Source organism: Pholcus phalangioides, unplaced genomic scaffold, assembly GCF_987345545.1.
Source record: "Pholcus phalangioides strain wild (caught in Gottingen) unplaced genomic scaffold, Ppha-v1.0 ptg000009l_1, whole genome shotgun sequence".
Classification (NCBI taxonomy): domain Eukaryota; kingdom Metazoa; phylum Arthropoda; class Arachnida; order Araneae; family Pholcidae; genus Pholcus; species Pholcus phalangioides.
The window spans coordinates 57766291-57910469 of NW_028301602.1; the positions used below are offsets into that span (position 1 = coordinate 57766291).

The 144179-nt window shown below is 39.1% G+C and overlaps 4 protein-coding genes and 1 non-coding gene across 7 annotated transcripts; 3 read left to right on the forward strand and 2 right to left on the reverse strand.

Annotated features, from left to right (window-relative positions):
- The first annotated feature begins 3978 nt into the window (after positions 1-3978).
- mRpS6 (mitochondrial ribosomal protein S6) lies at positions 3979-11592 on the forward strand. The gene is made up of 3 exons (XM_089236647.1): positions 3979-4201; positions 4422-4561; positions 11174-11592. The coding sequence occupies exons 1-3, from the start codon at positions 4157-4159 to the stop codon at positions 11439-11441; spliced, it is 453 nt and encodes a 150-aa protein (XP_089092773.1). The 5' UTR covers positions 3979-4156; the 3' UTR covers positions 11442-11592.
- Positions 11593-12338: 746 nt separating this feature from the next.
- On the reverse strand, positions 12339-40258 carry Chd64 (transgelin calponin-3). 2 transcript variants are annotated; one of them, XM_089236646.1, is made up of 4 exons: positions 40081-40258; positions 14233-14369; positions 13737-13947; positions 12339-13141 (listed from the first exon to the last, which is right to left on the reverse strand). In XM_089236646.1, the coding sequence occupies exons 2-4, from the start codon at positions 14319-14321 to the stop codon at positions 12971-12973; spliced, it is 471 nt and encodes a 156-aa protein (XP_089092772.1). In that variant the 5' UTR covers positions 14322-14369; positions 40081-40258; the 3' UTR covers positions 12339-12970. The 2 variants fall into 2 exon arrangements, with proteins under 2 accessions (XP_089092772.1, XP_089092771.1); XM_089236645.1 differs by lacking the exon at positions 40081-40258 and adding an exon at positions 24896-25127.
- A 2385-nt stretch (positions 40259-42643) lies between these two features.
- On the forward strand, positions 42644-93296 carry LOC149083377 (uncharacterized). Its single transcript, XM_089236648.1, has 4 exons — positions 42644-43292; positions 61711-62495; positions 85935-86083; positions 90995-93296. The coding sequence occupies exons 1-4, from the start codon at positions 42891-42893 to the stop codon at positions 91141-91143; spliced, it is 1485 nt and encodes a 494-aa protein (XP_089092774.1). The 5' UTR covers positions 42644-42890; the 3' UTR covers positions 91144-93296.
- On the forward strand, positions 58396-58487 carry TRNAI-UAU (transfer RNA isoleucine (anticodon UAU)). The gene is given in 2 exon segments: positions 58396-58433; positions 58452-58487. It is a non-coding gene; the product is annotated as a tRNA-Ile (tRNA).
- Positions 93297-94748: 1452 nt separating the features above from the next.
- On the reverse strand, positions 94749-107343 carry Polr3H (RNA polymerase III subunit H). 2 transcript variants are annotated; one of them, XM_089236651.1, is made up of 8 exons: positions 107255-107343; positions 106498-106618; positions 104417-104513; positions 103062-103148; positions 102849-102912; positions 101081-101173; positions 97839-97941; positions 94749-94907 (listed from the first exon to the last, which is right to left on the reverse strand). In XM_089236651.1, the coding sequence occupies exons 2-8, from the start codon at positions 106606-106608 to the stop codon at positions 94860-94862; spliced, it is 603 nt and encodes a 200-aa protein (XP_089092777.1). In that variant the 5' UTR covers positions 106609-106618; positions 107255-107343; the 3' UTR covers positions 94749-94859. The 2 variants fall into 2 exon arrangements, with proteins under 2 accessions (XP_089092777.1, XP_089092776.1); XM_089236650.1 differs by having other exon boundaries at positions 107181-107310.
- Positions 107344-144179: the final 36836 nt, after the last annotated feature.

Consider the following 144179-nt stretch of genomic DNA (forward strand, 5'->3'; position numbering starts at 1 on the left):
ATTAAAAAGGTTTAAAAATTGTTCAATCGGAATAGAAGGGAAGCGCAAGAATTTTAAATAAACCATGAAACTAATTCTACCTACCTTACCAATCAATATTTTTATTGATCAACCGTTGACACGTAGAAAAATAATTGACAATATTCACTTCTGCATGTCTTTTGATCAAATCCAATTCCCACATAAACTTGCCCTTGCCTGAAAAATATGTGATGTTAGCTGATCTTTCCCACGAAAGTTGATGTTGAAGTAATTCTAATGTCCTGTAATATCAATTAACCCTTTAAGCGGCAATTAGAAATCACTAAACCTCCCTTCGAGATGCCAAATTTTTTTTTAATGAAGTAGACTTTCTTTTCCGATTTTCAGGAGGTGCAAACTAAGGGGTATAAGGAAAAGTTTTCCATTGAGAAATCAAATTTACAAAATATCTGGGCTTGTCAGTGATAAAATAAGAGGCTTTTATGAAGACGAGATAGTCAGCTATGTACAGGCAGGAATGGGTGCTCGAACGCAAGTCCACCAATGTTCGCCAATACGCATCCAGATGAGCGATTCGCGCATCAAAATTCAATTTTACTCCGAATTTCGTCGAGAAGTAAAAATCTCCTTTAAATTTTAGGTAATGGTTTTATGGGGTTATTTCTCTAATTTTCATTGATTTTTTTAAAAATACTTAGAATATATATATCTCAACAGTTTTTTTTAAAAACTAGAAATTTTAAATTCTTTTCTTTCATAATATAGCAATTCTTTAAAGGTACTAATAATTAATATTTAATGAGAAGTAATCAAAAAAAGTATGTTTCAGAGTTTTAAAAAAAGTTCTGCATAAGAAAACTTAATTTTTTTTTAACATAAAATTTCAAACAATTCTGAATAAAAACGTATTCAAATGTTGCACAAATGTCTAAAAATGGCATTTATTAAAAAAAAAAACATCTTGTCATCAACAAACACGGCTACCTTACCTAGGAAGACGAATGTGTTTCAACTATACTTCCATCATTTCATAAAGCTACATCCGTTGGCTGCTGTCATCTATAAGTATATATATATGAATATATTGGAACCAGAAGATTTATATAGATTATGTTTAAAAACATTGGGAACATATATATTCAGCCATTTTATAGCTACTAGGGTTAGAAGTTAAGACTCGAAAGTGTTAAAAAAAAATCCCCCCCCCCCCCTCTTCTTACCCAACCGATCCTTGAAATTTTAGAGAGGGGTGAAATTACTCTTTAACGGATAACACTGAAGTCCACATGGCTCGTACAGATATGCAGAATTTTTTTGCAAAAAATATCCAGGTTTTTCTCATTATTTAAACAGAGTTTACCTGAATGCTTACGTCTGTTATTTTCGTCAAAAATGTTGACACACGTAATTTTCATAACTCAGTAACTATGAGTTGACATTATTTCTAGTGGTATGTATACCGTTACGTTCCAGGGTGACCGCGAATACGGAAATCCGCGAATAACCGAAACCATAGTTTTTTTTTGTATATCTCGTTTATTGAACATCATGAGAACGAGTAGGGTGACGCAGAGGTAAAAGGGAATGTAAAAGAGGGTGCAGCGATTGTTGGCGATGTTTTCTGAAAGAACATTGTGATTTCTGTGTGCCGTTTTTTCATCTTCATATCATCAAGTATGTTGACAAGGCTTCCTCTACTAATTTTTCTACGTGTGATGAACGTAAAATAGAGGGATCTATGTTATGAAAATAATCTGTTGCTGATTTGAGCTTGCGAAGCCCTCCCGCTATGTTACTTGTGGTGAACTTGTCTTTTACTTCTTTCTCTTGATCCTCTTCATCTGGTACAGCTTCAGTTTACGGACCAGTCAGCTGCATTAATTCCTCCTCGGTCAATCTAGTATCAAAAGAACTTTGAATAGCATGTATTCACTCTCAAGGTACATCCTGACTTCCGGAACGAAACACCGTTTAAACCAATCCAGAAGAAGTGTTTTCATAGTCCAAGCCTTTATATTGTTCGTCCAAAGTACTGGGAGCTTTGGGTTATCCTTCCCTTCAATTATCACGGATTCGAAGATTTGAAAATGATGGTGGGCTTCATCATGTACCCATACAACATGTGCAAAACAATATAGTTAGTCTATCTAGTTAGTCTACTTCATAGTTAGTCTACTTGCCTTTAAACCCACGAGCTCGCATTTTCTCTTGCTTAACTTCTACGCGGCGTTTTCTTCCAAAATAGTTTAGTTTCGTTAGCGTTAAACACCTGCTGATGTGCATAACCCTTCTCTTGAATAATTTTCTACAAAGTATTTGGACATTTTCTAGCTGCCTCCTGGTCGGCAGAGGCTTGTTCGCCAGTGATTTTTACATTGCGTGATCCGAATCGTTTCTAAAACCTATGAAATAACCTTTACTTGCATAAACTTTTGATGAAATAGACGTTTCACCAGCCTCTCGCTTATGGAAGAGTAAAAATTTTCGCCTTTTCTGTAATAATATTACAATCAATTGGAATACCTTTTTTGTATCAGTCTTGTACCCACAAAAAAGCAGCATTTTCTGTACGAGAAACACGTGGATCCCGTAGGTGCTGCAAGGTTTTGACTGCCACGCGTGCAGCTATAGCCACGGCTGAACGAATTTCAGATTCCTTTTTCTTGATATATCTCACCGTAGATTCTCTGATTCCGTAATGGCGGACCACAGCAGGTATTGACTTACTTTCACCAAGCACAGTCAATATATCCAATTTTTCTTGTCAAGTTTTTATTTGTCAGTTTTATTTGTTTTTTCAAAGCATTATCAGTAGCACTAGAAGAATGAGTCATCCTATACAAGCACAACTCAAATTTTGTAAACAAAACACGTGAATGACGATATATATATATTTGTATTTTCTCTGACTATTACACGTATTGGCAAAACTTGAGTTGTCAAAGCGCATTGAAGGATTTTGAAATATTTTTGAGTCAGTATTTTTCAACACATACATATAACATACAGAGTAGTATGCTAATTAAATTTTTTTTTTTTTTTGCCAAAAGCTGCAGCTTTTCATATTTGACAGAACAAGTTAATTCATTACATAGATTTTATTTACCATCTTGTGCGTTGAGAGTAACATTGATTTTTCAAATAATCTTGGAGATGGCCTTTGAATTTCACCAAAAATATTTTATTTTGCAGAGTAAACACATTCAGAGCACAAATCGTAAACAAATACTGTATGTTTCAATTTGTATTTGGAAATGTTCTGGTAACAGTCTTTTTCCTTTCACTTGAGGGGAAAAGGTCGAAGTAGGTGAGTAGGTGATGTGAAAAAATGAATTTGAATCGATTAGTGAGAAACAAAATATTCGGAAGTCCCGAATCACTACTATTGAAATGGGGAGACCATACGTCCCGTATTTCCCGGGACAGTCCCGGTATTTTCTGTTTTTTTGGTCGTCCCGACTTTTTGGCAAAAGTGTCCCGGTTTTTCCCGTATTTTACACGAAGCTTACTTGAATTTTTATTCTTTATTGAAATCAAAGATTGACATTATTTTTCAACTCATAAATTATTTTATGATAATTACAACTATATATGAGAATATTAATCTTCCACATTTGCCTTAGTTAACGTTTTTGTTTTTGCATTAATGCACCATTTCCCGCCATTGTGATTTTTCCGTAATTTCAACAATATTTAGCAGCTTTGTTTGGTTTTGGCGATAATTAGCGATGTTCCGTATTTTCCCATATTTGGAATCCCAACGTCCCGTATTTGTCTAGAGGAAATATGGTCAGCCTACTATTGAACTCTTTCTGAAAAATTTTTCGAACTTGGAGATTGAAAGTAATTATTAACAATTTCGCAGAAATTTGGCGACAATTGGCGACGTCCCGTTTTTTCCCGTATTCCCAAACAAAATGTCTCAAGGAAATATGGTCTTAGTCTTGGTCTTATTATTCAGGGCTCTATGCTGCCAAGGCTAATTCCTGAAGTGAAAGGGGGGAGAGAGGGGGAAAGGAAAAGGAAATATGGTCATTTCAACCAAGACTGTAAAATTTCAAAGATAGACGGCCTAAACAAAGTAATTTGAAATTATTGTTTAATTTTTCTGAAGTTCAAGCCGTCTCGAACGTTTGTAAACAAAGCTGAAGGCAAGGAAATTTGAGAGCAGGAGATGCCGGCGTACGAGCTATCGGTGGTTGTGAGACAGTTGCCGAGAGTATGAAATTGTTTTTGGTTTTTTTGAATGGAAAATTCTAAACTTTCTTTCGAATGTATTTTTTAAAACTGATTTCGCAAACATTTCCCTCGTTGAATGATCAAGGTTCTCACATTACGGAGAAATATTCAAATTTCTACGAAACATGTTCTGAGATGGAAGTACCGATTTATATATTGGAAGTTGTATTAAAGTCAGCGTGTTTTTTTCCCCCTTGTAGGCAGATTTGGCCGCAGCATTAAAAAGAATTGGCGCAGTTCTTCTGAACGAGAAATGCATTATAAGTAAAATTGAAAACCATGGCACGAAAAATCTCCCATACAGAATGAATCGAAGGCTTCAGAACTATTATGTTGGAAGGTGAGAATTTTTTCATGTTATCCTAAAATACAATAAAACCTCGCTACAACAATACTCAATATAATGATACCCCCCCCCCCCCCGCCCTCCTACAATGATGTTTTTTCCGAATGTTGTTTACAATTCACTATACTGTCATGTTAAACTCCTCTCGACACAACAGTGTTTTTTACTATGATGCATTTCTCTATAATACAGGATATTTCAAAAAGAATCACCCGATTTGAAATGCATTTTTTTTTTAAATATTACACTTAGGATTAGTTTTATATTACATGGCTAATCGTAAAGTTTGTTTACAAACCAAATTATATAAAGGTGCTCAATATGTCCACCTTGGGATGCATGTCATATGTCTATACGATAGTCAAATTTGTCTCAAACTTTTGCAAGCATGTTTCCATCCACTGCTGTTACATGTATTCTCAGTTTGGCTAATGTAGCTGGGGCACATGAACGTAATCTTTTATTAACCCCCATAAAAGGAAATCGCACACTGTGAGGTTTGGCGATCGTGGAGGCCAGTGATGTTTAACTGAATCGTAAGGTCCCGTACAGACGATCCATCGTTTAGGAATGTGATTCTTCAAAAGTTCTCGAATTTCCAACTCCAGTGTGGTGCTGCCCCTTCCTGCTAGTAAAGAAGTCACCTGAATCAGTTTCTAACTGTGGGAAAAGCCAATATTGACAAACACTAAAGTGGCGGCCGAAGGAAGAATATTAACGCTACCTGTCAGCAACTGTGTGAAACTTGAGATTCCTCTCTTTCTACTTATACATTATTCGATCAAAAACGGATTAAAAGCTGAATGATTATGATTTTTTAAAATCGGATGATTCTTTTTGCAACACCCTGTATTTTAAAAGGAATTTTTGAAACTGCCGTCAATGATATTTTTATAGCTCATTATGAATCGCCTTCAGCATATTTTGAACTGGTCACCTGTTTTTGTTCTTCAAATAACATCGGTATTTACTCCACTTGATCACCAAAAGTATCAATGAAATCATAAGCATTGCTACTCTCTGTGTAATACACAAAAGTTTGATGCAGCAAATGACTATAAGATAAAGCATCTAATTGAATTTTATGGAGGAACCTTTTTTTGAATAGTTTTTTAGGTGATACTTATGAGGACATTTTCTGGAGCTATTAATAATGCCAATTTAACCCTTAACTGGCGTGGTGGAATTATCTCGACCGCACACATTGCTAATTCTGCTACCCCCTGGGAAAGACATGCATCTGGACTATCCTATTTGCAGTACTTTTAAAGCTGGTTGTTTAAAAATTTATGATGTTATTTTACTTCTTCCTCTCCCCGTCCCCCCTCCCATATCATTAATCAAAGTTTCCGTGGGTTCAAAATGACCCCACCACCACACCACTTGCTTAAGGCTTTTTTTGTGTGACAGCCTGAGTGTGCAGATTGGAAGAGCATCAGTTTTCTCGATAATAGTTTAAAATTAATCATGAAACATTGGATATGCAAAGTTGATCATGAGGACAATGCTCTTAGTAAATCATACATAAGGTCTATGGGATCAACATGTCGTGTTGTTGTTTGCGAGGAATGTGTGTACGACTTTGTATAAACACTTAACTTTGGTGCCTGTGAAAATGTTATTTGAATTTTTAAAATTCATTTTCTGAGTTTAGTCATATCTGCTCATTTTTTATTCATGAAAATTGCTGTAAAATATTCAAAAGTCATGTATCCCATCATTTCTTTCAAATGTGTGTCTTAGTAAAAGACCATTTTTGAGGAAATTAGTTACTGAATAATTTTCCAAATTTCTTTGACTTAATTGATAGATGAATGAAGTCATGTGAAAAACCTATTGCTTTTGTGAAAACTTTTTGATGGTGTTTTTTAATTCATTAACACTTGCTGGGGTCAAAATGGCATCACGTGACACCAGTTATGTGCAGAATGTCCACAATGCCCATTAAGGGTTAAAAGAAATGAAATAACACAGAATAAACAGCATTAATTCAGTGGTGTTGATCATAATGCTTCCTCTCGATGTAACGATAACTTGTCTACAATGATATATTTTTTTGGTCCACAGAATATCATTGTATCGAGGTATTCAGATTTGTGGTCAAGTTCATTAATGAACTGAGGATTATGCTTTTATTAAAATAACATTTCAAGGTGGTAGGAAATATATGCGACACCTGCAAGTTTTTTTTTTTCTTCTTGACATGGTAACATGTGAATTTCACGCAAAATGATACACAAGTTTTCTCGTTGTTGTCTGTTCTGAGAATTTTCAGTCTAGATATTCAACTTACAATTTGCATGCTAGTAAGTGGGATTTTTAAATATACTGATGCCACCTTTCATCGGAGAGTGACAACATAATTTGAGGTGAACTTTTCTAATAATAATGCCCTTCCCTCCTCAGGAGGAGACGGGAGGTAAATTCACATATTTTTTTTATTTCTTATTTGTTCATCTTTTTTCTTTTGATGTGGCTCTGAGGAGAACATTTCTATCCAAAAAAATGTCTGCTTGATATAGCCAACATTCAAAAACCAAACCTGATTCTATTCAGTGGAATCTACTGTATTTTATTTTTCGTGTATGTGCTGCTATACTTATGTCCTTAGAAATAAAATTTAAGCAGCCCAAGATACTTATACTGATTTTGTATGCATATCTTTTTTCAAATTTTCTACATGAATTTCAAAGAAATGGATAAAAAAAAAAAAGATCAAAACTATTAATGGTCATAATTTTGTTGATTTCAATTGTAGTTGAATTAATATTTATGGTACTTGCAACTGGCATCAATAAAAGAAAGTCAATACTTTCTAATAGTTTTTTGTTTGGTGAAAATAAAATATATATTGCATCTTTTGCATGAAAGTTGCGGGAAAGTGTATGCTAAATTATGTTGGAAATGCTGTGTTGATTATTCTGAGAAATAGAATAGCCGTAATTCCTGGTTATACAACAAAATGAACAGATTTTCCTCATTAGCTTGTTAATCCATATTTTCTAATTGTACAAGTAGGGAAGGAAGTTGCTTGATTACATTTGTGAGAAGAAAAAAAATCTCTTTTTGTTGTTTTGAAAGAACTTAAACTTCCTTTTGTGGAGCATAGATGGCATCTACAAAAATAACTAAACGGTTGATGAGTTTTTTTTAGTCTGCCGAAAGAAAGCCTTTTCAAAAATGTTTTACTGGTAGAAGGCAATAAAAACATAAAGGAAACAGGTCAGGAAAATATACATACTTCATTCATACATCATTTTTATGAAATCTAAAGTATTACTTAAATTCAGATTGTGCCAATAGGCAATTGACACTGACTGATATGTCCATCATCTATTAACGATGGGAGCAGTTTAAGTATTAATCAGTTCCCATTCTGAATTACCATCAAAGTGTTGTCCATTTATACAGGGACAAGGCTAAGTATTGTTTTAGTGCCGTATCCATACCGCAATGAAATTTAAACCCAAAGTGTTCTGATACCTTTGATAAATTAAAAATAATTTGATAAACACTGATGCTTTACGAATAAATTACAAGCACTAATGACCAAGGCCCAGATGTTGTTGACCTTAAAAATCCTGCAAAAGTACCAAAAACACGAAAGAATGCCTTAAAAACCAAAGGGAAAAAATTCCCAAAAATGACAAAAAATGCTATTAAAATAACAAAACAAACATTTTAGAAACTAAACAAGTCATTATATTAACTGTCAAAGAAAAAAAATTTCTCATAGTATCTATTGAAAATCACACACAATCATTCTTTCTCTCTCTCTCAACATTAGATTTTATAAAATTTCTGAAAAGGCAAAATAAACTTTCCTCAACATCAGATGTTACTGGGAATATTTGGAGGGAGGGGGGGGGGGATATCTGATCTACTGGCAGTATTAATTTCTCTTCAGTTTCAGACGTTTCTGTAAAGACATCACTACATCTAAATTTTTTTTACTGGCAATAAGTCTGTTTTCCACCCCCCCCCCCTCACCATTTTTTTTAAATTTCATGCTAGCAAATTGGCCTACCCCTTTTCTATCACGCTGGCTTTATCAATACCATTCAGTAAGCTACATACTTTTCTGCAAGGACTGAAGGATGAATTCCACCTTTCCCCCACAATGCAGAAGATTGATATTATGTACACATCAGTTCTTTGATATTCCCAAGGCAAAACAGAGTTTAACAAATCTTACTGCATGCAGCATTCTTACGGATCAAAAACATTCAAATACACATGTGAGATTTCAAAATCCCCCCCCCCTCCCCACCTATAGTATCTGCTATACTAGTACTATACCATGTTCTTTTTTGATGAATTATTTCATGAATTTACTTTGTTGAGAGAAAGAGGAATTTTCATTACATAAATGAAAATTTCTCTTTCTCTCAACATCCCATATAGGATCAGAATTTAACGAATTTACTTTCTTTTATTGTTTGGTTTAAGTGTGTGTGTGGCCAGTTCTTGGGATTTTTAACGAATACTAAATTCGCCTGGAATTTATTGTATATAAACTTTGTTTGCAGAGTCGCATTAAGCAAAATAAGCACGTGCTTAGGGCATCAGAAAAAACTCGGCATCACAAAAAGTTATCAGAATGCTTTTTTTTATACAGAGATTTTTCCGGCAAAAACTCCTAAAATTTTTGATTAATTGTAAAGTCCCTCATCAAACAGATGAAAATGTAGAAAAACTAATAATATTACAAAATATAGATCACGTTAATGCTGAGTTTTTTGGAATGAGATTTCATGCAATTTCCATAAAGTAAGCTTGGGCCTTCTTATATCAGCATCATAGGGCCCTTATTGGGCAAACTGATTTTTCTGAGCCGCCCCCCCCCCTACTGTAAAGAGATCTAATTGTCATGAATTCCTTGGGCTGTTTCCAGTAAGCCAAGTTCTACAGAATAAGGACGTAAAGTTAAAACTGCACAAATCTTCATGAGATATTAACAGATCAACTGCATGGTTTTAGGGGGAATGGAATGAATAGAGCAGAAATGAGCGATGGTGAATTCAGGAGCGTTACATTACCATTAATTGTTATTACTCGTGTGGGACAGTTTTGGCGTCCCTGTGGCGTATAAGCCGCACCAGTAAAATAATCTCGAAAACACTGCTGTGTTCCCAGCCTGATGAAATACATTAAAAAATCATGGTTTTCTCTGCGAATCATTCAGTCCTTCTTTCTTTCTTTCAAACTGAGCACAACTCAGGTCTATCACCATCTATGGGTGATTTACTACCTAGTGAGTTGTGCCGGAAGTGTAACTGTGTGTGTACCTAACAGTCTGAGTGCTTATGTTGTGTTTGATTTTTCAGTGCTGACATCTGTATTTCAGAAGTGAAGTAAGTGATGCGTTATGATTGAATAACATTTGTACTGTTTGTAGGTCGGTTGCTATCTGTGGCGAGACTTTTTAAAGGGGAGATTGGCAATCATTCAGTCACTCATAGTTCGAAATTATGCATAACTTTTTTTCCTTTAATTTTCTTTTTGTTGCAGTGTTTATTTCTTTCACCCCTGATTTGCCGCTCCGTGCGTCCGCGTAGGTTGCACAGCTTAGAGCCACCCTTTTCTGATTTGATCTAGATCACCTAGACTCATAGGTGGAGATAGATTTGAAAGTCGGGGGGGGGGGCACGATGATGATTGCTGGGGGCCAGAATGATTATGTCAGTTTATATACACATTTACATTGGATCAGTAGGCTCGGATCCACCGTTCAGTAGGCTTATCTCCGCCCAAGCTTAGATTCTAGGTACTCGATGGCTGTAGTTCACCAAAAATAAGGTATCTGCGAGTACTGTAATATTGAACATGTTAAGATTCAGTGGTTGCTTTTGAAGCCGGTTTCTGAAATCCTAACAGTCAATGGGAGAAAATATCTTTTAATGTTTTCACAAGATTTTGAAAAAAAAGTCTAAACATCTAAGGTCTATCAATTAAAAATATGAAAGCAAAATTCCAAAAACACCCAAAGATTGCCAAAAAAAAAAAAAATCCAAGAAATGTTATCGACTTTGCAAGTAGAAACACCAAACTGGCGGGGAAAGAATTTCAATGTCCGTGCTTTATATGATATTAAATATTCACATCATAATTCTGCCCTAAATTAGTTATTTCTGAAATTTTCATTTTAAATTTTTAGATTCAATATCGCGTTAAGTGTACTTGTAGAGACCAGGGGGCACCACAACCGTTCAAGTGCTTAGGGCCTTCAAATGTCTTAATCCGGCCCTGTTTGTTTGTCGTCTATAAAGGAAGATACAAGAGTAAAGTGATAAAAGTAGTGTGAATTTTTTGTTTAAATTTTTTTAGCATACTTTTTATTTGGAAGAAAAAGTGAAAAATATCCTAAAAATCCCAAAAAATATCCCTAAAACCCGAAAAAATGCCTTAGAAGTAAAAAAAGTATTGAAAAATTCAAATGTAATCAACAACTGGCCCCTGCTAATGACATTTCTTTTTTTTTTTTCGTTTTCATGAAATAACATATTTCTATAAAATACATAGTAGCACTGATTTCTTTTAAGTGAAAACTTAGCATGCAAGGCGCCTCATATTAATTTTTTTTTGTTTCACGCTTTACATTTTCAGCTATTTTGTTTTCCATTTTGTGTCTTCGCCTTATGAATTGGATACAATCAAAAAGGAGTGTCGGATAGACATTGATATACTTCAGACTGGTGTTGCAAGACGACCAGAAATATTCACTGAAGAGTGTACTTTGGAAGAGGAACTGAAACCCCCCGTCGAAAGACAGTCAGTCCAGGAAATGTTGGAAGCTGGTAGAAAGGCGAAAATTACATCAAAACCTTTCAACAAATACTTTAGAGAGTATGACTATTCTGATGTGTATCAGTGAAATAGAATGTTGATTTGTGATTTTATAATGCTAAAATAAGTTTATTAGAATAAACAGACTTATGTTCATGCACATTTTCATCAGCGTGTCTTTATTTTAACATTTGCTTTGTACTATATGTTGATAGAGATAAAAGAAATTAGTAAAACAATGATTTGTTTGTGTGAATTTCTTTTTGTCAAATATTCTATTTCGAATTTCAATTGCTTCATTTTTACTAACCTGATGTCTGTAGAATTTGGTTTTGTTATGAATGTACAATACAATCATAAAGTGAATGACCCCATGATTTCCCCCTCAAGTGCTGAATTTTCAGAAATCCCCTCTTGGTGGGTATCTACACCATAAAATATAATACTGACCGAATTTCGTATTTAGTATAGCTTCAGCGGTTTCGACTCGGCCATGATTGCCCCATATAACCTTTGAACCGTCTTATGAGCCTTAAAAGTTGAATTTTGAAAAAAAAACCCCTTTTTATATATAGTGCGAGTCTTTAAATTTTATAAAAAATATTGACCAAATTCCTTTATAGCTTCAGCGGTTTTGATTGTGGGATTTCTCTATGCAACCTTGAATCCCCCTTATGACCAGCTAAGCGGTCGAATTCCGAAAAACCCCTTCTTAATGAGTAGTAAACAAAATTATTGACCAAATTTTATAATTATAGTTTCGACTCGTCGTGATTTTTTTAACCTTTGAAATCCCTTTATGAGTCGAATTTCAAACAATCCCTTCTTAGTGACTTTACGTCATGAAATAAAACTACTGACCAGATTTCATAAATATAGCTTCAAAACGGTTTCGGCTCAGCGATGATTAATCGGTCAGAACATGTTATTTTATATGTACAGAGAAGAAACTGAATGTTGAAAACAGTGATAACAATAGTCAAAATAATTCATAATTGAATTTATTTGTCTTGCAATTCAGTCAGTACATTAGGAAAAAAAAGTTTCATTTTCTTTTTTTTAAATTTTGCAAGAGCTTCCAACAATAATAAAAAAAAAAATTGTCCGCGCAGAATGATATGCATATCATGCAAAAATAGTCTCAGCCTTCTGATCTCTACAATTTTCAGCCTTCTTGTTACAAGGACAAAAATTATGTTTTTTTTTCTGGTTTCGATATTTGTTTTTGGCAGGATCTATTCGCAATTTTGTTAGGAAAGTTGGACAGATTTTAGAGTATCACGGGGTTTTTTCAATTGTTTGATTTTGTTTCTTCTGATAATACAATTTTGCACGCAGCTATGTATAAAAACTTTTTTTTTTGATGAAATGCTCGCAATATTGCTTCGCTTATTAGGCCTATGTCAGAAATAATTTTTTTATACAAATCGACTCCATGTATATATTTTTTCATGGTATAGGATAATGGAGCATATACATCCCTATAAATTCTATGGATATATGTTTCGCTTATGAAAAAAACAAGAACAAAAAACATTGAAAAGCTGGCAAAAGGTTGCATCATAATCAAAAACTGTCTTTTTCTCATGAAAGTATCCTCTTTCTTCTGTTACGTCCTCACATGTGGCGTGTATTTCCGAAGCTTATCCCGCTTTGGTTAGCTCCTTTGTTGGACCCATACTGCAGGCTGATGATGCCTTGTCCGGCCTTCAGTTGTTCGTCCGTAAATTGGCGTACATTGGCTTCTGCTTCTTTTGGACCGATGCTCTGGAAACCAAACTTGGAGGCCTACAAATAAGAAGAATACGGCCATCATCACAACATGCACACAATAATTTTTTTACATAATTCGAAAGAATTCAATGAATGTACACTGTTATCCATTCGTATACAGGGTACATGGAAGAGTCCCCTCGCCGCAAATTACTGACGTACCGTTGATCTTAGAGGCATACTTCTAATTAGAAAAGCATCCAAATAGCGTTTAGACTTCAGATAGGTCATTGATATTGCAAATAAAAAAAAAATAACTTTTTTTTATTTTATTTGGTCACCCTATCCTAAAAATCCCAATTATAAAAGCGCCTTTTCTCTTTTGAGGCAGAAAAAAGTTTCAAGTTTTCAAGTACGATATTCGCCGAGATATTTGGTTTCAAAATCAGAAAAAAGACGAGAAAGAACAGTATAAACTACTAGACAAGCTCATTATGCTATTCTTTCCCCTTTTTTTCAGCGATTTTCAAGTCTAATATCTAGGCGAATATTGCACTTAGAAACGTGGAACTCATTGTTTGTGGACACCTTTTTTTAATTGGAAGCATGCCTCTAGGCTCAACGGTTCGACAGTAATTAGAGCCCATAATGTCACGTTAAGGAAATTCACCTTTCTCGCCAGAGACTGTAAGCAAATGAGAACTGACGAAAGGTTCTGCTGTTCCCACAGATCGACAGTCTGGAAAGTTTCTTCTGCAGGGACACCAAGTCTGCGAACGTGCTCCAAGAACAGGTTGATGTTCTCCATGCATTTGAACGCCATCGTTGTGTTATTGATTTTCTTTTCGGGAATGGAACCAGGCTGCAGAACGTTGATGAGTCTAATGTATATGAAAAAAAAATAGAGAAAAACACCCACTAAAGATGAAAAATGATAATTTTTCATTCTTTAGATTCAATTTGTTAATCGTGAAACACACATCAACATAAAATGTTTGAATGTGACATGACTACGGTAGTCTTTTCATTAAAATTGATAATGAAAACCGGATTTTTGTGGCAAAACATTTGACAGGTTCATGGATAGTATTAATTCAGAGCTTTAATATTAAGAATCAAAACTTATCGATATAGCGAGGTATATTTCAAGCCAGATGTATACTTACCGACACAGCACCTGCCCATCCTTGAGTTGTTTGTAGAAATTCTCCCGATCGCCATTCGTGTCCAGATCAGTGTGCATCACAGCATTCATCCACGATAGAACTTGACCAGCCAGGTGTGTGTCATACTTGGACTGGATCTGTGTATCAAAATTGGAAATTAACGTGGGTTTTGTCCACTTCCGACGCATAAATATAAATACAAATATAAATTTAGAAAATACTGTTTTCTAGCCCGAAATTGGCCAGTTCGTGAATTGGCTGAATTTCGTTGTAAATGGACTCGGCCAATTGCCGAATTTCTGGTTTTCGGAATTTTCGAAGTCCGACATAATTCGGGATCATCGCCAAGTTGGTGTATTTTTTCTTGATAATTATGTGCACGTTAGCTTGGAAACCCCATCAAAACCGTTCAAAATTCAACTACTCGTTTTTCTGAAGCTCCTCTTCTCTTGACGCCCCCGGGCCGTGTCAGGGTGGACCCATGCGTTAAGACGGCACTGAATGTAGCCAGGGCCATCTCAATAGCATTATGGGCCCCAGGGCCAAATGATTTTTTTGAGGCCCTACCAGGCAAATTTTCGAAAATTTCAACCAGATCCCATTTTTGTGAGGCCTCCCTTTTCTCTTTAGGCCCCCGGGCCGTGCCCGGGTAGGCCCATGCCTTAAGACGGCACTGAATGTAGCTACTATCCTTGAGAGAATAATACTGCTATCCAGGCTTTCGTCGGCTCCTACCGGACCATTTTATATCAGCACATAGAACTTTGGCCAGGGATCTCTGGCACTTAGCGAATCGCCCGTCAAAAGCCCAAATCATTTCTGAAAATTGGACTTTGGCCAAAACTCTCGGCCAATTCCGCAGTTCGGGTTTTGGCAGTAACATGTATAAAATTCAAGTGTACGTATAGGTTGAAAATTATCTGCCGCAATAAGAGATAAATGAGATTGATCAAGCATTCGGAGATATCTGACGATATATAGAAATATTGCAGCAGCATCAGCATCTTACTTTGAAATCTATCTAATATTTGTACCGATATTCTTTGAAGAGCTGATAGCAATCTTGTCTAAGTCCGGAATCACGGAACGTCGAATCCTCGTACGACTGGTACGGATAAAAGCTGCACGCGCTCTTAAAAACTACAAGGAGAAGTTGCTCACGAGACCATGTCCGTATTATCCTCTCAAGGATATGTGCAGTGGAATGAAAGCTTGGTTTTTCATCCGTTCATCCGCCCTGTTTGAATGCGTTGATATGACACCGTTTCAATCGAATGCTGTCAAGACTCTTGATATAAGAACACGTAAAACATTCCGCACTCTCTTCCAAACTGTAAGTGATCTGGACACAATTCAGATGAGGAAATTGGCACTGGACCTGGGATCAATCCACGAATCTGATTGAATGGCTACAATGTTGAGCCTGTTGCCTGAACGAATAAATTTATGAAAAAAGAAAAAACCTAAGATGGATGCTTCAACGGATAACAAACAATGAGTCAGTTTATTCAAAGTGGTTTTTTTTGTTTATCATTCAAGGATTTCTTTAGCTAGAATATCTAGTTTCAATCCTCAAGAAAAAGCAAGAGCTGCTCTCCCTCTTATCTGACTTCCTAAGAAAATCCTCAACCAAATATGTCAGTGGTTTTCTTTTTTTCGTTTTTTTTTATCAAAGTTTTCATGGATATATAGTTTTTTTTTTTTCTAGCTTATTTATTCTTAACAACCAGCATGACCTTTCAGATAGGAGAGTTCCTATCCGCTTTCCTAAAAGGACGAAAAAATGCCATAAAAAGGAGGGTATTCCATCCACCCTCTTCTCTCTCTCTCTCTCGTGGTATTTATCTTTATCATTAAACGCTGTGGGAGTCCCACTTGCAATAACTTGGATATCATTCTAGGTTTTTAGGTTGTCTGGCTAAAAAAAAAATAGAGACGAAACAAGGGACTATATAAAAAATAGTATTGGATAGCATTGAATTGCATAAAATTTATGGAATTTTTTGTTGTTGATGTTTTATGAATTTTGAGCCGAAAGGAAATAGTAGGTAGCCAAATGGCTACACCGTTTTTTTATACGAATTTCGTAGACTAATCTCACCGATACATGAATTGTTTCACTAGACGTCCTGGTTTGAAGAATCTATTCACGGTCTGTTTTTGAGATTTACTGAGGTGACATAAGTCCTGTTGCGGCCTTTGTACAAAGAAATAAATACAAAGGCCACAACAGGCATGGTATGGCATGACTAGATTTTCGCCCCACTTTACATCTGGTCATGCCATGTAATGCCTGTTGTGGCCTTTGTATTTATTTGTATTATGCCACCGTGGTAAATCTCAAAAACGAACCGTGAATAGATTCTTCAAACCAGGACGTCTGGTCAAACCACTCGATCTGCGACATTGTCTGCGAAATTCGTATTTAAAAGAAAATGCCACAACACCAGGCAAAAAGCCCAACGAGGTGGTTGAAAAGAGATGCCCATAAAAATATGGATGTCAAATATAACTAAAACACAGCAACCCAAAATAAGAGCAATTATCACGAGAAAAGCAAATGGATACTAAAATAACATTAATAAAAACAAATGAATATGACACACTATATGAACTTGTGGTTGTCTTATTTAAGTATGGATAAGCATCTCGATTTATTCTAATATGCTTATCGTATTTCTTCTTGTACGTGCCAATTGTGTTAGAATTCGCGACTTCCGAGGGTAAACTAGTCCATTTATTTACGACCCAATTGGAGAAAAATTCTCCGGAACACCATAACCTCAGTACCAATACCGTACATCCAATTCTATCGAACTACGAGTTGTGAATATGCAGCATCCAGCGAAAACTGGCTGATATCAAGGTCTTACCAAATCTTGTCACCCTGTGTGCAGAAGGCGGATTTATAGCTTTTCCATCCTTCTCCCATTCTAATTTGATGTTCTTGACCACCAAGCACTAAAATTCGCTCCCCCTTCGAAGTAGCCGCCCAGGGATACAGTTCAACAACTCCCTTCCCCATAGACGGACACGGTCCCCCTATCCAGTCAAAGAAGTTGGCACAGGTGGGAGGGCTGAGATGCACATTAGCCCCCCCTCACAAAACATACTTTCGATGAATTGCCCCTTCCCCGTTCAGAAATCGTAATCTGTATCCGCTTATGACTCCTCCCTCCGTAAATGCGCACCTGCCTGTTCATCAGTAGGCTATATTAACTCGCCAAAGAAAATGCTAATACCAAAAGTAATTACTTGTATTAAAGTATTTATTTGTATTTAAATTTAAAGCTTCGTTTTCATGTTATGTGTCTTCTTTTCCTCTTATATGCAAATGAAATTGAAAGATTATTTTTATATGGGACCAATATTACATACAATGTAAGAATGAAAGTTGCAGCGATACCATCTTCATGAAGAGCACCTGAAGTGACCAGATGGAGGCCTGAAAAATGAAGACAAATCTCGGACATCGTTGTTAAAAACCGGGACATCTATTGATAATAACCAGGACATTTTCAAACCTCTCATTTGGTGGTCATTACAGTGTAAAATTGCAAAGTAAGAATGTATAATGAAAATGTTATCACACACATTGCTTTACACAGGGGCACAAAAAGGAGGCATGGTTATCAGACATCCCGTATATATACGTGACTGAAGGGCGTATGCCATGAAGGGTGAGATGCATAATATAATATACTCATAAATTACTTGTGGGAGGGGTGAACTTGAGCACTCTTCAAGTCTTATATTATAACGTCTATGTTTCTAGGAACAGTCAACTTCCGGTTTACGAACTTACTACAAGTAATTCGTTCAGGAACGAAAACGGTCGGTTCGTAAACCGAATCGTTCAGAAACCAAAATTGTTTATTTTTTTTTTGTTTTTTTTATAGGATGTAAAAGAGATTAATTCGTTCCAACGACTCCAAATATTTTTAATGGGAACTTTCACAGCAGTGCTTTGCGCTCAAGTGCATAGCGTAAAACCGAATGAAATCATTAGATTAACACTGAAAACTCTTTTCCGTAGAAGAAACAATCCCAATTTTACGACACAACGGGCTTATATCCCATATGGAAGTAAAAGTGAGGCCATATTTGGTTTCTTTAATACAGCGAAACCTCTCTTTTACGGACACCGGCGAGACAGAAAAAAAAAAATCGTCCGTAAAAGAGGGGTGTCCGTTAAGCGGGGGTTTAACTGTATCATCTATAATCTCAGAGTCAGTTTTCTAAATTTCTGCCTGCAAAGCAATTCTGGCCACAATTCCTTCGAAACGGAATTCATATTTCTGTAAGTCACTTGCCGCCAATCAGCATAATCAATATAATCATATACTGCCATATCAATATGACCTACTAGCAATGTAGTGTACAGTATTAACATGGCAAAAAATATAACAGTGAAATATCAAATTCTAACATAATATCTAACATAGCTAAATATTTAAATTGGAAAAATATTGAAAATAATTTTATTTCATTGCTCAAGCAAAACCCGGACAAAGTCATCCTGAAAGACTTTTTCTCGACAGGGCGAAAAATAGTGAAAAACCGGGACATCTGGACACCTAAAGAAGCACCGGAATTCTTTTCCTGAAGAGAAAGCATTGACTGTTACGTGCATAAATCATTTTACGATCAGTGTCGCTTTGAAGTGAACAATTCAACCCGGAATCCAGTGGGGAAAAGAATGCGTATCTTCAATTATCATAAACAATCCAAAGACTTGACAGTGCTGCACAATTTTATCTCGTCATCTGCAATAACGATGATGTTGCAAATTGTTTTTGTGTCGACCAGGCAAGAGAGACATAACAAAACGCAGCCACACCCACCGACTGATGTGTCAAATGCAAGAATACATACTGCTATAGAGATAAATAAATAAAGAAATAGAGAAGAGAGGAGGAAAAACCGCGCCGCTGCTCAAACACAACGTCATCCGTTTCAACGAAGGCACGTCCGTCCATCGTGATTATTACTATTTCTCTTTTCCAATATGGATGCAACAGCACTTCCTGCTTCACTAGATGGCGATACAGAAGGGGACCAGCACCTGTAAAACCAACTGCTGTGCAAAAAAAGATGCACAACCTTGTACTACTGTTACAGCAGCCTAACTACGGATGCTGTTTCTACGGATGACTCAGTCTCTCGTCTTGAGGATGGGTTCACATTTTTCTTTTTTTTTTTAGCGTCAGGGAAACTGATGGAAGAGCACACAGGATACGACCAAACATAAATTATCTGACTCGTCGACAAATAATAATAAAAAGAATTATCCTGTTATTTCAGTTGGAAATTCCGTTGACGATGAGAAGCGATACATAACTCGCGAAAAACCGTCCGCATTTTCCCTTTCTTTTATGCTTATTTCCCGCATCTTTCCTTATTTGAAGACTAACCAGTCGTATAAGGTTGGTACAACTGAAATATCCATCTCGAGTCCACGTTCTTCTTTCTAATCACTTTAGCCATGACTCTCACGAGGGTCAACACAAGCTATAGCAGCTATTAAGGCGACTGGAATAAGGCTATTCCTAGTGGCTATAGCAGATATATCTGCAAACATTGGCGTACGCAAAGAGGGGTCCTCAAGCTGAGATTATAGTGTTATTTTGCAGAAAAAAACTAACCCCCCCCCCCTGAGAAAATTCTGCGTACGCCTATGTCTGCAAGGACTCAATCACAAAAAGGCTGAGTGGGCGCTAGTTTTGGAACCTGGGAGACAAAATTGTACACTTTTTCACTTTTTACTTTATGATTTTGCCAGAAAATTAAATTGTTGAAAGTCCGGCAGCAAAATAATGGCCCAAGGCCCATCATCCCGGGCTCACGTGCTGAAGCTCTGTCAGCCCACCCCCCCCCCCCCTTCTTGTGAAAGCCATGGTATCCCCTTCCAGACGCGTCGGAAGTGTCGATCTGGAGGTGCTCGGCTTGAGCTTTGCGTTGGACATTTTGATTTCTGCATGGAAATGCTGGGGGAGGGGGGGTTCGAGCATTCCCGGCTCCGACGCCACCGTCCCCTTCAAGGTGTGGGACATTTTCCGACCCTGTCTTACGAGAGTTCACTGGAACTGCAGTTGGAGATCGATTGTTGGCAATCCGCGGTCAAAATTTTCAGGCAAATGTTCTTAGTGAGCCATTAGGCTGCCGTCAAAATCTTGTTTAGCGTGAATTACCGTCATAGCCCCCACATCCTTGAGCCGGGCCTCTGAGCTGAAATTTTTGGTGGGCCAGGATTATTCACGGGCCCCTTCATTTAAATTAATTTAATTAATTAATTAATTTACATACAAATTGATAGTGGAAATAAAACATAGCGTAATAAGATTGGTGCACTGTCGGTCCCCCTTACATGAGGGCCATGATTTCCTGTTTAAAAGGAATCTTGTTGACCAACCGGGGATTTCCTAATAGCACTATGGGCTCTCAGGCAAAGTGATGCTCTGGGGTCTTTATCAAGCTGAAAATGCCTGTCTACCAAATTACGTACTTCGTCCAGAAAAACATAGTATCAAATCTGATCATCGTGAGAGAAGCCTCTGTACCGTGTCAGGGAGGGCCCATACATTATGACAGCTTCGTCGTCAACTTTCTGCACGCGTGCAACTCAGTGACATGCCAATTAGTAATCAGAACGGCACGCGAAGGCTTGCCAACGATTTTTTAAAAAGTAGTTGAAAATTGTTTTTCTTTCAGTCTGTAAGGAAAAAGTTTAGGTTGCAAATAAAGACATCATCTGATGTTGGTCTGTATATCGTACGTAACCCACACCGTGTTTACACGGTTCACCCATACAGAAAATGAGCGACAGTTTTCAAAGTTTCCGTGCAAAAAAACTAGGGACGGGACGAATAGCAGAATACTTGGCTGATGTTTTGGCCTAATATCGATTCTCTTAAAATTAATCAAAATTATAAATAAAACTGTTTTTAATTGGAAATTTAATTATTGGTAATTTTAAATGATATTGCGTTTCAATTATGTAATTTATTTAAATAAATATTAAAAATTTTGTGGTAATTTATATATATAAAGATTTTTATTGTCATGATACTGACAATCAAGTTTACCGATGATGTGCAGTCGAAGTTGGTTAATTCAAAATCCAAAGTCACTGGAAAGAAGTTTGATTTATCCAAAATTCGAATTATCAAATTAATCTATCCTGGACCTGTAAAAAAGGCTACAAATTACAATTAAATCATCAACATTCACACGGGAGGGGAGAATAGTAATCAGCAATTATTAAAATTTTATCATCAGTTACAAAACTGTTTCCCAAATTTTAGTTATTTATATACTAATTGATCTTGGCCACTGTTCTGGAATCAACATCACTGCAGAATTTATTGACCATGCTTAAAGCCTCGTTTACGGAAACAATTCATGATCACCGTTTACGAAATTGTTTTCCAAATTTTGCTTGTCATTCTTATGATAGCGATGAAATACACTTTCAGTAACGTATTACAATTTGTATTTTGACTATAAAAAGATTCAGATTTTGAATGGTACACCTTGATCCATGGGTTGAACAACATAACTGGTATGGGGCCGTTCAAGTATTATGTCATCATCGATGGGGGGGGGGGGGGGTTTCCCGATTTGCTGACTTTTGAAGACAAGGGGGTAGGGGGGGGGGTTGGATAATGCTTACGTCAGCAACCATCCTTTATGAAAATATGAGTTAGGATTCAGAGGGGCAGAGCTGATGACGAAATTTTGCTGACAAGGGGGGGGGGGGTCAAAAATGGCTAAAAATTTGCTTACGTAATACTTGAACGGCCCCTATCAAGTGGTAGACATTCTCGATGCACTCCAGCTGAATAATATCAAAATAGGCATTAAATTATCATCGAAAGAATAGAGAAAAACAGAATATTCAAAACTTTTGTTTTGAAAATTCGTTGTTTAACCACTTGGTCAAATAAAACAGTGTGTGATTTTTAGAATTTTTCCGAACTAAATTTGCTGATACAAAAATCATAATTTTTTCCCTCCAACTTCGAATTAAGCAAGAAATTTTAACGTTAAATTAGACAGAAAATTCAAGGGGAGTTTGCAAAAGTTCGAATTATCCAAAATGAATTAATCAAGTTCGAATTGACCGAATTCTAGTGTTGTATTTAAATATTACTTATATAAAGAATCAATTTTTTCAACACTTCTCTCAATTTTACATCTAATCAAAAGAAAATATCAACTATTAGGATATTTACATTAAATTAGTAATGCATCATAAAATTTACGACTTATTTTCTTATTTTTCTTTGCCCATTTCAGTAGCTTAATATATTTCTTGTCTAGGTGCATCCTTCAGTTAATGAACTTGCGTAATTCATGCTCACTTCCGCTTTATTGCAGTAGGATTCTATTCTCAGTTTCATGTTTTCTTTATCCTAGAAATTTACCCTGACATATCCTTCTCTTACAGAAGGGGATATAATACCACACAATAAGATATAATCAGCAAATTTCTAATTTATGCGAAAAATTCCAATTTATATAGCTTTTTAAAATTAGTTTGTTGCGCTTGGATTTACACAGATATTCGTCCGAATACCTAAGCATTATTCGTTCGAACCGAATATTCCACAAAAGGGCCGAATAATGGCCGCATATTCGTCCCATCTCTAAAAAAAAACAGAAAAAAATTGAAATTTTTCAATACAAAGGTAAAAGAAAAAGGAAGAGCGGAACTTGTATGTGTAAAAATTATGTGTTGCAAAACTGGCAATAGCTGTATTTACAACCTTTTTGATCATTCATTTTTGTGCACGAATGTCATTAACTTCATTTTAAAAAAAAAATTATTTTTTAGGAAGAAAAAAATTAATTTTTGTTTTCATTTTTAATGAGGTTTTTATGGACATGAGCGAGACAAGAAAACATGCGTGAAACATGCTTTTTTTTCTTCGTGAATATTCCTAGGTTTAAAGTCTCGAAAGACAGCAAAAGGGGGAAAATAAAAACCAATCCAATTTCGGCCTGTAAAAGGTCATAACGATGCAAGACCATTATTTCGCTGTTGACGATTGCCCTCTTTGGATCCGTGCCTGATTCTGACAAAATTATATATATATATATATGTTGTTTACCTCTCGGCTACAAGCAAAAATAATTTCTTTAGGCTCTACTTTTTGACGCGTATCATAGATTTTTTGAGTCCGAAACCTTTATTCTCTCATCTTTTGAGCATAACGTATTGACAAAAACTGCTTTATTTGAAGCGTTCAGAAAAGTTCGTCTGTCGAGAAATAAATTTATCTCGACATAACAGCGATTGCGAACTACATCTGAAATCATGAGGCATACAATTTATAAATTGACGGGGGTTAAAGTCAGAGTGTTAACTTTTCGACAAGTCCAGAAATGCAATCTAGAAGTGCTAAACAATTTGAAGAAAAATATGAACTTGAGTTTCAATTTCAATAGTTTGTCACTATAGATTGCAAAGTCACAAAGTTCTTACAAAGTTTAAGGACACGTTGAAAAACAATTCTAGTAAAACCTTCTATTTTTCTCAAACTGAGGGTTAATTGGCTCTGACTTTAATCCCCCCCCCCCCCAATCTATGTAGTAGGAAGGAGAGGTTTAGATGTGATTGTAATAAAAAGCTTGAACGAATAACATTTTCTAACACATTTCCTCTATCCCTTTCCAAACCAGAGCATTCATTTCTTTTTCCAGAGAATTTTCAAGATTTTTCATTCTTGACATTTAAAAACACATTAAAAACATATTAAACATGTCCGCAAATCTTTATTTATTTTTTAATTTTTAGTTTTTTTGTGAAGAAATAATTAATCTTAGGGCAAATTTTTTCAGCTAAGATGATGAAGGGTATATTCATCTTGGCATACAAATTTTTCCAGAATATTATTGCTAAATTTTATGCAATAAATTACACTTTTCTCGGAGGCAGTTTCTCTTGGAAACCTTAAAAACCTCCTGAAAGTTCGACTTCAGGCGTGCCGCAATCTGATGAAAGCTACCAAAGTATATATTCACCGTATTTCTAACTCAAAACTTACACAATCCTTCAAGTCAGGGCTCAACTCCCTGAGGTGAAACGAAAAAAATTTGCAGTGAGAAAAAAACAACCACCACATTTGTGCATACAGGGTCTGAAAGGGTTATAGGAACTCGCAATAGATATTTTAAGTATGACATATATATATATGTTTTTGGTATCATCCAAGAAAACTCGTAAGATTCGAATTTTTTCTCCAATCAAATCGCTATGACAATAAATTTTCGGTCAAGAATATCGCCTGATAATTTCTGAATTATTCTTGGAAAATATTCTTGAAGGTAAATATTGCAATTAACTTTACTTGTGATCGTTATGGAAGTTGGGCAGACATATCTTCCGGAAATAACGGAAGTAAGTTAAAAGGATGGGAAAAATTGCACGGCACATCCGGTCTGAAATGATGGCAGAGAACCGTTACTCCACTGGATTTCGGACGTTGGCTCGATTCCCGAGAGAGATGTAGAAAATAGCCTTTCTCCGGTGTGATTAAATATCAAAGATGACAATGTAAGAACCGAAAATAAGACGCACCCACCTCTTCATTACGTGTACATATCGGAAGGAATTGCACGTTTTTCTATAAAATATATCGATCAAAGAAAAATAACTCACCCTACTATGAGCTTCGGCAGCGAATCCGGATTTCGTAGCACGGTGTTCCGCCATTATTTAGTTTAATCCAACGGTGCAATAATTTTGTTATAGCACTGTAATGAAGGAAAAATTACCAAGGAATTTTTTTTTTTTTTTAAATGTATGTGGTGAAAGCTGTTGATAAGCAGCGATTTGTAGGCGGGAGGATAGCGAGAGAGAGATCCTCTTCGCTTACTAATCACTCACTGGCAGCAACCACTGCTCCGGTACTTCGGATTCGGACGTCGGGGGGCGCAGGCGTCGCGGGTCACGGTCGAGAGAAATATAGAGTGTTTGCTTTTTTTTTGTTCTTTTTTTTCTGGGCGGATGTCTTGCGTTTTTCGTATGCCATAAATGGATAGAAAAATCAAAGAAGACTCAAGAAGGAGAAGAAACATTTGCCAAAGATATAAACGCATGTCACAGAATAAAAATAAATTGTGCTAGAAGTAGTTATTTTTTCTCTTGTCAAAATGACCAGACGTATCTGGAATCAAGGGGGTGTCATCGGGGCAGAACCTATCGGGCAGCAAAGGGGGACTCGTGGCCCCGTCGCAAACTTAAGGGACGGCTTGAGGAGAAGCAAAAAAAAAAAAAAAAGAAGACCGTTAACTGATTTCTGACGCTGTATTTGCGCAACGCCTTGTTTAAATTTTTTAATCAATTTCTATGCAATTTTTATATGAAATGAATATTTTTAGGGAATTAAAAAGTTTAACGAGTGTCATAGTATTTTTTAAATTTTACAAAGAAATTTGATTTTTTATGACTTTTCAAAAATTAAATTTTTAGAAGTTTTATCCTTATTTTCAATCTGAATTTTTTGATTGCACACCACTGAGGTGTTGACTCCACACTTTGGTGTTAAAATTTAGAGATGACTTGAAAGTTTTATTGGAAGTCAAATGCACACGCACGCACACAAATGATTTCTTCCAATTGTTTTCCTTAGAATAACAGAAATAAAAAAAGAAATGAATGGAAGTATAAAATTGCTCAAGAAATAGAGCAGCTTGAATGCGATTTTCTCAAATAGTAAATTTTAAAGAGTTGACAAGAAATCGCCGAAGATGAAATAAAGTATTTATTTCAAAAATAATTTACACCGGTAGCGCACACGTAATTGCTTATGCGGAAGATTCTTTCATTAAAGAACTACTCAGATTTATTTATAGTGTCGCAGGGAATGTTTCTGTAATAGGGTTGATAATAAATGGAATAGCTTACCCCCGGGGTTAGTTTATCTCTAGTAATCTCCTGTAGAAACCCTTTGCGTGAAATTTTGGAAATATTTTTATTTTTTCTCCACACCGGGATTAAAAGTTGCTATGTGAACACTCAGCTTTTCAACAATAATATAAAAATAATTTAATTAATTGACGTATACTATATTTACTACTGAAGAAAAAAAATCGATGTGGGAGAATATTTTACTTAATGTTCAGTTCAGACTGAATGTTTTATTTAAGAGTCGTTAGACTTCTTAAAATCGATGCCGAATTCAACTTCCTACGTGGAGATGTTTTGATCGTGAATTATATGTTGGTAAGCTTCAGACATACTGTTGAGGAAGATCTTTCAAAATGGCGATTTCATTTTCATGTCAATATATATACATATATATATAATCAAGCACCTAATAAGTATAATTTTGAGCCTAAATTTGTGGACGATGGGCATAGAATTTTAGTAAAGGGTATGGTGAGAAAATTTAAGCATTTGCAGTCTTTACTTCAAAATATAGAAGACAAGTGGCAGCACTTGTAAGGGCACGAAATAAGCTCAATTCTGACAACATTAATACATTAGGGCCACTTATACACTTAGAACACATATTCCGGAATGTACCAATTCGTTAGAGATTCCGTATTGGAATGTGTGCGAGTTGCATGTGCGGTTAAGTAGTAGAAGAAGTAAAGGGTGTGTATGCTTTTCATACACATTGCTACGTTATTTCAATCACTGTAAACCACAAGAATATAAGAAACAATTGATTGAATAATTTTTTCTCTTAAAAGTAAAAAAAAGAACAGAAGGATATTTTCTTTTTCGAAACATACTGTGGTATAAGCTACAGCAGGGGTTCTCAAACTGTGCGCCGCGGAATGGTGACCCTGACAAATGTTTTTCGAAAATATTCTTTGTTAAACAGCTCTGGGGAGCCAGCAGAGCTCGCGCATAAGCAAGGCGGAAAAAGAGCGCCGCGGGTGAAAAATGTTTGAGAACCCCTGGGCTACAGTATTTTTTGAAAAAAATTATTATATTATATATATATATATATATATCTTTTTCTTCAAGACGAATGCAGCACCTTAGCATAATGTTAGTTTTTGAATGCCGCTGCTAGCCTAAATATCAGGTTGGTCTCATGTTATGATGTCACCCCATTTATATGAAGTCATTTTTATTCTGTGTCTAAGGATGGCCTCCTAACGTTATACCGAGGTCTGACTGTATTTTTCGAAATCTAAATGATTTTTGAAACCGACTGAATACTTTTTGTGAATTTTATTCCTGATGTAGTTTTTTTCACGCATTACACGGATTATCAGTCCCTTAAAGATCAGGACGAGATATCTCGTCCTAACGCAAATGGAAAACTCTCTCATTCGAGCTCTCCCTATTTTTTTTACCTCTTTTTCTTATCATTATTGTAACTATATGAACGGAAGGTGTTTTTTTCCCCTCCTCGTTCTTTCTACACTCTTGTTTAGTAATTTTTTTTACCCACTTAAGGTGAGAAAGAGAAGGTGAGATCGCCGATACTTCAGATACAGATCATCCAAATTTGTTTCTAAAAGCCTGTCCGTGAAAGGGGTTAAGGTTTGGCTTCATTGTAATGCTCTCCCATATATTTTTGGTATGTCTTTAGTGTGTAGAATGGTTTATATTGTAACACGAAATGATATGGAACTCGTGTTGAATTGTTATTCCTTTTTCGGTGACTCACTGTCAAGTTAACATATATGTTTATAAAAATCACCGGGATGATGAAACGGAATCGAAATTAAAGATAAATTATAATTTCGAAACCGTACTCGCTCGATTTAGACGGCCGTTATATCGTCCATCGGAAAAGAAATGCGACGTGTATGGGCCTTAAAAGGTTATTCCGCCATTCATTTTGATTTGACCGTTCTCAATATAATTAGGTGACATCACAACCGTTGGGTGAATGGAAAGGAAAACAAAAAATGCAACACTTTATATATAAATAATTCCCCCCCCCCCATAATTTTCTGATCAACGGTCATGGCTATCCGGTGTCTGACGTCATCTTTCAAGAAGCCAGTGGCGGGATTTTGACGAGCTGTATGTGTGTGTGCGTCTATTTTATCTGAAAAAAAATGCACATACAAAAGTAAAACCGGTCTAACCACCGTAAAGAGTTTTTTTTTTTTTTGACAAGACGCCGCTATATTCAAAGTTCTTGCGTCATTTTCTTTTTCGGCGGGAGAGAGTAGCAATTTTCCTCATTACATATTCACTCCGTGATGCCAAAAAATACAAAACACTCCATAAAGAATGAAATAAAACGCATTGGAATACATTTACCTCTTGTCGCAAAATGCATTTTTTTGTTCTAGTATTAATAAAAACATTATACGGGGTTTTTTTTGCTTTTCTGCGTGTGCACTGTTATTATATTCGATAAGATACAAAAGACAATATCCCATCTTTTTTATTTCCTTTTCAATGTATAAATTTTGCTGCGGTATTCGACAGAAATCATGAATCTGCAGTTTCATGCACCACGACTTCATGTATAATGCATGTAAAAGAAGATCTAACTAATACTGTAGTTCTACTCCCTCTCATGCTTTCTGGAAAATTGCAGACGAACTTGCGTACCCCTCTATAAAAATGTGTACAGCAGTATATGCGTGGACATTTTTTGCTGTTTCTCCGAAAAGAGCAATCGGATGAATTCGAAAGGTGGATGGCGGCACTTACTGAAAACATTACACACAGGTATTCCTTAGAAATAAACTTCACGCGCGCGTTAGGGGTACACCAAAGCGTATTAAAGACGCTATTATTAATACGCTTTGGTTTTGTATTTTTAGGCATCACGGAGTGAATATGTAATGAGGAAAATTGCTACTTCCGCCGAAAAAGAAAAAATACGCTCTTTGGGGGTACACAATACATACGGTACTTTTTCCAGCATCCATCAACTCATTACAAATTCTTCAGAGGAATGCTTACATGGTGTATGTGTGGTTTAGTAGTATGCACACACACAATGCGAGCTGCTGTGCCATTTGAAAAAGTCTCTCCACAGAGAGCAGGTAGATCAACGTAACAAGGATGACGTCACTCTCCGCTACCATACGAAGGTTTTTAACAACTGGCTGTTGCGAAGATGAATTTTGGAAAGAGAGAAAGTTCAACTGCCTTTGCGCGGGGAATCGAACCCACGCCCTTTCACTTTCCGGATGAACGCCCTAGACCACTAAACTACAAAGGCAGCGAATCTCTCCATTTTTCCTTGGAGCTCGTGTACACTGAACGGGACCGTACACGGACGGCCGGACCAGACTCAGGCCAAGCTCACAACTACTGACGCTGTCATCAAATGGCGACTCATATAAAGATGACGTCATTCTCTGCTACCATACGAAGGCTTTTAACAACTAGCTGTTGCGGAAAGTGAAAGGGCGTGGGTTCGATTCCCCGCAAAGAGGCATTTTCATTCTTTCCAAAATTCATCTTCGCAACAGCCAGTTGTTAAAAACCTTCAGATCAACACGATACTTACATTACACGGAAAAGTCAGACACTTGCCATTTTCACTTCAAAATGTGAAAAACAGATGGCAGCACCAGTACTACACGAAACAAGCCTAATTCTGACAACATAAATACGTTAGAAGTCACGCAATACGACCCTGTGTGTAACCAATTCATTAGAAATTCCCCGGAGGAATGTTTACGATGTGCGGTTGCACTAACAACAGTACACACGCATAAGACTGAACATCCAGAATTAATTTAAAAAAAAACAAAACAAAAGTCTCTTTCTAAAGTACGCCTACATGCGCACGCTATGCGTTGTCCTTGAGTAGTTTGCTAGGATTCCCCCATTCACGTAAATGGCCGCCACAAATTATTTTATCGCAAGCCAAGAAACGCTCACTAGACGAACATCAAATTTAGAATGCTTCGCCGACGATGGATCCCGGGAGGAGCTTGCGTTGCGTCTCTTTGATTTTGTATAGCAAAGAGTGCCGCCGAACTTGATTGTGCATGGGAGGGAGCAGATCCGTCTTAAGAACATCATGGGCCCCCTTGGGCAAAGTGATTTTTCTGAGGCCCTACCAGACGAATTCTCGAAAACTTCAACTACTTCTCATTTTTCTGAGGCCCCTCTTCTCTTGAGGCTCCCGGGCCGTGCCCGGGTGGGCTCTTGCTTTAAGGCGACACAGGGAGGGAGGAGAGGAAGGAGCCAGAGAAAAAAAGAAAGAGCAGGACGAATTTGCGAAGCGAAACCGCGGCGAACAGAAATCAGGGAGAGTGAGAATATGTAGTCGCACAACCTTATTATATAACCGAGTTCTAACGGGTCTGAAATACTTCGGACTCCACGCGCGCGCGCGTGTGTGTGTGTGGCAGGGGGAGGGAGGGAGGGGGGGGGATGTAACCCTACCAATGTTTTTTTAAAAATTATACTCGACTCGTTTTTTCGAAATCGATGATTATTTCCACGTATATAATCTTTGGGGAGGGGGTAGTTATGCCTAGTCCTACGATAGGTTGAAATCACATGTTTTTAATAGGATTAGTTATCCCGTGTTCAAGCTGAAAAAAATTCTTTGTGTCATGTCAATGTGAGTATACGGAATGCTGGACGAATGATCAGTGTACGAATTATTTTTACATAATTATACGAATTCATGATCAGTTAAATAGAAATAAGTAGGCCCCTATAGTGGTACGTCCACTATAACGGATTTGCGTGTATGGCCCTAGGAGGTCATGTTGCATTCACCGCATTGTCGATGACAACGAGGAAAGGTGTTTCTTAGTCTTGGAATTCGGTAGAAGACTTTAAAAGCGGTCTGGGGCATGGTTCAACTCCTGCAATACAACCTAACCCAATGGTTCTCAAACTATGGGTTATGGCCCAAACTTGATTCCAAGGGACTTTCGAGGTGGGTCGTAAAAATTCACATTCAGCCAGGGTTTCTTGAGCTATGGACACGAACCAAACACTGGTGGAGATACGGGGCGGGGGAGGGGGCAGCGTCAAAGGTGGAGTCGACTGATCTAATATATATATGTATATGTTAATTGATATCTTCATCATCATCGTGCCCCCCCCCCAGCAATAATGCCCCCCAGACTTCCAAGTTTATCTCCGCCTATGGACCAAACTTCAATCGCAGCGTCTTCCTAGATGATGCTAACCTAATAAACCAGACACGCATATCGTCCATATTCCTCTGCGGAACTTCTAACAAATTGGTACATGTTAGAATGTGTGTGTGTGTGTGTGTGTGTAGCAGGCTCGTCATTTAGGGGGGGGGGCAGGTTTGGTTTTTGAAAATGCACTGAAAATGGTATATATATATATATATACATACATTGAGTACATGTGTTTTGCTCCCCCCCCCCCTGGAAAAAGTTGAAATGACGGCCCTGGTGTGTAGTGAACCTTCCGTGAAGTTTGTTTCTGCGTAACGTTTGTTATATGGAATGCTGCCGTCTGCCATCAATTTTTCTAACTATGCATGAAGTGTAATGATTGAATAGTATACCGTTGTAGGCCTGCTGCTCTCTGCGGCGAGACTTTTTAACGGGGAGATCGGCTCACATTTGTGCCTCGAAGTTGAGAACCACGGAAAACCCCCTTCAGCCGGCAACCACTGTGGCGACGGTGGGTTTCGAACCCGAGTCCATCACTATGACCACTCGAGCACCACAGCGGCCCTAGATGAGCCCTACAAATCTATTTGCAGTCATGTTATAAGTGAACTTGTTGCGTCACTGGTTTCACTAATTTAGAAAAACAAACGGTTCTTTTGTGGATCGTGACGCTGACCTTGTTGTTGATTTTGGGTCGTTGTTTGAAAAAGCTTGAGAAGCCCTGATCTAACAGGAGCGCAGCCCAATATTTTAGAATGTTTTTTTTTTATTAATTCATTGAAATAATGGCTCTCTCTCGGGTCGTATCTCTTTATCTTATCGATTCGTTTGGCAGCGAGCATACCGTCCACAATCTATCAAGAAGTCAAATATTGAAGCTTTAGGATGTCAGACGATACGGAAGTGTCACTTGCAGCGTTTGGCACAATCAAGATGGCTTAAACCCGGCAATCACAGTGCCATCCAAAACGCTATCGAACGCGATTCTTGTTTATTCCCGTTGCTTCCAGTGATGTGCCTTTTTCTTACGAGTAGTCATACGACTCTGACTAGACAAACTTTTATCGACAGATAGATTAACGGTCTAGGAAACCAAAAGAATATTAACGTCGTCACCACTTATTTCATTTGGTGAGCACATTCTCTGACCTGACACGTTTTATCAGCTTCGTGTCAACAATTCTTGTCATTTCATTTGTTGTATGATGTTCTACAATAAATGCCCTTTTTGGAACTAGAGGAGAAGGGGGGGGGAGGGGAACTGCCTTGACCGGCAAAAATCCTAGTTCTGGCCCTGGTCGTACGTATTGCTGTATTAGTACAAGCACTGAAATTTCATAAAAATCTCGTTTTCCTCCTTCATTGTACTTATGGGAAGGTCTGCGTGATTATTCCAGTTGGAATCCGTATGACTAGACATATCGTGATTTGAGTGAATAATTTCAAATCCCGATGCAAGACTTCTCAAGAAAAGGATGTTTTCACGACAGCCTAACCCTTTAAACGGCACTGACGAGATATCTCGCCTTCTCAAAAGCCTCTTATTTTAGCATTGACCAACCCAGATATTTTGTAAAGTTGATTTATCAATATGGTACACTTTTCTCCTATACCTCCCCACCTAGTTAATTTGCAGCTGCTGAAAATCAGAGGAAAACCTACTTCATCAAAAAAGATACGGTATTTTGAAAGGGGGAAGAGGGGTTATATAGTAGGTTCTGCTATCCTCTAAAAGGATTAAAAACAGGGTCGAACTACTGATCCTTGAAAACCCTGGCTTTATCCGCCACCTTTGAGCGAAGTATTGCGTTAGTACAGTATAACTATTATTAGCCAATACTGATTTTTTTTCCAACGATTAGACTATTTCTCAATCTTTTTTATCTCAGGATCCCCCTTTGGACCACATTTTCTCCCCGTGGCCCAATTCACACTCACGCAAGAGCCAGACCCTTTCTACTTATGGAATTGAATTTTAAGAAAACACTAATTTTATAGTGAACAAAAGTTTCATAAATAAGGCCTATCTCTGTCCTGTAACCCTGGGCTAGACACTGAACTGAAGGGGGGGGGGTATAGAGGAAGCGGTTATCATCCCTCTCAAGAGCTGAATTATGTGGGGAAAAATAGGTCTGCGTAAAATACGAGACGATGAACCTACACAATAAATACAAAGTTCACAACAGACAAAATGCCGAACAAGGTGGCCGAAAAAAGATTTCCGAAACGAAGAGGGTCGCTATATCGAGCGCCGAATGTATAAATATACTCCCCATAAAATTATGGTTGTCTCAACCCCTCCCTACACATCACTATGGATCCGCACCTAATTTGTGTTAGAACTCAGTGAAATTCTTTCTTGGAAAGGGGGGGGGGGAATTTCTATGCATGGCCATCTCAGTACCTTGGGTCCTCGCTCAAAGTGATGTTTTTGGGGCCCCTTAACTGCAAATAACCGTAACAGGGTTTATATGAGGCACCTAACTAGGCTGGGGCAACCGGGACACTGTTCTGGGGCCCGAGCCGAGGGGTCCTAGACCCCCATAATGTTTTTTTGGCATGATAACCCTTTCACGTCTGTCACGGGTCCCTGAGAAGGCACCCTGCTGCCCTGGCATACCTATTTGCATTCGAAAATCCAGATCTCATCATGTAGGCTTCCTATGGACATGAGGCCCCAAGTCATGCCCACGAGTTTTGGCAAAGACAAATGAATTAATATTTGATCACGTGAAATCAAAACCATGCAAACCAAATCCATATCTTTCACAGGAGATTTTAAACTGGGGGGAACTTCCTTCCCCCTGAAAGGTACAGTAAAACCTCTCGATAACGGACACCCATGGGACCAAAATTTTGTCCGCTAATGGGGAGGTGCGATATATAGTGGAACCTCGTTTATACAACTTTCACATTTATACTATGTTTGAGTTTGGTCGCAATTATCTCCTATAAATGTTAATGTTAAAATGTACGTGTCACTATGTGGGTGTAAAAGTGAACATCGATTATACATAATCACCAATTGTCTCAATAAAAAATGTTTGATTTGAAATTCCACTACATTTTTATCACTTTTACCGGTGATTATGCATGATTTCCAAATAAAGTCGGGAAGTTTACTTTGTCCGATAATTATGGAAAAAATTATAACCTTTGTTCTTTTCATTAAATCAATTAATTATTTTTACCCGCACATAATGCGTGCACTACACGTATTTTGCATTAAAAATTAAATTGAATTAAAATAAGATAGGGGAAGAAGATAAAAAACATTCATAACAACATACAGTTCAACCTCTCGATAACGGATACCCATGGGTACCGCTAACGGGGTGACCACTGTAGGGAAAATACGATAAACAGAACCTCGTTTATACGACTTTCACATTTATACGACGTTTGGCTTCGGTTGCAACTGCTTTTTAGCGGGGACAGATAGAGCGGGGGTCACGGTTGGTCTGAAGGTCGCAATTGGTTACTATATGTTACTGTGTGTAAAAGCGATACACCGGTGGTTATACATAAACATCAATCGTCTCGATAAAGAAAGTTTGATTAAATTTCACTACATTTACCACTTTTACCGGTGATTATGCATAATTCCCAAATAAAGTTGGGAAGTCTGATAAATATGTTTAAATCAAAATAAGCGTGAAAAGATAAAAACATTCATACAATAACATTATCAGTCTTGTAATGTTGACTGTCTTCACGCATATCAGCAAACAAAACCACCACCCCATTACCATTCGAATTCACCGTCTTGAACCATGAAATGTTAAGTTAATCAAGTAATTAATTAATGGATTATCATATTTAAAATACGAGCTTGAGATAATACATAATCACCGTTGAATATGATAAACTCTCGATTTATGAACAAAAGTTCACAGATTAGAGTTTGGAGGGAAAAAAAAATTAGAGATTTCGCCTGATTTTTACCGTCCGCTATCGAGAGTGTCCGTTAACGGGAGAGTGAAATAAATTAAAGCCCACTTTCATTTCGGGGAGAGACCAAAGGTTTGGCCATCTTTTTTTCCCTTTTTTCGATCATTTTCTCACATTTCGGGGACGCCCTTGATGGTAATTCATATATACATTAGATCAGACTAAGACGCCTTCATATACTATTATACCACTCCAGTGTATTAAGGAGTTCTAGATCAGACGACTCCACCCATGACATTACGGAGGAAATGACAGCTGGTCCCAGGTGCCCAAGCATCTAGTTGGGGCTTTGTTTGTTCCTGTTTCCTAATTTTTAACCCCTTTTAACGCACTTTGTACTTATTAGACAAAAATTCCTTTGATTGTAAAAATGTTTACATTATTTTTATTGTTAAGATATACCTTTTATGACTTTTACAAATTAACTCGAATAAATGATAAAAAAAAAACTTCATTAAAAAAAAAAAAAAAAAAAAACATTTTTAGTGCGTATTTTATTATATAGATGGCAGTACATCTGCAGATTCCGCTAAACCTAGGGTAAAAACAGAAAAGCGGATAACTGCGCGCGCACTCTCGCTCACATAATTTTTCTCAATTCTCCAACAGATGGCGCCACGTCTCTTCCAAGAAAAGAAACCACCACACCCCCAATAATTTTCTCAATTAAAACAGAACCGCTATGTATATTACGGAAATTTCATAAATCCGCTTATTATGCATAATCACTGGCTATTATACATAGTTAGCAACCATTTTTGTAAGTTTAATAAATCTTGTTTTCACGCATTTACCGGTGATTATGTGCAAAAATCCCCCAGCTTGTGTTAATAAATATATGATAAATCGCCAATAAATTATTTAAATTTACCGGAAATTTTGTTCAAATTTCAGTGTAGGATGACGGGATTCGATCAGTCATGTTTCTTATATTTTAAAATGTGGATAAATTTGAAGAAAGCTAATAACGCATTACAATGCTTATAATAAATAATTCATAAACGTTTTTTATTCTCATAAAACTTATATTCATTTACCGTATTTTAACGTGTATAAGAAACCCTTTTGCCAAAAATTTCATCCCGAAAATAGGAAAGGGTTCCTTATACATGGATAGTACCATAAATATATCTTTTTAATTTTGTTCCACATTTTAAAAATCGTGGGGGAGTGGTTTCCTTAGACACGTGAAAATACGGTAATTTAGTTTTTATGGCAAAATAACAATGAAAGGGCTCAAGTTGCCAGTCTTCTCATATCGCTTCTCGGCCTTTTGGCTAAGATTAAAGTGTATAATCCTCTCATATATACAGAGCTTGAACACACAAAGGGAGCGTTACGTTGTATTGTATATTCACTAATCATTCAAGGGGTGGGCAGTGCCTTACAGTAGTTATTAAAGGGCCTCAAATAGCCTCAGCCCCAGGATCCGGTGCCTATGAGAAGGGTCTCGATTATTTGAGATTCGGCATTTCGGGAGAAAGTATGTAAACTGGCAGGCCATATACGGACCCCGTGAACATAACTTGCCCATGACGCTCTTAAGACGGCCATAAAATCGATGTGTTGGCCTGAAGTTATTAGAGCCTTGAATCAGAGTATTTGGAAGCATATTCACGAGCCGAGAGCACTGTTTATATCATCACTTACGCCCAGACGGAAAGCTCCCGTACAAAAGCTCTCGCATTCGCTTTAACTGAAATAATCATAATGCAATTCATTGGATCACAGGGTGTTCAACTGAGTAGTCGGTGAATAAATATCTCCTGAGTACGAAATCAAGCATCCATTCTCAATCGGTTAAGTGAGCACCATGACTCCTCCTTTCCCCCGCACCCACTAAAGGTAGGGCTGACAGGGTTTCAGCATGAAGACCGCTACATATCTCTTTTTTTTTAACACTATAAATTCACTATAGAGGAAAAGAATCACTAAAGAGCTCAGTCTAGTGACCTGCCTCCAGGATGTGAGGAGCCATGGTGAGTACTGAGATGCTCTCGGGAAAAGGAAAAGTTTCATTCCCATATGAAATTGTGTCCTCCAACTTCTTTTTCTCCCATATAAGGTGGGCACATTCCCTGCGCAGACCTGTTGTTTCTCTGCGCACAGGAATTTTTTTTTTAATTTCTTTCTGCGCAACAAAAAATTCGTAAACATTCATTCTCACACTCTAAAGGTTCATTTTTTGTAAGCTTATTCCCCATGAAGATATGGCACCTTTCCTAGATACTTTTGTCCATAACCAATAAACGGGTAAAAGTGAAATTTTATAGCACCTATGACTTCTAGAAAATTGTAAAAATAATTAGACAGTACAGAGTATTATGTGTAAGAAACACCATTGAACTGTAACCCCTTCTGCCACCTAACAAATAAGAGAGAACTTGTAATTCTTCGATTGAAATTGGTGACAGGTTTTTTATTATTGTGCCGCTTAGAAAATGAAAAATAGTATGATATTAGTGAATATTTAGTATTAGTAAATTTGCCAAATGAGCCTCGGAATTTCAACAGTAATGTTTTTGTGTTGCAATATAAGATAAGTACGACCCGCAGAGTCTACCCTCCTTCATTTTTCGATTACAATTTCAAAAAGCCAAGGAGAACGAGACTCTGGATTTTACATGTCTTATTTTACAACAACAAAACAACACTGTTAAAATTCCGAGGCTTATTTGACAGTTCAACTAATATTATTACGTATAAATATTGATTAATATCATACCATGTTTCATTTTCTATGCAGCATATTATCGAAAACCGGTCACCAATTTCAATCGAAGATAGTAAGATAAGTTATATTTTTATTTGATAGGTGGCAGAAGGGGTTCCAGTTAAGTGATGTTTCATACATATGAAAGAATAATATACCAGTTATTTTCAATATTTCGTGCTCCATCCCAGGTACCACCGAAATGAAAAAAAAAATTGTTCAGCTCAGCAGGATTTTTTTTTAGCAGGCTGATGTCGTATTTTTGTTTTTTGTTTTTGTTTATATATCATAGATGGCAGAAGCGGTTCCAATGTAACGATTAATTTATTATTTACGCCCTCAATATGCGAGATAAAGCGTTCGGTGTGGGAATTACCAGTTCTTGAACTTGGTCATGAGGACGCATGCGCAACCATTTTCGTCTATGTTCCTTACATATTTCTACACGTGCCCACGTTAATATTCACACCGAACTATATTATTATGTTAGAGGTTCGGTGTGAATATTAACGTGAGGACGTGTCTAGCTTTCCTACATATTTCTACAACAGGTAGCGCCAATACACCAAACCAAAGCAGAACCACTTGTGATCTACACACATTTTTATAACGGTGCTTTTCCAACGGAGGTGTTTATTAATTATCATGCATTTAGTGTAGTTTCACACATTTTCGTCCCTTGAATTACCACAGGACTGTCTTAACGCATGGGCCCCGTCAGACTCGGACCGGGAGAGGCTTCTCATGTACATTGGAACACTCCACGGTTATGGAATCAGGTGCTACGGTAAATAGCAGGTGAATTTGGGCAAATACCCAATTTTTCCAAGCGGAAATTCAAACAATTGACAAGGGCTACATAATTTTAGGCCACACCGATTAAAGCTTTCCCGAGGCCCCCTCAGGAGGCGGATTTATGGTCTTTCCGCCTGTAGAAAATACATATTTTGTCGTTCTTCACTCATCCTAGTTTAGAGATCTTCACCACTCATTACTCCGAATTAGCCACTGTAGCTCCCCCTTACCCCCCCCCCCACGTAGACATGGCTATGTGTCACTCTTTTGTTCGTAAACATGCTTTCATACCCTCTAGGTCATTGTTTTTGTTCCTCGCTTACGAGGTCATTCTATCGGCCACTTGTGGGTGTCAGGGGTTCCCAACTTAAAACTTCTCGTGGAACCCTTGATGATAATAAGACTGTTCCACGTAACTCAAACAAACTTTTGAATATTTATCCAAAGGTGTGCCCCCCACTGCAATCACAACAGCATCATATCTTCAAAATGAAAGAGGGATTAAGCACCACCTCTTAATTCACATATTTATTGTCATAAATCATTGTGCTAGATCTTATCGTGGAAGCCCTATGCAAATGAGGCCCTCTTGCCATGCCCGGGTGAAATTGGAGTGTTAAGATGGCCCTGGGTGTCCCGTAAAAATACACGTAAATTCTAAAATTCAAGAACTTCGCACTATGAATCAAGAATATCACTAGAGAATAAAAAATTTCCAAAACTAATGATAATAATAATTTTTGCAACTTATGATTTCCTGATGAAACGGAGAGTGGCATTCCCGAACTTCTGGTTCGAAAATTCGAAGTGAAAAAATGTAATGTTATTGTTTCTAAGTTGTGTCGCCAACCAATTGGCCTGATTTGTTTTCAACGCGACACTATCTCGTTAAAATTTGAAATGGGGAACAGACTTGCGAGTAAAACGAGAAAGTTTTCTTCCTTGAAAGTTCTCCGGGTAACGGAATTTTTGAAGGTCCCGTCACGTTTGATGATGCGGAATCCAAAAAAAAAACTCTTATGGAACTTTAGGGGTCCACGGGACACCGGTTGAAAACCCATGTCATAAACACCTTCAAAATGCTTGAACCCGACCTCGTCTACTCGTGTGTTTATGAAGCTCAAAAAACTTATTTGGTTTTGTATCAACTAACCTTTCAGTTAGTTGATATTTCAAGAAACAAGCGATTCGACGCCATCACGTTGTAGGCAATCTACACCACCACATATCGGCACTCCCACCTACTGATTTCACGGCAATGAGAGAAGAGGAAAATATACAATTCGAAAAAAAACAACAACAACACATATTCTCTCTGATATCTCTCAAGTACTCACTCTTTGGCCGCGAGATAAAAGTTTTCGATTGCATCAATGGTTCGTCTTAACCGGATCAACATCAAAACCCCTCGTCCTTGTTTCTTGAAACGTTCAAAGATCGTAATATTTCGAGGACTCGAGATTAAAATCCAACACGACGCGATCTCGAAGCTCAGGATTCGCTCGGATAAAGATTAAGTACTGCTGCAATCCCGCGTTAGAGGGTAAAAGAATTTTCTGGCACCAGACCAATGGAATGCAATTTAGCCAAATTAGATAGAGCACGCAATATCCGGATTATGAGCGAAAAAGAACGACATTGCTAAAAACTGCGAACCCCCCCCCCCCGCCCTCTCCACCTCTTTTATTTTTCTTCCACGGAATTTTCTAGAATATTCTATACAGGAAAACGCACACGTAACGTTTATTCGTTTTAAGTGCCTAATATAAATATGGCATAATTCAGTTTATTTGAAATAAAAACATCTCGAACAAATTACGAATAAAGGACGCTATTACGATACATTTTCAGCTAATGGACGGAAACTAATAATGAATATATGCGTCCATTACAGAGAGATATCACATCACTTATGCTGTACCGTGTTAATTGAAAAGAGGGTTTAATTCCGAATTTAGTTTATTGGTATTATGTTTTCCGAATAATGCGTATTTTTCTACCGAAAAAACACAGAAAAAAATGGAATGGCAATATTATCATACTCTTATATGTGTTGTATCATGGGAAACTCCCTGTCTTTAACGTGATGATTCACGTTGCAGGGTGCCCAGCAAAATCTGCTCGATCATTTCTCTGACAAAAACTCGAAATTTTCCCCGGCTTTCCTTGACCAAAAGTCCTGAAGAAAGAACTATAATTCAAAGTCTTAACCTTCTAAATATTTTTCCAGTTTGTTTTTTCCCCCTCATAGAATGCTTCACCTTACTTCTACCAAATATTTTGCATTTTCCCTGACTAATATTTACATTTTCGTTGAAATTTTCCGATCATATATATATCCCTGACTTTCCCTGACCATATTTCATTTTTCTGATTTTTTCTGAAAATACCGTATTTTACAATTTCCAAGCCCGTTTTCCATTTCCCTGAGTTTTGCCAAATGTTTTAAATTTTTTCTGACTTTCTCTGATCATTTTTCACTTCCCTGAACAAGATATTGAATCAGTTATAATGAATTAATTTATTACAAAGAATACCCCGTAAGAGTACCTACGAGTACTGTAATTACCGATAAACTTGGATGGAAAAAGCCGTATCAATCCAGAAATATTATAGTAGAAAAAAGTTTTCCTAGAAAAAAACATCACATTTTTTTAAAATTTCGGGAAACTTTACATAATTCGCATGTAATTTTTATATTCAATAAAAAACAATAATTTGGATAAAACTGAATTTTTCACGTTTCTTGCCTTTTTTCAGTGTTTTATATTACTACATCTACTGACATTATACAGAGTGATTATAATTAATGTGTTCCCGTACTCCAAGTAGTTTTTCTCAAAATGCCTTATACAACCAAATTTTTAGGATATCTTAATGATACGGGGAGAGAGATTTATGAAATAATACAAATAATTCAATTTTTGACCACCAGGTGGAAAAGTGGTGTTTTTTTAAATTTCATATTTTACATTTTCCCATAGACCATATAGTATACGGGGTGATTTAGAAAAGATGGGGGGAAACTCTTTAAGAGGTGATAGTACACACCAATACAAACAATTGTCAAAGAATGCATGGTCTAACATGAAACCCAAGCGCGCTTCGAAACGGCTGCTCCTCAAACGTTAAAACGGCATTCCTGTTGAAATTTATCTGGTGAAAAAGAGCACCATGCATGCAAATGTAAACTGGGGAAGAAGAAGAAGAAACCGTATGCAAATCTGAGTCAAAGTGAATAAAAGGCGCGTACGCCAGCCCTGTGAAGTTATTCCAGCGTGCAATCGTTCTAACAGTTGTAACGGACGGGTAATTATTAATTTAGTAATACTGAAAAAGCAAACATGCATTTCATTTACGTATTTTTTACGCAGACATTTATTTCATTCACGCATGTCTGCTTTTTCAGTATTACCAAAGTACGCCATATAAAATCACACCAGGGCACATTGAAATTAATGGCACTTCGCTTAAATCCGCTAATAATTTTCGATAACATGAGATGACGACTCATCGAGGTTTTACTGAACATATATATATATATATTTGTTCGTATTGACCCTGAATTTCAAAAGTGCGGATTTTCTAATTCACTTAAATATCCAAAATCAACGAGGGGTGTTAAAAACACTCGTATCAGCCGTGATCTCGTATGAGAAATGCTGGTATCAAACGAGTTCGACATAGTGAAGGATTAAATACATATTGAGTTCAGCATGATGTGTGATTTTCCGATGTTTTTTCCTTGCTTTGTTCCTTTCTTTTGCCCCGTATAAATTTCTGATAAATGAAGTTATTTACTTTACGGAAGTACGGACACTGAATTTTTTTTTTGGCGATCAGCCTTGGCGAAATTTTTGGCCTTCACCCTCGAAACGCGGAGAAAGTCGTTTTCCCCGCAGTACACGCGCACTCGGCAAGCCGATTGGAAGGGAGCTATTGTCGTCTAGTCTCTATCGTTGGCTCGGGGAAAAAATAATACAGAAAGAGATTCGGTCTGGCTTTACTAAGTATCGCGGAGGGCCGTAGATTTTTCGGCAGCTTCCCAGCAGGTAGCGCTTATACGTGAGATTCTACCTTTCCATACCCTTACCCAACACACGCACACCTACCCTCCAAGCCCCTTAAAACGTCGAATGTCGGTGTGATGGGTGATGACCCGCCTTGGTGCGGTCTGTGCAGGTGTCCTCCGACAGTGCTGTGGCCGGCGGCACTGGCAATGACCAACACGGACATCAGCTTCACCAAACGGGCCGCTCAGGAACTTAGCCGTTGTTTCAACGGACTCACGGTCAGGGCCAACAAGGCGGCGGCAAACACTACGGTGATCGTGAACCCGATCTCGACTTGCCAACCGGGTGAGAGCCAACAGAGTCTCATCCTTCATCCCAGAAGGCGAAGTGCTCTGCAGCAACACAAGGCCAGGACCCGCGACTGGTGGGCCACTTTACCACACGCAAGAACTCTGACCGAGTTGTGGCTCGAACCGGCCTTTCTCACGAAACTTTTCAAACACGTACCGCCTAAGGACAGGGGGACTCTAGCCCAGGTATGTCAAGCACAATGTTAGAAATTTTTTATATTCTGCATGTATGGAAGTATGTGTATATATAGGATGGGACATAAACTATTATCATATTAATAAATACTTTAAAATGTATAATTACCAACAAGCATATTTTTTCAATATTTTCTTAGCAACTACGGAAGTGTAATATGATTAATTACATCCATTAAGAAATGGATTTTCATAACATGCAGGGCTTAATAAATTGAAAATTGAATATCGAATGTCTTGTAAACACAATCTCTCAAATGATTGTTTTAATATTTAATTTAGCAATGAATTCTTTAGTAAGTATCTTATAGCAGTGAAATCGTTAAAATATAAAAGCATGCCTGAATTTTCTCATACCGAATTTTGGGAACGCGTGCATTTCTACAGGGTATCCTGTAAGTCGTGATTCGGCCTTTATCTCCTCCAGTGTTGTAGGAGCCGGGGATGCTGAGGGTACTCGAGCATTCAGGGGAAATCTTCAGCCGGTCTGAGCGCGCATTGATTCAGAAAAATCAAAATTTCCTACATGAAGCTTAAGACGAGCACCGACAGGTTCGAAACACTTCTGACACCCCTGGTCTGATCATTCGTTCGTCGTAGAGGCATGGCTCCGATTAAAATGCTCAAAATGCTTCAAGAATCACTCTGTACCAGTTTGGAGAGTGTAAATACAGTGTGTCACAATTTTTATTTGGTCTCTCCCTGTTCTTTAACTTCCATTTAGAAATTTATTGCCCTATCTTTCCCGAGGGGAAAAATTCTATGTTTTCAAGTGCAACATTTGCTGAGATATTTTAACTCAAAAACAAAGAATATTTGAAAAAGAACAGCATGAATGAGGGAAAAGAGCATTTTCCGTTAGTTTATGTATGTTGTTCTTTTCCAACAGTCGATTTTTGAGTTCAAATATCTCACTGAATATTGTACTTAGAAACATGGAATTTTTTTTGTTTGCCTCAGGAGATACGGGGCAACGACTTTCTGGCGGGAAATTTCAGAACAGGGAGACCGTGTGAAAATTTAGATTTTTTTTATTTAGTAACACACTGTATTTTCATGCTCGAAACTGGTACAGGTTAATTTTTGAACGCCTTTTGAGAATTTTTCAAACGAAAACCATGCCTTTACGATGAACGGTCGATGAGATAAAGGCCGAATCAAGACTTACAGGAATGGAAAATATTTACACGAAGTGAATACGTAGAAATGAAGATAACGGGGGAGGCCAGGGGAGGGGGATGCTATCGCCGGTAGCCTAGTATGTACAGGATTCGAGGGTAGTGCCGCCCTTATTAGAAGTGGGACCTGGGGCGAAAATAATTTCAGGCCTCCTCATCTCCAATTTTGTACATTTTAGGGGAAGGGGGGTCCGCATCCAAAGTTTCGTGCATTGTCACAAAATATACACAGGAAAATGTTGAACAACATCTACTCACCAGTGAAAATTCAGAATTAATCAAAGAAAAAATCCCAGAATTTATAAAAATTCAGAATTAATGAGAGAGAAAAAACTAAAAATCGATGAAAATTCTAAATTAATGAGAGAAAAATTCTCGAATCGAAAATGTATTAGATATATGTATATCAAATATACATTTGATATCAAATATATATTTGATATATGTATATTTTTTTCACTTCTATTGCTGTAAGTGCGAGACCCCAAAACCACAGGGGCCAGGTGCGACCACCCTGTTGCACACCCCTAAGGGTGGCTCTGTTCGAGGGCGCACGCGAAGAGAGGATGCGATCAATTTCACTTGCGATCATTGGAAGAGGGCTCAAAGCCGGTGCATGTCTTTAGAGGTGGTCATCTTACGCGTGTTAAACTCCTCAAGGTCTATCCTATTGAGAATATAAAATAATTTAATCATATTCCCCTCACCGACACATATGCTCTTTCTCTCTCTTCATAACTCAAGCCCTGCAAATAAACGAATGCACTCTAGTGACACTTCTCTACACTCCTTCTACCAAGGGAGTACGCAAGAATGACTTTTTTTGCAGTGAAAAACGACCTCGAGATGAAAAACAATTATGACTCCCCCCCCCGAGAAAATTCTGCGTACGCCTATGCTCTCTACCAAGTCCATCTAAAGCAGTGGTTCTTAACCATGGATGCGTGAGAACATTTTTGGGGATGCGAGAGGGAGAAAAAATTACAACATGTTGACTAATTATTCAGAAAATGATAAAAATTGGAATTTTCAATTCTTAAAAAAAAAAAAGCATGAAATTAGTTGTATTACTTATTTTAAAAAACAGACAATTTGACACCTTATCTTTTAACTTTCGCTTGTAGAAATGTATCACATGAAATTAGCGTTGCTAATTTTGTTGGGTTTTTTTCATTGATTAGCGTTCGTACTTGTTTTCCATATCAATTAAGAAAAAAAATTCATTTACCTGTTACCACCATTACAGTGCCTCCTGCTATTAGCAAACTGCGCTTACATTTGATACTGTCGTGAGCGTGACTTAGAGAAAACAAATAAACATAGGCTATATACAGGGTATCCTGGAAGTCCTAATTCACCCTTTATTCCAACAACCATTCGTCGTAGAGGTGGTTCTAATTCAAAAAATGCTCAAAATGTGTTTAGAAATCACTCTCTACCAGTTTTCGGGAGTGAAAAAATACAGAGTGTCATGAACTGAAAAATCTAAATTTTTTTACGGTCCTCTGTACTTTAATTTCCAATTATAAAGTTGCTGCTCTGTCTCTTCTGAGGCCAAAAAAAAAACAAAAAAAAAACTCAATGTTTCTAAGTACAATATCCGCTGAGATATTCGAATTTAAAAATGAGAAGTTGGGAAAGAACAGCATAAAATAACGAACAACGTTTTTTTATCTACTCATTCATGCTGTCCTTTCAAAACCTTTCTCCGATTTTTGAATTCAAATATCTCAGTGAATATTGTACTTCGAAACAATGAGTTTTTTTGGCCTCGGGAGAGACATGGCAACGACTTTCTAATTGAAAATTAAGAGTAGGGAGCATTATAAAAATTTAGATTTTTCATTTTATGACACTCTGTATTTTTATTCTCACAACTTGTTACGAGTGGATCTTGAACGCATTTTGAGCATTTTTTGAATCGGAACCATTTCTCTACGACGAACGCTTGATCTGATAATGGCCCGGTTAGGACTTACAGGACACCCTGTATATTGTTGGGAATATAGACCCGTTTGAAATTAATAAGTGAAAAACAATTCATTGAACCTTTTCCCCCAAATTTATTTAAAAAAAAAAGAAAAAGTCAAAATTAAATATTAACAGTAGCAAAAAAAAAATTAAATGGTAATTGAAAGAGTTTATGTAAATTAATTAATATAGACTATTAAGGCGATTGATAACAAGAAAAAATAACAAATAGAAAACTAATTACCCAAGGGTGGTGCGGGAAGATAAGTCGTATTGCACTGAAAGTGTTAGGATGCAAAAAAGGTAGAAAACCAGTGATCTAAACGTATGGTCTTCGAAAACCACATGCACAAAGCTCGGACGAACTAGACCAAAGCGAGGAAATGACTTTAGGAGAACGCTAATTTTTTTTTAGGTATGAAATCAAGCATTCCATTTGCATTCTCAATCATCGCAGAACAATGCTCAGAAAATCTAAAATGCTCGTGAATGAGAATTCCCTAATGAGTAAAGTCTAGTCCCAGAATAATTTACCATTGAGCTCGTAAGTGAAACGCGGCTTATTCGCACCAAAGTGAGCAGCCATTCATTTGTCAAAGCTAAAAGTCATGTTCCATTAGCATTGCCATATAATGCTATCGCATTCAAGTTAGTCTGGAGCCCCATTGTTAGACTTTCCGGCTACACCCTGCAGTTTCACGTGATCTGCGAATTTGTTAACAATCATATCGATTCTGAGAAATAGGATTTTCCGGATGTTCTGCCGAAACGAATTTTCGGAAAGAAAAGGGATTTGTCTCCTCCGCGAAACGAACTCGGTCCCTTTGTATACCGGGCAAGTGCGTTAACCAACACAGCGGAGACACATTTTTTATTTCCTTATAACACGCATTATTAGCGTGAAGCGCTGAGTGGTTACATTACAGCCTCCCTTAACAACAGCACTTTCCGGCCCAGGTATGTTGTTTTTCCGTCGTTCTGTTCCCGGAGGAGAAAAATATCTCTTTTTTTGGGAAAGATTGTTTTGGTATAACATCCAGAAAATTCTATTTTCCAGTATATTTCGGGCCGAGAAAAATAAAAAGAACATCTCGAATAACATTAATCATATCGATACTTTGATATCAATATATTGTTCATTGATGAAGAGGAAAAAGAAAGTATGGGCAGGGTTAGGAGGGAAGGAGGTTGCAGAGTTGAGTTACTCGTATGGTTAGGGCACCACTATAGTAGGGGCACAAAATCAGGAGTAAAAGGAAACATGAAGCCAGAAAAATTTGGAAAAAATGTTTTGTCTGTAAAAATTGAAACTACGAATATATCGGATGGACTTATTCCCAAAGAAAAATATTTTTGTTGTATTTCATCTGTGTAAAAAAAAAAAAAAAAATTGTAGCTATGTATACAGGTGCGAGTTTTCGGGGTAATTTCACTGTTGCGGCTTATACGCCGGAGGGGTGGGATGCCGGAACGATGTCTCGCACTGGTGAGAACTTTGATCGAACCACCCCAAGAATAGGACATATGACACTTCTTTGAGGGACTCCACTTTCAGAAAATTTCCCGTTTACCGTGACCTGTCACTCAACCACGAATTTATCCACTTCACCCACTGCCTGTAATCCGTATTTCCTGCAAACGCTTCTAGAGTTAGTCATGTTGAACCAGCTCTTCTTAGGTGCTAGAAACATGCTCTAGAGAAGCTGGATCCGATCGAATGATTTTTGAAAATCCAGGAAGACAAAGTCCATATTTTCGCTTTAACCTACAGAGTCGTTACACTCACCTCACCATATGCCAAAGAGTAAAGGAAAAGTACTAACGGTGTGAAAATTGATATTCATATGTGATCTATAACAATTATTATAGTAAAACATTTTTAACAATGCTCTAGCTTTTGGTATACACAATAGTTTTTATAACTGGTTTTAAACGTCTCAACTTCTCGAACTGCTCATCACGTGATATAGTGTTTCCAACCTGTATCTCGGACCCCTGGGGTACGTGAGTACATTTTTAAGGGCCCACGGTATCATTTTCATTTATTATAATACCATTGCAATGAATGACACATTTTGTGCTATGAAATTGTAATTTGTTTAATTTTTATAAGGTGCAATTAAAAAAAAACAATACATTTGCATTTTATGGGATAGTGGTGTAGAAATTGGTTTCCTGACGCTACTGAGGTCGTCAGAGCATTGATTTCTTCTAGAAAGAGTCCGCGAAGCATTGAGCTCTACTACAAAGGGTCCGAGACATCAAAAGGGTTGCGAAACACTGCCGTAATACGTATGGGATTTTATATACTGTAGTATAATTCAAGGCCCCCCCACCACGGGAGTGATGCGGATAGGTCTGCATAGAGCTCTTGGTAGAAAACCCTAGGTTGACTCATCCGCCATATTTGAGCGAAAGTGTGGAGTCATTTTCATCGCTATAGGTGTTCCCTATCCTGCTATTTTTTCAGCGATTAGACGTCACTTAAAGTGACAGTGACAATAAAGTTTTTTGTCCAAAGATAGAGATCAGGGAGTCCGCTATTTTTTATAGCCACCTTTCTTCTGAATAACTAACCATCCTCCCCCTGAAAAACATTTTTTTACGATATTTATAAATAAATTTATTGAAAAACAAACTAACTGAATAGAGCGGTGGGCCCAACAAAAATTTTAACCAAGGCCAAGATGAACGTCATTCCGTTTTATGAAAGCAAAATCTGTAGAGGACGTCTTTTCGCAAAAAGAACGAGATTTAAGACCAAATTTGAAAAAGAATTAGAAAGATTTAACCATTTTTCAAGACAATTCGTCAACGTTTTAAGAAGTACGTGCATGCAGCAGAGCAAAATAGATTAAAGTAAAAGATTAAAGTGTGTGTAAATAGTGTTATTTTCAGATTGCCAAATTATGCTAAAGGCATATACAGGTGTAACTAAACTGATGGTCGGTTGGGGATGATAGAATCCCCCTTACATATAATTGTGAGGGGTGATAGAACTCGCGAAAACAAACATTTCACCATACAATGTGGGGTCGGAAAGCAAGCCTGCTAGCCTCGAGAGGGCGCTTTATCGGAAGTGGATGAAACGTCGCCTTTCGCAGAACCCGTCATTCAGCTGCTATCCGTCGCCGATGTAACACCTGTATTACAATTGTTCGTCGCTCATTTGAGCATTTGTTACAATGCTTTCGACAATAAAGATTCTTTCTCCTTTATTATTCGTCTTTACTGTGTTCCGACCCTACATTGTGCGGTGAAAGTTGTTTGTTTTGGGCAGTTCTATCACCCCTTACAGTCAGGGCCGTCTTAAGAGTATCATGGGCCCCCGGGCCAAGTGGTTTTTTGGAGTCCCTATCTGGTAAATCCTAGAAAATTTCAACTGGGTCTCATTTTTGTGAGGGCCCCGGGCACATACTTTAAGACGGCACTGCTTACAGTTCTGACCATCAGTTTAGTTACACCCTGTATAGCCAGAGTATTTTTGATTAATGCTGCTGCACTAGAAGGAATACGTTATGACAAGCACAATAATGCACATTAATCATTTCCTTCAGGAACTTATTGAAATATTCCAGCAGCGTATTCAGGCAAAACGAATTCTCAGTGAAAGTCAATATCCCAGTTCCCTGGAACGCATCCGAATCCATAATACGGGATTAAATTAATCAGTTAATCATTCCCATATACATACATCACAAGAAATGCCATAATACACATAATGTACGAACGGTGTATATTCATAATACAAACTAGGATTTGATGTATTCGCCGAGATATTAGATTTATTCCTTTTACATGCACACAGACATTGTTCTGCTCGGATGCTAAATGCAACTTGGCAGATTGCCAGACATGAAATTAAATTACGAAAGATAATGTATCGAGGTAAACACACACACACACACATAACAAAAGGAAAAAAAAATGCAATAATAATAACAATAATTCGAGAACAACTACTGGAAGATACATCACTACGCAAATAATATTGATCGCGTTAACATTAATCATTTTGTGCCTTTGAAATTGAATTGGAAAGATATTATTAATTTATCGCGTCCTTGTAAAAAAAGGAAAGCAGAAAAGTTTCTCATCCGCATGAGATATTAAATTCATATAGAGGGGAAACATATTTCAATTTTTGCGATATTATCATTCTTCGATAGACAAATATTTCATTTTGTCTTCGAATAAGTGTTTCGGTTCTGAAAATTTATAAAAGGTTCTGTTTTGTCTCGTTTCATATACAGTAAAACTCAGTTATAACGACATTCAAAATCCACGCTTTTATTGTTTCGTTATAAACGAGGTTGTGAAGTTTCTGAGATACTGTGCTGAATTGATATGGAATGCAGTGCTGCACAAAAGCTGTGTGTGATATCCTTGATGACTTGAGCCCGGATTATATGCGCTAAAACAGTGGCAAAATATGCACTAAAAAGGCTACTGAACCACACATGCACTTCGTCCATAATCCTCTGCGGAACTTCTAACGAATTGGTACATGTTGGAATGTGTGTGTAGCGATTCTGACGTGACGTTTGTTTCTGTGTAATGCTTGGAGTGTTTAGTGCTTCCATCTGCCATCAATTTTTCTAACTGTGAGTGAAGTGTAATTGCATCGTTGTACGCCTGTTGCTCCCTGTGGCAAAAAAAAAAAAAACCCGCGGAAATATGCAGTAAAAAGCTTAAATATGCGCTAATAATTACGATAAATCATCATTCAAGAATGACGAGATATGACATGAAACCTAAAATATGTGCGAAAAATGGAAACAAATCCATCTAATAATAATATATGGGACTAAAATGAAAAATATACCCAAAAATGAAAAAAAATTATGCGAAATGCCAAAAAATTACAAAAATTAATAAAAATTGTTAAAATATGCATTTAAGAATGCTAAAAAAATGACTTCAAAAATACCGAAATATACATAAAATAAAAAATATAGGCTTACTCTGAAAATTTCTCAATATGCGATATAGAAATATTGAAAAATATACGTTAAATGAAAAAAAAATTCATTTAAAAATGCTGAAGTTCAGCTAAAAAGGAAGAATATGCGCAAAAAACGGGAGGAAAAAAATATATAATAAAATTGTTGATTTTTGAAAATGCAGAAATAGAAAATATCTACATTAAAAAATTGCAGAAAAATGAAAAAAATATGAGGAAAAAAATAAACATAAATATGCGCAAAAATGTAAAAAAAAAAATAATACTATGTATATTAGAAGCCCCAAGAGAAAAGAAAAATATGCAGTAAAACTGAAAAATATGCGCAAGAAATGAGAAAACATACATTTAGCAGTGCAAAAATATTCACTAAAAATTCCTAAAAATGAACAATACTCAACGGTGAAGTATTTTCTGGAAAAAATTGGAAAAATTAGATTCAATTTGAAGAAGATCTCAAAAACCTTTAGTACCATGCGATCAATAAGAAAAAAATGCTAAAAATAAGCACTTACTCTAGAATTTTTGGGATTTTATGCATTTATTTGCAGTAACTATAAAAAGTGCTAAAATATGCCATTGCATATGCACTTATGCTTTTGCATATTTTTCGGGCTCTACTGATGTTTAAAAAATTTTAGAAGGAGGAGTGGAGAATAACAGTAATTCGAGTTAAGGAGTGCTATTGACAACGATGGGCTATCAAACAGTTTTCCCTGTGCAAAGATGAAATTTCCACTGTTTCCTGGCAAAAATAGTTTCTTAACAATGATTCCTGACAAACACCAATTTTTTGAAAATGATTCTTTCTTATAAAAACTTTTTGAAAATAACTCTTTCTTATAAAAACTTTTTGAAAATAACTCTTTCTTATAAAAACTTTTCGACAATGATTCTTGGCAATAATGGCTCTTTCTAACAACAATTATGTAAACTGGGAAAAAATGAGTTTTTAAAAGTTTTAACAATTAGCTATCACACAGTTTTCAGTTTGCAACACTAGACTATGAACAATGGTGGCAGCAACATTTTTTTGACAATTACTCTTTTCAACAATGTTTTTTTTTTCATATTAAGGCTTAAAAAAAAAACCGGTTTCTTGACAACAATAGGTTATCGCAGCGGTTCTCAACATTTTTTGACTCGCGGAGCCTATTTAAGTAAAAAAATTCTATGGCGGAGCCCCGTAGGCCAATTTTTCGGATTCATCATAGCTATTGATTTATTTTTTACTATTTAAAAAATATTTATAATTAATCATTTTTTTAATTTTACTGTTTTTTTATTTTCCTCGACTGGTCGCGGAGCCCCTGGAGAGTGCACAAGGAGCCCCAAGGGCTCCGCGGAGCACCGGTTGAGAACCACTGGGTTATCGAACAATTTTCCCTGTGCAAAGATGAATTTTTAACAATAGTTGCTGGCAAACAACAGTTTTACAACATGTAACCTAGTAGTTAGAAATCTAGTATTAATTATTAGTGGCTCTTTCCTTATTTCAATAATTCTCGCGCGAGTGACAGTATAATTCTGATTATTTTAACTTGTGAACGACATACCATCTGACATTTTGGTTATCTGCGCGGATCAATTGTTACTCTGCGCATATTAATTTGACACCTGCGCGGAATGACAAAACATGCTTCTGCATATAACATAGTAAAATTGCTTTTGTGCGGCAGAAACTCTGTGAGCATGAAAGCAGTTTCATTCGTGCACCGCCACGCACGCTCGCAGCTTAATGGACACGGTACTTACGAACAATGAGTCATAAAATTTTTTCTTAAGAGTTCAGGTCACGCTCGCATGTTGCCCTTCTCATCCCCCCCCCCCACATTTAGTTCTTCCAATTCACTCTTTTTGAGCAGCTAACCACTGTTTGGTGCTAATGCTGCAAAATCGGGGGCGCGGTAGCCCTGGTCGATAAGATACCCTCCTAAAGTACCAAAGGATGTTCAGAGATGTAGCGAGTTCGATACCCCGCGTTCATCCTTGTCAGAAAACTTGCCCTGATGCAGGGGTAAAACGATGAGTATAAAAAAAGCTGTCGATTGAAATCGGCAATAAATTGTAGGCAACGATCTAATTAGCTCTCGTGTGCAGAAAATGACCTTGGTGCAACAAAAATGATTGAATGAGCTGCAAAATTAGGTAACTTCGCCTCTATTTTCTCATACGAGAAAGATTCCGAGAAAGATTTACCCAGCAACAAATTGTTGACTCAATTACAAGATATCAACAGTTGAAATTCATGATTTTCACATTTGTTTACTCGATCTCCGTATTCTTTTTGAGCCATGGACATTGTCTAAAAAAGGGACAAAAATACAACATTTTGATCATCGATATCTCGGTTTATTTTTGTTCCAATGCTACTGAGAAAAAAATTTCTTTCTTTAATTCAAAGACAGGCAAAAAATTTAAATCGTAATTGGCATTCTTTATCCGGATTGGAAATGCATAAAAAATTGCACTTCCTGTATTTCCGTTAACTATAATTTTACGAGTGTGTGAATATCAATTCGATTTCTTTTCCCTTTTCTCCAATAATTTTTCATATTTTATTAAAATTTTAGAATCAATCGTAGAAATTTCATTCCTTTCGGACACTTTTCCCGAAACACCCCCACGCATACACTGTATATCATTATTTCTTAAATACGGTATTTTAAAATGTGCTCCCGAAATGAGAAAAGTTTTCCCCCCTTCAAAAGAAAGGCAATCAATTCCCGTCATTTCTTTCCATTTCGAATCATTCACTGTTCTTGAAGAAATAACTTCTTATCTTTTGTTGGTGTCATTTAAAGGCTGATGGATATTCAAAGAAACTCCTTCCTATATATACATTTTTTTTTCTTCAAATATGATCTTGAGTTGACGTTGAATGAAAACCTAGTCTTAAGTAAAGAAAAGAGAAATAAAAACCTCTTTTTTCCTTTTGTCATTATTATGCCTTTGTCGTTTCTTCTCCATTTATTTGACTCCGAGCCAAAAACACAAAAGCGTGTTCTTTCCGATGATCACAAACACACACAAGGCCGATTCTAGATGGATTATTCATGAAAAAGCTTCTTTTCATTATATTAATTCTTCTCAGATCACTTTATTCTTCCTCTTTTCCTATGGATGCGAATAATTTCAGCTCTTAGATTTTAATGACCATTTCGAGAGGAGACATTTTCATTTGCCCTATGAAGACCGTTCTGTTGACTGAGAATGATTTATAGTCTGTGGGGTGATTTGAATCCAGCTTAAACTTGACCTCATATTCTCAAAGGAGATATACCGTGCGTTAATTGTTGTTGGATTTAGTGAATCGTCATCAGTTTAGATCAGTGGTTCTCAGAGTTTTGTCACACGCGACTACTTTGCCCAGTTCATGGTTTATCTGCAGCTCCCCATAACACAGTTTGGTCCTCTCAGAAAAAACCACTCCAAAGCATAAATAGACATACAACTTGAGTATCTCCAGTATCATTTTTTTAATATATTTTATTTTTTGTTGCCTTTGTCTGAGGCGACAATGTTTTGTTGTTTATAATAAAACTTTCCGGATACATCCATCCTTCGAGAGTGCTTCGATATCTCTCAGAGATGGGAAGCGGGGTTTGTCCGGTCTTCAAAGGTCAAAGTATCTCCTGTTCGTTTTATCCAATGGTTGATGACTCCCCTAGGAGCAGCGAAGCACACTTTGAGAAACGTTGACATAGATCATTAGATCGATCTTTATAGTGTTGTGACAAAATTTGGTTTGTTAAAAATATAAATACACTCAAGAAAAAAAAAAAAATTCATGAAAATATCGTGTGATACTAAATAGTCCACGCCGCTTAATATAATCACATCGAGACTCTGGGTTTCTAATAACAGTAGCCGAATGATAAATATATCCGAAAGAAGTCCCGTTCACATGTGGGGTGACCATACATCCCGTTCGGTTGGTTGAATGGGACGTGTGGTAAACGGGTATTGCTAAAACGGGACAACTTTGTTTTTCTTTCTCACATAATTAGTTGCAAAATGTTCAATTGTTCCGTTCTTTTTATTCTATTCCTAAAATGGGACTTTTTTCTTTAGGTGAATTTTTTTTACTCAGTCATTATGAGGCGTTAGAATAAAGCTGTCTACTGCAGGGGTTCTCAACCTCTGCTCCGCGGAGATCTTGAGACTCTATGTGCACTTCCGAGGACTCCGCTCTAAAAATAATGACTGTATATTTGAACAGATCGTAATTTTCCACTGGCTGTAGCAGTTCCAATTTGATGTTGGAGTCGTCCACACACAGTATTTCGTTTCTTTACTTCACCCAGTCTATTGTTGATATTGATATACTGCTTCTGCTGAGAGGTGCAAGACATGACCCCAAAATCCAGTTGGGGGTCTCAGCAGGGGCCCCTGAACTGGAATCTTTACTTTTTCGACTCACCGCATTCGCCGAAAGGGGTCATTAAAAGTATTACGTCAGCATCGGGGGGGGGGGGTTTCGGATTTGCTGACTTTTTATGACGGGGGGGGGGGGGGTTCCTTTTTGAAGATATGAAATATTCTAAGCTGCTGACGAAATTTCACTGACAGGGGAGGCGGAGGGGTGTCAGTGTTTTGCTGACTTTTGCTGACAAGGGGGAGAGTCAAAAATGGCTGAAAATCTGCTGACGTAATACTTGAATGGCCCCCAACCAATATCACTGCTTCCCAACAAGCTGCTGAAACAGAACTGCGAGTTCTTTGAAAATGCGTATATTCACCAGATTAGTGACCCCCCCCCCCCCATTCCGTTAAAAGAGAGACAGTAATGTTTCAATGAGAAAGACGTATATTCTGTCAGCAACCACCCTGAATACATAACTGATAAATTCTTTGACCGATTTGTGAAAAGTAATTCCACCCCCTCCCCATCTTCCAGATAACTTTGAAATAATACCGAATAGATAAATAAAAATTATGCGGTATTTTATGATACGAAGGGCAAACGACAAAGGACTATATTTTTGGCGGCGTTGTACTGCAGGCATGGCCCCCCACATCCTGAAGCAGGGCCCCTAGGCTGGGATCTTTTACGGGCCCCCCGACCAGACTTTCACGGGGCCCCCTTTATGATGAATTTATAGCGTGAAAAAGCAAAGAAATTATTGAAATCCTCCCGGGCCCCAGGGCTGGAGCCTTTCCAGCCCACCCCTTGTGGGGGCCATGACTGCAGGAAAGGTGACAAAGGTTCTTCAACCAATCATTTTGAGTATCGCACGCGTGCTTTTCTTTACATTAAGACCGTAGTTAGAAGGAACAAAGAATGGGAGAATAAAATACATCAGTATATTTGATGAAAGTTTGATGAAGACTGAAATAATGAAATATAATAGAATGATGAAAAATAATAGAAAAACTTACCAAGCTCTGCCATAGAAATTATGCACTGTAAAGGACTCCGCGAGTCAAAACATGCGGAGAACCACTGGTCTAATCACGAATCACGATATATTTTTAAATGTACACAATACGTTTCATAGATCCCTGGAGAATGTCTCTCGGAAAAATAAATTTGAATGTAGGTCAACTGTAAGAAACTGATCAAGAACTGAAGGGAAAAGGTTTTTCTTCGTCATATAACTCATTTACCTTCACTATACAAAGGCCAATTCAAAAGTCCCGATAACAATAAACGAATTTTCTCACATCTTATGGTATTGGCTTGTTCAATTCTTGGCAAATACGATAACAATAGCCGAATGTAAAATTGTCCATGATTTTATTAAGTGGCGTCGACTATTAGATAGTCATTAAAACGATTGTGTGATAATCCGTTGTTGAAGAAAGAGAAAAGAAAATTTTAAAAATCCATTTTCATCTGTCTGAAAAACCATTGAGGAAAAGAAATTGTTGCCAAGAGTCAGTGTTGAAAATTTTCTGTCTGTTTGTTATAAAGAGCGATTATTGACTTAAAAAATATAATTTGCCAAGAACCTTTGTTGAAAAACGATTGTTGCCAGAAACCGCAGTTAAAAATTCATGTCTGCACAGGGAGAACTGTTTGATAGCACGTTGTCAATAAAACTTTTTAAAGCCCCCCCCCCCCCCTATTCCACCAGTTTGAAACATCATTCTTGAAAAAAACCATTGTCGGAAAAATATTGTTGGCAAAAATCATTATATCATTGTTGCACACTAAAAACCGTCTGATAGCCCATTGTTTTGTCAAGACAATTTTTTGAAGAAAAAAAAAATTACTTTCAATTTCTATTGTTAAAGAGAAACATTGTTGCCAAGTCATTGTCAACAAATTGTTGTTTGTGCGGAACGATTGTAGAAAATTCATCTTTGCAGGGAAAAAACAGTTTGATAACCCATTGTTGTAAAGAGCAATTTACTTTTTAAATTGACCTATTTTCACGCGTTTGAAAAAGCTGTTGGCGGGGAGAGCCATTGTCGAAAACTTTTGTTACTAGAAATCATTTTAAAATTTTATCGCTGCTCTGGCAAAAGCTGTTTTTGATTGTTGTCAATAATTTTAAAACCTATTTTTTTACTGTTTGAAGAACCGGTGCTTGCTAAGAGCGTTGTTGGAAAAAATATTTTTGCCAAGAGCCATTGTTTAATGGACTATCATTGTTCAGCCGTGATAACGAATGATAGCTAACGTCGAGCAGAAACTGGAGTGGTATCGACGACGGGTTGGCCTTTTGCTCTCTTTCACTTGACGAAGGTCACGCGGAAACCTTATCAGAAATATTTTCATTCATTTATTCTTCAAAATATCTTACAACTCATTAGTATATTAACACTAAAATTGAGCCTCTCTTCAGATAACCGAACAATATAACTTATTTGCATTGTCCTATTGTAGCGAACACAAAATGCACGTAATCATAAAATTTCTTTATCAGATTTATTCATCGACTGAAAATTTGAATTCACACCGAAACGAAGTACCATTTATTGAGAAAATATCAAATCTTTTCCATTCGGTGTCAATATAAAAACCGATTGTTCGTCCCCAGTGGCGCAATTGGTTAGCGCACGGTACTTATAAGACAGTGCTTGTGAGCGATGCCGGGGTTGTGAGTTCGAGCCTCACCTGGGGAAGATAGTTTTTTTTTAAATAACTACCTTGAGGCAGTGTTTTTCAAAATGTGCGTCGCGATGAGGGGGGAAACAATGATTTGTGAAGTGGTTCTTTTTTATATAAATAGGGAAAAATATCTGCCAAATATATTATTCCGCGGAGCCTCAGCTGAACCATGAATTGGGTAAGGGAGTCGCGGGTGACATAAGTTAGAGAGCCACTGTCTTAAGGGTTGTCCTGCCTTTGAACACTGTGAAAAAATATGCTGCAGTAGAAACTAAAATTATTATCAAACCATTGATCTATTTTACATTTTTTACACACATACATTTGATTGTATATACAGTGATATCTCGGTTTTCGCCGATAATCCATTCGATAACAATCGGCGAAATCCGAAACCGACGAAAACCGGGGCAATTATTTCCATATGAATCAATATAAATTCAATTAATTCGTTCTAGAAACTCCAAGATGATACCAAAAACACAACTTATAGAGAATAAATATAGTGTTTAATATACTAAAAACAATAAGAAATTAATATAAAATGAATATAAAAGACTAATGTGTAAAGAATGAATGAACATATGGGATTTACATTTTTATACTTTTCTGAACACTCTTCTTGGCGTATGGAAGACGGCGAGAAGAGGGGGGGGGGGAGAGAGAGCTACAGATAGTATTGTTTGGAAGGGGAATCCCTTCCTCCTTTTAAGGACCTTAGGTATCAAGGTACTATCTGGGGTTAGACTCTTCATGGACTTTTGGCACTACGACCAGCTTCAGAGTCAGTGCAGCACCCAAGAAAGCTGTCCGAAGGTGGGGGGGGGGGGTGTCTGTTTCTGTTTTAGATTTGTCTAAAATGAGGCAAGATATTATCATTAAACAAGTTACAGCCTTCTTCTTCAAAGGGCTGCCTTCTCTGGAAACTTTCTTTAGTCCCATAGAATTATTTGGCTAGACGCGAGGGTTAATGCTAGACAACGAGAAACAACACCACACTGAACAGAATGAAAAACAGGGTGCACAGCAAACAGGGCGTATGGACTTGTGAACCGTTGATCCTGGAGGCGCATACTTTTAACTGGAAAAAGTTTCTAAATAACGTGTAATACACAGATATGTCATTCATGTCGCAAGGGGTTGTGTAGTTATTAAAATAAAAAAAATTAACTTTTTGTATAGTTCCCGTGTGTCCTAAAACCCAATTAGAAAGTTGTTTCCCTGTCTTTCCTGATGGCAACTCAAAAATTCTACGTTTCTTATTGCAATATTCACTAAGATATTAAAATTCGAAAAACGGGAAAATTGGGAAAAAAATAGCATTAAATGCGGGAAAACCATTTTACTCGGATTTAATGTTCTTCTTTTTTGCCCAACTTTCTTCCGTTGTTTGAAATCGAATATTTCAGTTAATATTGCAATCAGAAACGTGGAATTTTTTTGTTGGCATCATGAGAGACAGGGCAACAACTTTCTAATTGGGCTTTGGGACACTGGAACTGTATAAAAAGTTAATTTTTTTTATTTTAATAACTGTACAATCCCCCTCCCCCTTGCAACATAAATTACATATCTGCGTACTACATGTTATTTGGAAACTCTCTTATTGGAAGTACGCCTCCAGGATTATGGTTCGCCAGTAAAATGTCATACGCCCTATTTGCTATGCACCCTGTATATAAATTAACCACTTTCTTTTAATTTAAATACTTTTTTAAGGTAATCAAATTTCTCGGTAGAAAAATTTTCGTTCCTACGCTTCAATCCATTTTCGACCCCTCCAAAAGTTGATCCCGCATACATCCCTGCTGCTCGGTTTATATTATGACGAAAACGATTCCACATACATTATTAAATACCTGAGTTATAAAAAAAACATACATTTAAAAAAAAAATTTGATTTATTTTAAATGAGATTAAGTAAATAAAAAATCTCAATCCTTTTCATCATTTTATGAACTGAACAGTTTTTTCTTTACTTTGAATCAATTTTCATTCAATTTTATTGGTGTCATGCTATTTATCATGGGAGCAAGCTATTAAAAAAAAACCATTTTTTTCTGAAAATTTGCAAAAATGTTAAATATTGAAGATATGGAAAACTTTGTACTGGCACATAGGATAAAATCAGAGTATTACAAATTTTTTGTTTCATCGCTCCCTTTAGAAATTTTTTTTCTCTCGTCGCTCCCAACTCATAGGATCCTATGTTATACCCTCAGCTTCTACCCCCTCCCCTCCTGGACCATTCCACCCCCCCCCCCCAGGGAGTGATATTGCAAAATTTAGGAAAAATTGACATTTCCAATCAAATATATGTGTAAAAATTTTTTAAATAATTCAATGGTTATAATATTTGTATATGATGATATTTCTACTAGAGAAAATTTTTTACCACGTTAAAAAGGTCGGAGAGACAATTTGAATAAATTATTTTTTAGTACAAGTTAACAATCGTGTCAGTGTCTGCCGATTGGCAAGGATCTGTTTTAATGTCGAGGAATGGAAACAGTATGAAACTGTGAAATGCGGTTTTGTTTTAGCACAGCGAAATGTGTTTCACCGAGCGGACTTCCGGCTTCCTCTAGAAATTGTCGTTTTTGAAGAATTTCCTATATACACGTACAAAAACAACAAAAAAACTTTATTTAAAAAAAAGTATTCTGAAATGAGTATGCGATAATTTAATTGAAATGAGTATGAATTTGGGAGCGTTGACCATCAGAATCAGTACAGTGGAATCTCAACATGCGTGAGGTGGGGACAGAGCTGCCGCAATTTTTTTCACAAGGGGGAGAGGGTCAAAAATAGTTAAAAATTTGCTGACGTAATACTTGAACGGCTCCTTTCACAAAAGACAACTGAAAAAAAAACGAATTTTTTTACGCTGCTGTTTTGACAGAATCATTTCTCCGACAATTCGAAGGGTTAAAGGCGCCTTAGCCTCACTTATTTACTGTTTTGATTCTAAAGCCAGGTTTTCCTAGGAGCAGGTTTCGACAGCAGCGCGCGCAGCATGAAAACGCTGATTTGTCTAATAAAAACCTGAATTTCCGGTTTTTAACCAATCAGCATTTTCACGCTGCACACGGGGCGCAAAAGTTCGTCTCCTAGGAAAACCCGGCTTTACTGTGTTCTCGGTTGCTGGGGTGTACCTGTTTCCAATGCTTGTAACTACTTATAAAGAATAATCCGAGACAAAACTCGTTACTACCACGTGCTTTTTCTTCTCCTCAGGTATGCACCGCTTGGAGAGAAGTCGCCTACCAGCCCAAGTTTTGGCGTGGCCTCCAGCCTGTCGTCAGATGCCGAGAACTAAGATCCAGTGCTTCCAGCGTTTCCAGGGTTGCCGTCTACCGGAGTCTCGAGAGGCGCGGGTTCGATTCTTTGTGCCTTTTCGGCGCCACCGACGAGGACATCTACGACCTGATAAGTCACCTACCGATGAGCTACGCGGCTCGGATTAGGCAGATCGGACTACGGTGCAGCGGAGTGACGGACCGAGGGATCGAGGTCCTACTTGGAGGACTGCACTCCGTCACGCAACTGGAACTGTCCAGTTGCAACGAGATTTCGGACGCCGGTCTGTGGGCCGGACTCACGCCCAAGATAGTGTCGCTGACCCTCGCGGATTGCATCAACGTGGCGGACGAGACGGTGGCGGCGATCACGCAACTGCTGCCGTCGCTGTACGAATTGAACTTGCAGGCTTACCACGTGACGGACGCTTCCCTGTCTTACTTCAGCCCTAGGCAAACGAGCAGCCTGTGCGTTCTCAAACTGAGATCCTGCTGGGAACTGACCAACCAGGGAATCCTCAACCTGATCCATTCTTTGCCGAATCTCGTCCAGCTGTCCCTGTCCGGGTGCTCCAAGATATCCGACGACGGCGTCGAGCTGCTGGCAGAGAACTTGAGGAATCTGAGGTCTCTGGACTTGTCCTGGTGCCCAAGAATTACCGACGCTTCGCTCGAATATATCGCCTGTGATCTAACTCAACTGGAAGAACTCGTGTTGGACAGGTAAGACGCGTTCTCATCTCTAATCATAATGGTATCATTAACCACTGCTTTTATACTGCTGCCCACAGGAATCAAGATTTCGTGGATGTGGCACACAATAATCTATGATACTCCTACTATACAGGATCATTCTAAATTCATGGGACAAAGAGCTGATAAAAGATATCTAAACAAGTATTTTTGGTCATAAAATGTGTGGTCGAATCGCAATAGCAAACATGGTAAAGGGTTTCTAAAAAACCGTTTTTTTAAAAAAAGGAAAAAACCAGTAACTTGAGTTTTTAACCAATCAGCAACGGCGATAATTCGCGGAATAGGAAACCAGCGTGCACTATGTTCGTACCCAAACATTCCGAATTCAGTTGCTGAAATTACATCGGGACTGTAGATTAAAAAAAATAATAAAGTTTCTGAATTTGGACGCGTTGGTCTTGGAAACTCAATTAATCCCACGACTGTTCGGGTAGCGTAGAGATCAGAAGTCAGAGCGGGTCACAGCAATCGTTATGTACCAAAGTTTTTGTATCGCTATACGTATAATAGCTATGCTACTATGGCGCTATTTTGATTTCTGAATATATTGTGTGGGTGCTAAAATCCTTGTCAAAAATTACCGTGGGTACCCAGCACCCTCGTCTCGGCCGCCACTGAAGGTATTTAAAAAAAAACCATGAAAATCCGTGGAAAACCGCGAATAAATCGGGAGTCTATCGTAGTTACTCTTTCGTATAAAATGATTCCAGTCAAGGTCAAAGCGTCTGAATTGCCGAAAGCGTTGTGCCAAATTGCGAAAAGAATCGAGTAATAAAGTGGTTTAGTCGGTCGCTAAAATTAATTACGAAAAGAATAAATAAATAAATAAATAATAATATAAGATCCAACACACGATGAAGCGTCCGCAATAAAAGTCCGTTTTTTTCGTCCCTTGTCTGCAAATAATGCACGTATAAAAATAAAACAAACAAAAACTGTACACTAATGCAGCCGGGGGTATATTTGGACGGCAGACGGAGTGAGGTCATAGGTCAAGGTCATCACCTCGCCCGCCCGAAAGGAAATCGTCACCATGGAAACGACAACGTCTCTCTCTGTTGTGCACAATCAATGCTCCTCTCTCTCATCTTTCCACGCATCCGATAATTCATTTTATCTCATCGGCCTTCATCATCCCGGACACTACACACGCACGCCTCGAGTAATTATGCTTGGCTTCGCTCATATACATACAGGGTGTTTAAAAGCTACGAGCGAAGATTTCAGAAGAGAAGTTTGTTTGTCCTCTCTGATCAGCTTGTACCAAATATAGCACAAATACGGAACTACAACCAATACGAATCATAGGCTAATTTGAAATAAAATACTTGCAAATACCGTCACACAGACATCTTCCCCATTTAGCAATCAATTCAAATATTTGCAGACATTTCTGCATTTCCAAATTCATAACTAAGCATATACAGGGTTTGTCCTGTAAGTGCTAATGCGGTCTTTACCCCATCATCGTAGAGGCATAGTTTCAATTTGCAAAATGCTCGAATTGTATTCAAGAACCACCCTGTACCAGTTTCGAGAGTGAAAATACAGTGTGTAACAAAATAAAAAAAATCTAAATTTTTAAACGGTTTCCTTGTCCTCTAATTTCAAATTAGAAAGTTGTTTGCCCTGTCTCTCTTGAGGCCAACAAAAAAATTATATGTTGATAAGTGCAATATTCTAATTCAAAAATCTGAGAAAAATTGGGAAAGGACAGCATAAATGAAGGGAAAGGAACATGAGCCGTTAGTTTTTTTTTGCTGTTCTTTCATAACTTTTCTCCTATTTTAGAATTCAAATATCTTGGTGAATATTGCACTAAAAAACATGGAATTTTTTTTGTTGGCCTCAGGCGATACAGGGCAACAACTTTCTAACCTAGAAGTTAGAATACAAAGGGACCGTATAAAAATTTGGATTTTTTATTTCGTGACAAACTATATTTTAAGTCTCAAAGCTGGCACTAGGTAATATTTCAACGCATTTTGAGCAATTTTTGAATTGGAACCATACCTCTACGACGGACGGTTGATGAGATAATGGCCGTATCAGCACTTACAGGACACCATTTCCTGCCGTATAATAACTATAGTAATCATAATCATGACATGGCATATATATGTGTGTGTATGTATAATATATACACACACGCACGCACGCGCGCGCGGTACGCACGTTCTACAGATCTCTTGCAAAAGTTTTCCGGCAGAGGAACTAACTGTGCACGTGTTCAGTTCAAAGAAACTGATCAAGAAAGGAATTCTTTTTTAGATTATACAGCGAAACCTCGATATAACGATACTCTGTTGACCCAGAAAACAATATCATTGTAGAAGGCATAAACGTGTACGCGGTGGGAAAGGGGGGGGGGGTTGCAGCCGACTAAAAATTAATATTTCGGTGAAAAAATTAAAATTTCGAAGGAAGATACCCTTTATATGCTATATTAACCAAATTTGTTAATTTAAATGTTTTTTGAAGGGTGGTAACTCAAAATTTCTCGGAAATGAAATTTCTTCCTCCAAAGGTCTGCGTACGCTCCTGGTACAGGCATTATCGTTATATCGAGAAGTAACATTACCATCATGGTCTACCAAATTTATGCTGTTAACTAGCTTCACGGCGACTTTTCTTTAACATTTTAACAAAGGGCACGTTGTGCAAAAATAGATGTTATTAAACGCCTTCAGAAGAACAAAAACTGGTTTGGAATTCAGAAACACGTTTAAAGCGATTTTTAGCGAAATATTATGGAAAATCGTTAAATATTTCAAAATCTCTGTAAAAATATCGTTATAGCAGTTCAAAACAACATTTGAAAAATTATCGTTGCATCGTTATATCGAGCATTGTTGTAGCGAGGTTTCACTGTACATGCTTTCACTATAATAAAGTCATTGTAAAATCAGATGCTCACTTATCGGGATCATAGTGGCCCGATTGTGAACATTGTGAACTGAGTAGGGAATATTTTGTCAACAGGAGACTCGTTGATAACGGTAACTTATAGGGAAAAATGAGTCCGGTCTAACTTTATTTTCAAAACATGCAAGAGAGAGAGAAGAAATAAATTTTGGAAAAAAATTTGATAACATAAACCGAAGTCCTGATAACTATAAACGAATTTCCCCTATGTTATGACATCGGTCCGTTCTGTACTTAACGAAAGCGATAACAAAACCCGAATGATAACATTACTCATGATTTCAATAAGCGGCGTATACGGTATTTAGTATAAATCTATTCAAAAGAGAAGAGATGCATCGGAAAACGTCTCTCTCTCCTGACGTCAAGGCAAAACGGGATCAATTGCTCCAGTTTTTCCCGTGTGGTATGCGTGTGTTCCTCCATTGACGTCGGATATGACGTCATTACAGCCGTCCCGATGTCTCTTCCGCCGTTATTTCAATCTATTTCATTTTATTTTTCTGCCTATTTTCAAGGTCATATTACGTCCCGATCTTTAGCGAATGACGTCAAGGGATGCGGCGCCTTTTCTTTCCTTTTTTTTTTTGCTCCCGTTCATCTCTTCGCGATATATATCTCCGCACACACATATTACATAAATACCTACCCATACCGAGTTTTCCCGAAACTCCCATTCATTCTTCGCTATGTGGATTTTTTTCCCCCCGCTTTGCTTCTCACTCTACGTTTAATCGTTTGTATTCGGTAGAAGAGTTTTCTGCGCAGCGTACGTGTTTTCGTGCGCATTTTCGTTCATCCACGAAAGGCCACGCGCAAAAATTTTCGTGAATGAAGAAGACATGGCAAAAAGCATGAATGAAGACTTCTTTTCTCATTTCGAATAGGCCGTTTCTCTATTCGCACGCGTCGAAAAGAGATAAATTAATTTATCGATAAAATACAGGTCTAAATAAAATAATTGAATTGCGTTTTATTGTTGCGGTAAATGTGATAAATCGGTGATTACATATACATAGTTACCATAATCTATTCGGTAAGTTTGATAAATTTTCCACATTTATCACTTTTACCGGTGATTATGCATAATTCCCCAACGAAGTTGGTGAGTGATAAATAAGGAAGAAATCATGCGGAATATCCCTTAAATTCGACCATTTACCAGTTTCTGCCGTACGTGATGGGTGCAACTCCACATTTTTTTTGCCATAAGAGTTGAATTAAATGAAAACAAGTTTATAAGGCAGGGATTACTTTAAAAGTTTCATAAAAGTTATTTTATAAAACTTGAAAAATGCAATCAATAAGCGTATTGGTTACATTACAGTGAATGTAATGGCTTACTGGTTGTTATTTCAAGTTTTGGAAAAGATCTTTTATATCAAACTTTTATTACGTAATCTCGGCCGAAGAATAAAACATATAAATTATTAGCAGTCTTGTAATGTTATCTTTCTCCACATTTAGCAACATTTTCAAACATAATCAACATCGCCGATCGAATCCGCCATCCTTGACTAAAGTTTAAGCAAAATGTCCATTAGATTCAAGTAATTCATTCACGATTTATCATATTTATCAATACAAGCTGGGGATTATGCATAATCACCGGTTGATGTGATAAATTCGAAAAATTAATCAAACGGATTGTGGTTATCAAACGGTGATTATGCATAATCACATATTATATGATATTTATCACATTTACCGTAACACGTACATCATAACGAAATTATCACCGGAATGCACACACACACACACACACACATTTTCATAAAACTCTGCACTGAAAATTTCTCTATGACGAACAATTTGATGGATTAAAGCGATTTTTCGTTGTATGGAGACTAAAAAGGTTGTCCAAGAGAGAGAGAGAGAGAAACTATTAATAATGATTAATAGTTACTGATAAAGATTTAAAAAAGGTACTAAAATTGATTTCAACGAATAAATTCCAATAACTGGGAACTATCATGAATTTTCGCGAGTGGTTAACGCGCCAAACTCCCGTACGCAGGGCCATCCTAACATCATAGGTCAAAGGAATTTTTCTGTGGCCCCTACCCTGGGGGATGAGGCAATGATCCGGGTTGGAGCGAAAAGTTATATATTGGTAGAATATAGGATCTGATATCGTGCTGGTGAAGTTTTGGTGGGGGGGGGGGAACAAAAAGTTTGGGAAACTCAATGATGTACAGGGTGTCCTATAAATCCGTTAATAGTTTGAAAATTCATTTTAAAAAATCGAGGGAATGTTTGAATGCGGTTTGCGAAAAAGTTATTCTTACGAGGAGGATGTGTTTTTTTTTTGTTTTTTTTTTGGCAGAGAAAAAAGAAAATAGTTCAAATTTTTGTCAATAGAGACGAAAGCAAATCACTGGGAATATACAAATCCAGGGTGTACGACTAAAAGTTCATTTTTGAATATTACTGGCGCTTACATAAGGTTTTCATTGTGGTGTTGACATTGGTGGTTAAAGCACTATTGTTAAACTTGTTTAGATACACAAAAAATTGTTGGAAGGTTCGGGTACAAAATTATGTGATTTGCTTTCACGCAAACTCCCTCTATCGACGAAAATTTGAACTAATTTTTTCTTTTCTGTTTCGAAAGCAAATCCCCCTTCGTGAGAACAACTTTTTCGCAAACCGCATTCAAACATACCGATTCTTTCAATTTTTATGAATTCTTTGTACTACTTGCGAATTTATTGGACACCCTGTATATAGATCCATTAGGAATGGAAAAAAAAAGGATCTAAAATGTAATCAAAATTATAAAGTTGCAAGACCCAAAGCAGAAGTACTAGGTGATGGTGTGACGTTGGAATTCTCGATCGGTCCCGGTACCCCACCGGCGCCACATTGGTGGTCGGCTGAAGTTGGTTTTCTATGGCTCTACAAAATGAAACTTTGACTTCTTTATCTGAATTTTTTTATCTTCGGAGAATGTAGTGGAAATAATCAATTCTCAAATTCACTTGGTGGTCACAGTTACGGCATGAATTTCATTTGCAATACTAAAAATAATAAAACAAATTCCAGTGACAGAAAATTTTTCAAATTAGAATTCCCCCCAATCACCAACAAAAAAATTTTTTTCTTCAATATATTCACAAGGTCATCGTTTACGAGGTGATCGATTCTTTAGGAGAGAGGAGCGTCTCTCCCTCCTTCTTTTTATCGAATTGATCCAAGAGAGAGAGGAGTGGGGGGGGGGGAAGAAAAGAAGCATTAGTCTTGAAACACCTCGGCCCTCTCCTGGAAACGAGAGGAATCCGCAATTAGAGGGAATCAAGCCAGGTATTTTTGGCACGGATCCCACGAGTTTTTGGAGATAATTTAGAAGGGGAGAAACAGTTGCGCAACATACACGCACTCATACTAACAGCTCCTTACATTCTAGTGAATGGGGGGAAGGGGTGACTCCTGAACATATACACTTTACGTGGGGGGACAGTAAAAAAAAGTCCAGTATGTATTGCGTATTGCAGTGATGTACATATTCCTGACGAGTCATCAGTCACAACAACTGAATATTCGAAGTATAGGTTTAGGAATAATCCAATGATAAATGGAGTAGGTGCTTGCGAATTTATTACTTCACTCTCTGTGTATAGGCGTGAAAAGTGTGCCACATGATGGGCATATTCCGTATTCGTGAGGATTGTTTTCTTGGTTTTTGATAAATAAAAAATTATATGAAATTATACTATAGAAAACTTGTATCTGAGAACTTATGGTTTTTTTTTCTTAAATGCAGTAGAAGCAGCTTATTCAAATCATGGACAATGTTATCATCCGGAAATTATTATCACTTTTGCGGAGTACGGAACGGATCAATATCATGACATGGGAGAACATTTCGTTCAAGTTATCAGAACTTCGGTTAATGTTACTAATTTCTTTTCATCGAAATTTTTTTTTTGCCTATCTTGAAGCTAAGGTTGATCCAGACCCATTTTTTTTTTCCTATATAAGTTATCGCTATCAATCTGCAAGACTGTGTAAGAAGTCAAAAAGCTCCATTACTCCCCGAAATTTCCGTACTCGGTACACAATGTCCTTACCGGCTCGTAATAGCAGCTATGATCCATGCACGTACAGCGCTTCTTTTGGAATTTCCTACAGTATTGAAGTGTATGTGTAAGGTTAAAAAAAAGTTCCTTCTTGGGAAGTTTCTTTCCTGTGATCACATTCACTTCTGGAATTCACAGTTCCTTACAGTTTCCAATTGGGAACCGTTGCTTTAATCATTGTGGGTTGATCATTCAGCTATCAAGCACTTTTTTACTGTAAAAATTCAGGACCTGGGTTTTCGGACTGTGACTGGCGGCGCTTCGTCTTCAAGCGCTTACATGTCACTTTGGGCATTTCCGAGAATACCAAAATAGTCAAGATTCCTCACTTGGAGAGTTCCGTTTTTAAGCGTCTTCTGCATATTTTGGCGATAGCAGGGCTTTGGTTCCTCTGCCGAGAGAACATGTCACCCCCCTCCCCCCCGGTGAAAAAACTTTGTTTCGTTAAGATGGTCTTGAGTGCTTGTAGAGCTGGTGCAGGAATCTCAAGAGAATTCTCCATCTGCTTATACGTTAAACACCTGCTTTGCATTAATCATACGCCGTACAACAGAAATATTATTTTCACTGACCTTCGGATGGGGTGTACCCCAGGGCCATTCCCAGTTTAAAAAAAAACTACTTTTCAGATTACTGGTATTATTTGAGAATGACCCCTCCCTTCGTGGACAATAACTTTGTAAGACAAGGGAAAATTTTGCTAGACAATCTCCTGCGCTTAAACCCTTTACGATTACGGGCGTAATATTACGTCCAAAAGTCAGTGGAATAACTTTAAACAAGAGTTCTCTGTTTCCTTTCCTCTCTCTTCACCATTGCGGATCTTTATAATAACCATATGAACGGAATTTGCTTTTCCTTTCCCTCCATTATTTTCATATTCATGTTAATGATTTTTCCCCCCCCCCCGCACGCATAATGTATCTTTCTACTATATACATGTAAGAGCAAAGGAGAACACGTAGGGGTGAGGGTGAAAATAGATTAAAAACAAACAAAAAAACTCTCTTATCTATCTTTATGTATTATACTTTTCCCTTTTATATATCGCTCCCCCCCCCCATCTTCTTTTTTCTAACGTGCGGTTAGGTTTGGACAAAGTTACCAGCTTTATCGCCGATTCGTCAAATAGAGATAATCCAAATTTATTGCCAAAAGCTTGTACGTGAAGTGGTTTATCCACGTGAGCTCACGTGGATTAATTTCGTGTCGACTCTCATTACTCAAAGCTCAAGTTCAGCTCAAAATAAAAACTATCATTTTTTTTTTCTAGCTGGTGGAGGACGTAAGGTAAATCGAGTCGCAAAACGTTCTTAGGCCTTGTCAGTGCCGTCTTAACACATGGATCCTCAAGTGCAGAGGGAGCCTCATGAAAATGAAATCCGATTGAAAATTTCGAGAGTAAGCACGCAAATTTATTAGTAGGCAGGCATTTCTAGTCGGGGGGGGGGGGTGTTCCCTCAGAAAAATCCCTTTACCCGGGAGACCACGATGCTTATAAGACGGCACTGTCTTATCCCAGTAAATAAAAAGGGATGAAGCTGGGGTTTGAATGATGTGCTAATCACACATCTACACGGAATGACCGCAACAATATCATTCAAGAAATTGGTATTATCATGAGTATATCTAATTTTCAGTCTCGAGTGAAATCTAACAATACGCTTTGGTAGTGTTGAAACGTCTGTTGAGGATCATTCTCGTTGGAGATTCCACTCTGGCAAGACGCGTTCGCTTCTGGCCTCTCAGGAAAGGCCTCTCTTTGAGGTCTGACCTATACTCAAGTAAGTATAACAGTTTCTAGGGCTTGGGGATTGACATGGTGAGGCAGCTTTTTTGGGCAGGGGAATTTCCCAATGATTTCGTTTAGTGGGTTCGTTGTCCTCCCCGTTAGTTGGGCTCAGTTCTGGGGATCAGAGAGGTACCGAGTTTCTTGACCTCCTGGCCGGTTGAGTCGAGAACCCTTTGTGTTCTCGAATATCTCTCGCATCATCGGAGGCCAGTTGCTCAGCCAGCCATTTACACTTAACATCGTCGTGGCAATGGTATCACGGGCTAGTGTCTTCTAGTCACTGTGCCAGTTGGTGCCGGGTTTTGAGGTGGTGGGTTTACTGACCCAGATCTGAGCTCAAATCACTTAAAACCGCGAATATATATGTTACTATACATTTAAAATACGGGATCCTGTAGTCGAGGCCGATTAAATATCTGTTCAATGTACCGGAATGGCCGGGGGGCCCATGATGCTGTTTAGATGGCTCTGCCAATCAACTGGAAATGCCGGTCTAAATATCCCTTGCACGCATGAAATTAAATACGTTTTTTTCCCCTTTTTCAAATCAAAATTATGGTGGGAGGGATTTCCAGAATAAATTCTGTGTGGCCCAGGGCGCAGTGCCGTCTTAACGCATGGACCCAACCGGGCATATCTCGGGGCCTCACAACAAAGAAAGCTGATTGAAGTTTTCACGAATTTGCCAGGTAGGACCTCAGAAAAATAAATTTTGCCGGAGGGGGGCATGGTGCTCTTAAAATTGCTCTGGGCCGGGTACGCACTGACCTGGGGAATTGTGTCGCAAAATTTTCTTTATGTGCAAAGTGAATCCTAGTGAAATGGCTATTGGGTGTATTATTATATCGTCCTCCCTCATGCTAGAAGCATGAATGTGCAAATTTCCCTTTTTTTTTATCAGGTGATTGGATCTTTTACTTTGCTACCTAAGTTTTGTCTGAACCGAATGTGTATCCCTATTGAAACTCATTATACAAAGCATTTTAGGAAAATAACTTCCTTGAGTAACACGGGTAGAGTAAACATTCACAGACATCATTTCCCACGTTCTTTTTTCCTTCAAGAACATTGCACATTCGTGCTTCTAGCATGCGGAGGACGATATAATCTAGAACGCTGGTTCTCAACTTAAGGCCATATTGTCCCCCCCCCCCCTGCGCTCCTGGAATATTCTAGGGGGGGGGAACGTTTGAAAATCAGATGAAAGGGGGGAGCCACGACATGTGGTAAAAGGGGCCACAGATAGATGTGAAGAAACAAAGCTTTCAAGTCAAGTATGTTGGAAAAAAAATAGAATTCTTTTTAAGAATCACGCACAGCTGTCCATGGAACCGGGACATCTAGACCTATGTCCCGTACTCCTGTTGGCTTGGCTTGGGGTCCTCGTGTCCATATGGAGCCTGCCTGGTACTATGATTTTTGAGTGTAAATATGCAAGCTGTTACGGTTACTGTCAGCTAAGTATAGGGACCCCCAGAACATCACTTTGCTTGTGGACCCATGATGGTGAGAAGGGTATGCATGGAACCCCCTCCCTCCCCTTCCGCCAAGAAGGAAGCTCTCTGAACTCTATCCCAGGGTAGGTTCAACCCATAGTGATGAGTAAAGAGGGGTATAATTTGGTGTGTAGGTTCGTGCGATCTTCCCGTATTTTACACAGATATATTTTCCGCATACCAGTGGGATCATCACCCATTTTCTGGATCCGTGCCTGGCCCAAGAGATCAATCTTATTTATATATTTTTTTCATTATAAATTTAGTTTTGATAATAATTAGTTTTTATAAACTTCATTCAATAAATAAAGAGGGTCTTGCTATTGCACGGGGGGGGGGGGCCTCTATGTAAGATGAGGTAACCACGAGAAGAAAATATGGTCCAAATACTATGGGGGGGGGGGGGTTATGGGCTAAAATAGGTTGAGAACCACTGATCTAGAAGAATCCCCCGGTGAATAGCGAAGATCAAGAATCTTTCACATTTCCCTACGTTTAAGTCATTATTCACTATTCCGAAATTCCATGTAATCCCACTGGAACGCACCTTTTAAAAATGATTTATTCCAACAAGGGTAATTTCATATCGCTGTGCGAGAAAAAAAAAAGTTCTTAGACAATTAACGTCACGGAGTTCTGATATGGCTAATCTGCAGTACAATATATTACAACACATAAAAAAAAATATCATTGGATTCGGGGTTATCCACCTTCACACAAATAATAATAAACATAAAAAAGAAATACACCAGGACCTAAATCCCACTTGGTTATCAACGCCATTTGATTACTACCATCTAGACTTCTTTTTTCCTATCAAGAGATATGGAAGTACACAGCTGGAGGCTAAACCTGGAGATTACGGGAATCTTTCGAATGTGGGAAGAAGAAGAAGTTGGAACAACCCCCAAGAAAGAAAGAAAAAAAAAAGATCAAGAAACAGGACATGGAAGTCGTTTAGGAAAAAAAAAAAAAGTCCAATTCCGTATAATATGCTTCGTTTCCACCTTTTTCGATTTTTTCGCTTCCCTTGAATACGAACTTGGCATTAGATCAAGAAAGGGAATACTAAAAGAAAAAAAAAATATTGCAGATATTTCTCCCTGATCCTGTTCCCGTTTTTATTCTTCAAAGAAGGATAAAAAAAAAAATTCCACAATTTTCGAAGAAAAAGAAAATATTTCCAACTTGAAGCTGTCATTTTTCTTTTGCCACGTATCCTTTCTTTACCTTTTCTTTTCTGTCCGATATCGAACCTTTTTCCGACTTTTTTTGCCTTTGTAGCGGCTTAAACGCATTGATCACTGAGAAGAATAAAATAAAATAGAATAATAAAAAAGGAGTAAAAAGATATGGTACAGAAGTGTACTCCCAGCACGTTTCTTCAAATATATATCAACTGCAGACGTGGGTTTATGATGATAGGAGTTTTGAAAAATATATATAGTAAAGGAGAGTAAAAAAAAGAAAAACACGTTCCTTGAGTAAAAATCGATATATTTTCTGTACATATATCTATATATATATTTTTTTCTTGTCACTTTAAAGCTTTTGATCGCGATGTTTTTTTTAAAAAAAATGTTGATTCCGGAAGGAACGGGTATAAATTGTGAGAAAAAGAAAGAATTATTGGAAATTATTTATTTCTCGTTGAAGTGTTATCGATGCTTTGTACTATGGATTTTACAAAGCACAATCATCGTTCATTTCATTTGAATTCTACTGAAAACTATTTTTTCTTTGTCGGTGAAAATGATTGCATGACAACGTGTTTTGATATTTATGATGGAATTTGTTTGGAAATTCGATCATATTTGAATTTTTTTTTTCGCTTTTAGTACGGTACATGTATTAAGATCTGTAATGAAGGAAACTGTGTTATTTGTCTTTTACGCTAGTCACTTTTAGAAGTTATGCGGGGTGAATAATATCGACCGCTGTTCGTGACCGTTCATGAAAACCTAACAGGAAAAATTGCTTTCAGTTTTTTGATTTAACCGATAATTATGGAGTTATAACGCATTAAAAATTGATGACGTCATTTTCGAATAATGCCAAATTCACCGAACGTGCGCCGAACGTATAACTTGGCGTTTTTAAGCTGATAGCAATGCTACAACTCTGAGCGTTCAGAGAAAGCTAAAGCTAAAATCAAGCTAAATCAAGAAAGCTAAAGCTGTGTAAACCAGTTTTTTTTTGTCCTTTCAAAAATTTTTACTTAACAGTGAAGGAAAAAAAATTATATTTTGGCAAAAACTTGATTTAGGGGGAATTTTTTTTCCAATAGGCTCATTTGACTAACGCTTTACAAATCTGGTGATAAATTTGCGAATATAGTGGGGCGAATTTATTACGCAATACAACGTTATAACATTACTCTTCACGAAGAGAAAAAGCCAATCGTGATGGAAGATGATCGATTTTGGTTTCTAACGAGATATTGAATATTTCACTTCATTTTCAAAAAGCATGCAACCCACTGCTGAGGAGGAATTTTACTTTAGTTGGCTGTTTGGCACGTAACAGACCGTTACAAAAATGACACGTTACAAAATTTTAAAAGCTTATAACTCCCTTAATATTCACTCGATCCTAAAAATGGAAATCACTTTTCCATATTAGTTTTTCACAAGGAATCACGTGTGTGATTATTAGGCGGTCGCTAGTTACCACCCTGTAGTCTCGGCATATTTAACATAAGTATTTCATGACCTCAAAAGCAGGTGTACCTCTGTGTTTATATTCATGAAAATTTCGTCATATGTTCGTTTTCGTAACTAACATACTTTACAACATCGATGAAAAAGGCTAGCTGGATATTAGTAAGTCTCGCAGTCCAAGCAAAAGCGTATCTAATACATTAGAAACACAACCTTATAACATTATAAAGACGTATATGTCCAATTATGTCCCCATTCACCCCCATGGGGGCGGGGCAAGCATGATTTTGCTGCAGCCATGACTACAAAATTCGATGACTTTATGGCGGAATTTTTTTCCTTCCCTAAAATTTGCTACACCCCCCCCCCCCATAAAGTTTTCCATCCGGAAGAGTTGCACCCTTGCCCCCCCATAAAGTTTTCCATCCGGAAGAGTTGCACCCTTGCCCCCCCATCCCCTCTAGTTCCAGCCCTGGTGTACTGTATTTGTTTCAAGTAAAAACAATTTTGTTCTCCACTGTACTGTATGGTGTTGGTTGATTTTTATGAGTATCGATATTCAGGGGATGGGGAACGATTACATCCCCCCGCGTACGTTTCTGATCCCACCAATATGTGTTAGGAGGTAGGGGGCAGAGATGACGAAATTTTGCTGACAAGAAGGGGGGGAATCAGAGTTTTGCTGACTTTTGCTGATCAAAAGTGGCTAAAAATTTGCTGACGTAATACTTGGACGGCCCCTTTTAAACAGTGCTACAAAATAATTGTTAATGGAAGTTGTGTTTCATCAGGACCACTGAACACTAGTGCAATTCTGCTGGTTACATCAAAGATTTAAAAGTATGTTTCTAGGAAATTATATATTTTTTTATTCATGCCCTCCAGCTTCGGAAACTGTTTCCAGCTAATTCCTATTCCCCCCCCCCCCCGCCATTGCGTGAGATATTCGTAAAAATCAAGTCCATTAGAGTATTGATTTTTCAAAAATCTGAATCCAAAAATTCAGTCTTGCCGTCACACTAGGCAACGGAAAAAGTTCGGGAGCAGTGTCCAAGCCAAGCGTTCATGTCATGTCAGCCTAGCTGATGTTGTGGAAACAGTAAACGCGAAACAGTAATTATGTTAATCCGACATTTTTCGAGAGTAAAATACAAGAAAAGTCCACGCGCGTATCCACCATCATATCCAAACACATTCAAGTTCCTTTCACGAATTTTAATGGTTCTTCAGTTAGTTTTATCACTCACTATATTCCTTACTTCGATTAACGTATTTAATACAGCGGTTTTTTTTTAAATATAATATCAAAAAAGCGTACAATTATGTTTTTCCATTCCTTTCTGTCAAAGTTATTGTCAAAGAATGGAACTTTCTCTTATCTTAATCAATCCCGATCGATACACTTTTTATTTGTATCGCAACAACCAACAAACCAACACCAGATACAAAAAATCCATTTCAGCCAGTGCGATGTCCGAACAGACGCCGTGACTTCCATCCATTGCCAGTCATGGAACCTGGGTGTGACGTCCGGGGGCAATCGAACCGTCTGTCGAGCTGGTTACGGTGTACGTACAGCACGTATAAAATAAAACATATCGCGGAATGAATAGGAGTAGTCCTTTTCATTAATATACCACGAATGAATGGAATGGACTCAAAAAAAAAAAAAAGTGTATTACACATACATACAACGTATCGATCTAAAAAAAATACTAGAGGTTAGAGAACGGACAGTCAACGCCCTCCGACCATCTAGCTTGAAGTAGCTTAAAACATTCGGAGGGGAACTTCGTTTATACGACATTATATAGGGCGTGTCAAAACATCGTATAAATGCAAAAGTCGCACAACTGAGACTTCTAAAAAAATGTTTATCTTCCCCAACAGACATGCAAAATATTAAAATATTATAAAACTGAATGTATTCTGTTATTTAAGAACCACCATTTCAATCATACTCGAGGAAAAATAAATTTGATTTTCAAAATTACATTTCAAATCGCTTAGAAAAATGAATTTGCAGAGCATTGCTTTTGCTTGATTCTCAATTTTTACTCCATTACAATTTTTTGACACAGCTAGCAAGCACAAAGAAAAAAACAAAATTCCAGTGGAAATGATAGAAGGAAATTGATACTGTGTGTGTGATGTACGGTATAAATGTCTCGTGATGACGCTGAAAACATTGAGGGAAAACATTCTGAAACAACACATGACTATTTTTCAAAAAACTGAATCCCGTTTCTTTGGGAGCTCGCTGCTTCTGCGAATGCTGAGGAAAAAGCAATAAACTAATCACTTAAGTGTTCACTCTAAATGGTCATCAGCCAGCTCAATGGCTATTTTCGTAAGTGTCAACACTCACCTTAAAATTTATGGCTTTTGTGGGGGGGGGGGAGGAGGAGGGCAATATTATTATTTTATTTATTTGCAAAAAACAACACACACACACACACACAACCCATACAAGAAAAAAAGTAAACAAAATACGGAAGATAGGCAGCACACACAATAAAAATGAAACATTCGCTATGCAGTTCTTAGGACCTATTCGGTCCGTTCTAGAGCTTAATAAACATTTCCGTGTACAATTTGCAACAGCACACTTTGTTGCACACTCTTCAATATGCAAGAACTGTTTCAGCGAAACGTTTTCAGTTAACAGAAATTGCGTAAATTTGACGGATATAAATGACGTTTTTTTTAAAAAGATCTGGAGTTCGAGTCGATGTGAAAACGTCGAATAAATGAATTATTTCAACATTAAAATGTATAAGAATCAATTGCGACCGAAGACAAACGTCGTATAAATGTGAAAGTCGTGTAACCAACTGAGCGACGTATAAACGAAGTTTCACTATGTACCATGCACATAAAACAATACACGGTAGGGGGGGGGGAAAGCAAAATAAAGGAAAGTACATGTAAAAAAACCACACACAATAAGGAAGATGAATTACTCGGAAAATAAACGCACGACATCATCAAGCAGAAAAATATAATAGGAAAAGCTTGAGTTTTTTTTTTAAAGGGAAGAAAAAAGACATTAGAAAAAGAATAATTCACCAAAGAAAAGGTAAAACACAAAAATTTCTGGCGGTAATATTTATGCAGAGGACAACACACGCTTATATATAGTTACTAAAGAAAAAAGGAAATCGTAACACATGACAGTGTACAGAGTGAGCTCGAATAGAAATTTAAGTTCTGTTTTTCAGAGATAATAAATTGCTTTCCTCGTACATCAAAGGAAGGGGGAAAAAAATACATAATAGTCACGCATTTCATTTTCACTTTTGCCTTTGTTTTTCAGTCTTTTTTTTATTTCTTCTCCCTTTTACTCCCGAATTTCATTTTTCCTCCCGGAAGGCTCTTTATTTTCCTTCAAAAGAAAAAACACTAAAAATAAATAAATACGCTCTCACACGATCAAGAAGAAACAAGTACCAAATAAAATGAAGAAAATCGAATTAAGGAGACGAACGAGAAGATTGCGTGGAAATGGGAGACCAATCAAGCAACGTTTTATAAATATAAAGGATTTTTTTTTTTTTTAAATTCATTTTTTTTTACGATGTATTTCATAAATTTTCTACGGCTCGAGAAACAGAATCCTCTCGTATCATGTTCCTCCTTATAAGGAAATTTCGAACCGGGAAATAATATTGTCAGAATGTCTGTCGACTGAATTGAGATTTATGAAATGAGTATAGTTTGTGTCCCTGGTCATACATCATAAGTGCTGTAAAAATTACTATAATTTTTAACAGTTAGGTTACACACATGCCGAAGTTGATATCTTTGAGTATCATCCACGCGAGAACAATTTTTTATTTTATTTTCCGTAAATACAATATACAAGGTGAGCATAAAATCAGTTGTCCTTTTTAGAGTGATTACAATATGCCCCTCCCCCCTTCAGATATCCTGGTGGATATATTTTTATTACAGGTGGTGGAAAAATCGCGACTACTTTTAGAATACAATAGACCCATTCCCAAAGTTACAGTACAACTACTACTACTACTTAACTACACATGCTTCTCATAAACATTCCTCTGGGGAATTTCTACCGAATTGATACATGTCGGAATGTGTTTTTTTTTTTTTTGAGTGTATGTGTGTCCCCTGACGCATTTATGTTGTTAGAGTTAGGATTTTTTCGTTTTATACTAATGTTGTCACCTGTCTTCCATATTTTGATGTGAAAATAGCAAGTGCCGGAATTTTCATGTTATGTGAATATCGCGTTGAAGGTTTGCCCCCAAAGATACACTGACAGGCATGATCCGACTTTGATATGAGAGATCCTTCCTGAAGTCAGAGGGATGTCAATGATGTTTTGTTAGTCAGTGAATGGTATGTTGTTTTAATTTCGGCGCTCTGGACAAATACCCCACTGGCCCATGCGATATCGGATTCAATTAACAGCATTGTAGCCCGGGAACGCAGAGATGGAGCTTATTTTTGAAATTTTTTGTACGCTATAAATTCGCTCAGAAATCCATTTCATAAGTGTAAAGAGTTTCTCTCTGAAGAAAAAAAAAATTTCAGGAAAAAATGTGCAAACACTCATAAAATCGGCATAAAATGCGCTCTGTTGGATGATTATGCAAGTAAATTTTTTTTATTTTTCTTTTGAATGTAAGATCCTAAAACCTTTCTGATGTACGTGCATGAATTTTAGTATCGATACGTATAAATCTGCAGAATGCTCTGGATAGGCAAACTTATTTTATGTTCACCTTATATGTTCTAGTCACACGTCTGTGAGCGAAAATAAATGAATATAACGACAATTCTCGGAAAGACACAGTGGTGTCTTTTTTTTCCCTCTCTTCCAGAATACATTTAGATAGATGATTACACACCGAAGTGCAGTTTTCTTAGCGGTTGAAATTTTCGTTCCGGTCAATCCTCCGAACAGGGGAATTGATTGGTTATCCAAGAATATTGTGACACTTGCATATGCAATAAGCGGAAAGTTTTTTATTATTATTCTCTGATATCGTTGTCGAGCGGCAGCTGCGATCAATATGGCGCTGCCCCTCCTTGTTTTATTTATTTATTCATTCACGCTGCAACGATATGTGAAATCGAAAACCGCATGGCAACTAATAATATAACCAGAAAACGAAAAACACCCTACATTGTGCGGAAAACTAATGCGAGAGAAAACACCATCGGTCTTTTTTTAAATAACTGAGCTGAATTGACATGGCTTGCAATAATGGTATATATTAAAGATACGTGAGAAATTATGTACATAAATTGTAATTATGTAATTCAATTCAAAAGCTAATTCTAATTTTTGATATAACGATTTTAATGCCCGTACGAAAAGTACTCGGACGGCAGCTGTTAAAAAAAGTTTGAAAAATCCAACTATTTTTTAATTTCAAAAAATACACACACATACGCATTACACAGATACTGGACAGTAACAAACAAAAAGAACTAGAAAAAAAAGTACACGTATAACCATGTATAGGCGCACACAGAATATTTTCTCAAGGAGGGGGTAAATTTTTTTTTTCTTCTGAAGGGGGGTAATTTTTTTCTTTCAAAATAGCACTATATATATAATCTCGACTTGAGTGGGGGTTAGAACCCCCCCCCCCCCCGCGTACATACGCCGATGCATATAACAAATATACATTATGTGGCTCCAAGGGACACCAAGTCCTTCCGGGAAGCCAAAGAGGATTTGTTTCGCCGCCATTGTGATCCAAGTATGCAGTATGGTACATAAAAAAAAGAATATATAAAAATTCAAGACATGTTGTATAACAATTGAAAATAAAATCACATCGGATTTAATGAATTTTAGAGAAAATTATGCGCGAATATATTCTGGGAATGCTTACAATATTACAAAAATAATAATATATAATTTTAATATAATTTTAAGTAGTATAGTATTGTTGTTTTTACTTATCTAAGTATTCGAAGAATAATTTCATCAGAACGCGTCTTCATAATTCAAAATGCTTTTCACGTATTCGTAAACTTCATATTTGTAGTCATTGTTATTAGTAGTTGGTTTTTTGACTGAAATGAATTCATTATTTTAGGAGCAGTAAATGAGAAACATTTTTGAAAGATTTGTTTTCTCGACTCTTAAAAGTTATGTTTAAATCTCGCTGCACAGTTCTATTTGTGTTTTTTCCTAAAGCCAATCTTTATTTTATTTTTTTTTTTCGCCAAGTTCATCGTTCTGTAAATATATAATTGTCTGATGTCAAGCGTGTGACAGTTTATTTTTCTACTGTTTTCATTATAGGCTCGTGTTACCATAGCTCTTACCTTGTTATACATTCGTGTTACTTAGTTTCATAATATTACAATGGTATGCTCCTCCCCATGCACATGAACCATAAGTTATATAACTGAGGGAACCTAAGCGTAAAAGACCTCTCCAAAAATCATGGGCGGAGATACGCGAGCCCCCCCCCCCCCAGCGTTAAAGGTGGAGTCGACTGATCTAATGTGTATGTGTATATATGAATTGACATCATCACATCATCGTGGCTGCCCTTAGACTTTAGTCTATCTCCGCCACTGCTAAAAATCCTCCTCTATTAAATACTTGAGCTTGTATAAAAGAGCCGTGTAAAATACGTATATTTTTTGTTATTTTATCGCAATGAGTATTTTATTTCAAGTCGTTCTGTATGGTTATCCCTGAGTATTCATGTGCTCTTTGGATTTTTTGGCAGTTGCAGTTTTGTTGTGATTGAGGAGTATCAGATATGAACTTCGAATTCTGTGTTGGAATTTAAGCTTCTCATTTTACAGTACTCTGATATTTGGTTTTTTGCACGTTCAATTCAATACACGATGAATCTTTGACATACACCCTCTCCTACGTGTTTCCATATATTTTTAAGGCCCCCACAAGGGTGGGGCTGCAGGAATTCAGCCCCGGGGCATGGACAAATCATTTGGCGAGATAAGTTCGCCAAATGTCCCAGTCTAGGGGCCCTGTTCCAAGATGTGGGGGCCATGGATGATATGTCTGGTTATTACAATGTAGGCCTACTGTCCGTCAAGAACAAAGCAAAATCTTGGCTACTCTTATGCTTAATTTTATTTTTTAGCAAAAAAAAAAAGAAAAAGGAAAAAAAAAAAGCTTCATTATATCGGCTGTTGTCTTATGGTTAGTATAGACAGACTACAAAAATACTACTTAGCTTTACATGCACCTCGTACACATTCCTGAGGGGAATTTCTTATAAATTGATGTATGCAGGAAAGCAATTGTGTATAATACACACACCGTGTAATACACAGTGTCCTTTAAGTGCTAATGCGGGCTTTATCTCATCAACAATACGTCGTAGAGGTATGATTCCAATTTAAAAAAATGCTCAAAAGACGTCCAAAAATTACCCTGTACCAGTTGTTTTGAGAGTGAAAATACAGTGTTTTACAAAATAAAAAAAATCTAAATTGTTATACGGTGCTTTTGTTTTCTAACTTCTAATTAGAAAGTTGTTGCCCTGTATCACCTGAGGCCAAAAAAAAAAAAAAAAAAAAAAAAAAATTTTTGATGCAATGTTCGCTGAGATATTCGAATTCAAAAATCTGAGAAAAGTTTAGAAAGGGCAGCATAAATAAGTTAAAGGAGCGTTGTCCGTTAGCTTTTGCTGTTCTTTCATACTTTTCTCCGATTTTCAAATTCAAATATCTTAGTCGATATCACACTTGGAAATAGTGAATTTTTGGAGTGATAGGGCCTTTTTCACTGAAAGTTAGAGGATTGGAGGACTGCATAAAATTTTAGATTTTTTTATTTTATTGCACACTGTATTTTCACTGTCAAAACTGGTACAGGGCAATTTTTGAACGCCTTTCGAGCATTCTTTAAATTGGAATAATACCTCTACGACGGACGGTTGATGAGATAAAAGCCGCATTAGCACATACAGGGCACCCTGTATATGCGGCGCCCTAACGTATTTATGTTCTCAAAATTATGCTTGTTTCGTGTTATACTTCCTTCATATTTTGAGGTAAAAATGGCCAGCGCCTGAATTTTCATGTCATATAAGTAAGACATGAAAGGTGTGCCTTCTCTCTTTGCTGAGACCGTTTTTCAAGAGACTACGGCTCGAATTTGTTCGTTGAAGTTGGAAAACCGCAGAAAACCAACTTCATGACTACTATTATTACTTGAACGCATATGCACCTCGTAAAAATTCCTCGGGGGAATTTTTAACGAATTATTCCATGCCGACAGTCGAAAATACAGTACGACACCGCGTACTGGAATCACGAAAGAATACAGTCGACGCCACTTATTGAAATTATGGATAATATTATCATTCGGATATTATAACACTTTTGCAAGGGACGGTCCAATGTCGAAAACATGGGAAAAAGTTCATTTTTTGTTACCGGGACTTTGGATAATGTTATCAATTTCTTTTTTTTTCCCTGTCGAATTTTTTTTTGAGCAGTCTAAAGCCAAGGTTTATCAAAACTTTTTTTTTTTTCATGTAAGTTATCGTTATGATGCTGCAAGGAGGCTGTGCAGGAGGTTAAAAGGTGTTCACCCCGCCCCCCGCTCTTGTTATCAAACATTTCCGTACTTCACTTGTCGTAATCAGTCCGTATTATTCGCTGTGATCAGCGTACGTGTGGCGCTGCTTTTGTAATTGCCTTCCTGTGATAAAGGCAAATGTATGACGGAAAAAAAAAGTCATTTACTTCAGTTTTTGATGCGTTTCTTTCAGTTGACTAAATTCAAATTTCTTTTCTCGGGAGATTTCCTCAAGGGAACTATGAAACGTATTGTGAAAAACCGTAATTTTTGAGAAACATTCGACAGTTCCATTCTAACGTCTCCAATGGTTGAATAACAAAAATGCAGAATTTCATCTTAAAGGGGAAAAAAGAGGTCCCGTTTTAGGATAAGAATAAAAAGAAATGGAAGCGATTGAACATTTCGCAACCAATTATGTGGTAAAGAAAAACAGTTGTCGTTTTACCTATAGCCATTTGAACAAGGGCTCCCTTATCAAGTCGCCTTAGTTTTACCAATACGCGTTTACATTACGTGAACGAATTTTCTTGTTTCTTCTTTTTTTTGACCAAACGGGACGCATAGTCATCGTACTTGCAAACAGGACTTTTTCGGATATAGTTATCATTGGTTGTTGTCATCAGATATCCGGATGTGATCACATTAGGCGGCGCTGCCTGCATCTTAAGACAATCTTAAAAGACATTTCACTACGGAATGAAAAACCAGAATGTAAAAATTAGATTACATTTTTTATATGTTTATTATGTATTTATCGAAATGAATATTTAGCATGAAGTGTATTCTACGGTCACGTTGACTAAGGAAAAAAAAAAATCAGATTTTCTAGGTTCGGGGTTCCTACAACAGAGAACTGCGAACCATATTATTGATCGATTTCGTCAAATAATCGATGTGATAAATTATGAATCGATTCTTTATTCTCTTCTCTCTCCTGATGTGTAAGGGAGATCGGGAGATAGAATGGGCTCGGTAAGGAAATAACAGGGAGAAAAAAGTACTTTTATGGGGGGAAAGGAGCAGAACACATGAGCAGTATTCGGGATAATTGCAGCGAAGAAAGGAAAGTTCTGTACCCAATTCCACTAGATTCAGGAACGAAAGGAGAGAGAGTTTTCTTCTTTTTTTTTCAACTGGTAGTACGTATGTACTGCTCTTTCTGTCGGAACTGATTTTATCAGTCCACAGAGTTCGGAGAGGGAAGAAAAGATATAAAAGGAATATCAGTCAGAGTCCTATAATCAAAGACGCAATGGAAGTATATTAAATGGTTGAGGCGTCAAACAGTAAATGAAAGAGAAGCCAGGGCTATCTCATTCTCACACAGACACATACACTTGGCAGCTTTTCACACAACCCTCATATTCTTGTGTTCGCCTCTCTTCCCCTTCCCCCCCCCCCCGTTTCCCAAATTACATTGCGGTCAAGGCCGACATCCTTCAGAAACTCCGATGTGAAATCAGGCTGAATAGAGGAATTTCTTTTTATCCCTCCTGAAAAGAATAAAAAAAGGGAGAAGCACATACAAGTATCGATTCAATTTCGATAAGATGAACTTGGTTCGATCCGGTGGCCGATAATGTGCCTAAAATTAAATAATAATAACAATTTTTCTTTTTAAAATCAGAATGATGACAGCAAAAATTATTGAAAATTGATTATTTTGGAAAACTATTTGGAAGGCGATTATTTTGTGATAATCTGGAAGATTTTTATTTTTATTTTTTACAGTTTATTATCTGAATGATATTATAAGAGTGGTATTTCTTCCTAAAGCTTTATTGAATTATTAATGTTGCTACTATTAGAAATATTCTTAAGCATAAATAAAACGTGTAATGTGATGTTGACGCAATGAGTTAATTCATTTGATTTCAAAAATTTCTATGTTTCATTCAAACAGATGCGTCCACATTTCGGATATTGGTCTGGGATACCTGTCGACGATGAACCATTTATGCAGCCTCTACCTCAGGTGGTGCGTCCAGATCCGTGACTATGGCATCAAGCACCTGTGCTGCATGAAAAGTCTTCAAGTTCTATCCCTGGCGGGTAAGGAAAAATCAAGTTTCTTCAAATTTAGAATGCATAAATGCATTTACAAGGATTAGGAAAAAAAAAACAGGTTTCGCTGTTCACATGCACCAAGATGGCAAATGAGGAACTTATTTTCAAAAGGGAACATTTTCCCACATTCACTATATATATAAATTTACAGTGCAAGTAAAAAACGTAATTCTCGGAAATGGGCTGCTTTACAAAAGTGGAAACAGCCCAGCAGGTAACATATAGGAGTGAAGAATATTTAAATACTGTGTTGAAAAGTGAAAATTGAGTGGACTTCAGAAAAGTGAATTAAAAAAGAGAAAAAGAAAAATGGAAATGTTCCCTTTTGAAAATAAGCTCCTCAAATGATTTCCATCAACTTCTCTCCTATCAAAAATAGAATATTTAATAGAATATTTGAATATATAAAACAAGATTGAGCGCATATTTTTTATTCAATTGATTTTTGAAAACACAAAAATGTTCGAGATTTTTGTCCAAGAGTGGACATGTTTCCGCGAAGCAGTTATCTGAAATATTTTGAAAACCATACGCGGATATGGGTTTCTCGAACGGGAGGGGGCAAATCATCTAGGGTATAATTTATAGTGAACGGAGAAAGGACAAATGTTCACTTCCCCCTATGTTCACTGCCTATGCCGGTAACAATTTTTTTTTTTTTACTGGGGTTGACATCCCCCCGTATTCGCCTATCATTGAATACCCAGAAAAATACAGTATCATTCAAATTATCACAAAAAGGACGCAAACCTATAGAATATTGGAAGAGAATATTTAGTGTAATTTCGAAAAAGTCGTTACTTTTTTTTAAAATAATTGTGACCTGTGAGATTCTGTAAACTTTCTTATTTCAAGTATCTGATCACCAGTCATGCTCTAGCTATTTTGTACTATACAGTCATGATAGCATTAATAATAATAACTGAACATACGAAGCTAGTACGAACTGATTCGGTCAGTGAAAGACTTGATTAGACTTAATCAGTAAAGACTTAATTGGCATTGTTGTACCTCTTCAGAATTTAATAAATGTTTGTTGGACTTCCGGATGCACCCATCCTCCGGGAAACGGTTCGAAATCTCCTCTTGGCGATGAGAAGCGGGTTGGTACAGGTCCATCAATGTCAATGTATGGGCATTGACGTTCGATTCCAGTCAAATCAACCGCCGTATGCATCAATCGGCATATGTGCTACAGTTCATAAGATGCTTACGTTTTTTCTGAAAAGGAAAAAAACACGATGCGAACTTTCAATACATTAAATAATAAGTATAGAAATAAATTGCACACTGGGGCTATAAAAATAATTTGGTAGCCGAAACGCGCTTTTTTCGGTTTTGTTTCTTAATACTGTAACTTGATTACGTTATTTGGGATCGTTACGCTTTAAAAGCCCCATCAGAATGCATAGATGGCAGTAAACTCCTCATCATATATATATATCAGTCTTTCTAGAAAGAAATCTCTGCCAAGTGGATTTCCGACCGACAATGCGAAAATAACGCAAGATTGCATGCGTTTATTTTCGGTTACCTGTTCGACTCGCGAACTGAGGCAGGTGATGGCAAGTCTAGAAGCGAAAAAAAAAACCAGATTCCTTCAGGCACGTGTCAACAAGGAAGAAATCACAAACTTGAACTTCAAAGGGCTGAATGCGCGAAAGTCATTCCTGAGTCAGCTGCTGGCAGTAACAAACCCGTGATTCAGAGAAATATCCACAATAGCGGAGCCAATTCGATGAGCTGGCGGCATTTAAGTGCATCTGAATAAAAGGAGCGAGCAGCAAATAAACCCAAACTAGCATTAATCATAGTGATGTGTCAGAACCACCAGAAAATTCAAACTTGTTTCTAAGGTTAAGGTTATCCCCCCCCCCCCCTCCAAAAAAAAAACCAAAAAAAAAACGGAGTAGAGGGAATCCAATTTACAAAAATGTTTAAAAAAAACTTTGGTCAAATCGTCATCACGGGTTTGAGACTACTGTACATGCCCCATAAATATCATGGGATTTTAATTATTTTTTTTTTCCGTAGTGGCTACTGCGAGCATCCAGAAGATACAAACGCCAATGAGAAATCCATGCCCTCCCTATTCCAGTTAAATTATTGGCTTAACCCTAGGGGTTCTTAACATTTTGTGTTTGAAAGGACCAATTGTGTGAATAAGACAAAGACCAGGGACCCTCCACCCCCGTCCCTCTGCGATATAAGATAAAAACCACGGACTCCTTTATAGAATAATATTCATCATATAATAATGTAAAAAAGTAGTTAAATTGTTTTTTCATTGAACTTCACGGTCCCCTATAATCTCTTCAAGTGCCCGTGGACCAGGGGCATCAGAAGTGTTTTAGACCTGCGGGTGCTCGGCTTAAAGCAGGAGTGGTCAACAGCTGACCCGTGAGGTGATTTTGTGAGGCTCTCGACTAGGTTAAGTTACTGTGTGTATGAAATTGATTTCTTTATTATTAAAGCTACCATCAAAACAGAGTGCTGCCCTACGTCGTGTCGCGAACGCTGCTGATTTGCGCTTTGCCTTAAAGTTTGTTATGGGCGTTTTTATCCCATTTCTTTCCGCCACCTCGTTGGACAAGTTACCTTTTCGTGACCTGTATTTGCAGCTGAATGCATATTTGGTAGATAAAAAATAATTGCAGAACAATGTAGAACGAATGCTGTCTGTAGATCTTCAAACTACGGATGTTAATTGAATGTCTGTTTTCTTTTGCAAAAGAAACATTAATTTTTTTATGCATTGCATTCACTATTTGGGAACAAGAAAAACAATGGACATGTAACAGTTTATGAAGAAGTAAAGTTCAGAATAAAATTTTGACTATATCGCCCGTTTTCCCTATTATTACTTATGCGGGATACAAATATGCGAACTTTCTGGGTAATTTTACGGGTGCGGCCCGTGACGCTGCTGATGACCATTACGTTGGCCTTTGAATACTGAGAAGTTGGCCGCCCCTGGCTTAAGAAGGTATCCGACTACGTTGAAAACGTAGTTTTTTATTTTTTATGAAAGTCTTAATTCTTGTGATTTTAAAAACAGGCCTTATTTTGTTTATATCACGCTCAGAACCGAAGTTACATCCACTTTTGTGTTGCTTTTTTACATACAAGTAATACTTTAATAAATAAAAACTTTAAACCGTTTCTACGAAGAACGCTATTTTTAACATTTTACTTGAGTTTGAAACACGATTTCAGAAAATATATTCATTGTATCATTACGAAATTCTATTATAATATTCTGCTATATATTGCCAAGGTTATGAACTAAAATCTAAGGTCAATCACGTATATTTGTCTAATTACAGTGTTTATGGACGAAATGTAAAATCAAATTTCCAAAAATTCACACGTACATCAAAGGATTTAAGCGTAACTAATGAGCCAATCCCTTAAATTTCAGTTCATATCCTGCACCATTACTAGCTGAATTTACTGTGAAAATAACAAAGCATTCTATTCATAGAATTTTTTGCAATGGTGTTTGGAATATTACATGAATTTTTCTTAAAATTTGACATAAAATGACTTTTTCATAGAAGGTGACACAGATAGTACAAAATATATTATTGTTTTCATCATTTTGGGACACTTTCTATCAAAAAAAATGTGATTAAAATTCACTCCAATAAAATTTTAAAGAAAAGTGACAAGAAAGGTAGTTGGATACCTTAAGTGTTAAGTAAAAGACTGATTTATGAATCAATTATGGGGGAAGGGGGATACTCACAACCGTATGGTACAAAATTCTATGGATACTAGTACATAGCTACCGACATCATTGCCGTGAACCCCTAGATGAGAAAAACTCTGGCTTAACCAATTTGAATCCGTATAAGCAGTGCCGTCTTAATGCCTCACAAAAATGAGATCTGGTCGAAATTTTCGAGAAGTTGTTAGGTAGGGCCTCAGAAAAATCAATTGGCCCGGGGGGCCCATGATACTCTTAAGACAGCCCTGCGTATAAGCGGAACAATCCACAAGCGACGATTGCCTCTTGTCACTGAGAGCGGAATAATTGAATAATTCAATTGTACTGCACGTGAAGACCCATTTTCTTATCGGAACTATTTAAAGGAAGGATGCAAATGGTTTATATCCGCCGTGTATAGCCTCCATCCCGCGAGCCAAATCAACACCACATTAAAAATTACATTTGTAGTGTGGTATTGGCCAAATGTGGGCCGTCGAGAGCTTCCATCAAAAGTTGTTCCGGTAGAAACGTATCAATACTCACAACACGATTAATACCTATATAGGCTGATCATATTTCTTTCAAAAAAAAAAAAAATACGGGATATCACCGAAAAAAAGTTTCCAACCAGAGCCTAAAAATTGTCAATGGCAAGTAAAGTTGCCAATTACAGCCAAAAATTATTTAAAAGGTAAGTAAAGTTTCCAACTCTTCCTCAAATTGTAGAAAAATCTGCCAGTCCAAATGTAATTCGCCAAAAAAAAACGTTTATGTTAGGCGAATGTAAGATAAATATATTTATATGGCATGATAATTTGAGTCATAATTATCATACTATAATTTATAAGTGACGAGAATGATCTTAATCCTTCATTTCCGAAAATTCATTTAAGCCTATTATGAAATTAGACATATCCGTGAAATACGGTCATATGGTCACTCTTTAAGCCTATATACAAGTTTCTGACCCGCGAGTGGCAGAAATACCGAACATCTGGCTCGCGGCTGAAAAGCACCCGTTTTAAATAGTATATTACTGAATACAAAATTCGAAATATTAATCCAATAATGAGTTTGAACTTTTGAAACTGAATAACTGCTCTTACATTACAGTATATATGTATGGAATACCAAATTATATATATATAATTCAGACACTTTTTTTTCCCTTTCCATTTTGGTAGGATGCCACCTGGTGACAGCGAGTGGTTTGGCATGTTTGGTACAGCTGCATCATTTACAGGAACTAGAGCTGACCAACTGTCGAGGTGCAACAAGAGAATTATTACTGTATCTACATGAGAACATTCCTAATTGTCTTATTATTGAGTAAGGAACCCCCTCCCCCTTGAGCTTTAATAATTATACCATCTAAACCGTTTGCTCAGCCAATGCATGGAAATGTAAGAGAGAGATAACATTTGTATTATACATATTATGAGATAATAACTGATATGATCAAATAACAAGACTCAAGATAATTACAATTTGAGAATTAAAAAAAAAATCTTCGCTGAATTTCATCATGTACAGGAATTTATGAAAGAAATTAGCCTATAAAGGCAAACTAGCGTAAAAAATATGAAGAATAATATTACATTTGAAAATTTTTTAAAATCTTAAATGAAAATAGATGACAGATGTGAGTATAAAAAATATCATTAATATTTTGTACTATAGAAAAAATTTATTGCTGTTACTGTTGTGCAATGTAATAACTTAGTAATTTATCTAGAGTACAGAAATATTATACGTGTAATATTTCTCTAATAATGAATATTGCAAATATATATATATATATTTACAAAAAATTTGTGATTTAAAATGTCATATATTTATCTTTTTTTATTATAGCAATAAAAGTTGCCTTAAAGAAAGATTCTGACCGTAGTACACATTTTTTTTTATAAAACTGTGCAGATTTAAGTACATTTTACGAAAGCAACATTTATAAAGCTAGTTAATTATTCAAAAGTATACCCAAATAAGAGGTAATGAGTGACACTCCAAATAAATTATCAAATGGACTGATTCGCTTTACATATAACTCCAGTCAAAACCATTCAGCATTCTACAAAAACAATTTTTCAGAACGGGGGAAAACTCATCTAGAGAAAATTTTAAAAGATACTGGGCATTAAGTAGTATATATGATCCCACTTGCAACCAACAAAATATTGTCAATCCTGAACCGAAACATCAATATTAACTTAATCTCTTGTTTTATACTCTTAAGATTTAAAGTATGATACATACTTTTTCCTTGATGATGCACTCGTATAAAAGAAATTGCAATAGAAGTGATTCAGATTAATCAACTTTTTTGCCTAAAAATTCTACTTCACTGAATCAGTCAAATGCATATAAATCAGCAGCTCTTGAATCATATATCCTATTGATATATAGTTAAATATCAACAATTCATTCTTTAAAGTAGAGCCTTGATTATCCAAAGTAATTGAGACGAGCCTAATTCTTTGAATCAAAATTTCCAGATAATTTTGATTATTTCCAGATTATTCAATAGATATATAGGCAATTTTGCCAGTGTTTGCGTAGCAGTGATATTATGACACTATGACAATTCTGTGCTCAGATGGAAAAATGTTACGTCACTTTATAACATTTTGCCATGCAAGTGCAGAATTATAATCTTAGCTTTCCAACTGATTGAAGTTCATGGTGGTGTGTCCATGACAAAAACCAGAAGGAGGGAAATTAAGAGAGACGGCACCTCTCTTCAAGCTGGCCTCGCTGCGTCCAACATGGGCATTTGCCCAGTTTTACCCTGCCAGATTTTGTGCTGAGCAAGAGTGTGTCATCGGGTTTACTACTGCCTGTATGCCCTTAGGGGTGTGTCAGGGGTGTGTTAGTTGATACCAATTATAATTGAGCATACACATTCAACAGATACATAGATAATTTTGTCAGTCTTTGCTTAGCAGTGGTACTGCTTTTTAGCCACATCATTCCAGATGATTTGTTAATTTCTTGCTCCTATAACCAATTAATTTCTCAAAAGCATTGTTGTTTATTTCCATTCCCGAAGTCTTCCCATTTTAATTCCCACCAGTTGGAGAATCTGACTACTGCGATAATTTTCTCAGCGCTTTGGGAAAAAAAATCATCATTGAGGAAACTGAAATCAGTTAACAGAGAGTTATTCATTTATAACAAGGGTCAAATAATCGAGGTTCTACTATATTGGAAAATTTAAAAATAATATTTCATGTAACTGTTTGCTGTTATAAACAAATTTTTGTTTGAATTCTTGAGAGTATTGCAATGCTATTTCAAGTTTTTCGCATATTTTCCATGGATAAAATGTGTACAACTATGCAATTGTATAAAGTGATATAAAAGTACTTTCAATGTATGGTATATAATATATATGAGTATATACATAAATATTGTTATATGTGCAGTCATGAATGTATATAGAAAAAGAATGTAAACCATGTAAATAAAGTTTTTCTTCTGTGTATGAATTATGAATAGAATGTCTTGAAACCCTCTAAAGTTCAGTCACGCTACAACCCAAGTGCTTCAACCTCTGTGCAAAGAGCATTTCACATTCACTCTGTACAGATTTTTAGAGAATTATTTTCAAAATTTTGCACACATTCAATGAAAAACCATTAAAATTAATAAAATTAGTGATTTTATAATTAATCTCATAAATTTACTTTTAATTAGCCTATCGGTTTGATGTGAATGTGCACAGAAAATGACTTCATCAAGGGAAAATTCTGGAATCGGCTTTCATTTTTTAAAATTAGATTATAGTCATTTTATGTATACCCAAACCGTGCAATTTATAGATGATTCTTAATGGCGATTGAATATGCTAGGCCTGGATCCAGGGCAGTATCACGGATCCACAAGAGGGAAGATTTATCATGTAGGTTTGTTGGATATCTAATCCCATATTTTATAGGCCACACAAATGTTTCCATCTGGCTCTTCATAAGGCTGATCAGCTCCTCTGAATCCAAGCTCGGAATGTGCAATGTGTAGAATAATATACAAAAAAAAACTATTCTAAAGTACAGAAGTTTTTTAAAAACAAAGCCAAAAGTGGCTTAGACTTTCCGAATATCATTAACAACAGAATAAAGAACTTATTATTATCAACAGAATAAAGATATATAATATAACTATCCCCTTAACATATGCATACCTACTTACAGATACAGCAGAGAGGCTCGAAATTTCAAATTTGTTCTGGGTAATTCAAGGTTGGGTGTGGTAGCCCAGGTTGTAAAATACATGCCTAAAGTACCAAAGGATGTTTAGAGGTGTCATGAGTTCGATACCCAGCATCCTTGTCAGAAACTTTCCTGGCACGAGGATACAATAGAAATGGTGACATGGTTACAGAAAAAGATTTTTACCTCGGGGAGTCCCATACTGAGGGGTTAGTGCACCAACCCCTCTGTGAGTTTAAAAAAAAGGCTGCTGATCAGAATTGACAATAAATTGTAAGTCCCGGTGTAATTAGCCTTCATGTGTGCAGAAAATGGCCGTGGTGCAACAAAAATTATTTTAAAAAATTATCTGTGATCAAATAATTCACGACATTATTTTCTGAATTTTTCTTCAAAAACCCCATTCCCTCATCATCAAATCAACTTTTTCCCTGTCTCCATCATATGAAGAATGTTGTTCATAATTACATATTACAATGTTGTAACTTACATTAATTTTAAATGTTTTAAATGTTTCACAACATGCCCACACATGACACTTATTTCAAGAAATATAGTGAAAAAAATTTAAAAAAAAAGTAAAAAAAAAAATAAATCTACAGAATTTTCAGGCAGAATTTGCCAAAGCGGTCACAAAAAAAAAATACCATGCTAAAGTAATTTTACTTCTTATTTTAAAATTATTTTTTCAAATTGAAAATACCATCAAAAATCTGTAATGAATCGGATATTTGGAGAATCAATGAATAACATTTAATGGCAATAAATAACAATCAGTATTTATATAAACAACACTTTTTTCTTTTTTTACACACACACATCTTCATTAATACTGTAGGCATCATGTCCACCATGATAACAATCCAAGTCCAGGTTCACTGATAGACCCCTGAAAATTCCAAAAAAAAATAGACACACTTGTTTAATCAATGTCATTATATGACACAAAAAGCTTACCGATCATCAGTTATTTTATTTTGAAAGCAACAGACCTACAAACAGTACAAATGTAATTCAATCATAACACATCACTCATTTCACTTCTGAAATATAGATGGCGGCACTGAAAAATCAAACACAACACTACATGCACACTCAGACTTATCTACACACAGTTACACTTCCAGCACAACTCAGTAGGTAGTAAATCACCCATAGATGGTGATAGACCTGAGTTGTGCTCGGATTGACGGAAAGAAAGTTATTTTATTTTGATCTATGAAATGTCTAATTAGAAAATCTAGGGTGGACAAGAAATCTTAGACTCATTTTACAAAATTAATAACATAAAAATGTGCAGTTTGAAATAAAATACTTATCATGGCTTGGGGTTTTTTTTGATTAATTAAAAAAGTTCAAATTTCACTCATAGATGGCACTGTAAAATAAAAACTACATATCACATAAAATGCAACACAAACAGTGCATAACTAAAATTTGTGAAAATTCACATTACATAAAACTATATAACATCATACTTCAATAAGAGTGTCCTTCTTAGCTTGTGCTACATCCAAACAGGTGAAAGGATACTCATATTGAAATATGATGGTTTTATGTAACTCAAATTACAGTAACACCTCTCTTTTGTGAACACTGGAGGGAAAAAAAATTCTACTGTAAAAGAGGGATGGATGACAGTTAATTAGGGGTTTGAAATACATCTTTTTATAATACAATGGGAAATTATTATTTGGCCATGAAGGAGGGGTGTCCATCAAGAGGGGTTTTACTGTACCATTAATTATGCACTGTTTGTGTTGCATTTTATGTTTTTGTTTAACAGCTCTACCTGCAAGTGAAATTTAAAATTTTTTTAAAATTCACAAAAAAAACTAGGCCCATGGTAAGTATTTTAGTATAAACCGCACACCTTTATGTTGATTTGTAGTGAATTTTCAAAATGTGTCCAGAACTTATCCATCCTGTGTATTTAAATGTTTATTAACCAAATGCACAAAATGATGTAGAATTTGCTAGATGACTACGTGTAGTCGACTTCGAAAAGATGCTCAAGACCTGGCCACAGCACCGAAGTATGGACATAGCGGTAAATCAGGTAATGCGGTAAATCATTAGTAATCCTGCGATAGCATCCGATAGAAGACTGGTTTTTACAGATGGCTCAAAGACTCCGGAAGGAACCGGAAGTGCATTTGTGGTTTTGCAGCAGGATGATTCTAATGAAGTAACTTGGAAGAAAAGGCTTGCAACTGAGAGCAGTGTCTTCCAGGCTGAGGAATATGCAATTCTTTACATGCAGTTCAATGGGCGCAATCCAAACAGCATCCAGTGCTCATATTTTCAGACAGTGCATCAAGTCTGTGAGCAATAAAAAATTCCTGTTCGCCATATTACAATGTCAGAGAGATTCGCTGCATCCTCTGTCGAAATCCAAGAATACGGCTGGCTTGGGTGAAGGCGCACTCTGGAGTAGCTGACACCGAGCAAGCTGACCAACTAGCTAAGGAAGCCACTAATCTTCAAACTCCAGATGAACATCCATGGCCAAGGAGCTTTGGCCAATGCTTATTGAGCGAGGATCTGTTGAAGACGTGGCAATGTAGTTGGAATTCCAATGCGACTAAAGACACCTAAGTCCAAACGACGGGTCCGTTGGCAACATCATGTTTGGCCCAGAAAAAAGATAATAGTGGTTACAGAGCACGGCCCATTTCCGGTATATTTAGAACGGTTTAAGCACTCAACTCACTCTGCTTGTAATTGTGGAGCTTCTGGATCCCTATGGCATTATGCAACTCAGTGTCCAAAGACGGCACAGTTCCACTTTGGTAAGATGCCAGAGTCTCATACCTTAGCCTGGAAGATAAGGACCCTTCATAGTCCTACGAACTTCCGCCGCCTGATAGCTCTTATCAGATTTCTGGAGCAGAACTTGCATAAAATGCACGACAAAACCAGAGGGGCACGCAAACCGAGAAGGGGCACTGACCCAACGTATGTACCATCAAGGGAGTGCTGCAGTCAGGTGAGGTAGTACGACTTGCGGCCCAGATGGAGAGGAGTTACTGATGTCACATACCCGCCCTCACGAGAGTACAGTAATCAGGCGAGGCCATACAACTTGCGGCCTAGAGAACGGCGGACCTATGACTACTGAAGACAGATGCAGACAATTGAAGTGGTGTCGAAGCTTGACAATCTAAAAACATGGATGACTGTGATTTGCTGATCCACTGCGATTCGAAATTTTATATTCATTATTGACAATCATTGGATTTAGATTATTGACAATCATTAGATTTAGATTACTGACAATCATTCAATTAACTGACGATTACTAGATTGTTTATGAGAATGTCATCATACTAAGCCATCATTGTATAATCTTGTTTATGATTTTGATTGCCTATCAGCGTTTGTTGTTTCGATTTTAATTATCTGTTATATGATCTCAGATTGACGATCGTTTCTATATATATTTTATTTTTGTTGCTATTGTCCGAGGACACAATGTTTTGTTGTTTATAATAAAACTTTCTGGACACACCCATCCTTCGGGAACGCCTCGATATCTCTCTGAGATGGGAAGCGGGGTATGTCCGGTCTTCAAAGGTCAAAGAATTTGCACAAAAAACTAAATGCAATCAAACCTCATTAAGACAAACTCGCTTAGTATGAATAAAACATTTTTCATATTGGACATAATGGAATCATTGTTTTGTCAGTTAATGTATGAAATTTAACTAGAGAATGGGTAATTTTCTGATTTTTTTTCAACTTCATCTCAGCAAAGTTCCACTGTATTTATGCAAAATACATTAGAGCACATTCTATGTAGATGGAATTGAAAACATACCGAAAGTGAATATGGGATCTTTTTTTCATCTACATCTTTGTTCTCAGATGCTTCTGGTCCTGCTGGTGATGTATCAAGGAATGTCTCATCAATTACACGAAACCTAAAATACAATATAGATTATTTATTTGTGTGTTTGGACAATTGTGAAAACAATATGAAAATAGTCCATTCATCAACAGAAAAAAAGATTTTGGCACATATTGTGGAAAACAAGGTGAAATTCATTATATTAATTTTTCTGAGTGAAAAAACTTCAGTATATCATATTTGTCAGAGATTCACTGTCACAGCATATCAAAAGACAATTACCCAATTTGCTTCCTTCCTCTAAATTCACAACCTGTCCAGTATCCGCTGGTACTGAAACAGGTCTTTTTCAACTCATTTACTCAACAAGTTATTGTACAAGAGATTATTCTGCACTTGGTCATAAGAGGCACATGTTATTTGTGTATTATTCCAACTTGCAGATGTGAATGGGTTGAAAATATGGCTGCTAATAGATTAAAATCTTTAACTGGTTAATCAAAAAAATTTCAACCAATTAATCAAGTTTTAATTGGAATTAATTTTTGAATGTCAACTATAAAAACGTAGTATATTGGTAACTACATCAAGGGTCTGTCCAGACTTTCTTTGTAGGCTCCTGTTTTTGTGAAAAGGATCATTAATTTTGCAAAAAATTAGTAATTTCGTAGGAAGAAAAATAATCTACTAATCTAATAATAATCTTAATATAATCTTAATAATCTTAACTATAATAATCTTAATTTATCCCAAAAGAAATTGACTGCCAAATTTATGGTTTCATTCATTTGTATTTTATGAAGGGTCTGTTTTTCAGATTCAGAATTTTGTGAAGGTCCAGAAAATGGACCCAAATATTTTGGCTAGACATAATATCAATTTTGATTCTATAAAAAATATATTTTATTCATTTCACGCATCTATTTCCTACATGTGAACAAATATAAAAATAAATTAAGAAATTCTGGCTGTCCACATGAAGCAATTTAAAATGCTGAACATGCCATATCCTTGAATTTCTGAATGCGAATCTCATTGTTTTTCTTAGAAAATTAGTTATTTTAGGTTAGTCATTGATTTTGAAACTACTTTCAATCTTCATACTGTTGTTTGTTTTTCTTAGAAATTGTAGGAAATATCTAAGAGGGGATTTTGGTCCCAATGATCGATTAATCAGACCGGCCCTAATTAAAAATAGTACTGAAGTGGAGGCAAATGGAGAAAAATGCACAATGTTTTTGCTGAGTTGAACATGGTGTTATTTTGAGGGTGCAATTTAAAAAAAAGGGTAAAGGAATCCTCAAGCATTACATGAAAAGCAAAGCACACCATTGCAAACTGCAAAATTGCAATGCAACACGGTATAGCAAAATTGTTTTCATTGCTGACAAACTAGCCTATATCCTCAGTTTCACTTGTGTTTATTTTTTTTCCAAACTTCAATGAATTGATTTGAAATTACAGTGGATCCCATTTAAAAAGTCACTACTTGAAGTATTTTTCATTTACGGAGCTGTATTTTTTTCTTGAGTCCCCACTTTCTTTCCCATATAGAAACAATAAGAAGTTTTCCTGCTCAATACATTTATATTGTGGGGTGCAGACAAAGATATACAAAATGGAATCCATTGTATTTGAGTAAAACAAATAGAGGATAATAATCAACTTTTAAAACTAAATATATTTAAGAAAAGAATCATGGATTGTTGATAAAAATAAGCAATTGCACAATGCAAATATTTGAAATTAAATCATGTTACTGGGAAGATGAATCATTAGGTTGCTGAACACTGGTTTGAATCCTAGTGAGTAGCAAAGGAAGCATAGTTACTGTAGAACTTTGATTAACTCAGGGTAATGCTTCCCAAGTGAACTAAATCCACAGTTAAAGCCAGCATTACACTATGAGTTTTAGGAAAATTTCTTTTATAAAACTATTTGAAAAATGCAACCAATAAGCTTAATTGGTTTGATAATTTTATAAAACTATTAAAATGTAATACTGACCTAAAAGAGATTTCCAAAATTGTGAGAAATAAACATCAGTGCCTATCATAGGTGGATTAGATTTACTTGCAAACAAATTGTGACATCTAGCTACAATGATACACAATAGGCAATGACAAATCCCTCCACAACAAAACCTTTTCAAGTTTTGTTTGGAAATGCCTGTAGTCTAATATTAAATTGCTACCTCTTGATATAATGATAATCCTTCTACAACAATATTCTTTTGTGGTCCACAGACGGAAGTGCTAAAATGAAGAAAAAATTAAGGGAGGTTGAAAGCCATCAGTTGTCCCGTATATACAGGACCCAAGTTTTTATTCAGGGAAGAGAGTGGTGTGTTGCATCGTGTATTCATTAATTATTGCAAGGGATTAGCCCCTTCACCAAAATTTATTGGGGGTCTCAAACAGCCTCAGCCCTGCCCCCCATGTTCTGGCTCCTATGTACATAGAGTATCATTATATTAATATTTCGTTGTAAACACTGAACTTTGATACATAATAGTAAATGTACGATTTATGAGAAATTATTTTTAAATCACCAGTATGACTGGTATCCTTATCAGGCATGCTGCATCAGAAAAATGTACATATGACAAGTTGGTTTTAGTGTGGCCATGTGCCTCAGCTAATCAAGGTTCTACAGTATTTGGAATCAGATAGAAGATCTAGGTTTAATGAATGATCTAGGTTAACAAAATGAATGTTTTGCAACAAAAAAAAACCATATAGGATGGATGTGTTACTGCTACTAACAAATATGCAGCTGTGATAGTTGAGTGGTCATAGTGACGGAATCGAATCGCGAGGATCCGAGTTCAATCTCCCCCCCATCGTCGCCGCGGTGGTAATCGGCTGAAGTTGGTTTTCTGTGGTTCCCAACTTTCTCGCCGAAGAGAGCAACAGGCCTACAACATTACATTCATTCATTACACTTTACTCAATATGAGTTGAGAAAAAAATCATAGTTAAAAAAATTGATTGCAGATGGCAGCACTACACATAATAAGTATTACACAGAAACAAACTTCACAGAAGGTTCACTATACATATACACACATTACAACAGAATATGTACCAATTCGTTAGAAGTTCCGCAGAGGAATATGGACGAGGTGCATGTCTGGTTTAGTAGTAGCTACTAACAAATAATGATAACCAAATAGACAACAGATGAATACAAGAGACAAGTGCATTATTTACCTGATGGGTTCATCTTGGTCCATATAAAGATCATGTTTCTCTCCGCTGTCTTCTGTGGTGTACTCCCATACCCAAAGGTGTTCTTTCTCATCGCTTTAAAAGGGTCAAGGAAAAATTCAAAATATAACAGAAATTCCATTATATATACCAACGTTTCTCAACTGGTGTTCCATGTGCACTTCCCAGGGGTTCCGCTGACTTGAGGAAAATAAAATAAATAAGTAAATTTGATAGATAAATAAAAAAAGAGGCCTACAGGGTTCTGCCATAGAAATTATATACTGAAAAAGACTCTGCAAGTCAAAAAGGGTTGAGACCCACTGATATATACAGTCAGACTCTGATATAACAAACCTTGATTTAACAATTTTTATTTTTTGAAGTCCCTGTGTATATATTTGTACTGTGTTAATCTCAACTCGGATTTCTATTTTCTTTAACTTAATGAATAAAAATGTCAGTTTTATCTGATTAATTAAATATGGGGTTCATCTGTACACACAGTTTTGCACAATTAGTACAAATGTAATAAGGCATTTGAGCATATAAAACTGCATCTATTGAACTTGTAGGCTTCTAACAAGTTAAGATTATTATTTCATCAGTAATCATATTGGAGGCATATCAAGTATAACAGTTGAAGCCTAAATATTTTGATAAAACTTATATTATCTCTAGCCTACATATATTATTATTTTACCTTCTTTTCATAACAATGTTTGTTTACACAGTAATGGTTGTTAACCAGGAGTGCAACCGGAGGTGTCATCTGGGAAATCTCTATAATACAAGTTATTGATTCCATGATGATTTACAGGGGTGCCAGATTATAATTTATAGTTCACTGAGTGTAAGGCCTAATGAAAAGGTTAAGAATTACTAATTTACAGCATGAAAACCATCTTCTTTACGATACCACCAAGTGATCTTGAAAATTCTTTGGCATTAATGAATATTTTAAGTACAAATCAAAATAAAAACAACCAATTCATGCCTAAAAACAAGACCGTCTCTCTACAAACATCAAAATGAACTAGCATAACTAAAAATTTCCCAAATTCCCCCACTATTAGCAGTGATTACGTAGCACAAGATGGAGGCAACCGAAAATAGATTCAAAAAGACTTATAAAAGCTTCTGTTATTTTGTTTTCTCATCTAATGTTGTTAAATTTATCTAAAAAATTATTTGATGTTTTATCTATCATGGGATTATAACAATTTTAGTATACATGCAAATATTAAACGATTTCTTTAATGATTTTCAAAAGAAAAATAGTCTGCCAAAAGGATCCAGCGATTGACTGAAATAGGGATCATAATCTACTATTACTAAACAGTACATGCATCTCATTGCTCTGGGGAATTTCTATGAGTTAATGCATGCCAGAAACAGTTGTAAGCATGCATAGTCCCAATATATTTATGATGTCAGAGTTATGGGTGTTTAGTGTTCACATGCCATCTGTCATTCTTATCAAAATAACAGAGATTTCATTACATGTACTCTCAGACCTCAATATAACAAACCTTGCTTTAACAAATTGTTCTGGAAGTCCCTGTGCATAAGTCCCGTTGCACCAAGGTTGGACAGTTTCTTCCGAAATGGAAGAAATTGCTGAAAAAACCATGGAAAAAACTAGTTTTCCTTCAATAATTTGTCATATAAGTTAGAATTTATGCTTTAGATATAGCAAATGTATATTTTTTATAACATGAAGTGGAAAACACATTATGATTTAAGAACTGACGTATATAAAAAAAGATACAATCTAGATGGATGTTGAAGGGCTTCAGCTGGGATCAAAATATCATCAAAGAAACCAAGGGAAACTGAAACATAAAAGAAAAACAAAGAACCATAATATGGAAGACGACAAAACAATCATAGAGGTAAAATGATGCAACAAAATTAATGGAATCACTACTAGTAAACATAAATTGATACATTAAGTTATTATAAAGATCAAAATTATACATACCATGTACACCATCTCGACTGCAGCTTCTGATTTTCCCCACAATTATCTCATCAATAAACGGACGGAAAACAATGAAACTAAAATGAACTGAAAAACCACACACACACACACAATTACCAAAAAAAGCCCACATATTCATGTGTATTGCTTAACCCGTTAAGCTGCAATAAGAGATCACTATTTTCAGCAGGTGCAAACTAAGGGGTATGGAGTAAAGCTTTACATTGAGAAATCAACTTTACAAAATATCTGGGCTTGTCAGTAATAAAATAAGAGGCTTTTATGAAAATGAGATATCTTTTCAATGCCGCTTAAAGGGTTAATAAGGTATAAAAAGACACACAAGATTATAAAAGGTTTAATTAATTAGCCGATTTTTTCATCACAGTTTGCGATGTAATTGCACATGGGGCAGGGGATTTTTTTCATTCAAAACTATGAGAACTGTTTCCTAATAGAGAAAAAAGTTAAAAGCTCAAATTGCCACAACCAGTGGCACCAGAACTATTGTAACCCACAGCCAAGAAACCCCAGCATTAATTCAGAAATTTAAAAAAAAGAACTACATAAAAAACTACAGATGAGAACACAAAAGTTTCAAAGACTTCCAACATCTTTGCTCACAATTATTGGCAAGATATATAACAATCCTTTTGTCTGTAACATTTATTCTAGGTTTTCTTAAATTCTTTGAGTTTTCGTAAGTCATATTTCCAGAGATTATTAGGCCTATAAGGGTTGGTAATTCTAACGACAAAAAGGTAATTTTTCCAAGAGAATAATACCATTAAGGTATTACACCCAAAGGAATAATGCCAAACCAGAAATTTTTCTGACACCAGTGCAGCACTATTCCAAGATCTATGTCATCTTACTCAGTCTAATAGGTAGCTGGGCAAAGCGGCAATTTTACTGATGCACAACCCCATACTCAAGACCCGGATTTTGAATCCTGCAAACTCTGCAGCCAAAGAAGATACAAACTGAAGAGGTGCGATTTCTTATCACACGCCAAAATATAATTTGCTTACACTTGAAAAATGTCCAGAATCGGTCCTGCCCATATTCAGCCAAATACCAGCCAATTAACATACAGTAAACTCTAGCTAATCTGGCATATATCAGACCAGGGTGTGCAGGGTTACAGAAATTGCCAGAATTGTTCATGCAGTAACATTAAAATTTTGTGCGATGTGCTGGCATCTGAAAGCATGACTCAGTTTCACTTCTCGTCATGCTTTCTGGCATTTTTCTCGAAAAAGAAAAGACTGGCCAACACATTGCTATAAGGGATTATACTATACAACATGAAATTCACTGAGAAAAACAAAACAACGAAATCATGCAAGTAATACCTTTGGTATGCGAACAGCCATCTCCAGGTAACAAATGAGATTCACCTAATTTAGATATTTGAAGCAAAGTGATACACAGTCCAACATTCATCACCACCTAAAAGGTTAAGAGAACAATTTACAATAATTACAAACTAAACGTAGAATCAAATTCATACAAATTATTCTGAGAAGTCATTAAAAGAATCTAATTACACAGAAAAAAAAAAAAGGCTTATAAATTCTGCATTGTGACGCATTACATTTTGCATATGGACAATGAATGTATGTTCATCAGGCAGCAACTAGTGAGAGCAGGCGAGTCTGGTGCCCCTGGCGCTTGACCAAAAGTGGTGTGAAATCAATCCTTTAAATGCTTCTTCTACACAGGTACCAAAATTTCAGTTTGCCCCAGGTGACAAAATATGTAGTTACGGCCCTGATGATCATACCTCATAATGATGGACTGACATAGGTATAGTTGTCTTGAAAAAAATCTTTTGTTTTCATTTGAAGAAGCAACATATACCTAGCAGATGATGAAGTGAATAGCCATCATAGTCATCGTCTCAGAAATATGATGTCCGTAGGGGGTTATATTATCATGCTGCTATGCATATGAAAGGGCAGTTTCAAAAGCTACCATAGGTTTCGAATGAGTCTTTGGTGGTGGAGTGTTGCGATCTAACATAGTGGTTCTCATACTTTCACCATCAGTGGCTCCCTTACTATGACAATGTTTATCCGTGATGGCTCAGTACAGTCTAAGAAAGAACCCCTCCAAAGCACTGAATAGGCAATCATCAATGTTTGAAGTTCACTAAGACGCCTTTGACAAAGATTGGTGACCTCTCTAAGAGAAACAATGCACACTTTGAGAACCGCTGATTTAACCCATTTCTTAACAATGAGTCATTGCTAATTGGAACTTCGGAGACAATTTCTGCATCTGTGAAAATTTAAAGGAAAAATCATAACATTTCACCCACATCTTTTCCTCTGCTTCTCTCCCAACCAGGGATTTCTTTTAAAAGCAGGACGAGTTCTTCAAATTATCGTCAAAAGCATGTTTTTGCCACATAACTTTTCAAGTTTTATTTAGCCAGGTTTTCGTCACTTTTTCCCATGGTTCTGTAGGCCAGTAAATAAAAATGTTCACCAAATTTATTTCTTCATTTTTTTAGAGAAAGGAAAGGGAATCACATTCTTGTCTTCAAATGAGGTATCAAAGTAATATTTCTGGTCATTGTTAAACAAAATTATCTACTCTGTATAGGGTTACCAGATTCAAAAACTGAGAAAGGAGGATGCCTGCACGGGCACTCTTAGTGACATTACTTTCCCAATTTCTACAATTGATGGCGCCACTATGATGACAAAAAAAATCCTTAAGAGCAGTTAGCTAGTATCAGACTACTATTTTCTATGTTTGTGAATGAAAGATGTAACACTCCTCTTCCTCAAGAGTTCAGAGCTTCCCCCTCCCCGGCAAAGTGATTTTTCTGGGGCCCTCTACCTGGCTCGAAATACCTACTACTCAATTTACATACACACTGTGAAGAATTTGACCAGATCTCATTTTCATGAGGCCCCTCGGTATGTAGATATGACACTGCCCTCTCTCCCCACCTCAATGCATGCCAAGGTTATTAGAACAGCATCTGCCCTGCTTGGAGGTAACTTGCGTTTTTAAATCACCAGGACTGGTGATTTCGACAGAGAGTGGTGAAAGGCTGCGAACATGCGTGGGAAAAAACACACACACACAAATCAATGAAGAGACAGCCATATTTTTCAGAGTGGAAAAAGAAAATTCAAGATACCTGTAAAGGAGGACAAAAGGAGGAATTTGCTAAAACATGGGAGGGCACTTCAAATGGCATAAAAAAAAGAGGGCATCTAGTAACTATAAGTCTGTAACTCTTATCCCCCCCCCCCCTGATAGGAATATTTACTTCTTTTTTTACTACAGTTTTAATTTGAAAAAAAGTCATTTCGAAAAAGACAAACCCTGGTAATCTGAACAGGTTCCAGTACCAACCAGTTTGGATTAGCAGAGTTCTAGTGCAATTAGAGATATATAGCAATATGCTTTTACAAACTTTGTTGGCGAGCTTGAGACCGAGTTCCACATGCACAGCATCCTTCAAGTTGACGTTGAACATAGATGGCGAGATTCTCACAATATCTTTCATTTCAACAACGTTGAACATTATGTCTTGACTGTAAACAATAAACAAATCAATAATCAATTTTCCATCGTAACCCCACTATAGCTTACATAATACAAATCTTTATATATATATATATGTAAGTGCCAAAGCTGGAAGTTGGCCATTTCACGAAGTGGCCAGTATAGTTAATCGGTCCAACCCCTCGGGGTAAAGGGCTTATATCCCTCATGGGACAGAGCCTGGGCCACGACTGGTCTTACAGTATAGTTGACCCGGCCAATGTCTGCAATACGGGCTTTCGCCACGCTTTGACCGGCCCCTATATGTCGATCACTAAGATATCGATATTCATATTCCTTTGCTCGTTAGGGTTGCCAATGGTTAGCTATGGCAAATTATGAAATGACCACAATTATCACACAAAAAATAAAAAAAATAAAAAATGCGCCAACTCGGCGATGATCCCGAATCATAAGGGTCGAAATGGGGATCGATATATAGGGGCCGACGAAAGCCCGAATTTCGAATATCTCGAGGCTTTTGCAGAAAAACATATACATAATTATTACTATATTTATTTTATTACATAATTTTATAAACATTATGCTTACATATAAATATAAAAATTAAATTAAAATTAATCCCCTTTGATAGAAGGAGGCCAAAATAAGCTGAAAATACGAACTCTAGGTAGAACTTCGCACGTTTTCTATTTATTTATTGTTTACATTCTTACACTACAAATTTTTTAAAAAAATGTTCTGTAACATTGGCTTTATACCTGCGAATTCAAAAGACACACTCTATTACTGCTGACATCTTTTGGCTAAAAACTGACTCTATGAAGTTTAGTTTCATGTTCTAACCAGAAGATGGCAGCCAAAGTAATATAATTCAGTGATTTGAACACAGCAATAACGCGAAATTGTAGCCTTTCTTCATATTTTCTTAAACCTTAAAACTTTATTTGGTTTATACCTCAATGGATTTGAATGGAAACCGTAGATGAGTTTAGGGCAGGGCTTCTTAACCTTTTTCAGCCGCGATCCAAAATCAACGGCAGCTTCGCGACCCATCGGACTGTTTGGTTTCCGAAATTAGTGAAACCAATGATCCAATAAGTGCATTTATAACAGGACCGTAATTGGTTTAAGGCAGACTTAATCCATCAAGGAAGCCCCTGAGAATCAAGTTTCGCCCGTTATCCATAGTTCAAGAATCACTGATTTTAATGGAATTGTAAGACCCATCTTCGAAGCCCCCCCGCGACCCATAGTTTAAGAATCCCTGGTTTAGGGGATCTCCTACCTTTTAACGTAAAACTACCATTTAACGAAAATTACTCAGTTCATATAAAATGACGAAAACGATTTGAGATCCATTCATAAATTCTTGGGTTATAAATTTTTTTTAATGTTTAAAATTTAATTTTGAATAAGATTGTCTCGATAAAATGTCAATCTTTTTCCATCATTTCATTTGATCATTCTTATCGCACCACGGTCATTTTCTGCACACGATGGCTAATTTGACCGGGACCTACAATTTATTGCCCGTTCCGGCATTTTTTTTTTATACTCACGGAGAGGTTGGTGAGCTAACCCCTGCGGGACTCACTGCGGTACTAATCTTCTTTTGTGGTCATGTTGCCGTTTCTGCTGTACCCCTGTGTCAGGAAAGTTTCTGACAAGGGCGAACAGGGTATCGACATCGCGACACCTCTAAACAGCATCCTTTATTACTTTAGGAGAGTATCTTTTCGACCTGGGCTACCGCGCCCTTCGTCATTTTATGAACTGAACAGTTTCATAGACTAAACTAAACGAATGAGACGTTTCTTTATGGAGAGACAACATCGTTAATATGAGAGATTTGATTAAATTAGACGATCCATCAGAGACGCACCGGTAACGCATTTTCTTGCATGCGTCCGGTCTCACACTTCTACATTGAATGATACCAAATAATAGTACCGCTACATGGCAGGGGTTGCTATGCTATGAACCTACATCTAAAGAGCAGCTGGTATTCCCTAACAGTTTTCTTTATTTTGAATGATTTTTTATTTTATTCAATTGCATTAATGTCATGTTATTTTATTATGCACGAAAGCTGTTTTTAATGCATTTTTGGAAAATTTTTTAGAAAACTAAGTACTGGAGATAGTTTAGTTTAGTTTAGAACCGAGCACGCCCAGGCTCTGTCGCTTTGCGATATAAGCTCATTGATCGTGCCGGAGAAAACTCAAGCCGGCCGGGAAAGCACACCCGGTTCGGACCAACATCCCGCCAACCCCCAAGCAGCACAACCACACACCCAAACCCCCAATCCCCGTGCACTTCACCGCTCGACAAAGTCTGGACAGCATCGCGAGTGCGATTCCCCCTCCGTCCCGACACCCGTGACAAGGCCCCGCCAGCGCGGTCCACAGCGCCCCACCACGCCCCGCGAAGGGAGACCCCCGACCACCCCCTACCATCCCCACCCCCAAGAACTTCTATTGCGGATATGAGAGAATAATTTGTTACAGGACGGGAACATCGCTTCTCATCAAGAAAAACATGGAACGCCTCTCGACAAGGGCCTCAATCGGCGCGTTATTCTTGACTACGTATGAAGTTATTAGTACTGGAGATATGTAAAATTTTGTACTGGCCATAAGCACCTTAACCTAGGGGCTGAGGCCCTTTTTGAGCTTCCAATAAATTTCGTAAAAGGGCTGAGCCCCCCCCCCTAATAATTTCTAAAAAAACAATGCAATGAACCCTCCCTCTCCTACGTATGCTCTGGAGTCCCGTATATACGAAATGATCCCAACTGTCAACCCCCTCCAATGTTTTTTTCATGTAGGCGCTTCTGGTACTGGCGCATAGGATAGCATACACAATCAAATATATGTGGTGAAAATTTGAAATAAATCAATGGATAAATAATATTTTTAATAAAATGCTTCTACATAAGAAAGTTTTTAACCATGTTTAAATGATAGGAGACCTAGGTGGCAACTACCCGCTTTCAGGGTACTTTTTTCAAAAAAAGTAATTTTGGATAAAACCAATATGGTGTAAAATTAAGAAAAATAAGTATTATTTCATGAATATTTTGGTGAAAAAAAAAATTATTGCCAATTTTATGTGTAAAATTAGCATATTTTCAATACTTACTATGCTGGACATTGTACACCAGGGATTGGTAACGTCTAGCCCGGCGGGCCAAGGGGTTCCATCAAGCTCGGTCAAATGCAATTAAAGTCGCCTATCACAGACAAAAATATTGTCTGAGGCAAATAAAGTCGTCAATCAAAGCCCAAATCACTCTCAATGGAAACTAAAGCTGCCAATGACAAATATTAATAATAATTCAAAGGCTAATAAATTTGCTAATTATCGCAAAAATTACTGATAAATCACCAATAGAGAAAATATAGGGGCTACTGTGAGTCAAAATTTTTGGTGAAAATGTAATTCACCAAAAAAAAAACGTATAAAGGAATATGGTCACCCGATATATATTATATACGTTTCTGGCCCGCAAGCAGTAGAAATACCGCATATTTAGCCCGCGGAATGAAAGGTGGTGCACCCTTGTTGTACATTGAAAAGTACTGTTTGTATCACTATGTTAATCACACAGATTATTGCCATATGACAGTTGTGAGAGAAATGAACTACTGAACTAAACTAACTCAATGTGAACTAAAAATTTTAGAATAATACGAAAACAATTTTGAGATTTTTTCAATACACATTTTTCGTAAAAAATATTGATATATTCTCAATTCAAAATCGTGTAAATTAAAAAGTTTCAAACATATCGCTTAGTTTTTAGTTTAGTATCATAGCCAGAGAGCTGCTTAAAATACAGCGTGAAAGTTCCGCAGAAATATTTTGAAAAAAATGCTTGAGAAATCAAGTTTTTTTCGTGAAGTGCAAAACCAAAAAAAGCACATATCTTCAGAATACGCACTCTAAGATTTCATTTTCAGACATAGGCACCTAATTTGAGAATCGGGCCGTGTTAGCAAATTTTTATTGTATCTCCTCAAGTGAGGTGGATTTCGCCAATTTTGCAAATTTTTCAGCCCTGCCAATTCCCCCGATTCTAATTTTCTTGATCACCCATTCATGCAACTTCACCACCCTGACCAGTAAACCCCCCTTTCCCCCCCCCCCCGCACCTTCCGGAAGAACGCCTCTGACTTTCTTCGAAGAAACAGAAACATTACGACACAGATCAACTGGGAAGAAGTTGGACAGAAGAAAGGGGTTTTTTGCCTTAATAAATAGGCAGATTTACATATTGAACAGGGTACGATCAGACTATCGCTTGTCACATGTCATGTCCATCCCCCCGCTCCCCACCATAGAAAAACTGTTGGAGGCTCCCACTGAAACGGGGAATATGGCCACTCAGGAATCAAGTCAGAAATACATTTCGGAGGCGACTAGGGAGGAGGGGGGTGGGGGGAGAAACCAAAGTCAAAGAACAGTAGATGTTTTTTATATCACGTTATTTCATGAAAGTTGGTCATATGTAACATTTCGAAAAAGAGGAGGGGAACCAGACCCTCTCGAATCCCCTCCCCCTCTCGATACGGCCTTGTGTCCATTGATTGATTTTTTGTTTGTTATCCAATAAAGTGAAAGACAACATTGAAGTAGAGAGGGTCCTGCCAGTCTTTAAATGGGGTGTGGTGTAAAATATCCTACTTTGGAGCAATATATAGTCTCTAGAATATAACATCAACGTAGGGCAAAACCATGTATTACGTCAGCATCGGGGGGGGGGAGGGAGAGGGGGAAAGGGTTTCGGATTTTCTGACTTTTGATGACAAGGGGGAAGGGGGGGGGGTTTGAAGGTTGCTTACGTCATCAACCACCCCTTTTATGAAGATAGGACATATTGTAAGCTGCTGACGAAATTTTGCTGACGGGGGGGGGGGGGGGGGGTTTGCTGACAAGGGGGGAAGCGGTCAAAAATAGCTGAAAATCTGTTTACGTAATACTTGAATGGCCCCTGGTCTTCAGTCTTGAGACGATTCAATTCTGGAATTACTTCTTTCATTTTAATTCTGGATATTTTCTCTTATTAATTCCTGCATTTTCATCTATTCTGGGATTTTTGCATTCATAAATTCTGAATTTTCATACGTGAGTAGATATTTTTTAGCATTTCCGAATATTCTGCGATAATGCATGAATCTTTAGATGCCCGATTACCCCCACACTCACAAAATGGTATATATAAAATCGGGGCTGTTTAAGAAGCACCGAGATTGGTTTCGCACCGCGCCCTGTTTCTGAAAAGGATGGTTCTGGATGCAGTACATGTAACAAACCTAGGGATCAATTAATCAATTAATTTGTTTGATATAAAATCGTTTTTAATCAATTTGGTCCTGATTTCTTCACTGAAGTGATATAAATTCCATTATTAAATTCCATTTCTGTCAAAAATACTAAATAAGTATTGTTTAGCTCCATTCTTAATCAACAAGGAAATCTAAATATTTAAGCAACAGTGAGAGTCTCAACACTTGGTTACTGTTAAAACTCAGTCATACGAGTATTTAAAGAAGCGTTTTAGAGACGACTCAGTGAAGGTGTGCAGGAAGGAAGGAATGTTGCTCCGAAAGAAGATGGCCATATGAAAAGACGAACACTACGAACTTTTTATTCACAGAAAGTGTAAAGAAGAATTTATTCAAAAGACAAAACAGAGTAACCAGGTACCAGTTAATTTGACGTAAAAAATATATTATCTTATAATTGCATTTGGTGTAGTGTCTTACGGAGCCGGTACCGGGACACGGTCGATTCTTTGGTTTAGGTTCAGCTAAAACTCGAGTTCGGTTGGTTCGTGTAAAAAATATATTACCTTATAATTGCGTCAGGGTGTAGCGAATTGCCTATTCCGTTGAACGCTTTTGCAGGAGTGTCTAACGGAGCCGGTACCGGGACACGGTCGATTCTTTGGTTTAGGTTGAGCTACGACTCGAGTTCGGTTGGTTCGTGTAAAAAATATATTATCTTATAATTGCATTAGGGTGTAGTGAGTTGCCTATTCCGATGCCCGCATTTGCAGGAGTGCCTAACGGAGCCGGTACCGGGACACGGTCGATTCTTTGGTTTAGGTTCAGCTACGACTCGAATTTGGTTGGTTCGTATAAAAAATATATTATCTTATAATTGCGTCAGGGTGTAGCGACTTGCCTATTCCGATGCCCGCATTTGCTGGAGTGTCTAACGGAGCCGGTACCGGGACACGGTCGATTCTTTGGTTTAGGTTCAGCTACGACTCGAGTTTGGTTGGTTCGTATAAAAAATATATTATCTTATAATTGCGTCAGGGTGTAGCGACTGCCTATTCCGATGCCCGCATTTGCTGGAGTGTCTAACGGAGCCGGTACCGGGACACGGTCGATTCTTTGGTTTAGGTTCAGCTACGACTCGAGTTTGGTTGGTTCGTGTAAAAAATATATTATGTTATAATTGCGTCAGGGTGTAGCGACTTGCCTATTACGATGCCCGCATTTGCAGGAGTGTCTAACGGAGCCGGTACCGGGACACGGTCGATTCTTCGGTTTAGGTTCAGCTACGACTCGATTTCGGTTGGTTCGTATAAAAAATATATTATCTTATAATTGCGTCAGGGTGTAGCGACTTGTCTATTCCGATGCCCGCATTTGCAGGAGTGTCTAACGGAGCCGGTACCGGGACACGGTCGATTCTTTGGTTTAGGTTCAGCTACGACTCGAGTTTGTTTGGTTCGTATAAAAAATATATTATCTTATAATTGCGTCAGGGTGTAGCGACTTGTCTATTCCGATGCCCGCATTTGCAGGAGTGTCTAACGGAGCCGGTACCGGGACACGGTCGATTCTTTGGTTTAGGTTCAGCTACGACTCGAGTTTGGTTGGTTCGTATAAAAAATATATTATCTTATAATTGCGTCAGGGTGTAGCGACTTGCCTATTCCGATGCCCGCATTTGCTGGAGTGTCTAACGGAGCCGGTACCGGGACACGGTCGATTCTTTGGTTTAGGTTCAGCTACGACTCGAGTTTGGTTGGTTCGTGTAAAAAATATATTATGTTATAATTGCGTCAGGGTGTAGCGACTTGCCTATTCCGATGCCCGCATTTGCAGAAGTGTCTAACGGAGCCGGTACCGGGACATGGTCGATTCTTTGGTTTAGGTTCAGCTACGACTCGAGTTCGGTTGGTTCCTGTAAAAAATATATTATCTTATAATTGCATTAGGGTGTAGTGACTTGCCTATTCCGATGCCCGCATTTGCAGGAGTGTCTAACGGAGCCGGTACCGGGACACGGTCGATTCTTTGGTTTAGGTTCAGCTACGACTCGAGTTCGGTTGGTTCGTGTAAAAAATATATTATCTTATAATTGCGTCAGGGTGTAGCGACTTGCCTATTCCGATGCCCGCATTTGCAGGAGTGTCTAACGGAGCCGGTACCGGGACACGGTCGATTCTTTGGTTTAGGTTCAGCTACGACTCGAGTTTGGTTGGTTCGTATAAAAAATATATTATCTTATAATTGCGTCAGGGTGTAGCTACTTGCCTATTCCGATGCCCGCATTTGCTGGAGTGTCTAACGGAGCCGGTACCGGGACACGGTCGATTCTTTGGTTTAGGTTCAGCTACGACTCGAGTTTGGTTGGTTCGTATAAAAAATATATTATCTTATAATTGCGTCAGGGTGTAGCGACTTGCCTATTCCGATGCCCGCATTTGCTGGAGTGTCTAACGGAGCCGGTACCGGGACACGGTCGAATCTTTGGTTTAGGTTCAGCTACGACTCGAGTTTGGTTGGTTCGTGTAAAAAATATATTATGGTGTAGCGACTTGCCTATTCCGATGCCCGCATTTGCCGGTGTGTCTAACGGAGCCGGTACCGGGACACGGTCGATTCTTTGGTTTAGGTTCAGCTACGACTCGAGTTTGGTTGGTTCGTATAAAAAATATATTATCTTATAATTGCGTCAGGGTGTAGCGACTTGCCTATTCCGATGCCCGCATTTGCTGGAGTGTCTAACGGAGCCGGTACCGGGACACGGTCGATTCTTTGGTTTAGGTTCAGCTACGACTCGAGTTTGGTTGGTTCGTGTAAAAAATATATTATCTTATAATTGCGTCAGGGTGTAGCGACTTGCCTATTACGATGCCCGCATTTGCAGGAGTGTCTAACGGAGCCGGTACCGGGACACGGTCGATTCTTTGGTTTAGGTTCAGCTACGACTCGAGTTTGTTTGGTTCGTATAAAAATATATTATCTTATAATTGCGTCAGGGTGTAGCGACTTGCCTATTCCGATGCCCGCATTTGCAGAAGTGTCTAACGGAGCCGGTACCGGGACACGGTCGATTCTTTGGTTTAGGTTCAGCTACGACTCGAGTTCGGTTGGTTCGTGTAAAAAATATATTATCTTATAATTGCATTAGGGTGTAGTGACTTGCCTATTCCGATGCCCGCATTTGCAGGAGTGTCTAACGGAGCCGGTACCGGGACACGGTCGATTCTTTGGTTTAGGTTCAGCTACGACTCGAGTTCGGTTGGTTCGTGTAAAAAATATATTATCTTATAATTGCATTAGGGTGTAGTGACTTGCCTATTCCGATGCCCGCATTTGCAGGAGTGTCTAACGGAGCCGGTACCGGGACACGGTCGATTCTTTGGTTTAGGTCCAGCTACGACTCGAGTTTGGTTGGTTCGTGTAAAAAATATATTATCTTATAATTGCATTAGGGTGTAGTGACTTGCCTATTCCGATGCCCGCATTTGCAGGAGTGTCTAACGGAGCCGGTACCGGGACACGGTCGATTCTTTGGTTTAGGTTCAGCTACGACTCGAGTTTGGTTGGTTCGTATAAAAAATATATTATCTTATAATTGCGTCAGGGTGTAGCGACTTGCCTATTCCGATGCCCGCATTTGCTGGAGTGTCTAACGGAGCCGGTACCGGGACACGGTCGATTCTTTGGTTTAGGTTCAGCTACGACTCGAGTTTGTTTGGTTCGTATAAAAAATATATTATCTTATAATTGCGTCAGGGTGTAGCGACTTGCCTATTCCGATGCCCGCATTTGCTGCAGTGTCTAACGGAGCCGGTACCGGGACACGGTCGATTCTTTGGTTTAGGTTCAGCTACGACTCGAGTTTGGTTGGTTCGTGTAAAAAATATATTATGTTATAATTGCGTCAGGGTGTAGCGACTTGCCTATTCCGATGCCCGCATTTGCAGAAGTGTCTAACGGAGCCGGTACCGGGACATGGTCGATTCTTTGGTTTAGGTTCAGCTACGACTCGAGTTCGGTTGGTTCCTGTAAAAAATATATTATCTTATAATTGCATTAGGGTGTAGTGACTTGCCTATTCCGATGCCCGCATTTGCAGGAGTGTCTAACGGAGCCGGTAGCGGGACACGGTCGATTCTTTGGTTTAGGTTCAGCTACGACTCGAGTTCGGTTGGTTCGTGTAAAAAATATATTATCTTATAATTGCGTCAGGGTGTAGCGACTTGCCTATTCCGATGCCCGCATTTGCAGGAGTGTCTAATGGAGCCGGTACCGGGATACGGTCGATTCTTTGGTTTAGGTTCAGCTACGACTCGAGTTCGGTTGGTTCGTGTAAAAAATATATTATCTTATAATTGCATTAGTGTGTAGTGACTTGCCTATTCCGATGCCCGCATTTGCAGGAGTGTCTAACGGAGCCGGTACCGGGACACGGTCGATTCTTTGGTTTAGGTTCAGCTACGACTCGAGTTTGGTTGGTTCGTATAAAAAATATATTATCTTATAATTGCGTCAGGGTGTAGCGACTTGCCTATTCCGATGCCCGCATTTGCTGGAGTGTCTAACGGAGCCGGTACCGGGACACGGTCGATTCTTTGGTTTAGGTTCAGCTACGACTCGATTTCGGTTGGTTCGTATAAAAAATATATTATCTTATAATTGCGTCAGGGTGTAGCGACTTGTCTATTCCGATGCCCGCATTTCCAGGAGTGTCTAACGGAGCCGGTACCGGGACACGGTCGATTCTTTGGTTTAGGTTCAGCTACGACTCGAGTTCGGTTGGTTCGTGTAAAAAATATATTATCTTATAATTGCATCAGGGTGTGGTGGCTTGCCTATTCCAATGCCCGCATTTGCAGGAGTGTCTAACGGAGCCGGTACCGGGACATGGTCGATTCTTTGGTTTAGGTTCAGCTACGACTCGAGTTCGGTTGGTTCCTGTAAAAAATATATTATCTTATAATTGCATTAGGGTGTAGTGACTTGCCTATTCCGATGCCCGCATTTGCAGGAGTGTCTAACGGAGCCGGTACCGGGACACGGTCGATTCTTTGGTTTAGGTTCAGCTACGACTCGAGTTTGGTTGGTTCGTGTAAAAAATATATTATGTTATAATTGCGTCAGGGTGTAGCGACTTGCCTATTCCGATGCCCGCATTTGCAGAAGTGTCTAACGGAGCCGGTACCGGGACATGGTCGATTCTTTGGTTTAGGTTCAGCTACGACTCGAGTTCGGTTGGTTCCTGTAAAAAATATATTATCTTATAATTGCATTAGGGTGTAGTGACTTGCCTATTCCGATGCCCGCATTTGCAGGAGTGTCTAACGGAGCCGGTACCGGGACACGGTCGATTCTTTGGTTTAGGTTCAGCTACGACTCGAGTTCGGTTGGTTCGTGTAAAAAATATATTATCTTATAATTGCGTCAGGGTGTAGCGACTTGCCTATTCCGATGCCCGCATTTGCAGGAGTGTCTAACGGAGCCGGTACCGGGACACGGTCGATTCTTTGGTTTAGGTTCAGCTACGACTCGAGTTTGGTTGGTTCGTATAAAAAATATATTATCTTATAATTGCGTCAGGGTGTAGCGACTTGCCTATTCCGATGCCCGCATTTGCTGGAGTGTCTAACGGAGCCGGTACCGGGACACGGTCGAATCTTTGGTTTAGGTTCAGCTACGACTCGAGTTTGGTTGGTTCGTGTAAAAAATATATTATGGTGTAGCGACTTGCCTATTCCGATGCCCGCATTTGCCGGTGTGTCTAACGGAGCCGGTACCGGGACACGGTCGATTCTTTGGTTTAGGTTCAGCTACGACTCGAGTTTGGTTGGTTCGTGTAAAAAATATATTATCTTATAATTGCGTCAGGGTGTAGCGACTTGCCTATTCCGATGCCCGCATTTGCTGGAGTGTCTAACGGAGCCGGTACCGGGACACGGTCGATTCTTTGGCTTAGGTTCAGCTACGACTCGAGTTCGGTTGGTTCGTGTAAAAAATATATTATCTTATAATTGCATTAGGGTGTAGCGACTTGCCTATTCCGGTGACCGCATTTGCAAGAGTGTCTAACGGAGCCGGTACCGGGACACGGTCGATTCTTTGGTTTAGGTTCAGCTACGATTCGAGTTTGGTTGGTTCGTGTAAAAAATATATTATCTTATATTTGCATCAGTGTGTAGCGACTTGCCTATTCCGATGCCCGCATTTGCAGGAGTGTCTAACGGAGCCGGTACCGGGACACGGTCGATTCTTTGGCTTAGGTTCAGCTACGACTCGAGTTCGGTTGGTTCGTGTAAAAAATATATTATCTTATAATTGCATTAGGGTGTAGCGACTTGCCTATTCCGGTGACCGCATTTGCAAGAGTGTCTAACGGAGCCGGTACCGGGACACGGTCGATTCTTTGGTTTAGGTTCAGTTACGACTCGAGTTCGGTTGGTTCGTGTAAAAAATATATTATCTTATAATTGCGTCAGGGTGTAGCGACTTGCCTATTCCGATGCCCGCATTTGCAGGAGTGTCTAACGGAGCCGGTACCGGGACACGGTCGATTCTTTGGTTTAGGTCCAGCTACGACTCGAGTTTGGTTGGTTCGTGTAAAAAATATATTATCTTATAATTGCGTCAGGGTGTAGCGACTTGCCTATTCCGATGCCCGCATTTGCAGGAGTGTCTAACGGAGCCGGTACCGGGACACGGTCGATTCTTTGGTTTAGGTTCAGCTACGACTCGAGTTCGGTTGGTTCGTGTAAAAAATATATTATCTTATAATTGCATTAGGGTGTAGTGACTTGCCTATTCCGATGCCCGCATTTGCAGGCGTGTCTAACGGAGCCGGTACCGGGACACGGTCGATTCTTTGGTTTAGGTTGAGCTACGACTCGAGTTCGGTTGGTTCGTGTAAAAAATATATTATCTTATAATTGCATTAGGGTGTAGTGAGTTGCCTATTCCGATGCCCGCATTTGCAGGAGTGTCTAACCGAGCCGGTACCGGGACACGGTCGATTCTTTGGTTTAGGTTCAGCTACGACTCGAATTTGGTTGGTTCGTATAAAAAATATATTATCTTATAATTGCGTCAGGGTGTAGCGACTTGCCTATTCCGATGCCCGCATTTGCTGGAGTGTCTAACGGAGCCGGTACCGGGACACGGTCGATTCTTTGGTTTAGGTTCAGCTACGACTCGAGTTTGGTTGGTTCGTATAAAAAATATATCTTATAATTGCGTCAGGGTGTAGCGACTGCCTATTCCGATGCCCGCATTTGCTGGAGTGTCTAACGGAGCCGGTACCGGGACACGGTCGATTCTTTGGTTTAGGTTCAGCTACGACTCGAGTTTGGTTGGTTCGTATAAAAAATATATTATCTTATAATTGCGTCAGGGTGTAGCGACTTGCCTATTCCGATGCCCGCATTTGCTGGAGTGTCTAACGGAGCCGGTACCGGGACACGGTCGATTCTTTGGTTTAGGTTCAGCTACGACTCGAGTTTGGTTGGTTCGTGTAAAAAATATATTATCTTATAATTGCGTCAGGGTGTAGCGACTTGCCTATTCCGAAGCCCGCATTTGCAGAAGTGTCTAACGGAGCCGGTACCGGGACACGGTGGATTCTTTGGTTTAGGTTCAGCTACGACTCGAGTTCGGTTGGTTCGTATAAAAAATATATTATCTTATAATTGCGTCAGGGTGTAGCGACTTGCCTATTCCGATGGCCGCATTTGCCGGAGTGTCTAACGGAGCCGGTACCGGGACACGGTCGATTCTTTGGTTTAGGTTCAGCTACGACTCGAGTTCGGTTGGTTCGTGTAAAAAATATATTATCTTATAATTGCATTAGGGTGTAGTGAGTTGCCTATTCCGATGCCCGCATTTGCAGGAGTGTCTAACCGAGCCGGTACCGGGACACGGTCGATTCTTTGGTTTAGGTTCAGCTACGACTCGAATTTGGTTGGTTCGTATAAAAAATATATTATCTTATAATTGCGTCAGGGTGTAGCGACTTGCCTATTCCGATGCCCGCATTTGCTGGAGTGTCTAACGGAGCCGGTACCGGGACACGGTCGATTCTTTGGTTTAGGTTCAGCTACGACTCGAGTTTGGTTGGTTCGTATAAAAAATATATCTTATAATTGCGTCAGGGTGTAGCGACTGCCTATTCCGATGCCCGCATTTGCTGGAGTGTCTAACGGAGCCGGTACCGGGACACGGTCGATTCTTTGGTTTAGGTTCAGCTACGACTCGAGTTTGGTTGGTTCGTATAAAAAATATATTATCTTATAATTGCGTCACGGTGTAGCGGCTTGCCTATTCCGATGCCCGCATTTGCTGGAGTGTCTAACGGAGCCGGTACCGGGACACGGTCGATTCTTTGGTTTAGGTTCAGCTACGACTCGAGTTTGGTTGGTTCGTGTAAAAAATATATTATCTTATAATTGCGTCAGGGTGTAGCGACTTGCCTATTCCGAAGCCCGCATTTGCAGAAGTGTCTAACGGAGCCGGTACCGGGACACGGTGGATTCTTTGGTTTAGGTTCAGCTATGACTCGAGTTCGGTTGGTTCGTATAAAAAATATATTATCTTATAATTGCGTCAGGGTGTAGCGACTTGCCTATTCCGATGGCCGCATTTGCCGGAGTGTCTAACGGAGCCGGTACCGGGACACGGTCGATTCTTTGGTTTAGGTTCAGCTACGACTCGAGTTCGGTTGGTTCGTGTAAAAAATATATTATCTTATAATAGCGTCAGGGTGTAGCGACTTGCCTATTCCGGTGACCGCATTTGCAAGAGTGTCTAACGGAGCCGGTACCGGGACACGGTCGATTCTTTGGTTTAGGTTCAGCTACGATTCGAGTTTGGTTGGTTCGTGTAAAAAATATATTATCTTATAATTGCTTTAGGGTGTGGCGACTTGCCTATTCCGATGCCCGCATTTGCAGGAGTGTCTAACGGAGCCGGTACCGGGACACGGTCGATTCTTTGGTTTAGGTTCAGCTACGACTCGAGTTCGGTTGGTTCGTGTAAAAAATATATTATCTTATAATTGCATTAGGGTGTAGTGACTTGCCTATTCCGATGCCCGCATTTGCAGGCGTGTCTAACGGAGCCGGTACCGGGACACGGTCGATTCTTTGGTTTAGGTTGAGCTACGACTCGAGTTCGGTTGGTTCGTGTAAAAAATATATTATCTTATAATTGCATTAGGGTGTAGTGAGTTGCCTATTCCGATGCCCGCATTTGCAGGAGTGTCTAACCGAGCCGGTACCGGGACACGGTCGATTCTTTGGTTTAGGTTCAGCTACGACTCGAATTTGGTTGGTTCGTATAAAAAATATATTATCTTATAATTGCGTCAGGGTGTAGCGACTTGCCTATTCCGATGCCCGCATTTGCTGGAGTGTCTAACGGAGCCGGTACCGGGACACGGTCGATTCTTTGGTTTAGGTTCAGCTACGACTCGAGTTTGGTTGGTTCGTATAAAAAATATATCTTATAATTGCGTCAGGGTGTAGCGACTGCCTATTCCGATGCCCGCATTTGCTGGAGTGTCTAACGGAGCCGGTACCGGGACACGGTCGATTCTTTGGTTTAGGTTCAGCTACGACTCGAGTTTGGTTGGTTCGTATAAAAAATATATTATCTTATAATTGCGTCAGGGTGTAGCGACTTGCCTATTCCGATGCCCGCATTTGCTGGAGTGTCTAACGGAGCCGGTACCGGGACACGGTCGATTCTTTGGTTTAGGTTCAGCTACGACTCGAGTTTGGTTGGTTCGTGTAAAAAATATATTATCTTATAATTGCGTCAGGGTGTAGCGACTTGCCTATTCCGAAGCCCGCATTTGCAGAAGTGTCTAACGGAGCCGGTACCGGGACACGGTGGATTCTTTGGTTTAGGTTCAGCTACGACTCGAGTTCGGTTGGTTCGTGTAAAAAATATATTATCTTATAATTGCATTAGGGTGTAGTGACTTGCCTATTCCGATGCCCGCATTTGCAGGCGTGTCTAACGGAGCCGGTACCGGGACACGGTCGATTCTTTGGTTTAGGTTGAGCTACGACTCGAGTTCGGTTGGTTCGTGTAAAAAATATATTATCTTATAATTGCATTAGGGTGTAGTGAGTTGCCTATTCCGATGCCCGCATTTGCAGGAGTGTCTAACCGAGCCGGTACCGGGACACGGTCGATTCTTTGGTTTAGGTTCAGCTACGACTCGAATTTGGTTGGTTCGTATAAAAAATATATTATCATATAATTGCGTCAGGGTGTAGCGACTTGCCTATTCCGATGCCCGCATTTGCTGGAGTGTCTAACGGAGCCGGTACCGGGACACGGTCGATTCTTTGGTTTAGGTTCAGCTACGACTCGAGTTTGGTTGGTTCGTATAAAAAATATATCTTATAATTGCGTCAGGGTGTAGCGACTGCCTATTCCGATGCCCGCATTTGCTGGAGTGTCTAACGGAGCCGGTACCGGGACACGGTCGATTCTTTGGTTTAGGTTCAGCTACGACTCGAGTTTGGTTGGTTCGTATAAAAAATATATTATCTTATAATTGCGTCAGGGTGTAGCGACTTGCCTATTCCGATGCCCGCATTTGCTGGAGTGTCTAACGGAGCCGGTACCGGGACACGGTCGATTCTTTGGTTTAGGTTCAGCTACGACTCGAGTTTGGTTGGTTCGTGTAAAAAATATATTATCTTATAATTGCGTCAGGGTGTAGCGACTTGCCTATTCCGAAGCCCGCATTTGCAGAAGTGTCTAACGGAGCCGGTACCGGGACACGGTGGATTCTTTGGTTTAGGTTCAGCTATGACTCGAGTTCGGTTGGTTCGTATAAAAAATATATTATCTTATAATTGCGTCAGGGTGTAGCGACTTGCCTATTCCGATGGCCGCATTTGCCGGAGTGTCTAACGGAGCCGGTACCGGGACACGGTCGATTCTTTGGTTTAGGTTCAGCTACGACTCGAGTTCGGTTGGTTCGTGTAAAAAATATATTATCTTATAATAGCGTCAGGGTGTAGCGACTTGCCTATTCCGATGCCCGCATTTGCAGGAGTGTCTAACGGAGCCGGTACCGGGACACGGTCGATTCTTTGGTTTAGGTTCAGCTACGACTCGAGTTTGGTTGGTTCGTATAAAAAATATATTATGTTATAACTGCGTCAGGGTGTAGCGACTTGCCTATTCCGATGCCCGCATTTGCTGGAGTGTCTAACGGAGCCGGTACCGGGACACGGTCGATTCTTTGGTTTAGGTTCAGCTACGACTCGAGTTTGTTTGGTTCGTATAAAAAATATATTATCTTATAATTGCGTCAGGGTGTAGCGACTTGCCTATTCCGATGCCCGCATTTGCAGAAGTGTCTAACGGAGCCGGTACCGGGACACGGTCGATTCTTTGGTTTAGGTTCAGCTACGACTCGAGTTCGGTTGGTTCGTGTAAAAAATATATTATCTTATAATTGCATTAGGGTGTAGTGACTTGCCTATTCCGATGCCCGCATTTGCAGGCGTGTCTAACGGAGCCGGTACCGGGACACGGTCGATTCTTTGGTTTAGGTTGAGCTACGACTCGAGTTCGGTTGGTTCGTGTAAAAAATATATTATCTTATAATTGCATTAGGGTGTAGTGAGTTGCCTATTCCGATGCCCGCATTTGCAGGAGTGCCTAACGGAGCCGGTACCGGGACACGGTCGATTCTTTGGTTTAGGTTCAGCTACGACTCGAATTTGGTTGGTTCGTATAAAAAAATATATTATCTTATAATTGCGTCAGGGTGTAGCGACTTGCCTATTCCGATGCCCGCATTTGCTGGAGTGTCTAACGGAGCCGGTACCGGGACACGGTCGATTCTTTGGTTTAGGTTCAGCTACGACTCGAGTTTGGTTGGTTCGTATAAAAAATATATTATCTTATAATTGCGTCAGGGTGTAGCGACTGCCTATTCCGATGCCCGCATTTGCTGGAGTGTCTAACGGAGCCGGTACCGGGACACGGTCGATTCTTTGGTTTAGGTTCAGCTACGACTCGAGTTTGGTTGGTTCGTATAAAAAATATATTATCTTATAATTGCGTCAGGGTGTAGCGACTTGCCTATTCCGATGCCCGCATTTGCTGGGGTGTCTAACGGAGCCGGTACCGGGACACGGTCGATTCTTTGGTTTAGGTTCAGCTACGACTCGATTTCGGTTGGTTCGTATAAAAAATATATTATCTTATAATTGCGTCAGGGTGTAGCGACTTGTCTATTCCGATGCCCGCATTTGCAGGAGTGTCTAACGGAGCCGGTACCGGGACACGGTCGATTCTTTGGTTTAGGTTCAGCTACGACTCGAGTTTGGTTGGTTCGTGTAAAAAATATATTATCTTATAATTGCGTCAGGGTGTAGCGACTTGCCTATTCCGAAGCCCGCATTTGCTGGAGTGTCTAACGGAGCCGGTACCGGGACACGGTCGATTCTTTGGTTTAGGTTCAGCTACGACTCGAGTTTGGTTGGTTCGTATAAAAAATATATTATCTTATAATTGCGTCAGGATGTAGCGACTTGCCTATTCCGATGCCCGCATTTGCTGGAGTGTCTAACGGAGCCGGTACCGGGACACGGTCGATTCTTTGGTTTAGGTTCAGCTACGACTCGAGTTTGGTTGGTTCGTGTAAAAAATATATTATGTTATAATTGCGTCAGGGTGTAGCGACTTGCCTATTCCGATGCCCGCATTTGCAGAAGTGTCTAACGGAGCCGGTACCGGGACATGGTCGATTCTTTGGTTTAGGTTCAGCTACGACTCGAGTTCTGTTGGTTCCTGTAAAAAATATATTATCTTATAATTGCATTAGGGTGTAGTGACTTGCCTATTCCGATGCCCGCATTTGCAGGAGTGTCTAACGGAGCCGGTACCGGGACACGGTCGATTCTTTGGTTTAGGTTCAGCTACGACTCGAGTTTGGTTGGTTCGTGTAAAAAATATATTATGTTATAATTGCGTCAGGGTGTAGCGACTTGCCTATTCCGATGCCCGCATTTGCAGAAGTGTCTAACGGAGCCGGTACCGGGACATGGTCGATTCTTTGGTTTAGGTTCAGCTACGACTCGAGTTCGGTTGGTTCCTGTAAAAAATATATTATCTTATAATTGCATTAGGGTGTAGTGACTTGCCTATTCCGATGCCCGCATTTGCAGGAGTGTCTAACGGAGCCGGTACCGGGACACGGTCGATTCTTTGGTTTAGGTTCAGCTACGACTCGAGTTCGGTTGGTTCGTGTAAAAAATATATTATCTTATAATTGCGTCAGGGTGTAGCGACTTGCCTATTCCGATGCCCGCATTTGCAGGAGTGTCTAACGGAGCCGGTACCGGGACACGGTCGATTCTTTGGTTTAGGTTCAGCTACGACTCGAGTTTGGTTGGTTCGTATAAAAAATATATTATCTTATAATTGCGTCAGGGTGTAGCTACTTGCCTATTCCGATGCCCGCATTTGCTGGAGTGTCTAACGGAGCCGGTACCGGGACACGGTCGATTCTTTGGTTTAGGTTCAGCTACGACTCGAGTTTGGTTGGTTCGTATAAAAAATATATTATCTTATAATTGCGTCAGGGTGTAGCGACTTGCCTATTCCGATGCCCGCATTTGCTGGAGTGTCTAACGGAGCCGGTACCGGGACACGGTCGAATCATTGGTTTAGGTTCAGCTACGACTCGAGTTTGGTTGGTTCGTGTAAAAAATATATTATGGTGTAGCGACTTGCCTATTCCGATGCCCGCATTTGCCGGTGTGTCTAACGGAGCCGGTACCGGGACACGGTCGATTCTTTGGTTTAGGTTCAGCTACGACTCGAGTTTGGTTGGTTCGTATAAAAAATATATTATCTTATAATTGCGTCAGGGTGTAGCGACTTGCCTATTCCGATGCCCGCATTTGCTGGAGTGTCTAACGGAGCCGGTACCGGGACACGGTCGATTCTTTGGTTTAGGTTCAGCTACGACTCGAGTTTGGTTGGTTCGTGTAAAAAATATATTATCTTATAATTGCGTCAGGGTGTAGCGACTTGCCTATTCCGATGCCCGCATTTGCTGGAGTGTCTAACGGAGCCGGTACCGGGACACGGTCGATTCTTTGGTTTAGGTTCAGCTACGACTCGAGTTTGGTTGGTTCGTGTAAAAAATATATTATCTTATAATTGCATTAGGGTGTAGTGACTTGCCTATTCCGATGCCCGCATTTGCAGGAGTGTCTAACGGAGCCGGTACCGGGACACGGTCGATTCTTTGGTTTAGGTTCAGCTACGACTCGAGTTTGGTTGGTTCGTATAAAAAATATATTATATTATAATTGCGTCAGGGTGTAGCGACTTGCCTATTCCGATGCCCGCATTTGCTGGAGTGTCTAACGGAGCCGGTACCGGGACACGGTCGATTCTTTGGTTTAGGTTCAGCTACGACTCGAGTTTGGTTGGTTCGTATAAAAAATATATTATCTTATAATTGCGTCAGGGTGTAGCGACTTGCCTATTCCGATGCCCGCATTTGCTGGAGTGTCTAACGGAGCCGGTACCGGGACACGGTCGATTCTTTGGTTTAGGTTCAGCTACGACTCGAGTTTGGTTGGTTCGTGTGAAAAATATATTATGTTATAATTGCGTCAGGGTGTAGCGACTTGCCTATTCCGATGCCCGCATTTGCTGGAGTGTCTAACGGAGCCGGTACCGGGACATGGTCGATTCTTTGGTTTAGGTTCAGCTACGACTCGAGTTCGGTTGGTTCCTGTAAAAAATATATTATCTTATAATTGCATTAGGGTGTGTGACTTGCCTATTCCGATGCCCGCATTTGCAGGAGTGTCTAACGGAGCCGGTACCGGGACACGGTCGATTCTTTGGTTTAGGTTCAGCTACGACTCGAGTTTGGTTGGTTCGTGTAAAAAATATATTATGTTATAATTGCGTCAGGGTGTAGCGACTTGCCTATTCCGATGCCCGCATTTGCAGAAGTGTCTAACGGAGCCGGTACCGGGACATGGTCGATTCTTTGGTTTAGGTTCAGCTACGACTCGAGTTCGGTTGGTTCCTGTAAAAAATATATTATCTTATAATTGCATTAGGGTGTAGTGACTTGCCTATTCCGATGCCCGCATTTGCAGGAGTGTCTAACGGAGCCGGTACCGGGACACGGTCGATTCTTTGGTTTAGGTTCAGCTACGACTCGAGTTCGGTTGGTTCGTGTAAAAAATATATTATCTTATAATTGCGTCAGGGTGTAGCGACTTGCCTATTCCGATGCCCGCATTTGCAGGAGTGTCTAACGGAGCCGGTACCGGGACACGGTCGATTCTTTGGTTTAGGTTCAGCTACGACTCGAGTTTGGTTGGTTCGTATAAAAAATATATTATCTTATAATTGCGTCAGGGTGTAGCTACTTGCCTATTCCGATGCCCGCATTTGCTGGAGTGTCTAACGGAGCCTATACCGGGACACGGTCGATTCTTTGGTTTAGGTTCAGCTACGACTCGAGTTTGGTTGGTTCGTATAAAAAATATATTATCTTATAATTGCGTCAGGGTGTAGCGACTTGCCTATTCCGATGCCCGCATTTGCTGGAGTGTCTAACGGAGCCGGTACCGGGACACGGTCGAATCTTTGGTTTAGGTTCAGCTACGACTCGAGTTTGGTTGGTTCGTGTAAAAAATATATTATGGTGTAGCGACTTGCCTATTCCGATGCCCGCATTTGCCGGTGTGTCTAACGGAGCCGGTACCGGGACACGGTCGATTCTTTGGTTTAGGTTCAGCTACGACTCGAGTTTGGTTGGTTCGTATAAAAAATATATTATCTTATAATTGCGTCAGGGTGTAGCGACTTGCCTATTCCGATGCCCACATTTGCTGGAGTGTCTAACGGAGCCGGTACCGGGACACGGTCGATTCTTTGGTTTAGGTTCAGCTACGACTCGAGTTTGGTTGGTTCGTGTAAAAAATATATTATCTTATAATTGCGTCAGGGTGTAGCGACTTGCCTATTCCGATGCCCGCATTTGCTGGAGTGTCTAACGGAGCCGGTACCGGGACACGGTCGATTCTTTGGTTTAGGTTCAGCTACGACTCGAGTTTGGTTGGTTCGTGTAAAAAATATATTATCTTATAATTGCATTAGGGTGTAGTGACTTGCCTATTCCGATGCCCGCATTTGCAGGAGTGTCTAACGGAGCCGGTACCGGGACACGGTCGATTCTTTGGTTTAGGTTCAGCTACGACTCGAGTTTGGTTGGTTCGTATAAAAAATATATTATCTTATAATTGCGTCAGGGTGTAGCGACTTGCCTATTCCGATGCCCGCATTTGCTGGAGTGTCTAACGGAGCCGGTACCGGGACACGGTCGATTCTTTGGTTTAGGTTCAGCTACGACTCGAGTTTGGTTGGTTCGTATAAAAAATATATTATCTTATAATTGCGTCAGGGGTGTAGCGACTTGCCTATTCCGATGCCCGCATTTGCTGGAGTGTCTAACGGAGCCGGTACCGGGACACGGTCGATTCTTTGGTTTAGGTTCAGCTACGACTCGAGTTTGGTTGGTTCGTATAAAAAATATATTATCTTATAATTGCGTCAGGGTGTAGCGACTTGCCTATTCCGATGCCCGCATTTGCTGGAGTGTCTAACGGAGCCGGTACCGGGACACGGTCGATTCTTTGGTTTAGGTTCAGCTACGACTCGAGTTTGGTTGGTTCGTGTAAAAAATATATTATGTTATAATTGCGTCAGGGTGTAGCGACTTGCCTATTCCGATGCCCGCATTTGCTGGAGTGTCTAACGGAGCCGGTACCGGGACATGGTCGATTCTTTGGTTTAGGTTCAGCTACGACTCGAGTTCGGTTGGTTCCTGTAAAAAATATATTATCTTATAATTGCATTAGGGTGTAGTGACTTGCCTATTCCGATGCCCGCATTTGCAGGAGTGTCTAACGGAGCCGGTACCGGGACACGGTCGATTCTTTGGTTTAGGTTCAGCTACGACTCGAGTTTGGTTGGTTCGTGTAAAAAATATATTATGTTATAATTGCGTCAGGGTGTAGCGATTTGCCTATTCCGATGCCCGCATTTGCAGAAGTGTCTAACGGAGCCGGTACCGGGACACGGTCGATTCTTTGGTTTAGGTTCAGCTACGACTCGAGTTCGGTTGGTTCGTGTAAAAAATATATTATGGTGTAGCGACTTGCCTATTCCGATGCCCGCATTTGCCGGTGTGTCTAACGGAGCCGGTACCGGGACACGGTCGATTCTTTGGTTTAGGTTCAGCTACGACTCGAGTTTGGTTGGTTCGTATAAAAAATATATTATCTTATAATTGCGTCAGGGTGTAGCGACTTGCCTATTCCGATGCCCGCATTTGCTGGAGTGTCTAACGGAGCCGGTACCGGGACACGGTCGATTCTTTGGTTTAGGTTCAGCTACGACTCGAGTTTGGTTGGTTCGTGTAAAAAATATATTATCTTATAATTGCGTCAGGGTGTAGCTACTTGCCTATTCCGATGCCCGCATTTGCTGGAGTGTCTAACGGAGCCGGTACCGGGACACGGTCGATTCTTTGGTTTAGGTTCAGCTACGACTCGAGTTTGGTTGGTTCGTATAAAAAATATATTATCTTATAATTGCGTCAGGGTGTAGCGACTTGCCTATTCCGATGCCCGCATTTGCTGGAGTGTCTAACGGAGCCGGTACCGGGACACGGTCGAATCTTTGGTTTAGGTTCAGCTACGACTCGAGTTTGGTTGGTTCGTGTAAAAAATATATTATGGTGTAGCGACTTGCCTATTCCGATGCCCGCATTTGCCGGTGTGTCTAACGGAGCCGGTACCGGGACACGGTCGATTCTTTGGTTTAGGTTCAGCTACGACTCGAGTTTGGTTGGTTCGTATAAAAAATATATTATCTTATAATTGCGTCAGGGTGTAGCGACTTGCCTATTCCGATGCCCGCATTTGCTGGAGTGTCTAACGGAGCCGGTACCGGGACACGGTCGATTCTTTGGTTTAGGTTCAGCTACGACTCGAGTTTGGTTGGTTCGTGTAAAAAATATATTATCTTATAATTGCGTCAGGGTGTAGCGACTTGCCTATTCCGATGCCCGCATTTGCTGGAGTGTCTAACGGAGCCGGTACCGGGACACGGTCGATTCTTTGGTTTAGGTTCAGCTACGACTCGAGTTTGGTTGGTTCGTGTAAAAAATATATTATCTTATAATTGCATTAGGGTGTAGTGACTTGCCTATTCCGATGCCCGCATTTGCAGGAGTGTCTAACGGAGCCGGTACCGGGACACGGTCGATTCTTTGGTTTAGGTTCAGCTACGACTCGAGTTTGGTTGGTTCGTATAAAAAATATATTATCTTATAATTGCGTCAGGGTGTAGCGACTTGCCTATTCCGATGCCCGCATTTGCTGGAGTGTCTAACGGAGCCGGTACCGGGACACGGTCGATTCTTTGGTTTAGGTTCAGCTACGACTCGAGTTTGGTTGGTTCGTATAAAAAATATATTATCTTATAATTGCGTCAGGGTGTAGCGACTTGCCTATTCCGATGCCCGCATTTGCTGGAGTGTCTAACGGAGCCGGTACCGGGACACGGTCGATTCTTTGGTTTAGGTTCAGCTACGACTCGAGTTTGGTTGGTTCGTATAAAAAATATATTATCTTATAATTGCGTCAGGGTGTAGCGACTTGCCTATTCCGATGCCCGCATTTGCTGGAGTGTCTAACGGAGCCGGTACCGGGACACGGTCGATTCTTTGGTTTAGGTTCAGCTACGACTCGAGTTTGGTTGGTTCGTGTAAAAAATATATTATGTTATAATTGCGTCAGGGTGTAGCGACTTGCCTATTCCGATGCCCGCATTTGCTGGAGTGTCTAACGGAGCCGGTACCGGGACACGGTCGATTCTTTGGTTTAGGTTCAGCTACGACTCGAGTTCGGTTGGTTCCTGTAAAAAATATATTATCTTATAATTGCATTAGGGTGTAGTGACTTGCCTATTCCGATGCCCGCATTTGCAGGAGTGTCTAACGGAGCCGGTACCGGGACACGGTCGATTCTTTGGTTTAGGTTCAGCTACGACTCGAGTTTGGTTGGTTCGTGTAAAAAATATATTATGTTATAATTGCGTCAGGGTGTAGCGACTTGCCTATTCCGATGCCCGCATTTGCTGGAGTGTCTAACGGAGCCGGTACCGGGACACGGTCGAATCTTTGGTTTAGGTTCAGCTACGACTCGAGTTTGGTTGGTTCGTGTAAAAAATATATTATGGTGTAGCGACTTGCCTATTCCGATGCCCGCATTTGCCGGTGTGTCTAACGGAGCCGGTACCGGGACACGGTCGATTCTTTGGTTTAGGTTCAGCTACGACTCGAGTTTGGTTGGTTCGTATAAAAAATATATTATCTTATAATTGCGTCAGGGTGTAGCGACTTGCCTATTCCGATGCCCGCATTTGCTGGAGTGTCTAACGGAGCCGGTACCGGGACACGGTCGATTCTTTGGTTTAGGTTCAGCTACGACTCGAGTTTGGTTGGTTCGTGTAAAAAATATATTATCTTATAATTGCGTCAGGGTGTAGCGACTTGCCTATTCCGATGCCCGCATTTGCTGGAGTGTCTAACGGAGCCGGTACCGGGACACGGTCGATTCTTTGGTTTAGGTTCAGCTACGACTCGAGTTTGGTTGGTTCGTGTAAAAAATATATTATCTTATAATTGCATTAGGGTGTAGTGACTTGCCTATTCCGATGCCCGCATTTGCAGGAGTGTCTAACGGAGCCGGTACCGGGACACGGTCGATTCTTTGGTTTAGGTTCAGCTACGACTCGAGTTTGGTTGGTTCGTATAAAAAATATATTATATTATAATTGCGTCAGGGTGTAGCGACTTGCCTATTCCGATGCCCGCATTTGCTGGAGTGTCTAACGGAGCCGGTACCGGGACACGGTCGATTCTTTGGTTTAGGTTCAGCTACGACTCGAGTTTGGTTGGTTCGTATAAAAAATATATTATCTTATAATTGCGTCAGGGTGTAGCGACTTGCCTATTCCGATGCCCGCATTTGCTGGAGTGTCTAACGGAGCCGGTACCGGGACACGGTCGATTCTTTGGTTTAGGTTCAGCTACGACTCGAGTTTGGTTGGTTCGTGTGAAAAATATATTATGTTATAATTGCGTCAGGGTGTAGCGACTTGCCTATTCCGATGCCCGCATTTGCTGGAGTGTCTAACGGAGCCGGTACCGGGACATGGTCGATTCTTTGGTTTAGGTTCAGCTACGACTCGAGTTCGGTTGGTTCCTGTAAAAAATATATTATCTTATAATTGCATTAGGGTGTGTGACTTGCCTATTCCGATGCCCGCATTTGCAGGAGTGTCTAACGGAGCCGGTACCGGGACACGGTCGATTCTTTGGTTTAGGTTCAGCTACGACTCGAGTTTGGTTGGTTCGTGTAAAAAATATATTATGTTATAATTGCGTCAGGGTGTAGCGACTTGCCTATTCCGATGCCCGCATTTGCAGAAGTGTCTAACGGAGCCGGTACCGGGACATGGTCGATTCTTTGGTTTAGGTTCAGCTACGACTCGAGTTCGGTTGGTTCCTGTAAAAAATATATTATCTTATAATTGCATTAGGGTGTAGTGACTTGCCTATTCCGATGCCCGCATTTGCAGGAGTGTCTAACGGAGCCGGTACCGGGACACGGTCGATTCTTTGGTTTAGGTTCAGCTACGACTCGAGTTCGGTTGGTTCGTGTAAAAAATATATTATCTTATAATTGCGTCAGGGTGTAGCGACTTGCCTATTCCGATGCCCGCATTTGCAGGAGTGTCTAACGGAGCCGGTACCGGGACACGGTCGATTCTTTGGTTTAGGTTCAGCTACGACTCGAGTTTGGTTGGTTCGTATAAAAAATATATTATCTTATAATTGCGTCAGGGTGTAGCTACTTGCCTATTCCGATGCCCGCATTTGCTGGAGTGTCTAACGGAGCCTATACCGGGACACGGTCGATTCTTTGGTTTAGGTTCAGCTACGACTCGAGTTTGGTTGGTTCGTATAAAAAATATATTATCTTATAATTGCGTCAGGGTGTAGCGACTTGCCTATTCCGATGCCCGCATTTGCTGGAGTGTCTAACGGAGCCGGTACCGGGACACGGTCGAATCTTTGGTTTAGGTTCAGCTACGACTCGAGTTTGGTTGGTTCGTGTAAAAAATATATTATGGTGTAGCGACTTGCCTATTCCGATGCCCGCATTTGCCGGTGTGTCTAACGGAGCCGGTACCGGGACACGGTCGATTCTTTGGTTTAGGTTCAGCTACGACTCGAGTTTGGTTGGTTCGTATAAAAAATATATTATCTTATAATTGCGTCAGGGTGTAGCGACTTGCCTATTCCGATGCCCACATTTGCTGGAGTGTCTAACGGAGCCGGTACCGGGACACGGTCGATTCTTTGGTTTAGGTTCAGCTACGACTCGAGTTTGGTTGGTTCGTGTAAAAAATATATTATCTTATAATTGCGTCAGGGTGTAGCGACTTGCCTATTCCGATGCCCGCATTTGCTGGAGTGTCTAACGGAGCCGGTACCGGGACACGGTCGATTCTTTGGTTTAGGTTCAGCTACGACTCGAGTTTGGTTGGTTCGTGTAAAAAATATATTATCTTATAATTGCATTAGGGTGTAGTGACTTGCCTATTCCGATGCCCGCATTTGCAGGAGTGTCTAACGGAGCCGGTACCGGGACACGGTCGATTCTTTGGTTTAGGTTCAGCTACGACTCGAGTTTGGTTGGTTCGTATAAAAAATATATTATCTTATAATTGCGTCAGGGTGTAGCGACTTGCCTATTCCGATGCCCGCATTTGCTGGAGTGTCTAACGGAGCCGGTACCGGGACACGGTCGATTCTTTGGTTTAGGTTCAGCTACGACTCGAGTTTGGTTGGTTCGTATAAAAAATATATTATCTTATAATTGCGTCAGGGGTGTAGCGACTTGCCTATTCCGATGCCCGCATTTGCTGGAGTGTCTAACGGAGCCGGTACCGGGACACGGTCGATTCTTTGGTTTAGGTTCAGCTACGACTCGAGTTTGGTTGGTTCGTATAAAAAATATATTATCTTATAATTGCGTCAGGGTGTAGCGACTTGCCTATTCCGATGCCCGCATTTGCTGGAGTGTCTAACGGAGCCGGTACCGGGACACGGTCGATTCTTTGGTTTAGGTTCAGCTACGACTCGAGTTTGGTTGGTTCGTGTAAAAAATATATTATCTTATAATTGCGTCAGGGTGTAGCGACTTGCCTATTCCGATGCCCGCATTTGCAGAAGTGTCTAACGGAGCCGGTACCGGGACACGGTCGATTCTTTGGTTTAGGTTCAGCTACGACTCGAGTTCGGTTGGTTCGTGTAAAAAATATATTATGGTGTAGCGACTTGCCTATTCCGATGCCCGCATTTGCCGGTGTGTCTAACGGAGCCGGTACCGGGACACGGTCGATTCTTTGGTTTAGGTTCAGCTACGACTCGAGTTTGGTTGGTTCGTATAAAAAATATATTATCTTATAATTGCGTCAGGGTGTAGCGACTTGCCTATTCCGATGCCCGCATTTGCTGGAGTGTCTAACGGAGCCGGTACCGGGACACGGTCGATTCTTTGGTTTAGGTTCAGCTACGACTCGAGTTTGGTTGGTTCGTGTAAAAAATATATTATCTTATAATTGCGTCAGGGTGTAGCTACTTGCCTATTCCGATGCCCGCATTTGCTGGAGTGTCTAACGGAGCCGGTACCGGGACACGGTCGATTCTTTGGTTTAGGTTCAGCTACGACTCGAGTTTGGTTGGTTCGTATAAAAAATATATTATCTTATAATTGCGTCAGGGTGTAGCGACTTGCCTATTCCGATGCCCGCATTTGCTGGAGTGTCTAACGGAGCCGGTACCGGGACACGGTCGAATCTTTGGTTTAGGTTCAGCTACGACTCGAGTTTGGTTGGTTCGTGTAAAAAATATATTATGGTGTAGCGACTTGCCTATTCCGATGCCCGCATTTGCCGGTGTGTCTAACGGAGCCGGTACCGGGACACGGTCGATTCTTTGGTTTAGGTTCAGCTACGACTCGAGTTTGGTTGGTTCGTATAAAAAATATATTATCTTATAATTGCGTCAGGGTGTAGCGACTTGCCTATTCCGATGCCCGCATTTGCTGGAGTGTCTAACGGAGCCGGTACCGGGACACGGTCGATTCTTTGGTTTAGGTTCAGCTACGACTCGAGTTTGGTTGGTTCGTGTAAAAAATATATTATCTTATAATTGCGTCAGGGTGTAGCGACTTGCCTATTCCGATGCCCGCATTTGCTGGAGTGTCTAACGGAGCCGGTACCGGGACACGGTCGATTCTTTGGTTTAGGTTCAGCTACGACTCGAGTTTGGTTGGTTCGTGTAAAAAATATATTATCTTATAATTGCATTAGGGTGTAGTGACTTGCCTATTCCGATGCCCGCATTTGCAGGAGTGTCTAACGGAGCCGGTACCGGGACACGGTCGATTCTTTGGTTTAGGTTCAGCTACGACTCGAGTTTGGTTGGTTCGTATAAAAAATATATTATCTTATAATTGCGTCAGGGTGTAGCGACTTGCCTATTCCGATGCCCGCATTTGCTGGAGTGTCTAACGGAGCCGGTACCGGGACACGGTCGATTCTTTGGTTTAGGTTCAGCTACGACTCGAGTTTGGTTGGTTCGTATAAAAAATATATTATCTTATAATTGCGTCAGGGTGTAGCGACTTGCCTATTCCGATGCCCGCATTTGCTGGAGTGTCTAACGGAGCCGGTACCGGGACACGGTCGATTCTTTGGTTTAGGTTCAGCTACGACTCGAGTTTGGTTGGTTCGTATAAAAAATATATTATCTTATAATTGCGTCAGGGTGTAGCGACTTGACTATTCCGATGCCCGCATTTGCTGGAGTGCCTAACGGAGCCGGTACCGGGACACGGTCGATTCTTTGGTTTAGGTTCAGCTACGACTCGAGTTTGGTTGGTTCGTGTAAAAAATATATTATGTTATAATTGCGTCAGGGTGTAGCGACTTGCCTATTCCGATGCCCGCATTTGCTGGAGTGTCTAACGGAGCCGGTACCGGGACACGGTCGATTCTTTGGTTTAGGTTCAGCTACGACTCGAGTTCGGTTGGTTCCTGTAAAAAATATATTATCTTATAATTGCATTAGGGTGTAGTGACTTGCCTATTCCGATGCCCGCATTTGCAGGAGTGTCTAACGGAGCCGGTACCGGGACACGGTCGATTCTTTGGTTTAGGTTCAGCTACGACTCGAGTTTGGTTGGTTCGTGTAAAAAATATATTATGTTATAATTGCGTCAGGGTGTAGCGACTTGCCTATTCCGATGCCCGCATTTGCAGAAGTGTCTAACGGAGCCGGTACCGGGACATGGTCGATTCTTTGGTTTAGGTTCAGCTACGACTCGAGTTCGGTTGGTTCCTGTAAAAAATATATTATCTTATAATTGCATTAGGGTGTAGTGACTTGCCTATTCCGATGCCCGCATTTGCAGGAGTGCCTAACGGAGCCGGTACCGGGACACGGTCGATTCTTTGGTTTAGGTTAAGCTACGACTCGAGTTCGGTTGGTTCGTGTAAAAAATATATTATCTTATAATTGCGTCAGGGTGTAGCGACTTGCCTATTCCGATGCCCGCATTTGCAGGAGTGTCTAACGGAGCCGGTACCGGGACACGGTCGATTCTTTGGTTTAGGTTCAGCTACGACTCGAGTTTGGTTGGTTCGTATAAAAAATATATTATCTTATAATTGCGTCAGGGTGTAGCTACTTGCCTATTCCGATGCCCGCATTTGCTGGAGTGTCTAACGGAGCCGGTACCGGGACACGGTCGATTCTTTGGTTTAGGTTCAGCTACGACTCGAGTTTGGTTGGTTCGTATAAAAAATATATTATCTTATAATTGCGTCAGGGTGTAGCGACTTGCCTATTCCGATGCCCGCATTTGCTGGAGTGTCTAACGGAGCCGGTACCGGGACACGGTCGAATCTTTGGTTTAGGTTCAGCTACGACTCGAGTTTGGTTGGTTCGTGTAAAAAATATATTATGGTGTAGCGACTTGCCTATTCCGATGCCCGCATTTGCCGGTGTGTCTAACGGAGCCGGTACCGGGACACGGTCGATTCTTTGGTTTAGGTTCAGCTACGACTCGAGTTTGGTTGGTTCGTATAAAAAATATATTATCTTATAATTGCGTCAGGGTGTAGCGACTTGCCTATTCCGATGCCTGCATTTGCTGGAGTGTCTAACGGAGCCGGTACCGGGACACGGTCGATTCTTTGGTTTAGGTTCAGCTACGACTCGAGTTTGGTTGGTTCGTGTAAAAAATATATTATCTTATAATTGCGTCAGGGTGTAGCGACTTGCCTATTACGATGCCCGCATTTGCAGGAGTGTCTAACGGAGCCGGTACCGGGACACGGTCGATTCTTTGGTTTAGGTTCAGCTACGACTCGAGTTTGTTTGGTTCGTATAAAAAATATATTATCTTATAATTGCGTCAGGGTGTAGCGACTTGCCTATTCCGATGCCCGCATTTGCAGAAGTGTCTAACGGAGCCGGTACCGGGACACGGTCGATTCTTTGGTTTAGGTTCAGCTACGACTCGAGTTCGGTTGGTTCGTGTAAAAAATATATTATCTTATAATTGCATTAGGGTGTAGTGACTCGCCTATTCCGATGCCCGCATTTGCAGGAGTGTCTAACGGAGCCGGTACCGGGACACGGTCGATTCTTTGGTTTAGGTTCAGCTACGACTCGAGTTCGGTTGGTTCGTGTAAAAAATATATTATCTTATAATTGCATTAGGGTGTAGTGACTTGCCCATTCCGATGCCCGCATTTGCAGGAGTGTCTAACGGAGCCGGTACCGGGACACGGACGATTCTTTGGTTTAGGTCCAGCTACGACTCGAGTTTGGTTGGTTCGTGTAAAAAATATATTATCTTATAATTGCATTAGGGTGTAGTGACTTGCCTATTCCGATGCCCGCATTTGCAGGAGTGTCTAACGGAGCCGGTACCGGGACACGGTCGATTCTTTGGTTTAGGTTCAGCTACGACTCGAGTTTGGTTGGTTCGTATAAAAAATATATTATCTTATAATTGCGTCAGGGTGTAGCGACTTGCCTATTCCGATGCCCGCATTTGCTGGAGTGTCTAACGGAGCCGGTACCGGGACACGGTCGATTCTTTGGTTTAGGTTCAGCTACGACTCGAGTTTGTTTGGTTCGTATAAAAAATATATTATCTTATAATTGCGTCAGGGTGTAGCAACTTGCCTATTCCGATGCCCGCATTTGCTGCAGTGTCTAACGGAGCCGGTACCGGGACACGGTCGATTCTTTGGTTTAGGTTCATCTACGACTCGAGTTTGGTTGGTACGTGTAAAAAATATATTATGTTATAATTACGTCAGGGTGTAGCGACTTGCCTATTCCGATGCCCGCATTTGCAGAAGTGTCTAACGGAGCCGGTACCGGGACACGGTCGATTCTTTGGTTTAGGTTCAGCTACGACTCGAGTTCGGTTGGTTCGTGTAAAAAATATATTATCTTATAATTGCATTAGGGTGTAGTGACTTGCCTATTCCGATGCCCGCATTTGCAGGAGTGTCTAACGGAGCCGGTACCGGGACACGGTCGATTCTTTGGTTTAGGTTCAGCTACGACTCGAGTTCGGTTGGTTCGTGTAAAAAATATATTATCTTATAATTGCATTAGGGTGTAGTGACTTGCCTATTCCGATGCCCGCATTTGCAGGAGTGTCTAACGGAGCCGGTACCGGGACACGGTCGATTCTTTGGTTTAGGTTCAGCTACGACTCGATTTTGGTTGGTTCGTATAAAAAATATATTATCTTATAATTGCGTCAGGGTGTAGCGACTTGCCTATTCCGATGCCCGCATTTGCAGGAGTGTCTAACGGAGCCGGTACCGGGAAACGGTCGATTCTTTGGTTTAGGTTCAGCTACGACTCGAGTTCGGTTGGTTCGTGTAAAAAATATATTATCTTATAATTGCATTAGGGTGTAGTGACTTGCCTATTCCGATGCCCGCATTTGCAGGAGTGTCTAACGGAGCCGGTACCGGGACACGGTCGATTCTTTGGTTTAGGTCCAGCTACGACTCGAGTTTGGTTGGTTCGTATAAAAAATATATTATCTTATAATTGCGTCATGGTGTAGCGACTTGCCTATTCCGATGCACGCATTTGCTGGAGTGTATAACGGAGCCGGTACCGGGACACGGTCGATTCTTTGGTTTAGGTTCAGCTACGACTCGAGTTTGGTTGGTTCGTATAAAAAATATATTATCTTATAATTGCGTCAGGGTGTAGCGACTTGCCTATTCCGATGCCCGCATTTGCAGAAGTGTCTAACGGAGCCGGTACCGGGACATGGTCGATTCTTTGGTTTAGGTTCAGCTACGACTCGAGTTCGGTTGGTTCCTGTAAAAAATATATTATCTTATAATTGCATTAGGGTGTAGTGACTTGCCTATTCCGATGCCCGCATTTGCAGGAGTGTCTAACGGAGCCGGTACCGGGACACGGTCGATTCTTTGGTTTAGGTTCAGCTACGACTCGAGTTCGGTTGGTTCGTGTAAAAAGTATATTATCTTATAATTGCGTCAGGGTGTAGCGACTTGCCTATTCCGATGCCCGCATTTGCAGGAGTGTCTAACGGAGCCGGTACCGGGGCACGGTCGATTCTTTGGTTTAGGTTCAGCTACGACTCGAGTTTGGTTGGTTCGTATAAAAAATATATTATCTTATAATTGCGTCAGGGTGTAGCTACTTGCCTATTCCGATGCCCGCATTTGCAGGGGTGTCTAACGGAGCCGGTACCGGGACACGGTCGATTCTTTGGTTTAGGTTCAGCTACGACTCGAGTTTGGTTGGTTCGTGTAAAAAATATATTATGTTATAATTGCGTCAGGGTGTAGCGACTTGCCTATTCCGATGCCCGCATTTGCAGAAGTGTCTAACGGAGCCGGTACCGGGACACGGTCGATTCTTTGGTTTAGGTTCAGCTACGACTCGAGTTTGGTTGGTTCGTATAAAAAATATATTATCTTATAATTGCGTCAGGGTGTAGCTACTTGCCTATTCCGATGCCCGCATTTGCTGGAGTGTCTAACGGAGCCGGTACCGGGACACGGTCGATTCTTTGGTTTAGGTTCAGCTACGACTCGAGTTTGGTTGGTTCGTATAAAAAATATATTATCTTATAATTGCGTCAGGGTGTAGCTACTTGCCTATTCCGATGCCCGCATTTGCAGGAGTGTCTAACGGAGCCGGTACCGGGACACGGTCGATTCTTTGGTTTAGGTTCAGCTACGACTCGAGTTTGGTTGGTTCGTGTAAAAAATATATTATGTTATAATTGCGTCAGGGTGTAGCGACTTGCCTATTCCGATGCCCGCATTTGCAGAAGTGTCTAACGGAGCCGGTACCGGGACATGGTCGATTCTTTGGTTTAGGTTCAGCTACGACTCGAGTTCGGTTGGTTCCTGTAAAAAATATATTATCTTATAATTGCATTAGGGTGTAGTGACTTGCCTATTCCGATGCCCGCATTTGCAGGAGTGTCTAACGGAGCCGGTACCGGGACACGGTCGATTCTTTGGTTTAGGTTCAGCTACGACTCGAGTTCGGTTGGTTCGTGTAAAAAATATATTATCTTATAATTGCGTCAGGGTGTAGCGACTTGCCTATTCCGATGCCCGCATTTGCAGGAGTGTCTAACGGAGCCGGTACCGGGACACGGTCGATTCTTTGGTTTAGGTTCAGCTACGACTCGAGTTTGGTTGGTTCGTGTAAAAAATATATTATGGTGTAGCGACTTGCCTATTCCGATGCCCGCATTTGCCGGTGTGTCTAACGGAGCCGGTACCGGGACACGGTCGATTCTTTGGTTTAGGTTCAGCTACGACTCGAGTTTGGTTGGTTCGTATAAAAAATATATTATCTTATAATTGCGTCAGGGTGTAGCGACTTGCCTATTCCGATGCCCGCATTTGCTGGAGTGTCTAACGGAGCCGGTACCGGGACACGGTCGATTCTTTGGTTTAGGTTCAGCTACGACTCGAGTTCGGTTGGTTCGTGTAAAAAATATATTATCTTATAATTGCATTAGGGTGTAGTGACTTGCCCATTCCGATGCCCGCATTTGCAGGAGTGTCTAACGGAGCCGGTACCGGGACACGGTCGATTCTTTGGTTTAGGTTCAGCTACGACTCGAGTTTGGTTGGTTCGTATAAAAAATATATTATCTTATAATTGCGTCAGGGTGTAGCAACTTGCCTATTCCGATGCCCGCATTTGCTGCAGTGTCTAACGGAGCCGGTACCGGGACACGGTCGATTCTTTGGTTTAAGTTCATCTACGACTCGAGTTTGGTTGGTACGTGTAAAAAATATATTATGTTATAATTACGTCAGGGTGTAGCGACTTGCCTATTCCGATGCCCGCATTTGCAGAAGTGTCTAACGGAGCCGGTACCGGGACACGGTCGATTCTTTGGTTTAGGTTCAGCTACGACTCGAGTTCGGTTGGTTCGTGTAAAAAATATATTATCTTATAATTGCATTAGGGTGTAGTGACTTGCCTATTCCGATGCCCGCATTTGCAGGAGTGTCTAACGGAGCCGGTACCGGGACACGGTCGATTCTTTGGTTTAGGTTCAGCTACGACTCGAGTTCGGTTGGTTCGTGTAAAAAATATATTATCTTATAATTGCATTAGGGTGTAGTGACTTGCCTATTCCGATGCCCGCATTTGCAGGAGTGTCTAACGGAGCCGGTACCGGGACACGGTCGATTCTTTGGTTTAGGTTCAGCTACGACTCGAGTTTGTTTGGTTCGTATAAAAAATATATTATCTTATAATTGCGTCAGGGTGTAGCAACTTGCCTATTCCGATGCCCGCATTTGCTGCAGTGTCTAACGGAGCCGGTACCGGGACATGGTCGATTCTTTGGTTTAGGTTCAGCTACGACTCGAGTTCGGTTGGTTCCTGTAAAAAATATATTATCTTATAATTGCATTAGGGTGTGTGACTTGCCTATTCCGATGCCCGCATTTGCAGGAGTGTCTAACGGAGCCGGTACCGGGACACGGTCGATTCTTTGGTTTAGGTTCAGCTACGACTCGAGTTTGTTTGGTTCGTATAAAAAATATATTATGTTATAATTGCGTCAGGGTGTAGCGACTTGCCTATTCCGATGCCCGCATTTGCTGGAGTGTCTAACGGAGCCGGTACCGGGACATGGTCGATTCTTTGGTTTAGGTTCAGCTACGACTCGAGTTCGGTTGGTTCCTGTAAAAAATATATTATCTTATAATTGCATTAGGGTGTGTGACTTGCCTATTCCGATGCCCGCATTTGCAGGAGTGTCTAACGGAGCCGGTACCGGGACACGGTCGATTCTTTGGTTTAGGTTCAGCTACGACTCGAGTTTGGTTGGTTCGTGTAAAAAATATATTATGTTATAATTGCGTCAGGGTGTAGCGACTTGCCTATTCCGATGCCCGCATTTGCAGAAGTGTCTAACGGAGCCGGTACCGGGACATGGTCGATTCTTTGGTTTAGGTTCAGCTACGACTCGAGTTCGGTTGGTTCCTGTAAAAAATATATTATCTTATAATTGCATTAGGGTGTAGTGACTTGCCTATTCCGATGCCCGCATTTGCAGGAGTGTCTAACGGAGCCGGTACCGGGACACGGTCGATTCTTTGGTTTAGGTTCAGCTACGACTCGAGTTCGGTTGGTTCGTGTAAAAAATATATTATCTTATAATTGCGTCAGGGTGTAGCGACTTGCCTATTCCGATGCCCGCATTTGCAGGAGTGTCTAACGGAGCCGGTACCGGGACACGGTCGATTCTTTGGTTTAGGTTCAGCTACGACTCGAGTTTGGTTGGTTCGTATAAAAAATATATTATCTTATAATTGCGTCAGGGTGTAGCTACTTGCCTATTCCGATGCCCGCATTTGCTGGAGTGTCTAACGGAGCCGGTACCGGGACACGGTCGATTCTTTGGTTTAGGTTCAGCTACGACTCGAGTTTGGTTGGTTCGTATAAAAAATATATTATCTTATAATTGCGTCAGGGTGTAGCGACTTGCCTATTCCGATGCCCGCATTTGCTGGAGTGTCTAACGGAGCCGGTACCGGGACACGGTCGAATCTTTGGTTTAGGTTCAGCTACGACTCGAGTTTGGTTGGTTCGTGTAAAAAATATATTATGGTGTAGCGACTTGCCTATTCCGATGCCCGCATTTGCCGGTGTGTCTAACGGAGCCGGTACCGGGACACGGTCGATTCTTTGGTTTAGGTTCAGCTACGACTCGAGTTTGGTTGGTTCGTATAAAAAATATATTATCTTATAATTGCGTCAGGGTGTAGCGACTTGCCTATTCCGATGCCCGCATTTGCTGGAGTGTCTAACGGAGCCGGTACCGGGACACGGTCGATTCTTTGGTTTAGGTTCAGCTACGACTCGAGTTTGGTTGGTTCGTGTAAAAAATATATTATCTTATAATTGCGTCAGGGTGTAGCGACTTGCCTATTCCGATGCCCGCATTTGCTGGAGTGTCTAACGGAGCCGGTACCGGGACACGGTCGATTCTTTGGTTTAGGTTCAGCTACGACTCGAGTTTGGTTGGTTCGTGTAAAAAATATATTATCTTATAATTGCATTAGGGTGTAGTGACTTGCCTATTCCGATGCCCGCATTTGCAGGAGTGTCTAACGGAGCCGGTACCGGGACACGGTCGATTCTTTGGTTTAGGTTCAGCTACGACTCGAGTTTGGTTGGTTCGTATAAAAAATATATTATCTTATAATTGCGTCAGGGTGTAGCGACTTGCCTATTCCGATGCCCGCATTTGCCGGTGTGTCTAACGGAGCCGGTACCGGGACACGGTCGATTCTTTGGTTTAGGTTCAGCTACGACTCGAGTTTGGTTGGTTCGTATAAAAAATATATTATCTTATAATTGCGTCAGGGTGTAGCGACTTGCCTATTCCGATGCCCGCATTTGCTGGAGTGTCTAACGGAGCCGGTACCGGGACACGGTCGATTCTTTGGTTTAGGTTCAGCTACGACTCGAGTTTGGTTGGTTCGTATAAAAAATATATTATCTTATAATTGCGTCAGGGTGTAGCGACTTGCCTATTCCGAT

What these genes read in the sequence shown, in the direction of transcription:
- mRpS6 (XM_089236647.1), top strand. Translation starts at nt 4,157, where the DNA reads ATGCCGGCGTACGAGCTATCGGTGGTTGTGAGACAGTTGCCGAGA. An exon ending in TTGTGAGACAGTTGCCGAGA is followed by an intron (nt 4,202 to 4,421) that starts GTATGAAATTGT and finishes TCCCCCTTGTAG; the next exon opens with GCAGATTTGGCCGCAGCATT. An exon ending in CAGAACTATTATGTTGGAAG is followed by an intron (nt 4,562 to 11,173) that starts GTGAGAATTTTT and finishes TTACATTTTCAG; the next exon opens with CTATTTTGTTTTCCATTTTG.
- Chd64 (XM_089236645.1), bottom strand. Translation starts at nt 24,949, where the DNA reads ATGGCGGAACACCGTGCTACGAAATCCGGATTCGCTGCCGAAGCTCAT. An exon ending in CTGCCGAAGCTCATAGTAGG is followed by an intron (nt 14,370 to 24,895) that starts GTGAGTTATTTT and finishes TTTGATACACAG; the next exon opens with ATCCAGTCCAAGTATGACAC. An exon ending in TACAGTCTCTGGCGAGAAAG is followed by an intron (nt 13,142 to 13,736) that starts GTGAATTTCCTT and finishes TCTTATTTGTAG; the next exon opens with GCCTCCAAGTTTGGTTTCCA.
- LOC149083377 (XM_089236648.1), top strand. Translation starts at nt 42,891, where the DNA reads ATGGGTGATGACCCGCCTTGGTGCGGTCTGTGCAGGTGTCCTCCGACA. An exon ending in ACAGGGGGACTCTAGCCCAG is followed by an intron (nt 43,293 to 61,710) that starts GTATGTCAAGCA and finishes TCTTCTCCTCAG; the next exon opens with GTATGCACCGCTTGGAGAGA. An exon ending in GAAGAACTCGTGTTGGACAG is followed by an intron (nt 62,496 to 85,934) that starts GTAAGACGCGTT and finishes TCATTCAAACAG; the next exon opens with ATGCGTCCACATTTCGGATA.
- Polr3H (XM_089236651.1), bottom strand. Translation starts at nt 106,608, where the DNA reads ATGTTCAACGTTGTTGAAATGAAAGATATTGTGAGAATCTCGCCATCT. An exon ending in CTTCAACATCCATCTAGATT is followed by an intron (nt 101,174 to 102,848) that starts GTATCTTTTTTT and finishes ACCCTTTTAAAG; the next exon opens with CGATGAGAAAGAACACCTTT. An exon ending in GACCAAGATGAACCCATCAG is followed by an intron (nt 97,942 to 101,080) that starts GTAAATAATGCA and finishes ATTGTATTTTAG; the next exon opens with GTTTCGTGTAATTGATGAGA.